Raw genomic sequence first — 144,179 nt, 5'->3', positions numbered from 1 at the left:
ATTAACTAGTAGTACATACACATAGTGGAATATAATATAGACTTAGATGTCTTAGCTAAGAGTTACAAGGGTTAACCGAACTGAAATATAAGTTGTACTGATCAGTAGGTATAGCACGTAGAAGCCCCAATCTATATCATGGGTATTTAAAACATCCACTCTATAAATGTCTGGCAGTGGATAAATACTGATGTCTATCAATCGTATAAAACCCTTAGTCTGTGCCTTCGAGGGCACCTAATATAGTGCTGGGCTAAAGATTTCCTAAGTACTAATAATTTCTACGGATGCACTGCACTAGCTGAACTCTTTGCCTGTTAGCCCCTAAAGACTTTCCTACCGAATTAAGCGTGTGCTCACAAAATTAATCAAATTATAGTAGATCATAGACCAGATTTGTTGTAAATATCTGTGTAGGTAAGGGGTTGATTTAGCACAGGGTAAGGAGTGCGACTAAGCCCCGATGCGCGTTTCGCCGGTAAGGCGGCTCTTCAAGGGTGCCCTCGAAGGCACAGACTTAGGGTTTTATACGATCAATAGAAATTGGTATTCTAATAAGGTTCTGGGGTGGTCCTTGTTTGGCAACCGAGCAAGGTGGGTACGAATAAAATAAACCAATATTGTGGCGAAAGGGGCCTGGCCACTGGTTTTTGGAGGGGACTGATTGCCAGCCCTGTGCCTTGGGACTATAACCCCTGGGAGATTGGGCACTTTAAAAACAAGTCTTGGGGCTTATGGACTTCGATTGGACTGTGTATGGCCCTTGCTAAACTTTAACCCCATGGAGATTTTATTCTGTTCCTGGGATCTGAGCGCTGTTCGGATAGCTCAGATCCAAGCTATCTGGGGATATGTTGAATGTGGGGGTTCTGTTCAGTATGATAGGAATTATGTATTTTTATATGTTTTTACTGTTGTTGTAAATGGAGATATTTTCTGTATGCTGGAGATAATTGGCTTACCACACCCAAGCCATGCTTGGAGAAAAACAAAAAGAGAAAAGGCATTGTTTACATTATTGTCTAGTGGTGATCACTTCAACGGCCCTGAGCCCTAGAGGTGCTTCTAGGGTCAGTGCTGTACAATGTGCAGCACTGACATTCTGCGTGTCGTGCACTACTCCCCATAGAGATGCTGATTGGAGCAGCACATGTTTTGCAGCACATGTGCAATAACCTCCCACTGCTTTCCTATGGGAAACATTGGAAAGCAAGTTTGATGACCTCATCCAAGAAGGCAAAGTGGGGCAGAGTCAGCAACTGCAAGACTGGCATGGTGCTGAAAAAAAAAGTAAGTAAAACACCTTTTTAAATTGAGGCAAGGGGGTCCAGACACTTAAATAGCACTATTAACCCCTTAACCCCTTAACGACGAGTGACGGACGAGGTCCGTCACTCAGGGGAATGCGTTAATGACGAGTGACGGACCTCGTCCGTCACCCGTTAAAATTAACCCCAGATCGCCGCAATCGCGGCGATCGCGGGGTTAATGGTGCTCCGGTCTGCCTCTGCATTAGAGGCAGACCGGGAGCACCGGATCGGGCTGCCCCAGTACATGTGCCCGCTCTGACAGCATGTCTGAGCGGGCACATGTGCTGTGAAAACTCACCTCCGCCTCCCTGCACTTCCTGGTTCTGTGTGAAGTGCAGGGAGACGGATCTTCAGTGATCCTGCCCCCTGGTGGAAAGAAAACATAGTAAAATTAAAATCCCACCCCCCTTTACCCCCCCCTTTACCCATTTTAATAAAAAATTAACCCCTTCCCTGCCAATTGATCACTGACTACAGTGATCAATTGGCAGGGATTACATTTTACTAAGATCTGATTTTTTTTTTTAACCCCTGAGGGTTAATTCTTTTTTTTTTTAACCCTCAGGGGTTCAATTTATTTTATTAAATAAATAAATTTAGCTAGCTGGGGAGGGTGGAAGTTAGTGGGGAATTGGGGGATTTAGTATTACGCTAACTAGGGGTTAACGTTAAAAAAAGTTTAAAAATAAGCTTTAAAAAGTTAAAAAATTAAGTTAAAAAAAAAGTTTTAATAACATTTAAGTAAAAAATTTAAAAAAATAAACCCTTTACCCAGTCCAAATAAAAATTAACCCCTTCCCTGCCAGTCGATCACTGCCTACAGTGATCAAAATACAGATCACAGTATTATACTGTTCTAATTTTTTTTTTTTAACCCCTGACGATTAACTTTTATTTATTTTTTAACCCTCAGGGGTTAAATTTATTTAATTAACTAATTTAAATATTGTATAATTAAATATTTTGCTAGCTGGGGTGGGTGGGAGTTATGGGAAAATGGGGAATTTACTGTTAGTGCTGCTTACTGCTAGTTAGGGGTTAACGTAAAAAAAAAAGCTTAGAAAAATGTTAAATCTGTAAAAAAAAGTTTTACAAAAGTTTAGGAAACTTTAAAAAAATGAATAATCAAAACAAAAGTTTAAAAAATAGTTTTAAAAAGTAAAAAAAGTTTTAAAAAGTAAAAAAATAAATTTAATAACGCTCATTACCACTACACCTGGTACAAGCTAGCGGAAAAATGATCCCACGCTAAGGTTCAAAATATGCCTTTTGAAATACCCTGGGATGTCTTCTTTAAGAAATGGTATGGCTTTATGGGGTATTTGGTTTATATAGCCTGGTAAAATACTCTAAAATGGGACATGGGCACAGCGTAAAAATTTAACGTTTGAAAAAAAATGGAATGGCTGTGTCCCAAATGTGCCCCTCCGATGTCCACATATACCTGGCAAAGGTACATACGGGGGTATTTTTGTACTCAGCAGACATAGCTGAGCAACATATGAAGTATTATACAGTGGTAGTACACATAAGGTTTGCAAAATATACTGTGCAAACTCACTTTGTGTGTCAAAAAGGCAGAAAAAACGCTTATTACCACTACACCTGGTACAAGCTAGCGGAAAAATGATCCCACGCTAAGGTTCAAAATATGCCTTTTGAAATACCCTGGGATGTCTTCTTTAAGAAATGGTATGGCTTTATGGGGTATTTGGATTATATAGCCTGGTAAAATACTCTAAAATGGGACATGGGCACAGCGTAAAAATTCAAAATTTGAAAAAAATGCAATGGCTGTGTCCCAAATGTGCCCCTCCGATGTCCACATATACCTGGCAAAGGTACATACGGGGGTATTTTTGTACTCAGCAGACATAGCTGAGCAACATATGAAGTATTATACAGTGGTAGTACACATAAGGTTTGCAAAATATACTGTGCAAACTCACTTTGTGTGTCAAAAAGGCAGAAAAAAACGCTTATAACCACTACACCTGGTACACGCTAGCGGAAAAATGATCCCACGCTAAGGTTCAAAATATGCCTTTTACAATACCCTGGGGTGTCTACTTTAAGAAATGGTAGGCCTTTGTGGGGTAGTTTGAATTTAAAACCTGCAAAGATGCTTGGAAATTGCACATAGGCCCGGCGTCAAAATTCAAAGTTCGGTCAAAACTGATATGGCTTGGTCTCCTATATGGCACTGTAGCTTCACAAAATAGTGCCATAGACATACAATGGGGGTGTCCTTTTACTCAGAAGACTTAGCTGAGCATAATTTGGGGGGTTTGAACTTAGTGGCACACATGAAATATACAAAATGCCCAGCAAAAATGCAATCCGTATGTAAAAAATGCACAAAATTATTTTTTACCACATACTTTGGCATGTAATGGTAAAAAAATGGGGGCATGTTAAGGCACAATATGCACCTTATGAGATACCCTGGAGTGTCTTCTTTTACAAATGGTAGGCCTTTGTGGGGTGTTTTGAACAGTCAAACTGTTATAATACCCCAAATGGAAGCATAGGCTCATTAAATCCGTCTCTCCAAATTCTACTGTGAATACTGAAAAGGACAGGTCTCCTATATGGCACTGTAGCTTCACAAAATAGTGCCAAAGACATACAATGGGGGTACCGTTGTACTCAGCAGAAGTAACTGAACACATAATAAAACTTTGTACAGGAATAGCACACACCAACTTTACAAAATACACATGAGAAGTTCTTTGTTATAAGTTTGTGTGCGAAAACCCCCAAAAAACACAATTTTACTCCAATATTTAGCAGAGGTTGGCGGTAAAATGGCTACGTAGAAAGTGTCAAAACAACCTTAGGTAAATAGCCTGTGGTGTCTACTTTATATAAATATATACTTTTGTGTGGCAATTTTGTTTTCTTTTATGGCTATTAGGCTTACAAAACAAACATACCAAATTCTAAAATCGCTCCACATAAAAAGTTTATTTTACTCCTTGTGCTTTGTGACCTGTAACTACCAAAAAAAAACTGAAAATCCCAGACACATTATATATTCTGTAATTCAGAACAACTAAATGAATTTATTTTTAATTACTTTCCTTAACCTGCACTAATTATGTACACATTATTATTGCAAAAACTGTAAAAAAAACACACAAAAATTCATTTTTTTGCATATTTCTGTATTTTTTTTATAATAAATAAGCATTTATATATATATATATGTGTTACATCAAATTAAAGCCCTTTCTGTCCTTTAAAAAACGGTATATAATATGTGTCGGTGCAATAAATTAGTAAAATGCAAATTGCAGTTGAACGCAAATAGCAAAAAATGCAAAAAATGCCGTTGTCATTAAGTGAAAGACAAGCTTCTGAAGCTCTGTCCTTAAGGGGTTAACACCGCAGCCAAATGTACAAGTTGTGAACAAAACAAAATGTAAACAAAACCTGGCATTTGCGCTATATGTCTGTCAAACCGTAATTCACCTCTTTCATATTAAATGCACCCCCCCTTATTATATATCATTTTATTCAGGGGAAACAGGGCTTTCATTTAATATCAAATATTTAGCTATGAAACATAATTTAATATGAAAAACATGGGAGAAAATAAGATTTTTTTTATTTTTTTAGTTCTACATGACATTTTAACTGTCAATGTCATAATACTGTTTGCTTTAACTGCAATAAAATACACATATTTGTATTCAGCAAAGTCTCACGTGTAAAACAGTACCCCCTATGTACAGGTTTTATGGTGTTTTGGGAAGTTACAGGGTCAAATATAGCATGTTACATTTGAAATTGAAATTTGTCAGATTGGTTACGTTGCCTTTGAGACTGTATAGTAGCCCAGGAATTAAATTTACACCCATAATGGCATACCATTTGCAATAGTAGACGACCCAAGGTATTGCAAATGGGGTATGTACAGTCTTTTTTAGTACAATAAATCCACTATATACACAACCAATATGTGATAGTGAGAGTGTGTAGCGCTTAGTAATTAATCACTTACTCCCCGGCAATTTCTCAAGGGTATGTAAGGTATCTGGGTAATATCCGATCCGTTTGTTGTATGTTCCTCAAGAAAGAAAAAAAAAAAAAAAAAGAGAAAACAGGGAAAATTCGCCCTGGTGTTGAAATCCTTATAACTTTAGTTATCAGAAATAAAGGTGGAGGTATTCTTCTCACCTGAACAAGAGCCTGTAACCTGGCTCTAAGTATAATGGCCCGTGAGTCCTTTTTAGGGATGACTCTTTCCCCCTTTTCAGCAGGATAGAAGATATACCAGATGCATGTAACTTGATAAAGGTTTATTCATACGAACATTTAAAACCATTTAAAATACATACAATATCCTGGTAGTTGTCCAAAACGCCAAAAAGCCAGATAGGCTACAGATTTTTATAAATATTTTTTATCTATTTACTATTTTTTAATCTATATAATAACTTTGTGTATTTTATTGTTAAAAATTGAGGTGGAGAAATCATCATGGTAACCATTATGGAAAGACCCCCCTCCCTTTTTTTGCACAGTGTTTTGGGTTACTTTTTGGTGGAGATGATAAAATTACTTTTAATGTTTTTGGGATTGACTAATACTCTGTATCTCTTTATCTATGTGTTTACAATGCTCCAATATGGGCATACCACCCAAATAAAGGGAAGAATATGGACTTTTATGTGGACATTATTAAGGACATTTCCTTTGCCAACACTTTGCCCTCGAATAAAATGGCGGAATCACCCTCTACAAGTGTGGAAACCTGAATACGAATCCACATCACAGAAGAGGAAGCTGGATCCCACGTGACCGGGAAGGAGGCATTATCAAGTAGTGGGATGGATAGAGACTATTCAGATTCCCGGAAGTGACATCACGCGCTCGTTTTTACGTGCGTGCGCGATGGCGTCACCAATAAGGGATAGAGTACCTTCAGCTGAATTTCCTCATACTCCCCCATAAGAACGCCCGTGATTGGTTGGAATGCGGTCCGTTTCCTCCAATCAGGACGGAAGGAGGGATATTTAAGTATAACAAACCAGGATGGAAGTCACCAATTGAGAAAGCCGGGTGAGATCGGCGAAACGCGTTTTGGACAACTACCAGGATATTGTATGTATTTTAAATGGTTTTAAATGTTCGTATGAATAAACCTTTATCAAGTTACATGCATCTGGTATATCTTCTATCCTGCTGAAAAGGGGGAAAGAGTCATCCCTAAAAAGGACTCACGGGCCATTATAATTAGAGCCAGGTTACAGGCTCTTGTTCAGGTGAGAAGAATACCTCCACCTTTATTTCTGATACCTAAAGTTATAAGGATTTCAACACCAGGGCGAATTTTCCCTGTTTTCTCTTTTTTTTTTCTTTCTTGAGGAACATACAACAAACGGATCGGATATTACCCAGATACCTTACATACCCTTGAGAAATTGCCGGGGAGTAAGTGATTAATTACTAAGCGCTACACACTCTCACTATCACATATTGGTTGTGTATATAGTGGATTTATTGTACTGGATTATAATAGGATTGGAGAGTTCCTTTTTTTTGTGTGTGAGCTGCTGCACTAAGAGCACCTTATTTTTGGAAATCATTTTAAGCGCCTGTTAACACAGATTACTTTGTATACAGTCTTTTTTAGTAGCCATTTGGTCACAAACACTGGCCAAAGTTAGCGTTAGTATTTGTTTGTGTGTGAAAAATGCAAAAAACGCAAATTTTGGCCAGTGTTTGTGACTAAGTGGCTACTAAAAAAGACTGGACATACCCCATTTGCAATACCTTGGGTTGTCTACTATTGCAAATAGTATGTCATCATAGGGGTAATCTTCATTCTTGGACTACCATAGGGTCATAAAGGCAACGTAAGCAATCTGGCGAATTTGTGAAAAAAATGAAACACAAGCCTTATATTTGACGCTGTAATTTTTGAAAACACCATAAAACCTGTACATGAGGGGTACTGTTGTACTCGGGAGACTTCGCTGAACACAAATATTTGTGTTTCAAAACAGTAAAAAGTATTGCAGCAGTAATATCGTCCGTGTAAGTGCTGTTTGTGCGTGAAAAATGCAAAAAACTTCACTTTTACTGGCGATATCATCGTTGTAATACATTTTACTGTTTTGAAACACTAATATTTGTGTTCAGCGAAGTCTCCCGAGTAAAACAGTACCCCCCATGTACAGGTTTTATGGTGTCTTGGAAAGTTATAGGGTTAAATATAGTGCTAGCAAATTAAATTCCTTATACTTTCGGCATGGGTTGTCAGGCAGGTCCCGCTAATTGTAATTAATTAGGATACCTAATTATGTAAAATTATTACATAAATATATGTGTAGAATTAATATATGTATATATATACATATGTGTATATATACGTATATATATATATATATATTTTTAAATATTTTTATTTATATATAGGTATATATATAGTGATATATACGTATATATTTATGTATATAGATATATTATTATTTCGTTCTACGTGTATTTTGATATAAATATATATATATTAATATCACAATACAGTTAGAACGAAATAAAACACATCTATATATTTTTTAATATTTTATTTTTAATTATTATTTATTTAATTTTTTTACGTATTTACATATTTTTTTTATATTATTTATAAATATATATATAACAATAATTATATAAATATTTAATCAGTATCAGTCTACGTGTAATTTGATATTAATATATATATAATTATATATATATTAATATTAAAATACACCTAGACGGTGTATGTGTATGTGTGTATATGTGTATATATATACTTAGATCATATATATATAATATATATATATATGATCTAAGTATATATATATATATTTTTTTTTTTACACTTTTAACTTTATTTTATTTTATTTTCAGCCAGCAGGGGGACCAACTGTCATTACAGTTGGTCCCCCTGCTGGCAATGCCTGAGCCAGCTATACCGGCCATGTGATTGTGAGGTCCTCGCAAGGACCTCACTCTCACATGACCGGGAGGGACCGGAGGAGGCAGATCTGCCGCGGGGGGGCTCCCTGGGAGTCCCCCCAACCGCGATCGCCGGCGTGGGACCACCAGCGACCGGGTAAGTTAAAAAAAAACGGCGGGCGTATATTTACGTCCTGCGGCGTTTAGAGCCGCTTTTCAAAGGACGTAAATATACGTCCGCCGGACTTAAGGGGTTAAAACTGCAGTGTCAGGAAGACATGTTTGCATTCCTGACAGTATAGTGTTCCTTTAATGTAAACAAAGCTCTGGGGTCTGACAGTATTCACCCACGAGCACTTAAGGTGCTAAGTGTGGAAATAAGTGAACCTCTGTTTTTAATATTTCAATACTTTTTTCTTTTAGGAATTGTACTGGAAAGGCAGATGTGGTTTCTATATTCAAAAAATAAAAAAGAGAAGAGACAGAGGATACAATGAATATATAAGCAATGGAATACTAGGACCATATATATATATATATATATATATATATATATTTGTGGTCGGGGCAATCTAGCCGTAATGATAGTGTAACCTAGTATATTTAACCAATAGACATATTCAAATTACACCAGTCGGTTGTGGTGTGCCGGAACCGACAGAGCAGTAGGCCTGTAATAAAAGTGGGCCCACCTTAGAGGGTGATAGAATAGAGGGAGCGGTGGGAGGGGTGACTCGCCAGACTGTCCACGGTAAGGTGGGAGGGGATTGGCAGCCCTTTTTAAGGGAATTCAAGCCCCTCCCACAACTACAGGCAAAGCCTTTACATTTGTGGTCGGGGCAATCTAGCCGTAATGATAGTGTAACCTAGTATATTTAACCAATAGACATATTCAAATTACACAAGTCGGTTGTGGTGTGCCGGAACCGACAGAGCAGTAGGCCTGTAATAAAAGTGGGCAAAAAGAAAATACCATACCAATTTATCATATAACAACAATCGTTTATTCGGATAAGTCACAAAAGCTTGTATTACCTCTTCCACTGGTTCGGGCTGTAAAGAGTATAGGTGGAGCACGTCCAGCATCCCATAGTCCCGATGACATGAGCTAGAATATGGTTGAAGGAAGCTGAGAATGCTGCCCCAATGGGGTAGGAGTGTCCTGATGAAAGGTTTGTATTATGCCGAGCCTAGTTAACAGTAAGTGAACACGAAGCATACCTTAAGATGCTGTATGAATGGGAGCCATGAAGTTCTGAAAATGGCTGGAGTGGTTGTATCTGTAAAGTGGTGCAATAAGTATCCAGAACTTTACCGGGCCCCATAGTTTAGAGTAGGTAATAGGGGTATGTTAACCGTATGTGCTATAGGGCTAGGTATAGACTGATGTAAAGATAGGTCCTAATGGTCTATGGTGTCTGTGGTTCTTAGTGGTAAAGTCATGGGATGTAAGAACCCATAGTATGCTAGAGGTTTGGCTGTTTTATTGTTGTATGGTCATGTGTTCCGCAGGAGCTGAATCTATAGTTGGATAGTGAATGAATATGTCGTGTGGATGAGTAGCCTTTGATATGGCACAGGTGTTTGGATATGAATTCCTTTCAGTAGGTCTTTATCAGATAAAATAAAAGGAATCCTGTATTGTTGGGGTGTTGTAGGAGCATGTGGTGTTGGATATCCATAAGATCCCGTTTGATTGTGTTAAATGATTATATGAGTTTAAGGTAGCAAAAGAAGTGAACCCCAAAACAGATTCCATAGCAAACATGTCAATAGCTTGAACCCTCCTACAGCCTTAGTGAAATATGTGAACACCCTTTACATTTGTCGACTGAAAGTGTAAGGTGAGAAATGTGATGTGCAAGGTTAAACCATACCTTATTCCATGAGCATGTCTCGGAATGGCGGGCCGGTAAGCTATCCCGGAAGAGGTGAGTAGTGTCTGGCTTAGGCCCCGAAACGAAACCGATGAATGTGGTCCGCTGAGACGTTTGTGAAACCCGGCATGTGAATACAAGAGAAAAATTAGCAAGCAGCTATTCATGTGTTTTCCCTTAATAGTCTCCTTAAGACCAGAGATGAAGATCGGCCCCTATGTACAATGGTTAGGTGTATGTGAATAATGTCTGACAGGCTATGGCAGCTTTCATGAACGGATATCATATGAAACAAGTTTGGAGTATAGGAGAAGCTGGATCGGGACTTAATGCCTATGGGTCATGACGCGCAACGCCATACATTCCCTCCGAAGGCCGTCAAACCAGAGCATGCCACGGCATCTGAACCAGCAACCACCAGCCCCTCCGGAACTGTGACATCTAACAGAAACAATTTATTTTATTATTTTTATATTGCTACTAATGCCAAGCGGCGAAGAATTACTAAGCAACGTGGCTTTGAGAGGCTCTATCTATGATTTGGCTCGTGTGGGGTACGTGGCCATTGGCATTATGGCGGGGTGTTGGCCTCTCTGTGACTTGTAAAAGCATAAGACAGAAAGGGAGTGACAAGTGAGGCCCTCCCTATGCAACCAAGCGAGGCGGCTAGCTATGCATTGGCCCGAGGGGATGCCGTACCTCCGAATTGAGGATGGGTGTTGGCCTCGCGGGACCACTAACGTAAGGCGTAGAAGGCCAGAAAAACATACCTTGTGGGATTACCAGCAGGAAAATAGGAGCGAGGGAGGTATTAGATACGTGCTGTAACCTAGTAAAACGATAAGGGGATTGAGTACCCGTGCATATGTAACCTGAGTATTATAAGTGAGAAAAAGGACCTGGTACTGGCAGGCTAGCTAAAAGCCAAGTGGCGAAGAATTAAGCTACCTCAACGTGACAGATGAGTCCCTACTAAATGCCAAGCGGCGTGAGAGGCACTAACTATGCGTTGGACCGAGGGGATATTTTGAGGCCACCGAACGTTGTGGCAGGGTGTCGGCCTCTCGGTGGCAACTAAAGCATAAGATAGAATGGGAGTGACATGGGAGGCCCTCCCTATGCAACCATGCGAGGCGGCTACCTATGATTTGGGCCGAGGGACGTATACCTCCGAGTATGAGGATGGGTGTTGGCCTCGCGGGACCACTAATGTATGGATTAAGACCGGAAAACAGAACCTAGTTGGGCAACCTAATTCTCCAAAAGCCAGTACCACTCTAAATAGAAAGTACGGGGTTGTGAAATGTGCCTGATAAAGTTTGAGTCAGGACAAAATCACATGCAGGAAAGTAGGAGCGAGAGGGTGGCAGTAGATGTGTGCTGCAACTCAGAAAAATTGATAAGTATCTGTGCGTACCAGTTATGTGAGGGACCCAGGTTGTGGACCAAACCATGAACGGAAAACCTACCAGAAACCTAAAGATAAACCATGAACATAAGACAGAGGTAGGTGAATGGAATTGCAGTGCTTGTAAAGCAACCTTGCAGCATGACCGAGGTACCTAAAAAAACAAGATGTTAATGCAATAAAATAACTTGCAATGCGTACAACCTACAATCATGTTATCAACCTAATAAGGCCAGTATTGGAGCGATGTCACAAAACGTAAGCTTAACATCCTGAAATGACCCTGTAGGAACAACATAATTGTCAGCTAACAGATACATTAACCAGCTGAATACCGTATATTTAGAATATCCACACATAAATACATTTACTTGGAATCTGTAAAACCTTCAAAACAACAGGGGCATATGACTTAAAACCAGGGACATGACATTACAAAATCAGGCCACCAGGTGGCGACAAGACTGAAACAACCCAAATCGTGTAAACGAAAGGCTGGAATGTAGCCGAACCTAATATCAGTCAGCAATACCGGTTCACCCAACCACATCAAATGATATTACATAATAAGGAATGCCCAAAATTCCCCCTCATGTATACAAACATAAATTGTGTGGGAACGTAGTTTCCCTGACAGTGTCATTATTACTCACTTACTGGCTGAGCGTGATGGGATTTGAGCTGACTTAGTGCTTCCCCGCCTATACTGCCGTTGAAGAGCCGTGGTAAAATCTCACTTTACTGCCGTAAATAGACCGACGCCGGTCTTGGAGGGAAGCCGGTACGTCACTCCCCTTGGTGCCCCTGTTACAGGGAGATGCGAGGCCGGTAAGTGAATCCCCTCCCCGCCCCTGTCAACATGTGACAAACCTCCGTTGTGCCCATGCTGATGGGGGGGGGGGGGGGGGATTAAGGACCTGGCATGTGGGTACCCTCCTGCCCTGGAGGTGACACCGTGGGGGAGGAGGTTACCGAGCCGCACTAGAGACTAGTAGCCAGCAGAAATACCAATCAACTCAGTCCAGTATTAGTCATTTCAATAGAGATAGCCAGGTCTCGAAACAGAACAGGACATGTGAAAAATATGACAGATCATAATGTTACCACAATAAAATAACCAAGATCTATATTTGGAAGAAGCAGTATCTATCTAATGTACGCAGTATCCATAGAATTATGGCTATATTATATGAGATGCAAGGGCAATGCTTACAAGTATAAAACCAAATCCTGGTTGCCATGGCAACTAACCACAAGCGTTATAAGCCGTGCATTTAAACCCTGGAACCTGTTTCACCTGGACACTTACTGTGTTAAATTACAACAGGAAAAAAAAAAAAAACGCCACTGCTTGACTTGCTGCGTCCTATATCACACCGATTTGGCAAGGCTTCCTGCACTGACCCCTTGCGTAACAGCCATCCCCATGGCAACCCACCGGAACACAGTGCCTGAAGTCTGCTGCCTAATAACGTACCGGCCATGTTACCGGGTCCCCCGAGTTCGTGGCGTGTGGAGGTAAGTGTTTGAGGAGCCGGATTCACCGATGAAGAGCCGGTTCCTAACGAGATGGTAGGGGGGACTGGTTGATCCCGGGCAAGGCTCCCCGGTGGGGAATCCCCATCCCCTCAATCCCCCGCGCTGAAGCCCCTGTCCCACAGCCGAGGACCCCGGCGGGTCAGGCTGTGTGTGGTCTGCAGGTCGGTACAATGATACCGGCCTGCATACTTACCCTCCGTCGTCAACCGCCGTGAAGGAGGAACATCAGGCATTAGGAGTAGCTGCTGTGCTGCTGCTACTCTGGAACCCGGAAGTCCAACCGCTCTGGGAACCGGAAGTGACTCGCCAGACTGTCCACGGTAAGGTGGGAGGGGATTGGCAGCCCTTTTAAGGGAATTCAAGCCCCTCCCACAACTACAGGCAAAGCCTTTACATATATATATATATATATATATATATATATATATATAAATAGAGATTAAAACATTACTTTTTTTTTTTCAATTTGACAATTTTTATTTTGTCATAGAACGTGTTTGGGGTACAGAAAGGAAAAAAGGGGAGGGTAAGCATCGATCTTAGACATATCATATACATATCTTATACATTTAGGAGCAAAGCTCGTTGTTCATACTTGTGGGAGTTCCTTCCCTAACCTTTAGACCTTGGTCGTGCTCCTTGTCAGGTTTGTCTTTCCCTCACAACCTTGGGTTTAGTACGGGGTGGGGGAGGGGGAAAACATGGGATCGGGCAACTAGGGAAGAAAGGGGGAAATAGACCACGGAAGCCCCATGTCTCTCTGTTTCTCCATTTTGGCCGTCTAATGTTGCTTGGCTTTCGCATCTAGTCCCCTAGGTAACTATTTACAATGTGGGTGGTTGTTCCGCCAATGCCCTGTAGTTCATTTAACCTCAGCTGGTTTTACCCCTATGTCTGCTTTCGTACCTTGGTAGTGGGAGTTGTGGTCACTCTGCGCCCGTGCAGTGAGATATTAAGCGTGGTACTATTCATTCTCGTGTTCATGTATATGCCTTTTTTTTTTTTTTCTCCTTTCCTCTTCCGTTATTTTTCTGACTCTTCCCCCTCAAGAATGCCTCCCATATGTTTCTGGCTTCCCTTATGTGGTGTGTTGGGTGCATCAGTTGGCAAGTCTTCGTTTCGTATACTAGGTTTAGGGAGATCTGCTGGAGAAGGCTAGATCTCACCGGTGGCTGTGGTTGTTTCCATCCCCTGGCTTTCAATAGGTTGGCAGCTATCAATATGTGATATGTTAGGCCGGCATATGCTTTTGGGAATGGGTCAATAGATATAAAGAGCAGGGCAGTTTCTGGTCTCAGATTGGTTTCTGTGCCTAGTGCTCCTCTTATCACCCCTTCAACTTCCTTCCAGTATCCCCTGATAAACTTGCAGGTCCACCATATGTGGAACAGTGTGCCCTCCTCTTTTAAACATCTCCAGCATAGCCGCGAGGTGTTAGGATATATGGTTGCCAGTCTGGTTGGCACCAAGTACCACCTATATTGAATCTTGCGCATTAGCTCTAGGTGGTATGCGCATCTGGATCTACCTTTATGGGCTATAAAGGCCTGGTTCCATTGCTCTTCTGAGAATATCGTGCTCAAATCCCTATGCCACGCCTCTCTGAATTTGTCTAGCTGCGGTGATATCTGTTTAGTTGGGTTATTGAGTACCGTATATACTCGAGTATAAGCCGACCCGAATATAAGCCGAGGCCCCTAATTTTATCCCAAAAAACTGGGAAAACTTATTGACTCGAGTATAAGACTAGGGTGGGAAATGCAGCAGCTACTGGTAAATTTCTAAATAAAATTAGATCCTAAAAAAAATATATTAATTGAATATTTATTTACAGTGTGTGTATAATGAATGCAGTGTGTGCGTATGTGTGTGTGTATGAGTGCAGCGTGTGTGTATGAGTGCAGCGTGTGTGTATGAGTGCAGTGTGTGCATGAATGCAGTGTGTGTGTGCATGAATGCAGTGTGTGTGTGCATGAATGCAGTGTGTGTGTGCATGAATGCAGTGTGTGTGTGTATGAATGCAGTGTGTGAATGCAGTGTGTGCAGGGCCGGTGCAAGGATATTTGCCCCTCCACCCCCCATATGTCCTGACTTCCCCTCCTCCTCCCTTAGTGGTCATTACCTCCCCACCCCTGTGTTCCTTCACCCCCTCCCCCAGTGGTCCTGACTCACCCCTCCCCTAGTGGTCCTTACCCTCCCCTCCCCTCCCATGGTGGTCCTTATCCCACCCCCTCCCTCTCATAGTGGTCCTTATCCCCCTTCTCCCTCCCATAGTGTTCCTTATCCCCCCCATCCCTCCCATAGTGGTCCATATACCCCCCCTCCCTCCCATAGTGGTCCTTATACCCCCCCTCCCTCCCATAGTGGTCCTTATCCCACCCCCTCCCTCACATAGTGGTCCTTATACCCCCCTCCCTCCCATAGTGGTCCTTATCCCCCCCTCCCTCCAATAGTGGTCCTTATCCCCCCCCTCCCTCCCATAGTGGTCCTTATCCCCCCCCTCCCTCCCATAGTGTTCCTTATCCCCCCCTCCCTCCCATAGTGGTCCTTATACCCCCCTCCCATAGTGGTCCTTATCCCCCCCCTCCCTCCCATAGTGGTCCTTATACCCCCCCTCCCATAGCGGTCCTTATACCCCCCCTCCCTCCCATAGCGGTCCTTATACCCCCCTCCCTCCCATAGTGGTCCTTAACCCACCCCCTCCCTCCCATAGTGGTCCTTATACCCCTTTTTTATTATTATTTTTTTTTATTATTATTTCTTTTTATTTATATATTTTTTTTTCGTCCCCCCTCCCTGCTTGATATATGGCAGGGAGGGGGGCTCTCCTTCCCTGGTGGTCCAGTGGCAGTTCAGTGGGGGGGAGAGGGGGGCTGGCAGAGCTGTAACTTACCTGTTCTGCAGCTCCTGTCAGCTCTCTCCTCCTCTGCGCCGTCCGTTCTGCTCTTCTGTCAGCTTACACTGTAAGTCTCGCGAGAGCCGCGGCTCTCGCGAGACTTACACTGGGAGCTGACCGAGGTGCTGACCGGACGGCGCAGAGGAGGAGAGAGCTGACAGGAGCTGCAGAACAGGTAAGTTACAGCTCTGCCAGCCCCCCTCTCCCCCCAGTCTGTATTATGGCAATGCAAATTGCCATAAAACAGACCTTGACTCGAGTATAAGCCGAGTTGGGGTTTTTCAGCCCAAAAAATGGGCTGAAAAACTCGGCTTATACTCGAGTATATACGGTACTTTGTACATGAGTGAGAGCGGTTTCTTGGGCATTGTCTTGGATTCACATGCCTTCTCTATGTATTGAGTATGGGTCGGGGTTGTCAGGACAGTGGAGTCTGTCAGTATTCCTTTTAGTTGTAGGTAGGAAAATATAGCTCTGTTCGGTAAATCGTAACTTAGTTGCAAGTCTGGGAATTGTCTCAGTTTCCCTTGATTATAGAGGTGTCTAACTAACGTGCATCCACGCTCGGTCCATATGCGATGGTCAAATGTGGGATTTGCTATGTATACGCAGCAGCGCCCATTTATTTGTGTATCCTAACTGTGGTTTAATCATATCCCAATTTTTTAGTAGGAGTGTTGTGGTAGCGGGTGTGTCTGGGGATTTAGGGCGATGTCCGTGGGGGACCCAGAACAAGTATCTAAGGCCCTTGGGGCATGCCCACACTGATTCCATCTCCCCCCATTGTGGTGCGTTATGGGCTATATGCGCCTGCAAGGCGGTGGTCACCAGTGCTGCCCTATAATATGTTTTCACCTCAGGTAAGCCCAGCCCTCCCTGCGCTAGGGGTTTGGTGAGTATATTCGTAGCTACTCTGACTTTCTTATATGCCCACACGAAGCTGGTGAGAGTTCTTTGTAGACGTCTCAGGTACTCGTTGGGTAGCGGGATCTGTAGCGTTCTAGTTAGGTATTGGAATTTCGGCAGCAGCATCATCTTTACTGCTGCCAGTCTTCCCACCCAGGACATAAACTTGTTATCCCAGTTCTTCAAGGTGTCGATGAATTCATCTAGTAACCTCCCATAGTTTAGCTGTAAGAGTTTTTTAGGGTCTTTTGGGATCTTCAGCCCCAAGAAGGTGAGGTGGTCATCCCTCCAGTCTAGCGGGAATGAAGTTTTTAAATTTTCTACGGTATCGTGCGCTATCCCAATCCCCATTGCTTGCGTTTTTGTCACGTTGAGTTTGTAGTACGATTGCTCCCCATTGAGTTCTATGGGTGACAGGTTTGGTTGAGTTAGAGTTAGCAGGATGTCATCCGCAAATAGGTTAGCTTTATATTCCTTTCCCCCTATCTCTAGGCCGTGTATCGCGGGATTTTCCCTAATTTTAATTGCTAACGGCTCCAGTGCCAGCACATAGAGCAGCGGGGACAGGGGGCATCCCTGTCGCGTACCGTTTGTAAGGCGGAACGGCTCCGACAGGAACCCCGCATTCAGTACTCGTGCCGCGGGCTCGCTGTATAGGGCTCGAACAGCTGCCACAAAGCCGTAGGGGATATAAAACCTACCCAATACCTCTTGTAGGAACCCCCAATGTAGGCGATCAAAAGCTTTTTCGGCGTTGGGGGAGACCAGCAGTCCCCCCCGCCGCCGAATCTGCAGGTAGTGGAGGATATTAATTACTTTCCTGGTGTTATCCGCCCCCTGTCTCCCCTTTATGAAGCCCACCTGGTCATCATGTATTATGTGTGGGAGGATTGCGCTTAGTCTGTTTGCATACAATTTGGCGTACAGTTTTGCGTCAGTGTTGAGAAGGGAGATTGGTCGGAAGTTCTGCGGGATCGTCGGGGTTTTGTTTTGGGAGTGTGACGATGTGAGCGGCTAGTGTTTCCTTGGGGAGTTCCCCCTTCTGAGTGGCCTCTGTAAATAATCTGGCTAAGTATGGTGCAAGTGTGGTGTTGAATTTTTTGTAGTACTGGTTTTCAAATCCATTCGGTCCTGGGGATTTCCCCGCTGGGAGGCCTTTAATTAACTCCTCAACTTCTAAAGTTGTTATTGGTTTTGTAAGGTCTAGCTGCTGTTGTGTCGTGATCTTAGGTAATTTCACACCATCCAGGTAACCCCTAATGCTAGTGTTCGTCGGGTGACTGACCTTCGTGTCTTTTTGAATGTTATATAGCTTTGAGTAGTATGTTGCGAACACATCGCTTATGCCCTTTGGGGTACGTTTTTGTGTTCCCGCATGGTCTGTGACATAGGATATTTTTTGGTGTGCCTGTCTGGCTTTTATCCTTTGTGCTAACAATTTGCTTGCCTTATTCCCTTGTACATAGTGGGTTAGCTTAAGCTTCTGCATGTGGGTGTTGAGTGTTTCAAGTGCGTGTTGGTGCATAATTCTCGTAATCTGAATTATCCTGTTTCTTGTCTCTGGGGAGGGGGTGTGTTGATTGAGTCTGTTAAGGTTATATAGTTCTACCTGCCAGGTTCTGAGTTGTGCCTGGCGCGTCTTTTTCACATAGGCTGCCCTTCTGATCAGTAGGCCTCTTGCTACTGTTTTGTGCGCTAGCCAGAGAGTGGAGTCTGAGACATCCCCCGTGTCATTGTGTTTGAAGTATGTATGAAGGTCTTCCGATAGAGTCTTTGTATATCCCTCGTCCCGCAGCAGTGAACTGTTTATTTTCCACGGGCTGCGGTTTTTAAAGTCATATATATTTTTTAACTCTATAGTTACCGGTGCGTGGTCTGACCACGTGATCTGCTGTATGTCACTGTCGATGATTTGTTCTAGTGCCGAACCAGCTAGGAGTAATCCATCTATTTTAGAGTAAGAATTGTGTACCGCTGAATAGTGGGTGTAAGCCCTTTCTGAGGGGTGCGTGACTCTCCAGGCGTCATAGAGATGCTGGTCATGGAGTAGTTTTGCTATGGCTCTACATTGTCTCTTCAGGGGGCGGTGACGTTTGCTACGTGGATGCAATGTGGTATCTGTCTGCGGGTCGAAGATGTGGTTGAAGTCCCCTCCTATGATCGTGATTCCCTTTTGCGCTGTGGCCGTCCTAGTTAAAATTTTGTGCAAAAAATTCCTATGATTGGTATTTGGGGAGTACATATTCACAATGGTATATAGCATATCGTTAAACAGTCCTACTAGTATGATATATCTACCAGTCTGATCTACGTCCACAGTCTGCAGCGTGAATGAGACCGTTTGCTAATGAGGATGGATACTCCTCTAGCTTTAGTGGGTGCCGTGGCGTGGAACTGGTGCGGGAAGTCTTTGGTTAATATTGCTGGGTGGTCATTGTGTCGAAAATGAGTTTCCTGGAGGCATAGTATGTCTGCTCCCAGAGTTCTTACCTCTCTGGTGAGGAGATGGCGTTTTACCGGGGTATTGAGGACCCTAACATTAAAGATGCAAAGCTTCACGGTGGCTTGTGAGGTTTGCGTCTCTCATACCTGTGAAACTGGTCAATGTATGTGAGGATCGCTGCCCTTCCCAGCTCTATCAAGCGGGGCAGTGAAACCCTCCGTGTTTTCTCCATTGTGCTAGTGGGGCCTGCGGAACAGTCTGATGTTCTGTTGTCTTTAGGCGGGTGAAATAGCTCCAAGATGGCCGGGTTCGGGTCACCCACTAACCCATTCCCCCCCTCTGGAGCACAGTATTGAACATGTAGTGTACATACAATATACAAATCAACATATAACATAACAGTAACATTAACAAAAGTATTTACAATGGTATACCTAAGAAGTATTCGCGCCATTAATGCGGCGTGGCACTGCGTTGTCGTGCCTTGGGGTAGAGGCGGAAGGCCTCAAGTCCTTTGGGAGCTATCTCCCTCTACAGCTATAACTAGTGATGGACCGAACTGTCCGCCGGCGAACAGTTCCTGGCGAAATTAGCGTGTTCGCGTTCGCCACGGCGGGCGGACACATGCGCAGTTCGATCCGCCCCCTATTCATCATCATTGGGCAAACTTTGACCCCGTGCCTCTCGGTCAGCAGACACATTCCAGCCAATCAGCAGCACTCCCTCCCTTCCACACCCTCCAACCTCCCTCCCAGCATCCATTTTCGATTCATTCGGAAGATGCATGCTTAGTGAGAGGAGGGAAAGTTTAGCTGCTGCTGATTAGATAGGGAAATTGATAGCTAGGCTAGGGTATTCAGTGTCCACTACAATCCTGAAGGACTCATCTGATCTCTGCTGTAAGGACAGCACCCCAAAAAGCCCTTTTTAGGGCTAGAACATCAGGCTGCTTTTTTTTTTTTTTTTCCTGTGTAATGTAATTGCAGGTGCCTGCCTGCCAGCTTCTGTGTGAGGTTCACATTGGATACTGTGCCTATTTGCCCAGTGCCACCACTCATATCTGTTTTAACAATAGGTTAAGCTTTACATTTAAAATAAATATTTTTTTTTCACTGTAATAGTAGAGCAGTTGCCTGCCTGCCAGCTTCTGTGTGAGGTTCACATTGGATACTGTGCCCACTAGCCCAGTGCCACCACTCATATCTGTTTTAACAATTGGTTAAGCTTTAGATTTTAAAGAAATCATTTTTTTTCACTGTAATAGAAGAGCAGTTGCCTGCCTGCCAGCTTCTGTGTCAGGTTGGATGCCTTGCCCATTTGCACAGTCAGTGCCACCACTCATATCTGTTTTAACAATTGGATAAGCTTTAGATTTTAAATAAATATTTTTTTTCACTGTAATAGAAGAGCAGTTGCCTGCCTGCCAGCTTCTGTGTGAGGTTCACATTGGATACTGTGCCCACTAGCCCAGTGCCACCACTCATATCTGTTTTAACAATTGGTTAAGCTTTAGATTTAAAATAAATAAAAAAAATTCACTGTAATAGAAGAGCAGTTGCCTGCCTGCCAGCTTCTGTGTCAGGTTGGATGCCTTGCCCATTTGCACAGTCAGTGCCACCACTCATATCTGTTTTAACAATAGCTTAAGCTTTAGATTTTAAAGATATCATTTTTTTTCACTGTAATAGAAGAGCAGTTGCCTGCCTGCCAGCTTCTGTGTGAGGTTCACATTGGATACTGTGCCCACTAGCCCAGTGCCACCACTCATATCTGTTTTAACAATTGGTTAAGCTTTAGATTTTAAAGAAATCATTTTTTTTCACTGTAATAGAAGAGCAGTTGCCTGCCTGCCAGCTTCTGTGTCAGGTTGGATGCCTTGCCCATTTGCACAGTCAGTGCCACCACTCATATCTGTTTTAACAATAGCTTAAGCTTTAGATTTTAAAGAAATCATTTTTTTTCACTGTAATAGAAGATCAGTTAGTTGTCTGCAAGCGTCTGGGTGTCAGGCCTACTTCAGCGTGTGCTCTGTAGACCTGTTCCAGCGTGCTTTGACAGTTGCCAATCATATTTGGTGTCTCTATAGCGTGCTTTTAAAACCAAAATTTGTTTTTCACTGTTATAGATTGAATAGCAGTTACTTGTCTTCAAGCGGGTGTCTCAGGCCTACAGTGTGTGCTCTGCAGAACTGTTCCAGTGCACATTGCCAATCATATCTGGTGTCTCTATAGCGTGCTTTTAAAACCAAAATTTGTTTTTCACTGTTATAGATTGAATAGCAGTTACTTGTCTTCAAGCGGCTCTGTCAGTCCTTCCTTCAGCGTGTGCTCTGCAGAACTGTTCCAAAGCACATTGCCAATCATATCTGGTCTCACAGTAGCTTGCACGCATAGTACCACTAATCCCCCAAAAAATGACAGGCAGAGGCAGGCCACCCCGCAGGGGCCGTCGTGGTCGTGGTGCTGTGATTCCCTTTTGCCCTAGAATAATGCCCAGTTTTCAGAAGCCACGTACCCTGAACTTGAAAAGTTCTGAGGACTTAGTTGACTGGCTAACACAGGACACCCAATCTTGTACAGCCTCCGCTCGGAACCATGACGCACCATCCTCCTCCAGCTTAGCTTCAGGCACCTCTCAAGATAGCACTCACCCGCCTGCCGCCACCACCAAAACTAGCACCACAGCCGCTTTACTTGGTATGTCAGAGGAGTTATTCACACACCCGTTTGAAGAAATGAGTGATGCGCAACCATTATTGCTAGAGGATGTAGATAACAGGGATATGTCTCAGGCAGGCAGCATTAAACACATGGAGGTACGGTGTGATGATGATGATGTTGTACCCGCTGCTGCTTCCTTTTCTGAGTTGTCAGATACAAGCGAAGCGGTTGATGATGACGATGCGTCCATGGATGTCACGTGGGTGCCTGCTCGGCAAGAAGAAGAACAGGGCGAAAGTTCAGATGGGGAGACAGAGAGGAGGAGGAGGAGACGAGTTGGAAGCAGGGGGGGGTCATCGCAAGGAGCTAGTGGCACAGTCAGACAGCATGCATCGGCACCCGGGGTCAGCCCGACAGCACGCCAATCAACGCATGCTGTGTCCACCACCAGAATGCCGTCATTGCAGAGCTCAGCAGTGTGGCATTTTTTTGTGTGTCTGCCTCTGACAACAGCGATGCCATTTGCAACCTGTGCCAAAGGAAACTGAGTCGTGGGAGGTCCAACACCCACCTAGGTACAACTGCTTTGCGTAGGCACATGATCTCACATCACAAACGCCTATGGGATCAACACATGAGTACAAGCAGCACGCCTACTCTAAGCCGCCATCCTACTCTTGGTCCAGCATCTTCAGCCACGTCAACCACTGCTGTCCTTCTTGCCCCCTCTCAACCATCCGCCACTCCGTCTCCCGCCTTGAGCAGTTCCCGCTCATCTGCCCACAGTCATGTGTCTGTCAAGGACATGTTTGAGCGTAAGAAGCCAATGTCACCAAGTCACCCCCTTGCCCAGCGTCTGACAGCTGGCTTGTCCAAACTATTAGCCCGCCAGCTTTTACCATACAATCTGGTTGAGTCTGAGGCGTTCAAAAAATTTGTAGCTATTGGGACACCGCAGTGGAAGGTACCCGGCCGGAATTTCTTTTCACAAAAGGCAATCCCCAACTTGTACTCGATTGTGCAAAAGGAATGTCTGGCACACAGTGTTGGGGCAAGGGTCCATCTGACCACTGATACCTGGTCTGCAAAGCATGGTCAGGGCAGGTATATCACCTACACTGCTCATTGGGTAAACCTGCTGACGGCTGACAAGCAAGGAATGCGTGGCATTGCAGAGGAGTTGGTGACACCGCCACAAATTGCAGGCAGTCCTGCTGCCACCTCCTCTACTCCTCCCACCCTATCCTCTTCCATAACCTCCTCGGCTGAGTCCTCTTGTGCCGCTGCTTCTTGCTCCACATCAACGGCACCCCCCCAGCTCCCCAGGTACTATTCCACATCCCGGATACGGCAGTGTCACGCCGTCTTGGGTTTGACTTGCTTGAAAGCAGAGAGTCACACTGGACAAGCACTCCTGTCCGCCCTGAACGCACAGGTGGAAAAGTGGCTGACTCCGCAGCAACTGGATATCGGCAAAGTGGTGTGTGACAACGGAAAAAATTTGATAGCGGCATTGAAGTTGGGCATGTTGACACATGTGCCGTGCATGGCACATGTGTGTAATCTGATCGTACAACGCTTTGTGCATAAGTACACAGGCTTACAGGACGTCCTGAAGCAGGCCAGGAAGGTGTGTGGCCATTTCAATTTTTCCTACACGGCCATGGCTCACTTTGCCGATATCCAGCGGCGAAACAACATGCCAGTGAGGCGCTTCATTTGCGACAGCCCTACACGTTGGAATTAAACACTCCTAATGTTCGACCGCCTGCTCCAACAAGAAAAAGCTGTTAATGAATATTTGTATGACCGGGGTGCTAGGACAGCCTCTGGGGAGCTGGGAATTTTTTTGCCACGTTACTGGACGCTCATGCGCAATGCCTGTAGGCTCATGCGTCCTTTTGAGGAGGTGACAAACCTAGTCAGTCGCAACGAAGGCACCATCAGCGACATCATACCATTTGTTTTCTTCATGGAGCGTGTCCTGCGAAGAGTGCTGGATCAGGCTGTAGATGAGCGTGAAGAGGAAGAGGAAGAGTTGTGGTCACCATCACCACCAGAAACACCATCGCTTGCTGGACCTGCGGCAACGCTGGAAGAGGATTGTGAGGAAGAGGAGTCAGAGGAGGATTGTAGCTTTGAGGAGAAGGAGGAGGAGCAAGACCAAACACAACAGGCATCCCAGGGTGCTCGTTGTCACCTATCTGGTACCCGTGGTGTTGTACGTGGCTGGGGGGAAGAACATACCTTCAATGACATCAGTGAGGAGGAGGAACGGGAAATGAGTAGCTCGGCATCCAACCTTGTGCAAATGGGGTCTTTCATGCTGTCCTGCCTGTTGAGGGACCCTCGTATCAAAAGGCTGAAGGAGAACGACCTGTACTGGGTGTCCATGCTACTAGACCCCCGGTATAAGCAGAAAGTGGCGGAAATGTTACCCAATTACAACAAGTCGGAAAGGATGCAGCATTTGCAAAATAAATTAAAAAGTATGCTTTACACAGCGTATAAGGGTGATGTCACAGCACAACGGGAATCTAACAGGGGGAGAGGTGGAAGTCATCCTCCTCCTCCTCCTCCCACGACCACGCCGGCAAGGACGCTTTAAAGACGTGTTGTTGATGGAGGACATGCGGACCTTTTTAAGTCCTATGCATCGCCACAGCCCTTCGGGATCCACCCTCAGAGAGCGACTCGACCGACAGGTAGCAGACTAGCGATGAGAGCGATGAGGAGCGATGAACCCCTTGACTACTGGGTGTGCAGGCTTGACCTGTGGCCTGAGCTATCCCAATTTGCGATAGAACTTCTGGCCTGCCCTGCTTCAAGTGTCCTGTCAGAAAGGACCTTCAGTGCAGCAGGAGGTATTGTCACTGAGAAGAGAAGTCGCCTAGGTCAAAAAAGTCTAGATTACCTCACCTTTATTAAGATGAATGAGGGATGGATCCCGAAGGGACTGATACTGGGCGATACATTCGCTTAAAAAAGGCCTGATGAGATGAGCTGCCTTGGGCTAAAAATGGTCCACACGCTGCTGTATTTTAGCTCTGAATGATGTTTGACTTGCTTGACTTATCCGCCACCAACTAGGGTTCAAGCCGCCATGTTTTAGGGCACTTTCTGCCTGTGAAACAAACATCAATTTTTCTGGCCGCTGCTACAGCAGCGGCTGCAACAATACCAAATTTTTCAGGCATGTGTACATGCCTAATTTTTAGGCCCACTGGTGCAGCACTGTGGCTTCAAAAACCAAACCAAAAATTAAAATCCTCCAAGATGGCACCAATATACCAGTGGTCTAAGCATCTTCCCACCTTGGCCTAAAAAGGGGAAGTGATTCAACAATTAAAAATCTCTGCCATTTACACGTCCACTGATAGGAGACGCGGAAGGTATTAAACTGATATGAACAATACTCCACTCCTATCAGTAGGTCCGTCCCATTGTGATTTATGCCCCCCACCCACCGCGCAGGGATGGGGGCCAGGGGGGAGGAAAGTAGGCCCCCCCATTGTGATTTATGCGCAGGGGTGGGGGCCGAGGGGGGGAGGACAGTAGGTCACCCCATTGTGATTTATGGCCCCCACCCACCGCGCAGGGGTTGGGAAGGACAGTAGCTCCCCCCAGTGTGTATCAGGGGCTTTGAGGACAGGTGTCAATCCATACCTGCCAAGTGACCCTATGTAGGGGGAACAGTCTCTATTCTGCTCTGTGTCAGTGTGTATCATGGTCTCTGTGGACGGTGAACAGTCTCTATTCTGCTCTGTGTCAGTGTGTATCATGGTCTCTGTGGACAGGGAACAGTCTCTATTCTGCTCTGTGTCAGTGCGTATCAGGGGTTTTGAGGACAGGTGTCAATCCATATCTGCCAAGAGACCCGATGTAGGGGGAACAGTCTCTATTCTGCTCTGTGTCAGTGTGTATCAGGGATCATTAGGATAGGTGTCAATCCATATCTGCCAAGTGACCCTATGTAGGGGGAACAGTCTCTATTCTGCTCTGTGTCAGTGTGTATCAGGGATCATTAGGATAGGTGTCAATCCATATCTGCCAAGTGACCCTATGTAGGGGGAACAGTCCCTATTCTGCTCTGTGTCAGTGTGTATCAGGGGTTTTGAGGACAGGTGTCAATCCATATCTGCCAAGTGACCCTATGTAGGGGGAACAGTCTCTATTCTGCTCTGTGTCAGTGTGTATCAGGGGTTTTGAGGACAGGTGTCAATCCATATCTGCCAAGTGACCCTATGTAGGGGGAACAGTCCTTATTCTGCTCTGTGTCAGTGTGTATCAGGGGTTTTGAGGACAGGTGTCAATCCATATCTGCCAAGTGACCCTATGTAGGGGGAACAGTCTCTATTCTGCTCTGTGTCAGTGTGTATCAGGGGTTTTGAGGACAGGTGTCAATCCATATCTGCCAAGTGACCCTATGTAGGGGGCAGGCCCGTCGCTAGCCGACAGGCAAAACAAGCAACTGCTTGGGGCCCCGAGCTGGCCCGGGGCCCCAAGCAGAGCCGGCAGGGGCATGCGGTCCTAGGGGGCCTGGACTCCTCAGGTCGTCCGGGCCCCACATTCAGTGGGAACATACCGTGTCGCAGGGGGCCCTGCGACCCCGGTATGTTCCCACTGGGCCAGCCTCTTCTCCTGGGGGGCCCAGCAGCCGGTCACCTCAGGGCCCCCCAGAGGCTGGCCCTGCTGATACCCGGCGGGCGCGCGAGGGAGCACTCTCCTCTGAGTGCTTCCTCTTCAGCTCCCTCGCGCACCGTACTGATGCCGTAGCCGGAAGATGACGTCATCTTCCCGCTCCGGCATCAGTATTTGGCGCGCGAGGGAGCTGAAGAGGAAGCACTCAGCCAGGGAGAGTGCTCCCTCACGCGCCCGCCGGGTAAAAAATTTGGGTGGGGGGGGGGAGGAGGGAGAAAATTTGAGTGGGGGGGGAGGAGGGAGAAAATTTGAGTGGGGGGGAGGATGGAGAAAATTTGAGGGGGGGGAGGAGGGAGAAAATTTGAGTGGGTGGGGGGGAGAGGGAGGAAATTTGAGTGGGTGGGGGGGGAGAGGGAGGGAGGAAATTTGAGTGGGTGGGGGGGCGAAGGGAGGACATTTGAGTGGGTGGGGGGGCGAGGGAGGACATTTGAGTGGGTGGGGGGACGAGGGAGGACATTTGAGTGGGTGGGGGGGGAGAGGGAGGAAATTTGAGTGGGTGGGGGGGAGGAAATTTGAGTGGGTGGAGGGGGAGAGGGAGGGAGGAAATTTGAGGGAGTGGGGGGACAGGGAGGGAGGAAATTTGAGGGAGTGGGGGGAAAAGGGAGGTAGGAAATTTGAGGGAGTGGGGGGGAGAGGGAGGGAGGAAATTTGAGGGAGTGGGGGGGAGAGGGAGGGAGGAAATTTGAGGGAGTGGGGGGGAGAGGGAGGGAGGACATTTTTTGGGGGGAGAGGAAGGAAATTTGAGGGAGGGGAGGGAGAGGTAGGAATTTGAGGGAGGGGAGGGAGAGGTAGGAATTTGAGGGGGAGAGGAAGGGAGAACATTTGAGGGAGGGGGAGAGGACATTTGAGGGAGAGGAAGGAAATTTGAGGGAGGGGGAGAGGAAGGAAATTTGAGGGGGGAAGGGAGGAAGGAAACTTGAGGGGGGGAGGGAGGAAGAAAATTGGAGGGGGGAGAGGAAGAGAATTGGAGGGGGGAGAGGAAGAAAATTGGAGGGGGGAGAAGGAAGGAAATGAGAGGGAGGGGGAGAAGGAAGGAAATGAGAGGGAGGGGGAGAAGGAAGGAAATTGGAGGGGGGAGAAGGCAATGAGAGGGAGGGGGAGAAGAAGGAAGGGGGGAGAGGAAGAAAATTGGAGGGGGGAGAGGAAGAAAATTGGAGGGGGAGAAGGAAGGAAATGAGAGGGAGGGGGAGAAGGAAGGAAATGAGAGGGAGGGGGAGAAGGAAGGAAATGAGAGGGAGGGGGAGAAGGAAGGAAATTGGAGGGGGGAGAAGGCAATGAGAGGGAGGGGGAGAAGAAGGAAATTGGAGGGGGTAGGGGGAGAGATTGACATCGATCAAACACACACACAATGCACCCCTTGCACACAGAAAAACACACAATGCATTACACACAGACACACATACACAAGCAATGCATCCCTTACACACAGCAACACACAATGCACCCCTTCCACACACTCAGTGCATCCCTTACAGCAGTGTTTCCCAACCCAGTCCTCAAGGCACACCTACCAGTCCAGGATTTAGGGGTGACCCAGTTGTGTCTAAGGTGTTTTTTCTTTTTTTTCTAAAAACCCCTTAGACAAAACTGGGTAATCCTTAAATCCTGGACTGGTAGGTGTGCCTTGAGGACTGGGTTGGGAAACACTGCCTTACAGACACACACACTGCATCCCATACATACACAAACTCACCTTGCAGCCCTTACACATACAAACACAGATTCACACAATGCATTCCTTACACACATCAGGACATCCCCCCCCCCCCCCCACACACACACACCCCTGTGAACAAACTCATTGGTGGAACATGAAGGTGGACCCTGGGACCCAGACCTTGAGCTGTGTAAATGGCCCTCAAAAAATGGAGCTGCTTCCCGTTCTCCCAGAACATTGATTTTTGTGACCACAGTTACAAACCGCCTCCAGAGAGCCTGTTCTACACCAGACCAGTGGAGCCAGACGGCAGCTGAAGCCCATCATCATCCTCATCTGGTTGTAAGTAGGCAATCTAGTATATTATTCGTGGCACTAATCTCTAATTTACCTCACATTAAAGGGACACTATAGTCCCCAAAACCACTGCAGCTTAATGTAGTGGTTCTGGTGTCTATAGCCTGTCCCTTCAGGCCTTTTATTGTAAACACGGCGGCACTGCAGCACTGTGTTAGTTAACATGGCAGATCATATGGGTGGGGCACTGTGATGTCACATGGGGGCGGCAAACTTTACTTTTGCCTAGGGCGGCAAAAATCCTTGCACCGGCCCTGCAGACACTGCATCCCTGTGGGCGGACTGGGTGGGGGGGGGGGGGCAGGGGGTTCAGGCGCCAGGGGCCCAGACCTTGAGCGTGCATGTGGGGGCCTCCATGTCCGTTTTGCTTGGGGCCCCCAAATTCCTTCAAACGGCCCTGGTAGGGGGAACAGTATCTATTCTGCTCTGTGTCAGTGTGTATCAGGGGTTTTGAGGACAGGTGTCAATCCATATCTGCCAAGTGACCCTATGTAGGGGGAACAGTCTCTATTCTGCTCTGTGTCAGTGTGTATCAGGGGTTTTGAGGACAGGTGTCAATCCATATCTGCCAAGTGACCCTATGTAGGGGGAACAGTCTCTATTCTGCTCTGTGTCAGTGTGTATCAGGGGTTTTGAGGACAGGTGTCAATCCATATCTGCCAAGTGACCCTATGTAGGGGGAACAGTCCCTATTCTGCTCTGTGTCATTGTGTATCAGGGATTTTGAGGACAGGTGTCAATCCATATCTGCCAAGTGACCCTATGTAGGGGGAACAGTCTCTATTCTGCTCTGTGTCAGTGTGTATCATGGTCTCTGTGGACGGTGAACAGTCTCTATTCTGCTCTGTGTCAGTGTGTATCATGGTCTCTGTGGACAGGGAACAGTCTCTATTCTGCTCTGTGTCAGTGTGTATCAGGGGTTTTGAGGACAGGTGTCAATCCATATCTGCCAAGTGACCCTATGTAGGGGGAACAGTCCCTATTCTGCTCTGTGTCAGTGTGTATCAGGTGTTTTGAGGACAGGTGTCAATCCATATCTGCCAAGTGACCCTATGTAGGGGGAACAGTCTCTATTCTGCTCTGTGTCAGTGTGTATCAGGGCTGGGCTTTGAGGACAGGTGTCAATGTTAGGTGATTTCTGCCCTTTATGGATTAAAAGCAGACTCTGCATCAACTGTGCAATTTTCCATGGGAGTTTTGCCATGGATCCCCCTCTGGCATGCCACAGTCCAGGTGTTAGTCCCCTTGAAACAACTTTTCCATCACTATTGTGGCCAGAAAGAGTCCCTGTTGTTTTTAAAATTCGCCTGCCCATTGAAGTCAATGGCGGTTCGCGCGGTTCGCCGGTTTGCGAACATTTGCGGAAGTTCGCGTTCGCGTTTTCGGGTTCGCGACAACACTAGCTAATACTAGTGATTGTTGGGATGTCCCAACTAGTGGTCATAGCCCTGCAAGTCTGCTACTGTGATCTCTACATTGATACAATTTTAATTTATCCGTATGTTTTCGGTTGTTTTTCTTTTTTTTTTTATTGCATCCCTCATTCTGGGTGTAGGTGTAAGGTTAACGCGTATCCCCCCCCCCCTCTGGCAAGCTGTCTATCTGTGAGCGGGTGTGTCTGGCTGATACTATTCACCCCTATGTAGTAGGTGGCTGTTTTGTGGGCAGTGGTTGTGTCGTTCCCAAGCATATATACTAAAGCTGGATCCCCTGCCCACCCCTGTGCCCCATCGTGAGCACTACAGTAACCCGGTGCGGTTTGAGTAGTGGTTTACGTTACCCTGCCCCTGGGTTGATAGTCCTTCACCCTGTGATGCCTTAAGGCCTTAACTCAGTCTCTCGGGAGTTATCTCCGCTTCGTCTTTTTCCAGTCCGGTGAGGCTCTGACGCTACTGCTCTCTTGCTCAGTCGTCGGTGCGGGTGCAATGTTCCAGTCACTTAGAATGCGGCGGCCTTCCTCTGGGGATCCAATGGTTGTGGTCCTCCCCTCTCGTAACACTAGGAACTTAGTGGGATATCCCCATCGGTATGGGAGGTGGTTGTCTCGGAGCTGAATGGTGATATCTCTGAAGTCGCGCCGTCTCTTTAAGGTGTAAGAGGAGATGTCTGAGTAGATGGTTATCCCTTTGTAAGCTGCAGGCATTTATTTCCGTTTTCTATTTGCATTCAGGATAACTTCCTTAGCATGAAAGTAATGCATTCTTAGCAGAGTGTCTCTCGGGGTGTCTGGTGGTAAGGATTTTGGTCTGGCGGTCCTATGGATCCTATCCAGCAGGACCAGGTCCAGCGGTAAGTCCGGAGCAAGTACTTTTAGTATGCCCGTGACATGGGCGTTAAGGTCCTCATTTTTAACAGTCTCCGGTATTCCCCTTATGCGGAGGTTGTTGCTGCGTGCCCAAAACATGACTTTTAATAAAAATATAAATCACTAAAAGTCTCTTATAACAAAAGACCCACTACAATACAGAGCATATAGTACTAAGTGCAAATAAGAAAAGGAGCTGGTCCAAACTGCCTTGAAATTGTATCCTTCCCTAAAGAGGGATTAAATATAGAACTATAGATCCTATATAAATAAAACTGTGTAATAGCAGGATATCCACTGGCAGCAAATAAATAGTGAATACTGACTAAGTGGTTTCAATAAAGTACTATCTTGATTAGCAACAATGTATAACAGTAGCTCTGAGAATTTTACCCCTAAAGTGACCCTAATTAGGAATCAAGCCCACCCGCTCCTAAAATAAGTATAATGGCAATAAAAAGAAAGAGAAATGTCAGAAAATCCGAAATGAAATGAAAACCACAAGCAGTATTATGGACACAGCAATGCCCCGAACGCCCCTGATGCATGTTTCGCTAAGTCAGCTCATCCCCTCTGTTATCTGTTTCATAAATTGCATGGTTTAGCTGCTGGCGTTAAAGGAAGAACTACATCCAGGGTACTTTTGCAAGATACTTGTACTAGTTTACACCAAGTTCTTGGCTAAAGCAGAAGACACACTAAGGTCGTTGGCGCTTTAGTTTAAACAGAGCTTTTTCTTGGTCACTTCCTTTATTTAAATTGCCTCATGCTGGGATGCCACAGGAGGCTATTGTTAGCCCTGTTTATATTTTTCTTTTTTGACAGATTTTCATTTGAGTTGTTACCACCTTGGTCTCAGCTGGGCCTTGGCTGGGAACGGACTTCCAGAGTCCAGATGCTGAGCTCTAGTGATTAACTCGCTGGAAGATGGTAGAAGGCATTGCCACACCACAGACATCTCAGAGGAGAGAAACAAAAACATATGGTGGAATGGAAATTAAGAGGTTTAAATTGAAAATTATGAAAGAGGAAGTGGGAGGGCAGTTGATGGCCCACTCATCTGTTTCTGACCCAAGGCACTCCTTAATTGACAGTCAACATCCAGAGTTCAAATTTAAAATGCAGTGTCTAAGTGATTAACTGGCATGAATCCACTGGTTGAAAGATTCAAACTAAGTAAATAACCAGCCAACATATTCTAAAGCAGTATCAATGATTTTACTATGACAGATGGTGGGACTGGGTCAGATGAAAGTTAGAAATTATGTTTAATCTGTGCCAAAGCTGAGAATGGGGAATATCCAACTTTGGCAGATTACATTTCAGGAATGCCATTTGTTCCATGAGCTGAGGTGCCAGTTGCTAACAGGCACAGTAAATCGCCAATAACAAATAAAACTTGCTCACTCTGGACAGTGGATGGGGGACAAGAGACGGGAGAAGAGGAGAGAGACCAAGCCCCAATATCTTCTTGTTATCCCAAGAAGATCTGTAATAGGGGGCAAATGAGGTTTTCCAAGGCATCGCTGCTGTGCTACTTTCTTTCCTTGAGGAATGCGTAGTGGGTCCCACCAAACAAATTGCAACTAATTGCAATAATCAATAGTGTAAAGCTGATCTATATTGAATAGTATTACTCCCCCCCCCCCGCCCCCGCCCCCTTTTGAAAAAGCAATGAAAGGGAAAAGCAATGAAAGGAAAAAATAAAAATAAAAAAAAACACAATCGCTTTACAATGTATTAATTTGTAGTGTAATCATAGAAAATGCTGATATGCCCAGATTGATTTTAAAGATGATGTTATGATATCACTACTGTGTCTGAATTTAGTAAGTGATATTTAAGTAATTGTATCTGTACATAATGGAGGAATAGTTACACTTGGAATTATATTAGTATATAGAAACTATAAGCGATAATGGATCAATATTTTACTGAATTTAGTTTTGTAACATCATTCCTATATTTCTCAATAAACTAATTTGGAGATATAGGATATAAGAGGTAAATCATATGGCAGTAGCAGCATCTCTTGTATCCTTATGAAACCATACTTGGATATTTAAAGCAGGATTTATAATTATGCAATTTCTTTTAAAAATGTTGGTAATGGAAAAACAAAATTTCTTTTAACAATGTTGGCAAATGAATAACATTATTGCTTATATTTTGTTTGTTGATACACACCTACAAATAATTTATATACTAAGTCAGGGGTTCCCAACCTAGTCCTCAGTCCAGAATTTAGGGATTACTCTGTTGTGTCTAACATGTTTTTTTTTTCTAAAAACACCTTAGACACAATTGGATAATCCTTGAATCCTGGACTGTTAGGGGGTACTTGAGGACTGGGTTGGAAACCACTGTACTAAGTAATATTCAAGTATGCAACTGACAATAAATGAGCATAAAGGACAGGGAGAAGCAGGGCCTTAAAATCAAAATGCAATGCCTTAACTGGGCTCTCCCCAAGTTAAAAATGCAAACCAGATGTGGTCCCCATGCTCACTGTGCCTAGAGGAGTTTCAGATGTACTTTGCTGTTGTCGTGATTACCGATAGGTGATCTCACTTGCAGTCACTTCCAGGTTCTCGCCGATCCGGCCTACCCCATGCGTCTGACATCACATGCTCCTGTATTAAAAGAAAGCCACGGGTACTACGAAATTGCTCAGTCAATTTGTTTTCAAGTGCCGTCTGAGCTCCCAGTGTCATCAAGCTGTGTACTGAACAACCGACCTTGCTGAAGGCAGACCATCACGAGAGCCTTGCCCACATTTGCTGCTTTGTCACCACAAAACCCATTTGTGCCTGTGTGCTTGCCTGCTGTCCAAGCAACACTTCCACCATCTTCTTCAGTACCTGCAATATATTGTCTATGTGTTATCCATTCATCACCTCAGCATGGAGGAGAAAGGAGCAGTGCCCCTGCATGCCTGCCAAACTACTGACCAACAAAGATCTTCCTCACCGGTCAACCCATTCTCATGAAGTGGGGGCAAATCTCTGTAATGTGTGCAAGACCAAGCCTGCATGAGAAGGAGACTACACACCCGCTTCTTCTCCTTTGCAGTAGGCTGCTGAGCTGCTGCAACAATTGGAGTAGAGTAAGTGGTGCTATGACATAACTGTCATAGCCCCTGCACGTCCTCCTGTCCTATTGTGTTTTACACCCCATGTCCTATAGACTTTAAGCTCGTTTGAGTAGGGTCCTATTCAACCTATCGTTCCTGTAAGTTTTCTTGTAATTGTGCTATTTTTTTTTAAAGATTCTTAATTTTTCATTTTCCATAAACAAAAGTCGTATGAACGTTTTTACAGAAAAAATAGGTCATGGTCATGTGTTGTTGAGGAGGTCTTGGTTTGGTTATGATGTTTCTGATTAGGTAGCGGTCCCGGTCGAAGGAGTGCCAGCTAAGAGAGATGGTATAGTTTGTGAGTTTGTTAAGCCAGGTGTTTTGGTGGTGGTCGTTCTATTGTTGGGGGGGGAACAGCTGTCCTAGAGGTTGCGGCCTTAGGTCGTTGTAACGGCTACCCAGGTAGAGAGAGGGTATCTGCCGTTGGAGACGTCCTTTTCCCTGCAAGCTGCTGTGGAGAAATAAAGCGGGTGTAATCCCATCCACGATATCCAGAGTGAGAGTCAGGTTCAGCTGAAATAGAGCAGAGTAATATTCCCAAATAATCCCCTTCCAAGAACGAGACAAGGCTACGTTTTGAAGGGTCAAGAAGAACTGAGGACTGGGACACCCAGACTGCTTTTTATTAGGATAAGGTACACACAGGACACTCCCAGGGGGAGGATGAAAATAACCAATCATACGTATGTGTAATGGTCACTTATTGACAATATGGATCACAACTGTAGATAACTGAAGTTGTTTATTAATTGTTATAATTGAAAATAAAGTAAAATTCAAGTTGAGCTGTCTCTTTAATTCCTTGTCAGAAAATTAAGCAGCAGCAGGATTTGCAGAGAAGATTAGGTTGAGGCAATTATTAGTCTGAACAGAGATGAGATTCCAATGTAGAATTGTTAAATGGCAGCAGAACAATTAGTTAGGTTGAAGCAAAAGAAGGTAAGCAGAGATGCAGGAAATCAATACTCCTGTTTAGGCAGAAGAGTTCTACTTAGCTTTGTAGGGTTGGTAATCCGGTTTGATGAGAGATGTTTCTCAGAGAGGATTAAGGTTGCTGCAGACAAAAGAGTATCCAATGGCAAGTCCGTGGTCGAGGAGAGGAGAAGGCAGGTAAACGATAACAGTCCGGGTCCGATACACAGTAGAGGTAAACACAGATACACTTAGTTTGAAGTTTTCGCGGGAGGCTTTCAAATTGATCCAGCACTGAGGTGTTGCCGCGGTCTCCCTTTGTATCCTGGGAGTAACCGCGTCAGAGGAGGGGGAGTGGCCGCGCTCCGTCTACCCGGAAGTCCCCGGAGTACGGATGCCGGAAGGTCTGACAGTATGGTAACACCCCCACATCTCCTCCCCTCAGATAAACACATAACATAATTATAACGTACAATATTTTACCCCAGTTCTGGATGTACCCCAAAAACAAGGGGTACAACTTTAAATCCGGTATGATAGCTCTCATTCAGGGGAACAATATACCCAAAAATCAGCCCATTCTTGATGGGTGACGCATATTGAGATGGATTTAATAGATGCCCAGATGTCAGCCCAATCTGTGGGGTCCTCGGGGGGTCCCAGGTCTTTCTCCCATGCTGTGATGTATGGGAGGGTTATCTGAGTATGATGTGTGGTTAGTGTCATGTATATGGTTGATATTTGGCTCTTTCTGGATGGTGAGTGGAGGGTGTCTCTTTTAAACCCGGTCAGGGACGAGGTGGCTGCCATGCGAACTGCGTCCGTTGCTGCGAAGCTTCGGAGTTGGAGGTAGCGAAAGTAGTCATATGTGGTTAGGGTTTCAGGGTTGGGGATGTCAGTGTATTGCAGGAGCTTGCCATTGGGGTAAAGGTGTCCTAGCCTGACTATGTCGCGATCTTCGAAGTGGGCATAGTGTTGTGGTGTGAGGCCTGGTGGGAACATCTTGTTGCGGAGGATTGGGGTGAGGGGCGATAAGCCCGTGGACAGCTCAAATTTGTCGCTGAGGTTGTCCCAGAGGTCCAGGGAGTGGGTGATCATTGGGGAGGTGGGGGGTGGCAGTGATCTGTATTGTTTCTGGAGCCACATGTATTGGGAGGGGTGATAATTGTCCTTAAATCCCCCCCTCTTAGAATATTGTAAAGTGCTACGGAATATGTTGCCGCTATATAAATGGCAATAATAATAATGTAAAGGAAGAAAAGGGGTCCAAAAAGGACAGCCAGCATGGACTGGAGCCAGGCAATGCAGTCAGTAGCATTGCTCTCCCTTCCAATACTCTACATTGCCCTGGCCCTTTTCATGCTCCATTACAGCTAGGAGCCAGTGGCAGCCATCAGCATATCCAGCAAAGGGAGCTGCCTATGTGAGGAGAGGAAGGCACAAGATTTCCTAATTCTTGCTATAGATGTTTTGGAAACAAGCTGATAATTTGTGTGAGTTGCGCTCCATACACCTTGCTGACACAGGAGACAGAGATAAACACTTGAGTACGGTGTCAGAGTTATTTCGGTGAAAGGACTATGAGGAAAGAACAATATCTAAAGAAATAAAATATGCCTAAAAACACCACAAGTTAGGCTCCTCCAATACAAAACAAAAAAAACGAACAAGAAATCAAGAATCCTGTTGGTAGTTACCTACAGCCCAACTCTAGAAGTCATATTTAAGCCATGAAGCTCAGAGGACCCCACACTCAAATAAAAATATCATCAGCTCCAATACTAGCATTCAAACAAACACTTAACCTGAGATAAAGATTTGTCCACAGCAAACTGGCCCCCAGAACAGGAGCTCGTACAGAATGACACTGTAGTATACAACAAATCCATCTGCAAATAGTGATGTACCGAACGGTCCGCTGGCGAATAGTTCCTGGCGAACATAGTATGTTCGCGTTCACCACGGCGGGCGAACAGATGCGCGGTTCGATCCGCCCCCTATTCGTCATCATTGAGTAAGCTTTGACCCTGTTCCTCACAGTCAGCAGACACATTCCAGCCAATCAGCAGCAGACCCTCCCTTCCAGACCCTCCCACCTCCTGGACAGCATCCATTTTAGATTCATTCTGAAGCTGCATTCTTAGTGAGAGGAGGGACAGTGTGTCCTTCAAGTGGGTGTCAGGCCTTCTGCCAGGGCACATTGCCACTCATATCTGGTGTCACAATAGCGTGCATTTAAAAACAAAATATTTTTTTCACTGTTATAGATTGAATAGCAGTTAGTTGTCTTTAAGCGGGTGTGTCAGGCCTACAGCGTCTACTCTGCCAACCTCTGCCAGTGCACATTGCTACTCATATCTGGTGTCACAATAGCTTGCATTTAAATACAAAAACGTTTTTGACTGTAATCTAATAGCAGTCAGTGTCCTTCAAGTGGGTGTCAGGCCTCCAGCGTGTACTCTGCCAACCTCTGCCAGTGCACAATGCTTCTCATATCTGGTGTCACAATAGCGTGCATTTAAAAACAAAAAAAGTTTTTGACTGTAATCTAATAGCAGTCAGTGTCCTTCAAGCTGGTGTTAGGCCTCCAGCGTGTACCCTGCCAACCTCTGCCAGTGCACATTGCCACTTATATCTGGTGTCACAATAGCGTGCATTTAAAAACAAAATATTTTTTTCACTGTTATAGATTGAATAGCAGTTAGTTGTCTTCAAGCGGGTGTGTCAGGCCTACAGGGTCTACTCTGCCAACCTCTGCCAGTGCACATTGCCACTCATATCTGGTGTCACAATAGCGTGCATTTAAAAACAAAAAAAAGTTTTTGACTGTAATCTAATAGCAGTCAGTGTCCTTCAAGCTGGTGTCAGGCTTTCAGCGTGTACTCTGCCAACCTCTGCCAGTGCACATTGCCACTCATATCTGGTGTCACAATAGCGTGCATTTAAAAACAAAATATTTTTTTCACTGTTATAGATTGAATAGCAGTCAGTGTCCTTCAAGCTGGTGTCAGGCCTACAGCGTGTACTCTGCCAACCTCTGCCAGTGCACATTGCCACTCATATCTGGTGTCACAATAGCGTGCATTTAAAAACAAAAAAAAGTTTTTGACTGTAATCTAATAGCAGTCAGTGTCCTTCAAGCTGGTGTCAGGCTTTCAGCGTGTACTCTGCCAACCTCTGCCAGTGCACACTGCCACTCATATCTGGTGTCACAATAGCGTGCATTTAAAAACAAAAAAAGTTTTTGACTGTTATAGATTGAATAGCAGTTAGTTGTATTCAAGCGGGTGTGTCAGGCCTACAGCGTGTACTCTGCCAACCTCTGCCAGTGCACATTGCCACTTATATCTGGTGTCACAATAGCGTGCATTTAAAAAAAAAGTTTTTGACTGTAATCTAATAGCAGTCAGTGTCCTTCAAGCGGGTGTCAGGCCTTCAGCGTGTACTCTGCCAACCTCTGCCAGTGCACATTGCCACTAATATCTGGTGTCACAATAGCGTGCATTTAAAAACAACAGATTTTTTTTCACTGTTATAGATTGAATAGCAGTTAGTTGTCTTCAAGCGGGTGTGTCAGGCCTACAGCATGTACTCTGCCAACCTTTGCCTGTACACATTGCCACTCATATCTGGTGTCACAATAGCGTGCATTTAAAAACAAAAACGTTTTTGACTGTAATCTAATAGCAGTCAGTGTCCTTCAAGCGGTTGTTAGGCCTACAGCGTGTACTCTGCCAACCTCTGCCACTGCACTTTGCCACTCATATCTGGTGTCACAGTAGCGTGCATTTAAAAACAAAAAAGTTTTTTCACTGTTATAGATTGAATAGCAGTTAGTTGTCTTCAAGCGTGTGTGTCAGGCCTACATCGTCTACTCTGCCAACCTCTGCCAGTGCACATTGCCACTCATATCTGGTGTCACAATAGCTTGCATTTAAAAAGAAAAAAAGTTTTTGACTGTAATCTAATAGCAGGAATCCAACGGTGGAAGAGGTGAATGTAATCCTCTTCCTCCCAAGACCACGCCGGCAAGGACAGGACGCATTACAGACGTGTTGTTGATCGAGGACATGCAAAGCTTTTTAAGTCCTACGCATCGCCACAGCCCTTCGGGGTCCACCCTCAGAGAACGACTCGACCGACAGGTAGCAGACTAACTCGCCTTAACTGCAGATATCGACACTCTGAGGAGCGATGAACCCCTTCACTACTGGGTGTGCAGGCTTGACCTGTGGCCTGAGCTATCCCAATTTGCGATAGAACTTCTGGCCTGCCCCGCCTCAAGTGTCCTGTCAGAAAGGACCTTCAGTGCAGCAGGAGGTATTGTCACTGAGAAGAGAAGTCGCCTAGGTCAAAAAAGTCTAGATTACCTCACCTTTATTAAGATGAATGAGGGATGGATCCCGAAGGGACTGACACTGGGCGATACATTCGACTAAAAAAGGCCTGATGAGATGAGCTGCCTTGGGCTAAAAATGGTCCACACGCTGCTGTATTTTAGCTCTGAATGCCGGTTGACTTGCATGACTTATCCGCCACCAACTAGGGTTCAAGCCACAATGTTTTAGGGCACTTTCTGCCTGGGAAACAAACATCAATTTTTCTGCCCGCTGCTACAGCAGCGGCTGCAACAATACCTAATTTTTCAGGCATGTGTACATGCATTTTTCACTTCACTAGGGACACTTTACTGCACTATGGGCACTTAGACCCACTCTTTGTCTTGCACAGTGTTATTCCTAGCCAGCATATTTGATGAGAAATCAGGCAGTCATCTAAACGTTTAGATTGAGCTTTAGCTTAGAACACACTTGAAGGTGTTTAAGGAGATTCGGGCTAGTTTAGAGGATTCTTCTTAGACCTCTCTGAGTCTTTATAGCCCTTCTACCTATCCAGAATTTCTGGAAACTAGCTAAGAGAAACGGTGTCTGTGTGTCTGTGATACATTTAACTTTATATCACATTATTGACACTTTTTATGACAGCATCACTCGGGTCTCCATACTCTCTAATTAACAGTGTTATTCCTAGCCAGCATCTGTGATGGGAAATCAGGCAGTCATCTAAATGTTTAGATTGAGCTTTAGCTTAGAACACACTTGAAGGTGTTTAAGGAGATTCGGGCTAGTTTAGAGGATTCTTCTTAGACCTCTCTGAGTCTTTATAGCCCTTCTACCTATCCAGCATTTCTGGAAACTAGCTAAGAGAAAGGGTGTCTGTGTGTCTGTGATACATTTAACTTTATATCACCTAATTGACACTTTTTATTACAGCATCACTCCGGTCTCCATACTCTCTGCCTATACCCATCTATTTAGAGGGAATTTCCTTGCCCCTGGCAATATTATATAATAGGTAATAGTATTACCATTATTACACAATTAGCCACTAAATGGGGAATGAGTATAGTATCCCTTTGTTATTTCTAAATGATACAATAAAGACTTTTGTCCATTACTCAATTTACTTTAACAAAGGGTACTAACCACGGTGTTATGGGCAAATGCAAATATTACAAGTTTTAGAATGAAATGTTGTATTTCTTAAACTGTGTACTTTGTCTTTAAGAGATATTGCAAACTGACAAGGTGTTAGAAATGGAACATATTGTTTTTCATAGATGTTTCTTTAAGCAATAACCTCAGTGCATAATATGTTTGCGCCATTTTGTCCCAGACGAATTACAATAACAATAATGCATAAACAAGCTTCAAGGCTATACTACGACTCTTTCAGTACACAATATACTGTGGTAACCCCAAGTTAATGGAACTTCCCCAAATCTGGGAATCTCCCACGACTGTGCACTTACATCTTAGTATAAACAACAGATAAGCTATTCAGACTTTAAGATGCCATCTTGAACTAAGTCAGGAAAATTTCCATGACGTGTGCACCCTTTAGTTATGGCCTTGTATCTTTGCCAAATTAAGGGAGGTCCTAAATTGATTTAAAGTAGACAAGTTACTTTTTCATATATGAACTATGGTGACTCTAAAATGATGACACTTAAGGTATAAATAAGTGTACTTTTAAATGTTAACACACAGAGGAGAGACTTGGAGACAGACGCTGCTCCATCTTAAAATGACTGAGAGGCTGACATGATGCCATGTTCAGAAGGGTATGTTAACCTATTAATGATATTTGCAAGCATTTAATTTCATCTTATAAACTCTGCTATAATGGATTTTATGTCTATATTTATATTTTTATATAATAAATATCTAAAAGACAAAACTATTGCTTCCAAGACAATCCTTATTTTATATTGTATTCTCAATTATTTACATATGTTAAATAGAGGATCTCTTACTAACTATATAACATTATGGCTAAGATATCTGTATGGTTAGCCCTGCTAAGTTCTATGCTTTAAGACATTATAGAGGTAAATAAGGGAACCGCCCACGGTTACAATTGGCGACCACGAAGGGACTTGTACTTGGAAGCTTTAACTATAAAATAATAAATACCTAGGTAACCTCTTATACGTAAGAGAAGACACAATACTTTGTCATGGCACAAGTCTTGAAATATCAAGAATCTAATGAGCTATTTGTAGCCCAGACTCAGAGAGAGATCTTCATCATGGAGAGAGGATTTTAATGTGAACTTGTAAAAGGCACTTTAAGTTCAGGTGTCAGGTACATACAATGCTGACATTTTGTGGATCTTAATTAATATCATAAGAGAGCAAATATACATATTTGGTAAACTCCCTGATATGCCTAATACACCAGCACAGCATGGCCCATTAGTTCCAGGACTGTGGATTGCAGACAGAGAGATTTGTTCTCTTTGTAGCTGCATAGTATGCATGCGCAGGAAAAAGATTAATGCAAAATGTTGTAAACAGAAAAGTGATAAGACAGAGCGATGAAATTTGAAGTCTAATTCCAAGAATGCAAAGAAAATTGCATTATGGCTTAATGAAAACATTCATGCAACAGACAGACAGGATTTTTTAATTATTGCATTACTGCATTCTGGATTCTAATGTCCACTATATATGAAAAGTTTTATAAAACAGCGATAATTTCCATATTGTCAGTTACGCTAGCTGTTAATTAAAAATCAGGAATTATAACAGCATAACTGTTTTTGGAGTCTGGAATTTCCAGCCAAGGTTGCGGAGATAGGAGACATGTAAACATTCCAAGGAATTGAGAAGTCGTTGTTTTATATTCCAAATTATGAACAACATTATTACATACAGCCATAAAGAGAAAGACATGGCTTTTAAATACAATGATTAAAAATAATATATATGTAAAATAAATCAGGGCAAAATAAAATTGTAACTATACAGGATCTCTGATAACTTTTAAACTGAAATTATTAAAGGCTTATTTAAATAAAATGTTAAATACATTTACAGCTTTAAATGTGACCAAAATATACTAAATGATGTGTTAAGCAGCCAGCCCAATTCACTAGAATAGCATAAGTATTCTACTATTTAAAGTGCACAATTCCTGCACATAATGACTTTGCTTACTCAGGTACAGTCTTTAGTCTATTGCAATGGCGGACGGATTAAAGTCCACCAATTTTAAAAGGGAAAGCTTACTTAAATAAGTGGTACTATCCCACTGTACCTGTAGTGCTAGCAGTAAGGAAATTAGAACAATGATATTGTACTAATGACTGTAATCAGATCAGACACATGTATCTCAGTAAATTTCATAAACTAGGTTTTCATAAAATAAAATAAAATAAATACACCAATGTTGTTTATAAATAAATGTACATAGACCAGGCAATAAGAGCATTCAGCAGCCTGCTCTCCCAGAGCCAGAAACGGATTTATAAATTTATTAAAAAATAAATAGGTAGGTTTTTAAAAAGTCCACAGTCAACCACACATGATGGCTAAAATAATTGCTTCTTTAAAAGCTATATGCTGCCGCAATTATGTATATAAATACAGATTAAGGCACAGCGTAGAAAAAATACAGTTTCAAATCTCATATATGGGGATTCAGTTCCACGACATATTGGTGTATCTTACACTAATTCCAGTGGTAGATAGTGCTAATGCTGAAAGAGGCCAATTTTAATAATAATATGTTGTAAGAGCATTGTGAATATATATAATGCAAAATTAATTTGATATTGCAAAGCCTGCAATATTCTAAACAGACATTAAAATGTAAGAAAAAAGAAAAATAATGCATAAAAAAAATGCAGTGTCAATTAAAGTGATAATACTCTGATATATTAAATCACATTGCATATCATATATCTGCTATATGAAAAGTATAATTAAGGTAACTTTACTGTCCAAAGCCCCCTCACATCTATTTTATAGAATCTATACTTTTCTGTGGTCACCTCCAAAGGGGCCTCTGAATCTGGGGGGCTGAGAAGGGTGCTCATCCCTAAAGGAATCAGATTTCACACTTAAAAAAATAAAAATAAAATAAAAAAATATAATAATAGAAGAGGTATTGTGGGAACATCCAGAACATTTTTGTATATAATCTTAAGGACATTGATATCCACCACATTTCAGCTTCACCGTATACTACTTAATGGCTGAACTTCAGACCCAGGCAAATTGTTTCAAACAAAAAACTTGTCAGTGCAAGGGTTAAGTAACATGGGGGATCGTTGTCTCCCACCGGCCATACACCGCAGTAAAAGGTTAAGGAAGGGAAGCATATTAGGAATATGACCTCATTCTATTGCAGGATAAATTCCATTCTTAAAGAGTTACTCCAAGCACTATGATCAGCTTGGTGGTTTGAAGTGGTCATGGTGCCTGAAGTCTAAATGTGCAGTATTTAGCTATGAAATGTAGAAACAGAGTTTAACTCCTTTTCTGCCAGAGTTGTAACTCCACCTCTGGCAGCTTCATTGTGGTAACTAGCATGGTAAAGGAATTCCAGGCTGGCTAATGTTAATTCTGAGCATATTTCTATACACATAGTTGCATTCATTGGGTGAGAGGTCTCAGTTTCTGCAGGATCCCCCATTCAAAAACCCAGGTAAGAAGGCAAAGCATTGCAAAAGAATTGGAAAAAGGACCAGGGTACTCTTGGAATCATAGCCATTTAAATGGACTGTAGTAATTATGATGCTTAGAGTAACCCTTTAAGCCATACCAAATATGTTGCAGTTATGGCATGTGCACATACCAATAAATTGTATTTAGAAAACTGGGCAGACTAGATGGGCCGAATGGTTCTTATCTGCCGTCACATTCTATGTTTCTATGTTTCTATGTTAATCTTAATTTGCCGATATTTTATGCCTTAAAGACATATAAAGGATATTTAATGAAATATGCAGGTATCTTTTTTAAAAATTAAGCAATGTTAAAAAATAAAATAAATAATAATAAAAAATATATATATTTTTACCACTATATAAACAGCTTTGTTAAACAGATTTAAGTACAAGTACTTATGTCAAGAAATATACCGAATCCGTTTACAACAGGCAGGTTTAGCATAAATGAGAAGTGGGGGATTTATTATTGCCCGAGAAATCTCTGCACATATTCAGAATTTTTGAGAGCAACAAGTATAGATAGCAGATTGCAATGGACACCATTACAATATTGCTTTACCGATTGAGGTCAGAGCTTTAAAGAATAAATAAATAAATGTTCTATATCTCGCTAGATCACTGGCTTTTAACGAACAGTTTGCACAACACTTATAAAATAGTTTGTTATAATGCACAGTATAGCTGTGACAAAATAATATACAGAGTAAAAATGCTATTTCACTGTTTAATAGACTTACCAAGTATTTAAGGACGACATGTTTCTTGCAAAGTAATCGGGACTTTGAGGGAAGTTCTAACTACGTTTAATTAATTCATTAATTTACTAAAGAAAAAAAGTTGTTTTTCTTTTCCCCTGCTAGTGAATTTTCAGCGCAAGGTCATTTTGTGTTCACAGACTATTCGGATTTAAAAAAAAAAAGCTGTTCTTTATATCACACTACGAACGGCCTTGTAATTCCTATGCACACTAAAAGTTGGCTTTTAAATGTTATTGTTTTAACTTTAATATATCATAGTTAATACAGAGGATAAAGTAATTTAAAGAAAGTATATTAATTGATAGGATTTCATTTATCTATTTTGGTCCACTGTAAACTGATCTCTAGTCTCAGTCTTACGATACGTCGTGTGTTTATATCCACATCTGCATTTTGCTTTGTGGTAACAAATTGAAAGCCTGGCATTGTAATACGTGTACGGACATGCTTATAACAAAGCATGGTCCCTCTCCTCATGTGGTTGGTCATTAACAGGCACTTTGATGCAATGTGTCTACCAACGCTTTTCTGTGGTCACTGGATCACATCGCATACCCTATCTCTCAGTCATGATGCAGAGTTTATGCTTGCAAGGATATCCAGACCTTATCCACCTGGTATCCACATAAATACTCCTATCGTTTAGAGGGGTTAATTACATAATAACCATTGAAGGTAATATGTTGGTTGTTCTTCCTATAGAGGAAAGATAGACTTGCCCAAAAGCTTTTTCATGGCTAGGACAAGCTCTTATAGAGAGAGGTAATGTACTTCTGACTCCTGAAAAGGAATATTGGTGGCCCAATATGGGAAATACTGTAATTCATGTGTTTAGTAATCATAAGCATCTGCTTATTGCCACATTACTGATGTACTGTTTATTGAAATATTAATATCTAACGTACTTTTTGAATTACTATACATTGGAAGTTTGCCAACATCTCATGGTTATAAATGTGTTTTTGTATGTGTTGATGCATGTACCAGGTTTACTTGGATATATCCTGTGCGAAGTGCAACCTCTGATACCACGTTTTCTAGTCTCACTTCCTTAGTATGCATTTGATAATCCCAGGACCATCCATTTGGATGGTGGTCCTGCAGATACTGCAAAGGAAACCTAAAACTGGGCAACCACATTTGGGTTACTTTGGGATTTCAGTGCCCCAACCACCCCCAAAGTAGTGGGGTTGTGGTCTGGGAAAATACTGAGGTAAATGATTATTAACCAAGTTACTAGTTGCTTGCCCCACACAGTGGTATCTATTTATTCCTATGGTACATGTGAGCATTCACAACATACCTGATGATACAAATGGTGAGACACCATATGAAATGTTACATGTTTTTCACTGACAATTATATTTCTGCACCAGGGAGACCTTAGAACCATTGGTTCTATTGGAGAAATTTAGGGAATTTTTTTTTTGCACCACCAACTTTTTCTTACTGTTGGCCAGCTTGTCCTGGAGAGGGTGACTCCGAGAACTTTTACTACAGAGAACAATCAGAGCCAACCGAGAACAGTAAGTTTTATATTTTACAACTTGCTAAATACTTCCAGGACGTTAACAGAACCACTGACTGACACAACGGATGCTGTTAAAGATGACAAGATAAAACCAACAGAGGACGACAGAAATGCCACCAGAACACAGCCACCAGAATCATAGCCACATAACAGACTGAATCATGATCTGACATCTGAACCTGCAAATGTGAAGGAGAAAGGATGAACAGACAGGCGTGATACATTCACAGTTAACATGGAATGAATGAAAAATGAATCATCAACATCATTATAAGAAAGACTCTGGAGAAAACAGAGACTGAACCTGAATTATCTTATACAGTAAGAAAGAAATGCAAAGATGCAAGCAAAAGGATGCTAGAAAATTGGTTATGGTGTCTCCTTCTTACAATCTGCAGCATCATCATAACATCAACCCTAGCTGTCGTTTTAAAACTGCATTGGGATTATGTTAACAAGCAGGAAACACCTGAACTGAATTGGACTGCACACTATACAAGTTCTGTGATCGTGAGGACTACCTCCAAGAACCATCTCAAAAGGACAGACACAGCTCACAGTGAAATGATTGCTAATGTGACCTACACTGGTATTTCACAAGGAACCTATTGAGATTATTCCAAAAAACGATTATACATGAGAAAGATGTGATTGAACTATTACAAATCCTAATAATGGACTCAACGATGATGGCAAAGCATGCTGAAAACAGAAAAAGACGGGACGGATGCTTGTGAAAGACTTTGGATGCACCTATGAAGGTGATGTAAGAAAAGACTATGCAATATAGTTTATCATTGAATGACTACCGCAAACAGCCTTCTTATGCTGAAAAGAAGTGCTATGTTAATTCTGGACATTGCTATTATCCAGACAGAAGATGACCGGAAAAAGAAATGAAGGCTGATAATTGTCAACACCCAGCTGTTTCTCAAGATGGAACATGGTACTGAGAAAACCTGATTGACTATCAAAGCGCCTCACAGTACAAGACGCAGATTGTTGCCTACAACTCAGAAAACGTGGTTAATAGGAAAGAGCAGAAGAAGAGGAATATAGATTTCCTACTGGAGTGAAAAAACATCCTGGAACAATATTCTGTAACGATGTTATTATGACATTTGGTGGCATATGAATTTGAATTCGGCAGAAACATATCAATTAACGAAAGAAACCTTGATTCAATTAATAAATAATAACATCACACACCCACTAAGAGCAGATGCCCTGCCAAGAGAATGGAATATAAAAGACGAGAATCTGTCAGAAACCTGACATCACGGGACACTTGTACTAAAGCACGATTTGCAGCTTTTCTTAAACTCTACATATTATGTACATACCTGCAAAGCAAGGAACTCCTGTAAACAAAAACACGGATACATTGATACAACAAGGAATCTGTAATGGTTCTGTTGCAGATGGATGTGATCTACCGATGTACTCCTTGCTCTTTTGGTATAACTATACCAATCAAAACGTTAAATGGCTCCATAGAATCAAACGACAAAGGATTTTTGCTATATTCTGGACTTCCAGGAATGTGGTGCATGGACAGAAAAATGATAATTACTAAAGCAATCATGCTTTTTTTTCCCTGTATCAGAAATGTGTCAGTGACAACGTGTAATACAATACAGATACTATAATTAATGGTATCAAATAAACACATAATGTGTTAATTACAAAGGTGGATAGACTTTGTGAATATCTGAAACGCAAGAAGATTTTTGCTAAAATGCCATATGCAGCTGCAGTCTGGCCTACAAACAAATATATTAGACATATATGTAAGAGCTAATTACCCAGATGAATAATTGAATCATGATAGTTAAAGATCATACGATTGCAATAACAACTGCAATAATGAATCATGTTTTAACCTTAAAAGAAAGTGTAAACTGTTTTTATTAAATGAGAAACTACTCGATATTCGTTTAAGTTTGCAGAGTGGTATAATTAATATAAGTGAAGTACTTCAACAGTTAAAATTTAACTGAAAGACAGGCAGAAACTTTACTTCACCTATCATAAAGTTTATTTATAATGATAAACATATTCAGTCTGCCATAGCTAAGGCCAGTCAATGGAAAGTCAAAGAGTATTATGGATTAACCCGTCTACGTGAGATACATGATGATTTTGGAAATTGATCATTTAGGTCACCTATTGCAAACTGGTGAAAAGATGTCAAAAATATAAATTCAACATCCATACCACTCTATGTATATATATTAAAATACACATAATCAAATATTTTATCGGTTTTTCAAATACCAAGGAAATGTTATTTGGTTTGTGATGGTTAAAGGTACATAAAAGCACCTATACAAAGGTAGTGTTAAAATATAAATACCTTCAATATTGTATGTGAGTGCTTTCTTAACTCACTTTTAGAAATAATAAATATCCAAATCATCTTAAGTTACACCCAACAGTCGCTGGTAAATATATTTAAACAATTAAGATTCTCATTGTTAAGCATCCAATCTTACGAACGTGACTTTCCACAATGGCTGTCAGATCTTGGTAAAAATAAAATTCAATATTTGGGTGTTTCTGGTATTTTAAGCCACTAATAACTGTAGTTATTATATTATCTAACCATAACTTAGGGAATAAGTTGTCTTCTCCCAAAGAAAGATGAATAATGTCATATTTCCAATTATCAACTATTCTAAATATATTGAGACATTTTGAATAAAAGAGTATTTTTTATCATTTAAAGATAATGTAATTTTACATACCATTGTGAACAAAGGCGGTAAATACTGTTTCATATTATCCTTATATCTCTAAATCATATACAATGGTTTTATCTCTAAAACAAAACACTAGAAAGATTAACTATGTTACTATTTCATCTATCATTATTATACAAAGTATAACAACAAATGTAAAGATTTTTCCACAGATTTTACCTATTAACATTTTTAGCACAACAGCACCTGATGTCAGTGAGATGTCTATCACTGAGATGTTACAAAGATTCCAATCCAGCAAAAAGAGGCGTTCTTGAGATACCACTTCGATTGCTGTATCAACATAACATTTACTATAATGGGAACCATGTCACTTAAGACAATGTCTTGGAAACGCTGTCAATTAATTTATTCCGTAAAAGAATATCGGAGAGTATCCAATCTATACACATCATAAACGGTGTAAAAATATTTCATGAAAAAACAAAACAAAAAAAGCAAGGACAAAGACAAATACCAACACCATCACCACGGTGATAACAGATGATGCTGATTCAATATCTGCAACCAATTCTAGCCAAATATTTGGAAAGCTGGACTCTACAACCTATACTCTACAACAAATACCCGGGTATTCTACAAACACAACCTCCAGCAATGTATCTAAGGAATGTAAACTTCTACAGGCCTTTACAGACTTTGGATTACAAATACAATTACTACTTTTAACTTTGGATTACAATTCGTATCCGGATCTATCCAAAAATATCTTACTCTGGAACCTGGTGTTCTTTTCAATTCTTTCCCAGACAAAAGCTTTGCTCATTGTAATCAACCACCTTTACAGGAAAAGATCACACTACGGATATTTTACTGTTACAACAATGATCAAAGATGCTGGGAGCACAAAAAACCTAGACTGTTGGAGAACTTTGGTTCACTAATTTAAGGAAGAAATGGTCTACAATGTCCACAGTTTAATGGAGAGGGTGTTATGGGCAAATGCAAATATTACAAGTTTTAGAATGAAATGTTGTATTTCTTAAACTGTGTACTTTGTCTTTAAGAGATATTGCAAACTGACAAGGTGTTAGAAATGGAACATATTGTTTTTCATAGATGTTTCTTTAAGCAATAACCTCAGTGCATAATATGTTTGCGCCATTTTGTCCCAGACGAATTACAATAACAATAATGCATAAACAAGCTTCAAGGCTATACTACGACTCTTTCAGTACACAATATACTGTGGTAACCCCAAGTTAATGGAACTTCCCCAAATCTGGGAATCTCCCACGACTGTGCACTTACATCTTAGTATAAACAACAGATAAGCTATTCAGACTTTAAGATGCCATCTTGAACTAAGTCAGGAAAATTTCCATGACGTGTGCACCCTTTAGTTATGGCCTTGTATCTTTGCCAAATTAAGGGAGGTCCTAAATTGATTTAAAGTAGACAAGTTACTTTTTCATATATGAACTATGGTGACTCTAAAATGACGACACTTAAGGTATAAATAAGTGTACTTTTAAATGTTAACACACAGAGGAGAGACTTGGAGACAGACGCTGCTCCATCTTAAAATGACTGAGAGGCTGACATGATGCCATGTTCAGAAGGGTATGTTAACCTATTAATGATATTTGCAAGCATTTAATTTCATCTTATAAACTCTGCTATAATGGATTTTATGTCTATATTTATATTTTTATATAATAAATATCTAAAAGACAAAACTATTGCTTCCAAGACAATCCTTATTTTATATTGTATTCTCAATTATTTACATATGTTAAATAGAGGATCTCTTACTAACTATATAACATTATGGCTAAGATATCTGTATGGTTAGCCCTGCTAAGTTCTATGCTTTAAGACATTATAGAGGTAAATAAGGGAACCGCCCACGGTTACAACGGTATTAGGAAGCATTACTCTGCTTTCCCTTTCTCCCTCTATTATACACCTATGCTCACTAGGATTTGTCGGTATAATTTTATTATAGTTGTCTAACCTTTTCCTATGCCAGTGTAGCAGCAGCCATCTTTAAAACTGTATTTTCGTTAATATGTATGTACCACTTTAAGAACCAAGGGTATGCGTGTGTAATGTATTGCAGGTCTATGGCGTCTTGCTATTACTGCATTGCAGAACATTTAAAAGTTGACAGTTGACAGTTGGCAGTTAACTCCTGGAGCCGTGAATAAAAATTGTCAGTTTACCCCCAAGCTTTGTGTCGTCTAGTACTTGGAGAGAAGGGATTGTAACTACGCTACCTGTCTTGTACCTGTCTTGGATTACCTTTCCTGTCTACCATAGAAGATACCTTGGATAATACCTCTACTCCGCTAAAATTGGTGGCAGTAGTGGGATCTTAACTACACAGCAAGAAGCGTTCAGCAGGAATTTAAACAAACTGAAAGGAAGAAGCAATAATCCGTGAGTTAAACCATTCGGATGAAACCGGAGTTCGGGAATACAGAGAAACACACGAACAGCCGGTGAATGGAAACGCATTATACCCTTTTGAAACGGAACACATTAAAGGAATTACTGGAAGCGAGAGGGAGAATAGAAAGCAACAAAGCAAAAGGCTGTTCTAATAGCAGAGCGCATGGAAGGAGACAGAGCCGCAGCTGCTGCAGCACCTCCAAGGGAGGAGGAGCAAACCAAATTTGCTAAGGAATATAGGAGCAGGATGGCTTTATTCCCACCAGCCCTAGCTGAACAGATGGCTGATAGGGTTTATACAGATGTGCAGGACTATATCATGCTTCGAAGGTCGCAGATGAACCAGCAAGTGGGGGAGGGAGTCACAACGCCTGTCCCTACCCTGCCAGGGAAAGCAAAGATTCCATACCAAGCGTTTAAAGCCTTTACGGATAAAGAGGGTGACATTGATGGCTATTTGCAGGACTTTGAACGGTTAGGCAAGCTGCATGCGATCAGCCCTCAAGATCAAGTACCCTTGCTAGCTGGTAACCTATCAGGCCGCGCAGCAGAAGCGTACCGAGCCGTGCCTGAAGAGGACAGCAGGGACTATCAGAAGGTTAAACTAGCCCTCCTAGCACAATATGCCATTACACCTGAGGCATACCGACTGCAGTTCCGGGAACTGAAAAAACAGGAGAAGGACTTACACGCTGAGTTAGCACACCGTCTACAGCGAGCAGCCACCGGGTGGGTTGAGGCAGCAAAAGCCACCACTCAGCAGGATATCATGCAGTTATTGCTACTGGAACAGTTCTACACGAGCTTATTACCAGAACTACAGAACTGGGTAAGGGATCGTAAACCCTGTACCTTACAAGAAGCCGCTAAACTAGCTGATGAGCACCAGGACACCAGGCGGGAACAGCGCTCATCACATAAAGTATCTTCTCAGCCAATCCTTCCCCGACCTACCCTGGTCGATCCTCCCCGGCCAGGAGGGACCTACCATCAGCAGCCTCCCAGATACAACAACCGGGCACATATCCGATGCCATACCTGCAACCAGCTGGGACATGTACAAAGGGATTGTCCCCGAAACAGGGCCCGACCATCCTGGCCCCATAAAAGACAACCACCTGTCCCTCGAGCAGCAGTACACTGCTATCAGACAGGAGCATGTGTCCAGCCTTCCACCCCCACCCAGATGGAAGAACCACTAGGCACCCTCCACGAAGTGAACCCGGTGCAAGCGGCCTCTGACAACCGCCAAGGTCATCGACAAGTGGTCCATATCGAAGGAAAGCGGATGGAAGGGTTGAGAGATTCCGGGGCCACCATCACTGGCAAAGGAACATCTCACGGGAGACTGTATAGCAGTATGGGTGGCAGGGGGAGCCATTTACAAGGTCCCCACTGCCAAACTACATTTGAATTGGGGAGCAGGGGCAGGGCAAGTGGAAGTGGGGATGATGCAGGACTTGCCTGCGGATGTTATTTTGGGGAATGACTTGGGGGAGCTAACCTCCGCTTTTGTTACACGACCAACCCCACAGGAGGCTTACCCAGTCGTCACCCGTCAACAGGCTCGCACCACGGCACCACCCACCGACTCTGAGGCTCAGGCTCATCCAAAAGGTGAAGGACTAACCAAGGAAAGAAGCGATGCTTCGGGGAATACAAGTGCCCAAAGTGCAAAAGAAAATAATAATAAAGTGTCACATCAACGTATACCCTCACAAACAGAGACCTTTAGAAAAACCAGATGGCCTTGATGTGTCTGATCAGAGTAAAGAGCATCCACAGCATCTTTGTGAGAAGTGTAAGTTCTTGGGATACTACTGCCGTCGCGTCCAGTAAACCAGCCAAGCATCACCAGCAATCAAACAGGCGCAAAAGAGAACGGAAACATAAAAAGAAACATGTTGACTTGCGTATAAAATAATATGCCTTTTTGAATATTAGAATGTAACATTCTTCCTGTGTAAGTGTATAAAATGTATTTATGGAAAGTATTAGAGATTGTCTTTAAACAGAGTTAGCATGGTTGCTATCTAACTCCAGATTTTTCATGTTTGGGATTGTAAAAGTAGGGCCCTTGCAGGAAAATCACTTCTGATGCAGAAAAAGCATAGAAACAGCTTTTGGTGAATCATTTCTAATGAGCAATGATTTACATAATGTCATCTAAATATCTTTTAAAAAGTTACCAATCAAACGGAACTGGACAAGTGATCTGTGGGTACTCCTCCGGACATCCCCAAGCCGATCCGTTGGGATCAGACTGTGTATGCCGGCTTGGTTCTGGGGGAGCATTGTAGTAGCAGCCATCTTTAAAACTGTATATTCGTTAATATGTATGTACCACTTTAAGAACCAAGGGTATGCGTGTGTAATGTATTGCCGGTCTATGGTGTCTTGCTATTACTGCATTGCAGAACATTTAAAAGTTGACAGTTGACAGTTGGCAGTTAACTCCTGGAGCCGTGAATAAAAATTGTCAGTTTACCCCCAAGCTTTGTGTCGTCTAGTTCTTGGAGGGAAGGGATTGTAACTACGCTACCTGTCTTGTACCTGTCTTGGATTACCTTTCCTGTCTACCAGCGGAGATACCTTGGATAATACCTCTACTCCGCTACAGCCAGTTTTAGATCTCCTTCTTGGGAGATTTTTTCTTTTTTCAGTTTATTAGCATACCTGGGTACAAGCCCTCGGTGGGGCTGGCACCACCACCTGACCACATTTCCTTGTTTCTTCCACTTATTCCGCTTTTTCCATCTTTGAAGGGGTTTGGCGAAACAAGGAAATAGTCCTCTACTCGTAACAGGGATTAAACTGATAAGAATAGTACTACTTAACACACCTTATAATAACGCAGAGAGAGGCAACGCAGAGAGAGGAGTCTGAAAAAGAGAAGTCAGAGGAGGAAGGTGGCTTTGAGGAGGTGGAAGAGCAAACACAGCAGGCGTCCCAGGGGGCTTGTTGTCACCTTTCGGGGACCCTTGGTGTTGTACGTGGCTGGCTGGAGGAAGAGACCTTCAATGACATCAGTGAGGACAAGGAACGGGACATGGCTAGCTTGGTATCCAACCTTGTGCAAATGACGAGTTTGCGGTTGTGGAAATGGACTGTTTGCATTGTTGTTTGTGGTGCTTTAACCGGGTATTTTGGTCTGTCACTGTGAAGCGGGCGTAACCCTTACACTACCTGATCGATACAACATCATACAGTAGGTCCTCCCTCATTATTTTTATGGCCCCTTGGGGGAGGACAGTAGCTCCCCCCCCCCCCCCCCCTTATCCTTATTTACTGAATATTCCCCTGTATAACAATGTTTGGCATTTAGTGAATGTAACGGATCGCCTGGCACCCCGACTGGGTACCTCCGTTAAAGGATGCTCCTAGCGTTTCCTGAGGACTCCAAGCACTCTGGCAGATACCACAATCACCGTATCGGAGAAGCCTCTGAATCCTCTCAAGCCTCTGAATGCTGTAGACAGTTGAATAGGAACCATACGAATAGGTTTGCACTCCTAGCAGTCAAACTGGAACAGCATGCAATAAATCCTCCCCCAATAATGAGACGACACTTCACTTTGAGGGTTAAAACAGGAACTCTGGACTGGCACATCCAGCCTGGCTTTTATTTCTATCTCACACATATAAGACCGCCCACAGGGGAGGTGTAAAATATCCAATAGCATCACGGGTGCAACCCACACATCCCCTCCCCTTAGTGTGACACATAATCCCATTATTCATACAGTTTAAAATATACTTTTTACACAATATCTATAACATCTACAATATTCGTGTCACAAACATAAAACATACATTTTCTTACTCAGCATACTTAAATTAGGAACACTCTCAAAAATCGTTCAAATCCCTCCAGTAGAACAAAAGTTACACGGAAGTTCTTTTATGACCGACCGCAAGCACATTTTCTTGCCCAAAACAGTTCCATGGATTTGGGCTGTGCGGTCGGTCAGTTTCCTGCATAAAAACAGCTAAGTCCCGTTCGAAGTGTTGCCTGTACTTCGACTTTAGTCGAAGTGTCGAAGTGGAGTCGATGGTAAGGGTCGGCGGTGTTCGAAGTTAAAATGGCCACCGCCACGTGGTCCTTGTTCGATGCCGGCCACTTCGATGACTTCGACAACTTCGGTAACTTCGACAGCTTCCACAGCTTCCACAGCTTTGACTGCTTCGACTGCTTCGACTGCTTCGACTGTGTCTGAAGTGCTATATTAAAAAAGTACCAATCTTTCCCCAAAGTATTTAAAGGGCTAAGAACAGTATTTGTCTTTAGGGACAAGGTAGGATAGGTGAGGGCAATACAACAAGACAGGGAGGGGACAGCCAACAACAAGGTTTCCACTACACAGTCTTAAAGGTACATTATCCCAAAAAGTCCCAATAGGTCCACGGATGGCCCTTAAAGGTCCAGTAGCAGTAATATAAAATAGCACATGCCCAAATATAGTTCTTTAAACGTACCAATTTTCCAGGGGCCATAGTCAGCAGATAGGAGGCAGGCAGCCCAGCCCCTCCAATGCCCAGTGTCAAGGCGGGTTCCGCCACAGTGAATATTCCCTATTCTGCTCTGTGTCAGTGTGTATCAAGGTCTCTGAGGACAGGAGTCAATCCAAATATGCCAAGTGACCCTATGTAGGGGGAACAGTCCCTATTCTGCTCTGTGTCAGTGTGTATCAGGGTCTCTGAGGACAGGTGTCAATCCATATCTGCCAAGTGACCCTATGTAGGGGGAACAGTCCCTATTCTGCTCTGTGTCAGTGTGTATCAGGGTCTCTGAGGACAGGTGTCAATCCATATCTGCCAAGTGACCCTATGTAGGGGGAACAGTCCCTATTCTGCTCTGTGTCAGTGTATATCAGGAATCATTAGGATAGGTGTCCATCCATATCTGCCAAGTGACCCTATGTAGGGGGAACAGTCCCTGTTCTGCTCTGTGTCAGTGTGTATCAGGGTCTCTGAGGACAGGTGTCAATCCATATCTGCCAAGTGACCCTATGTAGAGGGGAACAGTCACTATTCTGCTCTGTGTCAGTGTGTATCAGGGTCTCTAAGGACAGGTGTCAATCCAAATCTGCCAAGTGACCCTATGTAGGGGTAACAGTCCCTATTCTGCTCTGTGTCAGTGTGTATCAGGGTCCCTGAGGACAGGTGTCAATCCATATCTGCCAAGTGACCCTATGTAGAGGGAACATTCTCTATTCTGCTCTGTGTCAGTGTGTATCAGGGTATCTGAGGACAGGTGTCAATTCATATCTGCCAAGTGACACTATGTAGGGGGAACAGTCCCTATTCTGCTCTGTGTCAGTGTGTATCAGGGTTTCTGAGGACAGGTGTCAATCCATATCTGCCAAGTGACCCTATGTAGGGGAAAAGTTCCTATTCTGCTCTGTGTCAGTGTGTATCAGGGACTCTGAGGACAGGTGTCAATCCAAATCTGCCTAGTGACCCTATGTAGGGGGAACAGTCCCTATTCTGCTCTGTGTCAGTGTGTATCAGGGTCTCTGAGGACAGGTGTCAATCCATATCTGCCAAGTGCTCCAATGTAGGGGGAACAGTCCCTATTCTGCTCTGTGTCAGCCTGTATCATGGTCTCTGAGGACAGTTGTCAATCCATACCTGCCAAGTGACTCTATGTAGAATTAACAGTCCCTATTCTGCTCTGTGTCAGTGTGTATCAGGGTCTCTGAGGGCAGGTGTCAAGCCATACCTGCCAAGTGACTCTATGTAGTAGGAACAGTCCATATTCTGCTCTGTGTCAGTGTGTATCAGGGTCTCTGAGGACAGGTGTCAATCCATACATGCCAAGTGACTCTATGTAGAAGGAACAGTCCTTATTCTGCTCTGTGTCAGTGTGTATCAGGGTCCCTGACTACAGGTGTCAATCAATATCTGCCAAGTGAGCCTATGTAGGGGGAACAGTCCCTATTCTGCTCTGTGTCAGTGTATATCAGGGTCTCTGAGGCAAGTGTCAATCCATATCTGCCAAGTGACCCTATGTAGGGGGAACAGTCCCTATTCTGCTCTGTGTCAGTGTGTATCAGGAATCATTAGGATAGGTGTCAATCCATATCTGCCAAGTGACCCTATGTAGGGGGAACAGTCCCTATTCTGCTCTGTGTCAGTGTGTATCAGGGTCTCTGAGGACAGGTGTCAATATCTGCCAAGTGACCCTATGTAGGGGGCAACAGTCCCTATTCTGCTCTGTGTCAGTGTGTATCAGGGTCTCTGAGGACAGGTGTCAATCCAAATCTGCCAAGTGACCCTATGTAGGGGGATCAGTCCCTATTCTGCTCTGTGTCAGTGTGTATCAGGGTCTCTGAGGACAGGTGTCAATCCATATCTGCCTAGTGACCCTATGTAGGGGGAACAGTCCCTATTCTGCTCTGTGTCAGTGTGTATCAGGGTCTCTGAGGACAGGTGTCAATCCAAATCTGCCAAGTGACCCTATGTAGGGGGAACAGTCCCTATTCTGCTCTGTGTCAGTGTGTATCAGGGTCTCTGAGGACAGGTGTCAATCCATATGTCAAGGTGTCAATCCATATCCATTGTGATTTAGGAATGTTAGGTGATTTATGCCCTTTATGGATTAAAACCAGACTCTGCATCAACTGTGTAATTTTCCAGGGGAGTTTTGCCATGGATCCCCTTCCGGCATGCCACAGTCCAGGTGCTAGTCCCCTTGAAACAACTTTTCCATCACTATTGTGGCCAGAAAGAGTCCCTGTGGGTTTTAAAATTCGCCTGCCCATCGAAGTCTATGGCGGTTTGCCCGGTTCACCGGTTCGCGAACATTTTGGGAAGTTCGCGTTCGCTCTTCGCAAAGCAAAAATTTTATGTTGCGCGACATCACTATCTTCAAACTGCGCACATATATGTGTCAATAAATCAGCCAGACACAACACCAAAACATACAACATTAAGAGATCATATTAATCCACAGCTGGAAATGTGGTGTACATGTTGCACAGTGTACTGCATGGAATGAAGGTTGTTACATTGGAGAAACTGTCCTTAAGCTGCATCTCAAAATGAATCTACACAGACACTCAATTAAGAAACACGAGGAAAACAAATATTTTACCCCTGTTGGTCATCACTTCATAAAAGGTAAAACAATGCATTTTAAAGCACATTTAAAGAGTGAATCATTTATAAATAAGAAAGATATGAAAGCACATTTGGTTTTATATATGAAGAGCAAATTACAGGGGGAAAGTTGCAATCATGGAACAATCATCAAGACCATTTGTTGCTATGGAGATTAGACTACATTTAGAAATGTGCCCCACAATAGCTCTTTATGTAGAAACCCCTTTGTTCCAAATATCACAGTAGACCATTGTCCTGTGCAATTCTGTCTGTCCAATCAAAATTGTCCAAATAAAGAATAATCAAACTTTATTAACTTAACATATATAAATTACTCAGAAACACACAAAACAGTAGTAGATAAATAGTGCAAATAAACTTTTAGAGGTAACAAAAAGTGCAAACTGTTTTACTAGACATTAATTAAATATTGTAACAGTTGTAATAAACTTTTTAAATAAAAAAAGTGCAAATATGTTGCTGTTAATTATGTAACAGTAAAAAATTTACAAAAACATTTGGAATTAAATAAAGTTTAAACACCTTGAAAACATATTGCCAACTAGCTTTCTATTCCAATTTTATAAAAGCAAAACCAATTAAGACGTACCAGTATCATGGCAAGCAACTCGACAGTTTTCAAAAAGTAATGTACAGACATTATTCAAAAAAGTGCTTTAAAACAACTAAATTAATTTAACAGTAGATAAAAACAGGGCTCTTTAACCTTTAGGGCAGACCTGTCTAACCTGTGGCCCCCCAGACATTGCTGAACTACAACTCCCATGATTCAATCATTGAAACAGATAGTCAAGGCATCGTGGGAGTTGTAGTTCAGTAACATCTGGGGAGGGCCATGTTGGACAGCCCTGCATTAGGAAGTTAAAATGTGTAAACTGTTTTCTAAAGATTTGGATGAGAAAATATGCCAACAATTATAAAAGTAGTTTTTTAAAAAAAGGACTTAAAAAAAAAAATAAAATAAAAAAAATAATCCAGTCAAAATTTAGAAAAATAAATATTAACCAACATTGTAATTTACGGACATGATTGTATTGTTATGTATGCAACATCCCTTGTAGCAAGTGGCTTTTTGAAGCCAAAACATCAATGATGGTTTCATTACATAAAAACGACCTCTCACATGCTACTTGAGAAGAGGAAAGTTTCAGTGTCAATTTGTATGCATGAAAAAGTGAACAATACGCCAGACTGTATACGTTGTAACTAACACATTGTAGCAGCAGGCAATACAGCTTTTACAAGACTTGAACTTTCCACTTTTATCACCAACATTTGAGTATGACTGTTCCTCAGTTTCAGAGATAAGATGAGAAAGGATGGTGGCTTCCTGATTACATATACTCTAGGTGGGGAATGTTCCACTAATCTTCAATACTAGAGCAGGTCCATAGCTGGAATATGGCTATTTAATATAACTTGTGCAGTGGAACAATAATTGGACCCCTGGCTAGAGGACAATTGGCAGAGAGAAATTGCTCTTTTGATCAAAAGGGGCTTCTGCAGGGTGTGATACGGATTGCCCTTTTTGATCTATCAAAGCAAGGTGAGACATTTTACACCTAAGCCGCCGGTAGGTCTAGTTTCAATGTAAACTAACTGACTTTGACCATATGGCTTGAAACTATCAATGGATAGTTCAATCCTTTCATATGGTAATGATATTAGTTTCATGAAGACAAGTAGGAGCCAGTATCATATATAAGAGAAACAGTAATACTTACCACAGCTTACTAAATAAGCCTATTTTTTATTATATTTGGGATGGGACAAGCCCAATCTCTTAATTAAGCCTAAACATGAGTTGCACAACTTAAACCGTGTGGCAGAAATTGTGATTTCCGTCCTATTGAATCATGGGCGGGGCGTGCGACATGTCTATGGAATGGGAAAATAATAACACATTTGTAGATACAATTATTATTTCTGTGGCAGGTACATAAAAGAAGATAGAGCCAAATGTTTCCATTTGGATTGACTGTGGTCTGGAACAAAGGAGGTGGTCACTTATTATTTCTGTAAGGACACCTTAACTCCATCCCTGGGCAAGACTTGATAATCCACAGGGTATATATCCAATGCTTGGGAGGGGTGTGGGTGTACTTGCTTGGGGGCCAGAATCTAATTCTAAGTTAGTCACCATCTTTCCTTGCCAAAGACCCCCTGGACAGAAGTTGTACTTTGAAAACCCAAGTGAGTAATTAGGACTTCTGCATTTTATCCTTTTTGTTTTTATCTGTTGTTGGTGTAAATAATTTGTTTATCATATATTGTTATATGCACTGTGACTATTTTTTTGCTCATAATAAACATTCATTTATTAAGTTCTGCCTTTGTCTGGTTAAGAATCACGTTACCTGGGGGGCGGGGCCGGACCGCCATGCTGAGCGGACGCACGGAGGAGCAGCTCCGGCTAAACTACTTAACTTGAGCCCCTAAAACCCGGCAAAAATTGTACAAGACAGCCCGCAGCGGTGCCCTGGTGCAAGAAGCAACCCTGGTCCCGATGTGAGGCTTGCCGCAAGGTTTTAGTCCCTCGGTGGAGCGATTCCAGCCACGCAAGATGGAGATCGCTCGGGCGGTGAGCGGGGTGGACGGCCGCTGCCCAGCTATCCTGCCCAGCAGCGGTATTGCAGAACCGAGCGGCTAGGCGGGTCCGGCCCTGTCTCCCCCCCCCTCTGGGCCAGTGGGGGTGATCCCGGTCCCCACCCTGTGACCCAATGAAGTGCCATAACACCAATGAGGGTCCGAGCCCAAGATGGCGGAGACCGCATGTCATCTCCAACGAGAGAGCCGTCGGATACACCCCCCTCTCCTGCTCCCACACGGAAGGATCGCAGAACACATCTGAGAGGGAACCGGCAAGTATGAGCCGAACCAGGGAGGAGCGGCCATGGAGCCCGACACAACGGCAGGTACAGACCCTGAAGAGGGGAAGCGATATAACGCACAGGACTAACCTGCCACATCGCCCAACTTCCCACAGAGGGCCTGAATCAGAAGGTCTGCCCACTCACAGCCGATATGCAGGAGCCCTCTCCAAGCCTAAGACAAGCACCCAGCTGAATTGAAAGGAACCCAAGAGGGGAATCCAGACCCCCCTTACACCACCACCATCTGGGACTATAAACATGGCGGCAGCCGTTAAGCATTCGGCCTCACCACAGGGACCTATGCTGCAAGCCGAAGGTTCACCATAAACGCCAACAAAGACTCTGGCCGACTCAGGGTTAACATGGGGTGGTAACTTTAAGCACTGTCTTCGCCTACCACATGTATAATGTCTGTCTCCCCAACCCATAATGCATGGGCCACGGGGCTCATATAGCTACTTATTCTTGATCAGAATGTTTTAAGAGCACTAGAATGTTATTATACTAAATTTTGTATTGGGCTGCTGTGTAGCTTCACGCTTATTTTGCTCATAATCCAGCTGACAATGCGGTGACACGTTGTAATGTTAGGCTGTCCGGGCTCTAATGGCTACCATACTCTCTAAATGTTTATTAGACAAACAACTAGCAACCTCATTAACGCAAAGGTTAGCTCTAGCTCACTTTAGCTTATGCCATCGCAGTCTTAAGCCAAACATAATTTGCTATCACAGTGCTTAACCCTGTCAGCATCTAATATTGTCTGACCTATTTCTAAGCTTGCTTTCACTCGTTTAACTCCTGGTGTCCTTAGATAGACATGTTGATAGCGTGCTAGAAGAGCTCATGGCGACCTAGGGCCAGGGACTTAATCTTTTTTAAACTCAACATGTTCAATAGAGCGCTTACCATTATTCTATGCAGACCACGTCTATTGCCTCTTATCCTTGTGCAACGTTACATGCTAAAAAATGATCGTGACCTGCAGCAAACGTGTTATAACAGCTTGTTTATCTATATATTTTAAAAACTGTGCAAAGACCAAACTGTCATACAAATGTACATCTATGTTCCAACTGTGCTTACATGTGCTGTCATGGCAGTGTAAGATGTATTGTTATTATCTGCACAACAAAAATAAAGAATTAAAAAAAAAAAAAAAGAATCACGTTACCTGAAGAGACTAGTTAGTATTTTTGAAATTCCTTAAATATTGTGCTAAGTAATATTTGGTGGATTTTATTATTGATTTACCTGGGGGACCAAGGCACCCCATTTATAAATTGTCTTGGTGGTGGCAGCGTTAAAATAGTAATAATTACATTGCTATGTTTAAGTGTGGGTGGTGTTAAAAGGGGGATTTTGTCATTATTTCTGGTCTAGTGCAGACAAATGGTGAACTGTAACCCTTTCACCACCACAACTACATCACACACACTCTTGGAGTAGGGTGCGTTCGTGAGACATGCTCTATTCTACGTGATAACAATATACCTACATTTATATACTTGATTTATACTATTTATACTACTTGATTTTTCAATTTTTATCTTCACATATCTTGATATCTTAGAAAATCTACCAACAATACTGCTGAATATATATGTCGATACGGGGATTATACCATCTATGCCTAATACAGCAGAGCTCTTTGTAACTCAGAAAACTGTGAGTGTGCAATAGTCACAATATTGCACTTAATGTTTTTTAAAAACATACTGCACCATTATTGTTCTCTTTTTGAGATACTTGGCACTACAGATGTCCTGAACAGTTCGCCGGGAACTATTCACCGGCGAACATAGCTTGTTCGCGTTCGCAGGCGAACACATGCATTGTGTTGGTCCGCCCCCTATTCGTCATCATTGAGTAAACTTTGACCCGGTACCTCACAGTCAGCAGACACATTCCAGCCAATCAGCAGCAGACCCTCCCTCCCAGAATGTGTCTGCTGACTGGGAGGTACCGGGTCAAAGTTTACTCAATGATGACGAATAGGGGGCGGACCAACACATCGCATGTGTTCGCCCGCGAACGCGAACAAGCTGTGTTCGCTGGCGAATAGTTCCTGGCGAACTGTTCGGGACATCTCTACTTGGCACTTTGCTACGAACAAAAAAAAGACCCTGACAATATTTTACATAGTTACATAGCTGAAAAGAGACTTGCGTCCATCAAGTTCAGCCTTCCTCACATATGCTTTTGCTGTTGATCCAAAAGATGTGTATGTCTATATATTTTATGTGTGATTTTTCACTTAAAGGGTTATGAAACTATTTAAGTGTGGTCATCCACCTTGATTTTGTTCTAATTGTTGTTCTTTTTCACAAGGTTTTGGGATTCTTATAGGATTGACTTCTGGTTTTTGTCTCATATTATATAGTGAGCATCTAAACTTGCATTTTTATTTCTTGTATTTTGCCTTGTACAGTGCCCTATTGTGGTTCAATTAATTGTTCCCTATAATGCTACCTTTTGCCTTTATTGATTCTGTATTGATTCTCTTTTTTTTTTGACTCAGCTTGTGCTTTGACTTTCCTGCTCTCTGGTATCCTGACTATTCCTTTATCGCTCTCCCGATTTCTGGTGTCCTTACATTTTCGGCTATCCTCTGACTACTCTATTTCTGTACAACTTTAAGCCTGACCATTCTAAAGTTCGATAAAATGTCCTCTTTTAGGTGTGAGGTTACACACTGCATGTTGGGGTTTATTTTACTGCGGCACAGTGGCAGAGTCCAGAAGGTTTTCATGCCATCTGTGTTTCAATCCGGGCCTACCTGCCTATGATGACTACTCGCTGATGGCAGTAATGTGGCCAACGCTCAGGCTGATTAGACTTTTCTCACCTGCTGGTTTCCAGATTTTCTATTGCACTCTTTTATCTCATTTTCTCTTTAGTCCTTTATGTTTTTATCTACTTTACTCTATTATGGTCTTTTTTCCCAGAATTTCTCTAACATGCATTTCTCATATTTACTTTCATTAGTTATCCTCACAAGTGGGATAACACTCTACTATTATGATGCTTTTTTCTTACATATGTTGTTTATCAATACATATTTTTAGCATATATATTTATTTAGTTTAATGTTTCATGTTTTATAAGCCTGGGTATTCGTCCTTCAAACACCCATGTAATAGGCTGAATTTATAGTTCGATTGTAGCCAACGATTTTGCATTTTTTAACTAAATGCTTTTATCTCCCAGGGTGACACGTTCTTGCTTTTTTGTGGGGTCTGTGCTTTGGTACATGGGATTCTTGGTAATAATTGGGATTTATGCCTAATTTTATTTGCTTTTATTAGATTTCACTGGCTGTCTACTAAGTACCTCTTTGCTTTTTATCACCTAGCGTTGCCTGTTTTACTGGGCTTAGCAGCTTTCAGTTTATCAGTTTTCACATTTGTTTTATTATAATGCCTTATAAATAAAATACATATTTCTACACTTATATAGGCTCTCTACTTGTAAAAAGTTGTTTGGGGTAATTTAAGCAGTTGTACTGTTTCAGACTAATAACCTGAGGCTGCTGATTTTGCCAGTGAAATGTTGTTCTTTTTCCTCTGTATCGATTATCATACTGATAAGTAAAACACTATTGCATACAAATAATTTAAACTTTAGCAAGACTGGATAATTATGTTCGTGCAACTTTTCAAACATTTTAAAACATTTCAAAATATTTCAACATCATGGACATTTTGCAGTTTTGTTATCTGATAAATATGTTGAAAGTACACTCAGGCAGTGTAATTTAATCATTATTTACCAGCGATATAAATAGTGCTGTTTTCTATAGTTTCTCTCAAAAGTGCCTCAAGTGTGTTCATATACTCTACCTTGGCTGAGAAGGTATGCAATTTTAAAAAAAATTATATTCTGCATTTCTATTTTTAACATTATTTGTTTGTAAATTCAACAAATCCTAATGTAACATCTAATTCTTAATTGATTTGTATCCCGTAGTAAATGGGGGATAACCCATCTAAATGTTCATAATAAAATAGTAAAATTCTTATAGGCAATTAACAATCGCACACATAATTTAACAGTGTTAGTGCTTTAGTTTCTAATAAGTTTTTTTTCTCTCATTGCAGGTGGATACAGAGAAACATGTTTCCTTTTTTTAGATTTTTCACATATTGGATTGTTCTACAGTTATCATATCCTGTAGTTTCTGAAAATCCAAGCATTTGCCAAGTGGTGCAAGGTGTTCCAGGTCTTAATGGCAGAGATGGAAGGGATGGGGAGAAAGGGTTGAAAGGTGACCCAGGTAAGGGGATTTAGTAAAAGATGCTAAGGAAAATATTACTTTTTGCATTTCAACTTTCACACAGTAATTAAATGAGATAATATTTCTGTCTGAAATGATCATGGGTTTGTTGTAATATTTGGCTGAATTTATAATTAGGTATAGCCAACTATTTTATTTATCATGTGTAATTTTGGGAGAGATGAAAAGTGACTGTGTGTATCTCATAATAATATAGAATTATCAATATTGTTATTATTTATATTTTGCAAACATTCTATTTGTTGCTCTGTAATATGAATACAAAACACATTTTGACAATACATTTCTCATATTTACTTTCATTAGTTATCCTCACAAGTGGGGATAACACTCTACTATTCTGATGCTTTTTTCTTACACATGTTGTTTATCCATACATATGTTTTAGAATATATATTTATTTAGCTTAATGTTTCATGTTTTATAAGCCTGGGTATTCGTCCTTCAAACACCCATGTAATTTATAGTCAGATTGTAGCCAACGATTTAGCATTTTTTAACTTTATGCTTTTATCTCCCAGGGTGACACTTTCTTACGTTTTTGTGGGGTCTGTGCTTTGGTAGATGGGATTCTTGGTAATAATTGGGATTTATGCCTAATTCTATTTGCTTTTATTAGATTTCACTGGCAGTCTACTACTGCCAGTGAACAGAAACATCCTTCCAGTCTAGAAGGAATACACATGTCAAGACAGATAGAGCAATATATAATGATGTGTGAGATAATTGCATAGTTTTGGTAGCACGAGTGAACAGAGGATGAACATTTTCCCATGACTGGTACCCATTTATTATCTCACTTTTATGTACTGGCCAAATAGTGCAAACCACCATGTTATTTTTATATTCTAACATTTGAGCATCTTGTTAATTTTGAATAGCTTTTTTAAATCTTAGAATGGTAACTCTAAAGTAGCTGTTCGGTTTCTGAAATCTTGAATTTTTTTCCCAACAATCCAAACCGAAGCTCAAGGGATTACTAACACAGAGTAATCCAAAAACAGATTTGTGCATTTAAACATGTATATGGCTGCATTAACAGAATTTTTTTTTTTTAAATATCTGTTAATTGGATGCTGCTGAATAGTCAAAATTGAGATCAAAGCCGTTATTATCAAGGATAAACGCTAGATCTTGGTCATTTGGCCATCAATATGTTTAAGTTATTAACTATATCAGTGTACCCCAGTTCTTGGTTTGTTTGTTGCTTCAACCTAGACCTAGAGTCATTCTTGTATTATTATTATTAGTAGTATTAGTATTATTATTAGTATTATCTACTGCTGATTATCTGCTGAATTATAATTTCAAGGAATTCTGGGGATCTGGCAACCATGGGGAAATGGAGATTGTCTCTCTACCATTAAAGAGAACATGTATTTTAAGAGGGGCTTATGGTGGACAAGTGAAAATAGTGTACACAGGATATTTATTACTCATGTAATAACTTTTATCCATAAGAAAAGGATCCACATATGTATATTTTGAATAGAATGGAGGAAGCTATGTTTGAGTATGTGGTAGTCATATAGCTTCATGGAATCCTACTAATGAATGCAGAAGTAATTAATATGGGGAAGGGACACAGAGACCAAAAACTATGTAAAGAGAAAAAGTGGTAATGGCGCATGAATTCTCCAGAATCGATACGCATGCCATATTTTGGCTAAACTCAATTTTTTTACTGGACGAAAGAAATAATTTAATTAGTTAATTTAACTGGATAATCTTATTTAGGTCTACCGGGACAAACGGGAGCTCAAGGATTAAAAGGGCCAATTGGCCCTCCAGGCAAAGTCGGACCTCAAGGTCAGAAAGGAAATCAAGGTGACAAAGGAATTAATGGCATACAAGGTAAGAAATGTTTATACTATATTGAATAGTTAAAAATATGTAAACTGTGTTTATTCAGTTTCTTGTAAAATACCAAATTGAAGTAGTGCATATGTAATAGATGTTGAGACATATACAAGGCACATTTTCTTCTAAAATATTGAGGACTTGTTCAGTAAATGTCTACTTGTATTAAGTTATTGAGTTTTCAATTTGCACAATATCTAATGAAATTAAATGTAACTAATCAACATACATCAATGCACTCATGTCACAGACATTTGTAAAAGGGATAGTTCCATTAAGTCCTCTTTTGATCTAAAAAAAATTAAATACAAGTTTGAATGTAAAAAAAAAATATACATGTCACAAACACACGCACATGCACTTTAGGTTTAATGGAGAGAGAACTGGGCACACACTTGATATGAGACCTAGTGGTCAAGTGATAAGCTAGTAAATATTATATAGTTTTGGAAACATGGACATTCAAAACCTTTGGTTAAAAACCTCAATCTCGGTGGTGTAGCTGGGATCATAGGTTCTCACATTTGTTATAATAGCTTATTCCCTCCCAGTGCCATGGAGAACTATATTTTTGGTTGCAAAATTACACCACTGATTCCAACCACATTTACTTTACCATGGACCTTTGTCTTTTCTTCATTTAGGAAACTGCCAATTAAATTATATATTTTTTTATATTATTGATTTTTGCGGGTGAGTAACACAGTATGAGAAGACACTAGCTATAGAAAGCAAGCACAAATGAATGCTAAGAATAATAAATTTCTACAGCATTATTTCTAGACAGCAGCTTTTGAAGATTAACTGGACAGCTCAGTGAAAAAGAAAAGATACAAAAAAATCAATAGAAAATTACCCATGTCCTCATCCTGAGGCAGTTGAGCTAGTTGGAACAAAGACAAAAATGTTGTCAATATCCCAAATATGACATAGGAACAGAGAAGCCTAAGGCTTGCAAAAATTGATCTGCTTCTGACACTGATGTTAATTTGTGACTGCTGTAGCCACTATCAACTAACAGTGCCTATGGCTTTCCCCACATGTAGAGAATCTTACAACGGTTTAGTCACCATCTTTAGTGATGCACAAAATTGCAGCATAGAGGGACAGAGGTTGTAAAAAAGTTTCAGTGTTGCTCAAAAACAGAAGGTGTGGCCTTTAGCAGCATTTAGAAAGGTTTCCTTCATTGCTAAGTGTTGTAAAACACATTAGACCATCTTGGGGCACTAATGTTTGGCAGTTAGAAAGTATGAAAAGATAATACAGTCCAAAAACTGTGAGTGTTTGAAACAAGTAATGACAAAAGCAGGGTATTATTGTGCAGCAGCAGGAGAGAGAAACCTGATACACCGGCATGCTCTACATGATCACATGGATCAACCGTCCTCTCTTCTGTCCTGTCAGGATGTTGCAAGGTGAAGAGATCTTTCAGCTGCACATGTGTAAATCTATAGAGTGAGGGAATGTCCCATTGAAAACTAAAGTTTTTCAATGAAACAGTTGATTCATAGTAATGCAAGTCCCTTTTCCTGTAGTTGAGCTGTAGTAAGTTTGCTCATGTCCTCTTTAGGAACAGCCATTTCCACAACAAAGAAGGTCTTAATATAGACAATTAAAACATCAATTGTGGAGACCTAATTAGATTTGGTTTCCTTTCTGGCAGAGATTTGGCTGCTCTTGGGTTTCGATAGCACCTCCTATATCCTGTTCTTCATCATCAAAGGCCAACATAAAGTGTATACAGTCATCAGGTCCACCATTTTATGTCAAGTCTGCTGAGAAAGTAGGGGGATGATATATTGAGTATTCAGCTAGCAGGAAGTGAGGACTTTCTGGAATGTTTCCTCAAACGGCTTCCTAACATGAAAAAACTTCACCAAAACACTAACAAATCTGAGTAAACACCGACAATGCATTCCCTCAAAGTGCAGGTGAACTTCGCCCCTGGGTTTTTGTTTTGTTTGGCTTTAATTAAAATCATGGAACTTCCTCTTTTAATAAATTAATAATTTATTTATTTATTTGACAATCTTATATTGTCAAAATCTATATATTGTGTTTTCCTTTTGGAATATACAGACACAAGAGAATTAACTTTTAGCGTTCACATTGACAAAACGTCAGCATATTCCACATTAGTTTAACAGAGAACAGCCTTAAGCAAGGAGAATATATTTGGATCACACAGGAATCGATTTTACACCCAATGTGTAACCACAAAGGGGGGTGCAAGCGAAATACAAAAGTCAGATATAGCAAGTGGGGATTAATGCAATGTCCTCACCATCTGAAAGCCTAAGGAAATCCTGTGTCAAATGTCTAGCCTAGGACATTTCAGAATTTATTTGCATGGGCAGTATGTTTTGTGTGTGAAAGGTTACGGTAAGTTGCGAGAGATCAAAAGCCAGGAGTAATTTGTGGTAAAGAAGAAGGGGGGGGGAGGGGAAGGGGAGAAGGTGTTCCCAACCCCCCTCTCACCAGCGCCAAGCCCCAAGAGCATTCAGCATTTCAAAATAAGGAACACCTGCTAGGTTCCAGATCAACTCCAGGCCATATAGTCCCTCCAATGTGCCAAAGTCTGGGCACATTTCTCTGCACTTTGCGACATTCAAAAGATGCCTAGTTACTGATTTTATACATGCAAAAGGTCGCTTTGTATGATGGAGCAGCATAAATAAAGGCAGGAAGAGCAGGTCTGAGTCTAGGATTGTGTGTATTTCTGTGTGTATGTTGTGCCAAAATCCGTTGAGATTTGTTTTGAATATGTTTATTGTTATCACATCATAACTTCCATTTCAAACTTGGTTTTGTTTTTAAGCGGGTATTCGCCTACGCAGAGGCGCTGTTATCAGTTACATAAGTCGGAATGCCATCTTTTTGCCTGCGCAGAGGCAAGTTAATCATGGCGTTTATAATACATGTCTGAACAAAGTAATGCATAGTACATTTTACACATTACACTTAACTAACGACTACCTTATTTTGAAAGTGCAATGAGGGTGGCATATTTTAGCAATGCACTGTTTTCGTCCTTTAATGCCTGTGTCTGCATATTAATTTATTTTGCCATAGACTGCAGTGGAAACATATTATGCAATAAAGGGCTAGTGTTTTGTTTGCATATAGCCCAGAGATGTCTTTTGAATACATTGTTTTTGCTTACTACCAGAAATTTAAGCATAGTTATTGAGTGCATTGTTTATGTGTCTAACATGTTCGTACTATCCATGATATGTTATAAATGTATTTTGCATCCGGACTATGAATGCTAATACTAAGCGCTATCTATGTGATGCATGGCAAAATCCGTTGAGATTTGCACAAGCCCACCACATATATCAGAATATCAGTCCCTGCCAATGTTCTTCACCTCCAGAATAACCCTGAGAAACTCTCAAACACCAGCTGGATCCTTTCAGGTGTCATGTACCATCATGTGAGCTGATTATACTCAGGGCCGGATTAAGAGCCCAGTGGGCCTGGTGCTGATAATTATGATGGGCCTAATTACAAAATCTTATTGACCAAAAACACTAAAACAGTCCTACCTCCTAAGCGTCATGTATCTGATGGAGATGATGCTGTAGGGAAACTCATAGGATGCAACTATGAGAAAACACATACCCTTTGCTAATCTCATGCTTTCATCTTTCAAGTAAACCCATACCCCCTAACAGCAGTGTCCAGTAAAGCAGGAAGTCTATGGATGCGGTAAAAGGGTGGGCTACTGACACAAATCACATAACCAGAACGTCCGAAAGGGCGAACATACACAAAAAGGGGGAATGTCTGTGTCCCTATGTCTCCCAGTCCCTTAGTGTTTGTGTCCTCATGTCTCCCAGTGTCCCCATGTCACTAGGGGACATTGAGAGACATTGGGACACTGGGAGACATGGGGACACAGATACTAGGGAACACTGGGAGACCTGGGAAATCTGAGACTCTTGGGGACACTGGGTGACAGACACGAGGGGACACAGGGAGACATGGGGCACTGAAATGCTGTGATATATAGGGGACACTGGAGACTTGATAAAAACCTGGGTACAGGTCAAAATGTTGTGGTGTCCAATAAACCTGCTTAAAGCTATCACAGTGAGTGCCTGAGATTTTTTTCTTTTATACTAGGGGACACTGAGACACTACGGGCACAGAGACACTACGGGCACAGAGACACTACGGGCACAGAGACACTATGGGCACTGAGAGACATGGGGCACTGAGACACTGATACATAGGGGACACTGATACATAGGGGACATTGGAGACTTGATAAAGACCTGGGTACAGGTCGAAACGTTGCGGTGTCCAATAAACCTACCTAAATCTATCACATTGAGTGTCTGAGATTTTTTTCTTTTATACTAGGGGACACTGAGACACTAGGAGACATGGGGACATAGAGACATTGGGAGACTAGGGGACTTTGGGAGTCTAGGGAACACTGAGACACTAGGGACACTGGCACACTACAGACACTGAGAGACACCAGGGACACATGGCGATACTGAGATACTAGGGACACTGGCTGGGAGACATGGGAACACTGCCATGTCTCCTATGTCTCAGTCGCCCAGTGTCCCCATGTCTCCCTGTGTCTCCATGCCTCTCAGTGTCCCCATGTCGCCCAGTGTCCCCTAGTGTTTGTATCCCCATGTCTCCCAGTGTCCCTTAGAGTCTGTGTCCTCATGTCTCCATGTGTCCTGATGTCACTAGGACACTAGGGGACACTTAGAGACATGGGGACACTGGGAGACATGGGGACACTGAGACACTAGGGACAGTGGCTGGGAGACATGGGGACACAGACTAGGGGCCACTGGGAGACATGGGGCCACTGTGTCCCTAGTGTCTCAGGGTCATGGGCATCCGAATGGGGGGGTAAAGGGGGTACTTGCCCCCCCCCGGATTTTTCAGCTTGTGCTGCTATTTTTCGTTTTAGTGTGAGAATACAGTGCAATACCAGCACTGGCCAGTAGGTGGCGCTGTGAATGGAGAAAGGCAGGAAGCTACAGCTTATCCCTGCCTCTCTCTCATGACTGAAACTGCAGGGGAGCAGCACAGAGGCAGCCTACAGAGCAGGTAAGTGAGGGATGGGGGGTGGGGGAGACCGCATAGAGGAAGGTAAAGTAGAAGGAGCAGAAAGGTTCTGCAAGGGGCAGGAGGGGCCAGCAAGGAATAGAAAGGGGCAGCAAGAAGCAGGAAGGGGTCGAAAGGTTTTCAAGGAACAGGAGGATAAAGTAGAAGGAGCAGCAAGGAGCAGGAGGGGTCAGCAAGGAGCAGAAAGGGTCTGCAAGAGGCAGGAGGGGTCAGCAAGGAATAGGAAGGGGCAGCAGGAAGGGGTAGGGACGGTCTGCAAGGAGTAGGAAGGGTCTGCAAGGAGCAAGAGGGGTCAGCAAGGAGTAGGAAGAGGCAGCAAGGAGTAGGAAGAGGCAGCAAGGAGCAGGAAGGGGCAGCAAGGAGCAGGAAGGGGCAGCAAGGAGCAGGAAGGGACAGCAAGGAGCAGGAAGGGACAGCAAGGAGCAGGAAGGGGCAGCAAGGAGCAGGAAGGGGCAGCAAGGAGCAGGAAGGGGCAGCAAGGAGCAGGAAGGGGCAGCAAGGAGTAGGAAGAGGCAGCAAGGAGTAGGAAGAGGGAGCAGGGAGGGTCTGCAAGGAGCAGGAAGGGGCAGCAAGGAGCAGGAAGGGGCAGGAAGAATCAGAAGGAACAGAAAGGATCAGCAAGGGGCTGCAAGAAGCTGGAAGGGGCAGAAAGAAGCAGGAAGGGCAGTAAGAAGCAGGAAGGGTATGCAAGAAGCAGGAAGGGCCATCAAGAAGCAGGAAGGGCCATCAAGGAGCAGAAAGGGATCAGAAAGAGAGCAGAAGGGCGCAAAATAAGCAGAAAGTAGCAGAAAGGTAAAGGAGCAGAAGGAGCCTCAGAAGGCAAAGAAGACTGTCAAATGAAGGAGAAGAAAATGAGATTGGAGCACTTCATTCTGGACACCACATCATTAGGCGTTGGTACCTGGGCCTGGCAGGGAAACTTTGGACCTTCTCATCTCCCCAGGTAAAAACAAACAATATCAGTGTTAATGTGTTCACTTTTATTTACTGAGTGTCAGGAAACACAGAGGGCCGCTGGGTAGGGGTGCCGCTGATTGGCTAGATGGGTCAGCTAGCACTCTACGCCAATCAGTAGCTCCCCATTCATAAAAACGTAAAACATTTTTATGAATCGGGAACTAGCGATTGGCTTAGAGGGTCAGCTGATCACTCTAGCCAATCTGCAGCACCCATGCCTGACGTCAATCTGCACTTCCTGACACTCTGTTTCAGAAGTTGAATACCACTGAGCGACCTGGAGATCTGGAGCTGAAGGAAGCCTTTGGGGGTAAACCATTTGAGAGCGGTTTAACCCCTTCAAAGAAAGAGCACCCAGGGGCCTCCTTGCATCACATAATTTTCATTGAGATAAAGTTGTTATGGTGACCAGAATGTTCCTGTAATTTGATGAAAGGAACACTATAGTGTAAGGAATACAAACATATATTCCTGACACCATAGTTGTGAAAACGCTATTCACCCTGGCTTTATGTGAAAATGACTATGCTCCTTCCCTTTCATGACACTGTCAAAAAGGGGCCAAGCATGGATGTCATTACAATTATGTCCCCCCTCCCCCCCGGAAAAATTCCTGCGGACGTCCATGCTCAGGGTCCCCATGTTACCCAGTGTCCCAATGTCTCAGCGTCCCCATGTCTCGAAGCTGCTGTCTGGACTCTCTGTGCAGAACTGGTCCCCGCGGATCAGTGAGTAGAGAGATGCAGGGAGGGAGATGCCGTAACTTCTTATCACTGCCTCTCTCCACACAAACAGCGACCCCTACTGGCCGGCGCTGGTATTGCAGAATAAACTATGTTTATACTGAGACAGACATTTGTACTGCAATACCGGCACCGGCTAGGCAGCCTCAAATACCTGAGAAATACTTCTGAGAAATACCTGGCAATCCTAAGAAATACATGAGAAATACCTGGCAACCCTAAGAGTAGTGTGTAAAAAAAAAAAAAAAATGTAACAAAAAATTTTTTTTTATTTTTTTTTTAAAACCAATGGGCCTATTCCATGGGCCTGGGCCTGGAGCTGCAGCTCCATCAGCCCCTATGTTAATCCGGCCCTGATTATACTTGATCTCCTATTGTTTGGAGCACAGAGCAGACTGGTATGTCAGGACATTCATTTTTCCCCATTGTTGATCAGTGAGATTCACAATAGTGCTGTGTTTTCACCTGGCCATGTGTTTGAGCGGAACTCTAGGAGCCATGTTCAGCATAAGCAAGTAGAGGATAGACATTCCCTTAAGTTAATGAGCTTGGGAAAAGCACAGCGTCTCTAATGCTGTCATGTCTATATGTCTCAAATGTTTGCCTCTCAGCAAGGTATAACATGCTTGCATTTGGAAGAATCGCAGTCTATCAATTCAGTTTAAGGCTTTCTCACCTAATATGTCAGATAAAGATTTAAAGGAGGCTGGAGAGCACCAGTGTTGCGGTGTTGAGGCTGGAGAGCAACGTTGCATATATCATTCGGGGCGAACCCTCCTGCTATTGCAAGATTGTATATTACGGGGGTCAATGGACCTGGATTTGTGGTCAGTTGGAGCTTTAATCTGATAGCGCTCTGGACTCAGTGAAGGGATGATGAGTGAAACATTGTGTACATACTACACTTTAACATAGTTACATAATTTTGTTTTTTAGCTGGTTGTCTCAAAAAAAACAAGCAGCCTTTTTCTCTCATCATCTGAGGGACATAATGTCATCAATAAGAGAAAAAACTTTAGCTATCATTCCATTAACACGCAGTAATATTTATAGCTTGCTTAAGAGGTCACCAATTTGCATTGTATAAAGTACATGCAAATATATAGTAAAATAAATAGTTCAATGCCTTACACTTACAATGTGTGGCAATTATGCAATAAAATAATACAGAAAAATCCACCTTCACTCAATACAACATATGCATGCTTCTTTTTAGAAATGTGCTACTAGGTACTTCACACTGGTGTTTATGGTAAAAAGCAATGATAGCATACATTATCTAGGCTCTCTCTGGATCTGTGAAGGACTTTATAGATATATATATATATATATATATATATATATATATATATATATATATATGTAATATAATTATTGTTGTTATTTTTGCAAGATCATTTTAAATATATGCCTCTGAGTGTGCAAATGCAAATGATGTCCGATAAATGCTCTTTTCAGGGTAATTGTTTTGTAGTGAAGTTTAATTGAAATTCAAGGTTATTCTCTATGTTCATCAGTTCATTGTATTTAATGAGTGTCCGAATTGTATTGTTTAGTTAATATCTTGTAGTATGAAACCATGCTGAAACTTATAACAACAGTCAAGTTCATACAATGGACATGCACACTGTAGTTATTGTATATGCACTTCAGACAATAAACTTTTAAACAGTCAGCCAGCATCCACCTAAATAATAACTTATGATAGATATCATTGTTGGATCTCACGGCTTTCCCTACCTGTATGAAGTGAGATATTCTGTTTCAGTGACACTATGCAAATGCTGTTGTAATGACCACTTTATGCTTTAATCAGTCTGGCAGTGACTTATCTTTAGATTTAAACTCATACTTCCCAACTTTTTAAATAGACAATGAAGGAGACACTTTAATTGTGGGGGTATGTATGTTGGTATCGCTATAGGCGGGCTGTTCTGAGAAATGTGGTAAATATGTAAACCTGCTTTTTTCTTTGTCTTACGTCAGTTAAGATAAAAGATGTTCTATGTGTTGCCAATGTTGCCATTTGTTTTCTCAATAATAAACCTAATGTAAATGCTACAGGTATAATCTCAAAATAATATAGTAACATTATTAAATAGTATTTTACTCATTTTCTTTTATTTTACTAATCATGATTTTCTATTACTTTTAAATCATACAAGGCATAAAGGGAGAAAAGGGATCACCTGGAGCTGCAGGAATACAAGGTGCTAAAGGTGCTTCAGGGGTTCCTGGAATCCAGGGGAGTGCTGGGGCCAAGGGCGAGAAAGGTGACATAGGTAAATAACACAATTTTAAGCTGCAATATTATGAGTAAGTAAAGATTACTAAATACATACATTCATTATCACGGTGCCAGTTATCTGAAGTTAAAGATTGATGTGATATGCTAAAACTGTAAATATGTAAAATGTATCAAATGATAAAATATAGCATAGGTGGCTAAAATTAGAACAATACAGCAGATAATGTTTCATGGACAGACAGATCCTGGGCACAGGATGCACCGCTCCCAGGTGCCAGGGAAATGAGGCAGAAGAGGAGTGCCAGTGCCTGTAATAATAAACCCAGCATGCCACTGTCTGTGCTCTTTTCCCTCCTCCTTACTGTAGCTTTGCCTACTTACAGCAGCACCTTGTCCTAAGCCCAGGGTCATGCCCAGTTTTCATGTTGGAGACTGTGTGGAGTGAACGCATAACACATGTCATATCCCTACTCCCTGCTTTACACACAGCTGGGCTATTAATAGTGTTGTGGCTAAGCTGAGCCTCTACCAGGCAAGCTCCGGGACTATCAGGGATCAGGATTCTAACCACCTTGGCCAAAAGTAAACCTCAGGAAAGGGGAAAGAAGCTGCATTTCATTTTTTGGTTTCATTACTAAAGCCCACTAGACCACCTGACCCCCCAACCCCCACTACAGCCTTAAATTACCACTACACTCTCTAACCCTCCCTATTGCCTCAAGCCCTACACTGCACATATCCTAACACCCCACTACTGCCTGTAAACCACCCCTACATCTTCTATCCCTACTTTAGCTCCTATCCCCATTACAGCCCATAACTTCCAACTACTAGTACCCCTAACCCACATTACATATGCTAACCCACCACTTCAGCCCCCAAACTCACAGTGCAGCTTTATACTACAGCTCCTATTCCTCACTACATCTCATAACCCACACTACTGCCCTTATACCCCACTACATTCACTCTCTTCCATTATAGTCCCAATCCCCCATTACAGCACCTAACTACTACTACTACTAATGTATATATTCTACTTATTAAAAGACTGTGCACAGCAGGTGCAGAAAAAGAAACTAAGGTTTATGTAGGAAATAAAGTTTTCTATATGAAGGCTAAATAAGCAAAGTACAACTTTATAAATCTAGCGTCATAACACAGAATACTGCGATTTATTAGGAAAATTCTATTTTTTCCTGTTTTTAATATTTTTTGTTGTTGTTTTTTTATATTATAAGGACTCAAGGGGGAAAAGGGGGCAACTGGAGCTGTTGGACTGCAAGGTGCTAAAGGTGCACAAGGAGCAAGTGGGCCTCCGGGTACTTACGGTGCCCAAGGAACCCCTGGTGCCAAGGGGGAAAAAGGTTCTCCAGGTATATAACTATATTGACTTTAATATACTCTAAACATAATCTACTTTTCTTTTGTTTACATTTACGTTTATTTAGTAGTATTCATGGTATTAATTACATAAAAATTGTTCATATTGTTAATATTTTCTATGAAAATTATGATGATAAAAAAAAGAACCATGCTAGCACTAATCCTATACAAGAATTAAGATACATAGGTTTTCCAGAAGTGTTGGAACCCAAACTGTAAATTGAAATACGACAAACTATTTTCTGCTATTCTTTGTATATCAATTTGAAAACATTTTAGAAAAAAAAATAAAGGGAAGTAACCAGTCATGTAACTTATTTGCCCTTTATATTCCACTCACTTTCTCCAGTCATTGTTCAGTTGTTCTGTAGCCTAGTCTCAGTTTACTAGTGTGTCCTTGTGCCTATAGATCATTCAGTGGTGCTATTGGCTACCAGTATTTTGTCTTTTTCTCTGACTACATCTTCTCCCACCTGCCCTGACCTTTGGACTGGTTTTGAATCTGCTTCTCCGTATTGCCCTTTTTTGTATTTTATGCTTGGTTATACCACTCCTATGAAGCACCCATGCAATCTATATTCTGTTCCCTCCTTAAGGGTATCTTGTGGGTTGTCAACCTGAGTTCAAGATTCTGTAAAAAAATAAAAAATAAACCCTGGGGGCTGTCACACAATGGGCCAGGATGCTCTTTCACAAGTATGTGATTTTCATCAGGGATATATATTCCTTCATTCCCCCTTATCCCAAAACTATGTAACTATGAATTGGAGGTGATAACTGTGCTTCCCTATTGGCCCATACAGCCATGTTTTCCTCTGTTGCTCAATATGTACCAGGAAGACACATGTTTGCTGCCAATCAGTAGAAACTTACTATTGCAAGAGGTGGTCCTTCACGAGAACCCTAAATGTTAGTGAATTAGAAATAATAACGCAGGGAAGGGGGATGGAGCTTCACCATCAAGCAGACCAGACATATGGTGCATGAGCTCTAGCTTATTTGGCTAATTTGAGGATGCTAATATTGGCCATTGAGCTACTTTACCTGCTAAACTGAACTACCTACGTACAGGAATCACGATTGTATATTTTGAAACCGCTACTAAGAATCCACCGGGAGCACGAAAACCTACTCTGAGGCCTCCTGCTGAGAGGCGTCCAATCTCCTTGCTATATTGTTCATATAATTGCAGAAACATAATATTTGGGCATATAATATTAATATGTGGGGTAACAGCATATTAAGCCAAGGGGTGATCTGACTGCAATTCTGGGGTGTAGAAGCATTTTTCATAGTTTGTTGAAAAACTGGAAAGCACTTCAAACTCAGTTTTTGCCTACCTTTGGATCAATATCAAATACTGATGTGAGAAAGGCTGAACTTGATGGAAGCAAATATTTTTCAGCCATGTATAACTATGTAACCAACTATGTAATCAATTTTAATGCAACTTGATAACAGGATATTGACAATTGGATTCTAAAGGCCAGAGGACAATCTGATGAAGTAACGGATACAATGCTGAAGTCAGGGAAACAATCTACTTCTTTGGTTTATTATAACATTTAGAAAGTATATTGGGAATTGGCAACACCTCTGGGAATGAATACTGAAACATCCAACATTCCAGACCTATTGGAATTTCTCACAACGGTTTAGAGAAAGGCTTAAGCCTCAAGTACCTGAAGGTTCAGTTGTCAGCATTTTTTTTTTTTAATTTCTTTATTAAGCAAGCGTTCAAGATTACAGCTATACAACATTACCATGTGTTATCATCGAACAAAATAACATGCGTGGTGCTAACAATAAGCATTATTTGTCAAGATTGGGTTCAATATTTGCGATGGTTATCTGGGTGATGCATCGAGACTGGTAGGTCTCCACGATTATAATACGTAGACAGTTCAACGATACGCTATGTGTACAGATTGGCGGGATATCAAAGTTGTCAGCATTTTTGATCACTACAAATATTCAGCGGGATTTGGATCTCGCAATAAAAAAAAAATAAAAAATTGAAGTACTGATATGGATCACACCTCCAATCACAATTTTTTTTTTCCTGCTTAGGATAGCACTACAGTTCGCTGGACTCTAAGGACTCTACATCCTTATGAAATCTGATGTTAAAATCATTATGAAATCTGATGTTAAAACCTGTATTTCCTATTGCAATCACTTTGACCCATGGGGTATCAGAATGACAGGAGGACCATTTATACAGTTTACAGTAGAAACAGCAGTATTTTGCCCAGAGCCAGATTTCCTTCCAAAAGTATCCTCCAGATTTCATATCAACTACTTCTGCAATTTAAAAAGTCTGTAGTGTGGCAGGGAAATCAGTACCAGCATAATCCATAAGAGCTGTCTCTGAATCCTGGACATCAGTGATGGAGGATTCTATGGATAACATCTACAAAGGAGCAGCATGGTTCGTCCAGCACCTTTGTAAGACATTAGCAACTTGATTTCTTTTACTTCTTCTTCGTCTTTTGACACAATGTTAGGCATTAGTTCTGTCTAGTTAAATTAATTTTTTGCAGTGTTTGCTGTATTTTGGGGTTCTTTTCTTCCCCCAAAATACTTTTTTTTTGCTAGCTGATTTGACATGGATTAGCCAGCAAAAGAGAAAAAATTGTAAATGTTTGCCGTAATTCATGGCTTTTATCAATGTCAGCATCAAGGATTCCTACCCTTGAGTGCTTGGTTATGAGAATGCTGTATTAGGGGAGGAACATTCATGTATTCCTTTTTTTTTACATTTTAATTAAAATATCCCTGTACTAATCATCATCACCCATGCATAGATAATAGCCAGGAAAAGAACGTTTCGGTAAATATTGAAAGCATTTTCTCTCTTTGCATGCATATTTTGTTTCAGAGACTTTTTTAATTTATTTTTTTTCACAAGTGTTCTGGGAACTGAGAGCAATAGCAGGAATGTGGAGGAGTGACCTCAGTCATGTATTATTCTGAGCAGTTGCTTATTTTAAATTAAGAATCCCTGGGATTTGTTTCCATTGCAACACTTTACAAGTGTACTTGTAATTATATTTTTCCTTTTTTGTGATTAACATTGTTAGATGGGAATTAAATTAGCAATTCTTTAATTTAACATTAATTGTGATACTGCCCTCTGTATTACATATATAAAAAGTAATAGACTGTATTGTGGGAATCTGTTATGTAGTTACTTAGACCTCAGGTAACTCTCTTCCTTTACCTGAGTTGTGTTCATACCGGTTACTTTTAATACATATATGTGTATGTATATGTATATGTAACAAGTAATATTTAAGGCATGTAAAATCCAGACATGACATGGTTACATTGTGAAATAGAATAATTCTTATATGCATGCAATGTTTCAAATGAGTTATTGGTCAAGCCAGTACATTAATGAGCATGTTTATGTTTCAGATGCTTCTATGGCAATAAACTTAACAAATCTGGAGAAAAAAATTGCTGCTCTAGAGAACAAGCTGGCATCACTCCAGAAAGGTAAATTTGAGATGTATATTTGTCTTTGTCCATTATGAAACCTATCACATTCAACTGGAATGCTTCACAGAGCATAACGGACAACCACAAGATCTAAGTGAAGTTTAACCACGAGACCTAAAAAGAACACTCCAAGTTTAAAAATCACTACAGTGTGTTTTAGTGGTTATGATGCCATGAGTACCCTGGTTCTCCCCCATTGTAAGTAGTCAATGCTTTAGGCCATTGGGTCTGTGGTGACAATCATGGTGGGATGAATTACATAATCTTATTGACAAAAAACAATAACACAATCATACCTCTTAAGTGTCTTGTATCTGGTGGAGGTGGTGCTGGAGGGAATCTCACAGGATGCATTTATAAGAATACATATACATTGTGCTAATCTCTCGCTTTCATCTCTCAACCAAATACATACTACCCCCTCCCCCATCCCAAATCAGTGTTCTGTGAAGCAGGATACCAGTTTTCAGGGTAAAAATTGTTTTGACTCTGCCCAAAGAATTGGAAGATCAGCACTAGCTTTGTGTGGTGCTGAGGTATTAGGGACAGATGCTAGTTTACTGGCTGTGGTGTATGTTGGTTATGGTGATTATGTTGGGAATGGAATAGTGGTTGTTACAATAGCCTGGAGATATCTCCCTTCTGCTTTGATCCTGATTAATCTTCAATTAGTAGACAGGGGTTAGTTTAGGTTTTTTTTCTCCTCCTCTCTGTGTGGGAACTTAGACCACTTTCCCCATTCCTTATCACCACTTATTGATTCAACTTAATAGCAAGATATCCCTCTATAGTGGAATGCCTGTCTGCACCCTATGGTGTTTTCCTATACAAACATATATACTCCGTTCCTATGTGGGGCCCTTTCACTGTGACTAATAAAGGGTTTTACTCTATTTCTTGGCATGTAAGCTACTTATTTAACCTAAGTTGTACCTGTTCCTAGACATTCACTTCAATTTGGAGTGAACGTCTTGGATATTGTCTTTATTCCTTTTCTAATTTTAGTAATTAGGGTTATCCCCTGTTTATCTAGTACAACTAGGTGACCTCTTTTTTGACTAGGAGATATAGTCATAGGCCTTCCCCAACTTATGGTTTTAGTTGGTAGGAGACTCCCTGACCTGTCCCTTGGTCAATATCCTTACTACATCCTTATCTGGTTCATCTTGGTATTATAGTCTTCACTCACAAAGGACACAAACTGAAAAAATAATCCAAAATGATTCTTTAATTTATTATTTCAAAGGAACATTCCAAGCACAAAAACCACTACATCTTGCTCCAAGCATCATAATGCCTCCACTACTAATGATGGAGAGCCAAAAGCTCTCTATATGAATTAAGTTGTGCAGTGTAGCTCATTGGCTGAGAGCATTAAGCTGAAGGTCTCAGACAGAGCCAGTGAGCTATCTCTATTCTTGCCAAGAAGACCATTAAATGGTCTTTCTAAAGATACCATTATTTTCATCATATCATATAATTTACTATTAAAAAAATTATAAAATATGATGACATTTTTTTCAAAAACACACTTTCCCACTTTGACCCTCCAAAATCTGTTACGCATCTACAACATTCAAAAAACACCAGTACTAAATAGTTTCTAAATTTTGTAGTGAGTTTAGAAATACCAAAGTTTAACATGTTCCTAGCTTTTTTGGAAATTTATAGGGCTATACATACAAGTAGGACATTGCTGTTTCAAAATATATAGTTTTAAAATATATCAATGCTGACATTGTAACACTGTTATCTGTCATAAATCTTTGAATCACACCTCACATGTGCATATTTTTTTTAAAGTAGACAACCCAGGGTATTCGATATGGGGTATGTCCAGTCTTTTTTAGTAGCCACTTAGTCACAAACACTGGCCAAAGTTAGCATTTATATTTGTTTGTGTGTTAAAAATGCAAAAAACTAGTATGAATGTTAACTTTGGCCAGTGTTTGTGACTAAGTGGCTACTAAAAAAGACTGAACATACCCCATTTGCAATACCTTGGGATGTCTTTTTTTGCAAATGGTATGCTATACGTATTACCATACGCTCTCAAAGGCAACATAACCAAACTGGCAAATTGCAATGTGAAAAAACTGAAAATCAAGCATTATATTTGACCCTGTTATACTCGGAAGACTTCGCTGAACACAAATAATAGTGTTTCAAAACAGTAAAACGTATCACAACAATTATATCATCAGTGAAAGTGCCGTTTGTGTGTGAAAAATGCAAAAAACGTCACTTTCACTGACAATATAATCGCTGTGATATGTTTTACTCTTTTGAGGGGGAGCGATCACACAGCAGCCCAGCAGTGAGGGGGGTATTGCAGGATGCCCCAACATCGAGACATTGCTGCAATACCCTTAGAGCGTCTGGAAGCGATCACGATTGCTTCCAGCGCTCAAATGTGCCACGGATGTACAGGGTACCTCAACGGTCGCTAACGACCGCTTTTTGTCTGACGTACCCTGTACGTCTATGGTCACAACGGGGTTAAAAATGTATCCAAAAGTATTAAATCATTTGGAAAGTTTATCTGACAATATTAAATTGAGGCCTTTGTTGCATTTGCTGACTCACATTTAAAGGGCCACTATAGTCACCAGAACAACTACAGCTTATTGCATTTGTTCTGGTGAGTAGAATTATTTCCTTCAGGCTTCTTGCTGTAAACACTGTCTTTTCAGGGAAAATGCAGTATTTACATTACAGCCCAGTGCTAACTTCACTGACCACTCCTTAGATGGCTGCTAGAGGTGCTTCCTTAAGCAGTCTTGCCTAGTATGCATTATAACATATCGGTGTATCCACCCTCAGCATGCAGACACTGCATTTTCCTCTTAGAGATTCATTGATTCGATTCCTCTCTATGAGGAGATGCTGATTGGCCAGGGCTGTGTTTGACTTGTGTTGGCTCTGCCCCTGATCTGCCTCCTTCGCAGTCTCAGCCAATCCAATGGGAAAGCATTGTGATTGGCTCAGAACAATACTTCAAATGATGTCAGCAGACAGCTTGCAGGTCTGAGGCAGACAGGGGCAGAGCCAGCAGGTTTAGGCTTGAATACAAGTAAGATTTACTATATTTAGGGAGTCAAGAGAGGGCCAGGGGGGCTAGATGGTGGTTTTAACACTATAGGGTCAGAAATATATGTTTGTGTTCCTGACCCTATAGTGCTCCTTTAAGTCATATTTGTCATTTTGGCTATTTTAAAGATCCTTTAATCAAAGTTCCTAAATGAGACACTTCATCTACTTTACTTTTCCAAGAAATGTTTCACCAACATTTCTTAAATGTATGTCCCTCTTCAAATCTACACTCACTATTTCTTTATGTCTATCTTAACTTTTTTTTTTTTTTTTTATTCTTTATTTTTGTTGTGCAAAAGCTTGACAGGCAGGTTTAATATGCCACGATAATAATTACAGGCATTTCGAAAGACATATGTCTGTGGCAATTAAGAACAAAGCACATTTTTTTTTTCAAGAGTAATAAACGGGCAGAAACACGGTATATCAGATAATGAGATGGCAGTAGGCACACGTTAAACATATCGAGAAGACTAGCGATAACAGTGTTTAAAATAAGTGAATCTATGAACATGTTAAATTATATCTAGAGCTAATCTTATGTGCCAGGTAAACTTTACAGCATATGAGGCACTAATATAGGATTACAAACTGTCATTTTTGTGAGATGATAATTCCTAGGCTCAGCTAAAATAGAAGATGTAGAAGTTTAGGTGAGACATGTTTGATAACAGATTTGTGACTCCGCATGTACATAAGTTGCTGATTTACACGCTTACCATGTCTGTCCTATGTGTTGTAATTACAGAATGAGTGAGCGTGGAGCGTTAATAGGGCATGCATGGCAACCTACGATTAAACTAAAAATAAAAAAAGGAAAAGAAAAACAAACAAGAAAAAAAACAAAAAAAACTTTGCTGATAAGACTTGGTTGAACTCGGGATCAGGACAGCCTGTAAGCTGTCAGACATATAGGCTATTTGGCATGAAGTTGGCCAGTAGCAGTCTATCTAAAAACTCTTAAGGCATTAATATTGTCATGCAGTTATCAGTGATATATGCAGTGGGTATAAACGTTTTGGTGGGGATAATGTCCTGTCTGCTTTCTGATTGTCAGGGTAGCGGCCAGTTCCTGGCATAGGTTGATTTGTTCAGCCGATGCCGGCTCTGGATGTTGGGCTGGCGGGCTGTGTTTGCGGGTAGGCTTGATGCCCCAGTGAGCTTCCTTCTCCAGTCGATCATGGAGGGGCCCTGCTCTTGTATCTCTCACCAGTAGAGATCCGTGCCGCTTCTTGGGGAGCGTCGCTGCCGACTGTGTGTGCCTGTAGATGTGGGGTTGTTCTCCGCTGGTCCCGGGTTACTGGGACCGCCGAGTGGTGGGCGGGTCGGGCTTGCATGGGGATCTCGCCCTGGTGAGTGTTGGTGCATGTGTTGGCACCTGGGGGACATTGCTTTGGTTCCCGCCATGCTGATGTCCGGCGTTGCCTCTGGGGCCTCTCTCTGGAGGTTCGTGGGGAGTTTCTGCCCATCTGTCGCCTGATTGTCGGTCTGATCCATGCCACCGCTTTTCTCCTCCTTAGCCGGAAGGACTGCTCTTGGCTGTGAAACCTCGTCCAGAGGTAAGTACAGAGTTTGTTAAAGAACTCGATTGTGTGCTTGGGAGGCTTATACAGTGTGTGCTTTGTCGCTGGGCGCTTTGGTGCCGCCATCTTATTTGAGCCTCGTGAGTCCTGCTTTGCTGTAGACTTTGATGTTTTATCGGGCAGCGTTGCTGGGATGGTTGTTCCCAGCGTGGACCGGGATATCCCCCGCCGGTCCAGAGGGGGGGGGGGGGGGTAGCAGGGTCTTGAATTTCTCATGCTGGTGACCAGGTACTGAGCCGGGAGGTCGGCCGCCCCTCCCTGGCTTCAGCTCCTGCTCCCTTTTAGGCAGCGTGGCCGGTACAGGCGTACCCGTGTCGTTTCGGCTCGGAATTAGGATCATCCTGCACTGTATACGGTGCCTTTCCGTTTTCCGGACCTCGTGTGCTAAAGGCTTTGTTGAGTTGTTTAGAATAAGCGTTTCTGCATTATTTAATGTCGGAGCTCTCAGAGCACACGTCCGGCCATCTTGGCTGCCAGGCCCCGCCCCCCGTCTATCTTAACTTTTAACCACATGTTTAAAATCCTCTCTAAACATCTGACCACTTTGCTTCTTGCGTATGTAATTCTGTCTCACAATAGACATGTTTTAATATCTAAACATATTTCCTTTATATCCTAGTCTGCTATTTTGAAGCTGGAGTTGTTAAATCTGGAAACAAAATATATGTAAGTAACAGGAAAGAGGGCGATTTTGCCACAGCTAAAGCTTCTTGTGAACAATTACAAGGAACACTGCCGTCTCCACAAAACAGCAATGAAAATTCTGCCATCTTCCAGATTGCAAAGTCTTTCAACAAAAGAGTGTTTCTTGGCATTACTGACATTAAAGTTGAGAATAATTTTGTTTATCTAAATGGGAACAAAATTGGGTACAAAAATTGGTTCTCAAGGCAACCTGATGGTGGAAAAAACGAAAACTGTGCAGAAATGATAGCAGAGAGTGGACTGTGGAATGACCGTGCTTGTAATGCCAAGAACATAATTGTATGTGAATTTAATTCCTGATTTCAAGATATCATGAGTAAATCTCTATTTTCTTTACTAATTCCAATGTTTCTGTTAAATATTTCAGTTCTGATAAAAAACATTTTTATTATGTAATCACTAATGTGAAGCTAAAGATTATTACGTTTTCTGCGTAAAATAATGAGCTAAGTACATATTCAAGCAATGCACAAGAAAAATAATATGAATATATATTTTTTTAATCAGGACCGTTAAGAAAGGTTTTGGACTTTTTAATAAACAATGGGCAGTGGAATATCTGCTCTATGATAGCGAGACAGACGTTCAAGCTTAGAAGTTTCCATTAGCTCTCCTCAGTTGATTATAAATTTGAGCATATATTTATTTTGTATTAAAAGTATGGTATATTTTACAGTGTATTGTTTTATTGTTATTTGAATATTACGCCAACTAGCCAAATGTCAACTTGTTATGCATAAAATTATGTTTGCATAAAACTGCTCTAAGCCATGTGAGTGGATTGTACTACGCAAATTTAACACTTAGAATTAGGGATGTGCATGATACAAAAATTTGGTTCGGCACTTCGGAAATTCGGGACTTTGGCAATTCGGGACTTCAGCACTTTGGTTCGGTTCGGCACTTCCAAAATGCAGGACTTTGGCTATTCGGGACTTTGGCAATTTGGGACTTCGGAATTCTGAACATCTGTAGGGCTCCCTAACCCAAACTCCAACCCTACCATAACCCTAACCCTAACCGTATAATAACCCTAACCGAAGTAAAATAAGGCCACATTCGGTTCGGATCAGAACTTTGAAAATTTGGAAGCAACCGAATGTCCGAATTTCCCGAAATTCAGCTGAATTCACATTCGGACCAAAACGAAATACACATGTCTACTTAGAATGATCATTTTGATTGAAAGCACTAGTTTGTATATATTTTGCTTATTGTTTTATGAACACATGGCGTTTAGGGGCAAAAAAGGGAAGATTATCCAAAATACTGTGTGGAGTGTAGATAATAGAGGGTTGGTTTGTGCACCATTTTTTTTAATACATAATTAGGGTTCACATTTAGACTATATTAAATAGTCTAATATTTTTTTTTGACCTCCTTATTGTTTTAAAAATCATCAGTTAGAAAATACAATAAAATTAGTGCAACAGAATATTGCTGGAATATGTCACTTTTTTTTTTTAAATTTAAGCACCTTGTATATTGTTTGGTTTATACATTTCCAGAATGTTTGAAGAAGGTTGGTTTTAATACATACAGTTTTCACTACATGTTTATCACACCTAGGAAGGAAAATAATATACTATTGGTACCATAGAGACTGTTCCAATCAAATTCCCCAATTTGGGAAAAGTTCTATGGAACACATCTGGTAGGATTACAAGTAGAAGCAATTTATTGGATACAGGTCCAATCAGTGATAGAATTGGTGACAATAATACATTTCCTTCAGAACCTGCAGTTTACCTCTTTATGTTTTTTTTTCCCCCAAGGAATTTAGGACATAAACCACTAAATATAATGCATTTTGTAATAGGTGCTTTCTTCTGTTTGAGATGTTTGTTATATCCCCATATATATGAAAATATATACTAGGCATGAGACATGTAAAAAAATATAAAACATAATAGCATAGACACTACTAGTAGGTATTGGAATAGAATAGGGAATGCTCATCAATCTGCTCATCAATAGCAGAAGATGTGCCTGAAAATGAAAGGTGCACGTTCTTGTTTTCTTTTTAACTAGCTTATTGACTCTTCTCTGTATATTTACCTTTTCTGGCTATTCTCAGCCAACCTGCAACTTTCACTTTCAGGTACATCTTCTGCTATTTATGACACCACATTCAGCCCCCCCCCCCCCCCCCCCCTCCATCCCTCCCCTTCTCTAACATCAGTTGTATTAAGTGTTAAACTCTTTCAGATTGATCAGTATTGCTTCAGACCTAGGGAAGAGAGGAAACTCTTGAAAGCTTGACTTTGAAATATTATGTTAGTCCAATAAAAAAGGTATCATTGCATACTGCGATACTCTGGTATTTTGGCATCTTACATATATAATATACATACACATTATCACAAGTAATTGTCCAATCATGACTAAAGACTTCATTTAGGCAATTTGTTTCTCCTGTGTAAGTGCAGGTAGGTGCCTCATCCATGATCACCAGCACTTGCCTGACTCCCATCGTTAAGTCCTTCCAGCTTGTCAAGAAAAATCCACGGGACGATAAATCCAGAGCGCAAACACATTCCATCATATTGCAAATGTCAGTGTCTCCTCTGCAATGTATATCTGTTCCAGCAGCCCATGAAAAGAATCCTTATACGAAATATAACATGAAACTACATATAAAAACATGATTATAAATCATCAATAAAAGTGGTATTCATAAATAATACTGGATATTACAATGGTATTATACATTTATGACAGGGCCAGGATTTGAATACCAAACAATAGGTGATAAGGCTAATCTATATATCTCTACACCATATACACACAGGGACGCATTTGCCTTGGGCGGCACTTTCCAGGGGGCGGCAAAAAAAGCCGCCACCAAATGCCCAGGCAAATGTCTTGTTAGCCTGGCGGCTAACTAAAAATCCGGGCGGGCGGCGCTGGCGAGGGAACACTGATTAGTGTGTTTTGTCACGCCTAGGGCAGCACAAAACCAGGATACACCACTGCATACACACACATACTGACACTGATACACATACACCCAGATACACACACAGATACACACTTACTGACACAGATACACATACACACTGACACACACAGAAATACATACACACAAATCATTATTTCCATATTTATAGCCACCCTCCTTTTTCAGTACATTTTGGGTGACGGATGATAACTTTCCTGGGGTCCAAGGGAAAGGCTGACTGAGGATGATGGGAGTCTGGGGGTGCTGGGAGACTGCTCTTTCCTCTTTGTGCCTCTCTCTGTCCCACTTTTCTCTGCATCCTCGCCATTCGAACCTCTGTTAACTGGGAGGAAGTGATCTGAACTCACTTCCTTCCAGTACCATCTGACATGAGTCTGGTCATGATGTTAATGGGCAGTGACCAGAGATACCCATTGACCAGAGATACCCATTGAGTGTCACTAAGTGTGATGGATACCTGATGGACCTCAACAGTATGTGGGTCCTGGTGCAGCCGCACCGGCTGCACCGGCAATAGTTTCACTGCTGCCTCACCTGATGGTTGTGGGGGTCCCAAACAGAATCCCAGTAAAACAGATGACAACAGCAGGTAATGCATAACAAAAACTTGTATTTTCCAAAATCAATATCAGTGCCCATTAAATATACTAAATTCAGTCTGTGGCCCTACGTTTTGAGTTTTTCTTTAATTCTTTATTAATAGCTCAATCCACATGCAAGTGAGCCATCAGATAGAAAACAAAGTCAATAATAGTTTATTAGATTAGATACAATTAAAACCAGTATGCAATAGGCATGGATGGTACATGCGGAAAAATGTTTGTGTTTTTAATGAGCACTGATATTGTTTCTGCTTCTTTTGCCCTAGATCCTGCAAGTGCAATTTGATATACAGCGGTGGTTAACCACAATTAAGTCTTATATGATTGTTGATTTGTATTCCTTAAAGAACATAGCTATATCCCCTGTTATTTGGTGTATATACTTTTGTTTTAGTAAACCATATGAAAAGGTCTCTGGGGAGGCAGCCACACATTCCCTTCCATTTTGAAAAGTTACGCATCATTAAGTAGGGGATTGTATTTTGTTTTGGAACAATCAGAATAGTTCCACAATATGGGTCTATTAATTGTCTGGATATTTAGATTAAAATAATTCAGAAATAAAAAATATATATACAATAATTATATTATTAGTATTGTTATTATTATTTTTGTATTTTTTTTTTGCTGTGCAAGGAAAGATACAGACTAGCTTGCAATGCCACACCAGTAAGAGCAAGCAAGACGTGTTACATGACAAAACAGTGAAATTACATTTGACAATTCTACACAATTTTTTATATGGAAAAATCAAGTGTCTAAAACTTTGAATGTATGCTGCAAGATAATCATGAAACGGTTGGAACTAAGTAATAAATGTTGTTCAACATGCTAGGCAAACAAGATAGAATAAAGACCATTGGAGTTGAGCAAGCCGCTGTAATACTACATCAATCTGTGTGAGAATAAGTGGAAGAAGAGTAATAGAGATAGTTATGGAATACATGATGGTTCCAGTGTATATCAAAGAAGTTTGGATAAGCTAGAAGCTGCCATCTCTCGTAGAGACCTTGTTATAGTGGGCTGTAATTTTAATTTTTTTTTGTAAATATAGTTTTTATTGGTTTATCGTATAATCCTGTATTATGGCAAGAAATTAAGACATGCAGGTCTCGCACATACCCTAAGTGGTAAGATACTAACTTTCAATGCAAGAGGTAGTGGGCTATAATTGTCTCTGTAATACATACATTGCCTGGATGGTGTTACTTAAAACTTATAATCAGTTAAAGAGTAGGACAACAGGTCGAAATAAAACAAAATAATAAAGATCAATAGGCTCTTTCAGGTGTCACAGGGACTCAGCTGGGTGGCAGTAGAACTTCCCTTTCAAGGCTTGATTATGAGCCGACTTCGATGCTTGGCAGGCTTGTTAGCTATTTGGAAAGTTCACAGGGTAGATCTGTGTAACGGATCGCCTGGCACCCCGACTGGGTACCTCCGTTAATGGATGCTCCTAGCGTTTCCTGAGGACTCCAAGCACTGCAGCAGACACCACAACCACCGAATCAGAGAAGCATATGAATGCTCTCAAGCCTCTGAATGCTGTAGACAGTTGAATAGGAACCATACGAATAGGCTTGCACTCCTAGCAGTCAAACTGGAACAGCATACAATAAATCCTCCCCCAATAATGAGACGACACTTCACTTTGAGGGTTAAACAGGAACTCTGGACTGGCTCATCCAGCCTGGCTTTTATTTCCATCTCACACATACAGGCCCCACCCAGGGGGAGGCATAAAATATCCAATAGCATAGATGTTACCTCCCACACATCTCCTCCCCTTAGATTAACACTTAACCCAATTACACATACAGTTAAAACATACTTTCTACCCAACTTTCATAACTCTAAAACCATACATCACATTCACATAAAAATACATATCCACAATCAATCCATTCAGGGGAACAACATGTTAAAAATGGCATGAATCAGACCAGGGGTTCAAAAGTTAATAATAGTATATTTTAAAACCCCTGTCAGCATGACTTTCCAGCTCAGACCGGTTACCTCCCACAATGCCTCACAATCCCTCCCCTCTGGCCTGGAGATAATTGAGGAAGGAATCTAATTATCTCCAAGGACTGAGGCAAAACTCCATTACCCACATGGCAGACAAAAAGACAGTAAAAGACATAAAATACTTTAAAATACAGAAAGTTACTTTTTATCCATAACACACAGACATTTCACATATCCCCAGATAGCTGGGATCTGAGCGCACAAAACTACTGAATAGCGTGCAGATCCTATTCACACAGTACAATTGCCATGGAGCTAAAGTCTTTCCCATAGTCTTTCATTATATGAATAGACTCCATGGTATAGCTATCTGGGGTATCACCTTCACATAAGGTCTGGTCCATAGTCCAAAGGCAAGAGGCGGGCAAGCAGCCCCCTCCAAGGACACGTGGCGAGGTCGGTTTCGCCACAATCTGCATTGAGGCATAGAGTCATAGCTCCCCAGGCCCCACCAGTAGTGGTCTGTTGCAGACAGAGGATCCAGTGGCTCCCACAGTTCAAATCTCTCCCCAGCGGGAGTAAACGGTGGACTCGTCGCTGGACTCGCTTTGTGGTGTTCTGTTTAGGTAGGTGGTGTGACTTCTCCTCCCAATGCCTCTGTAAAGCATGAGCAGTTGGTGGAGAGCCTTGAGCCGCAACCATCTTGTGTGGTAGGCCTTAGGTTTTCTGTGTCATATAGTCTCCCCACATCTCTAGCTCTCCCCTTTGGGGACTGGGATGACCCCCCCGGCCAGTGGGGGGAAACGGCCAGGGGGGGGGGAAATGGCCAAGGGGGGGGGAACGGCCAAGGGGGGGAAACGGGAGCAAGTGCGTCAGTAAGCTGGCGTGTGGTAGCTGGGAATGAAGGCAGTGTGGCGGCCATCCACCAGGGCAATCTTTCTGCATGGGCACGCTGGGCCTGCCGAGAGCTGGCCCTGCTTGCTCAGTTTGTGCCCTCTCGGGCCAGTGGGGAGATCAAAGACCCTTTGTTAGAGGGAGGGAGGACCTAGGAGGCAGTTCCTCCCGCACGCATGCTGTGTGGAGCATTGCCGATCGTTACCATGAAAACACTCCTACACAGCATTCTGCTTGCGGGAGGAATGAAGATAACTTGCAGCCAGATGAGCTTCAGGCTATAGATCATTACTCACCACCGGACCACCAAGGTTGGCAGTGTCCCCTCCTTCCACCAAAGGTAAGAAGAAGGGTGGGGGACCTGAGGGGAGACATGAAGCTTTTTTTTATATAATTAATTTTAAATAAAAATAAACTAAAATCCCTTTTCCCTATGCATCCCCTCCCATACACACAGCACCCCTCTCATACACACAGCACCCCTCACACACACTGCACCCCTCACTGCTCTCTGTCTGTGTGTATTAAGCAGTTTGTGTGTGTGTTCAGCAGTCTTTATGTGTGTTTTCAGCAGTCTGTGTATGTATTCAGCAGTTTGTGTGTATGTATTCAGCATTCTGCATGTATTCAGTAGTCAGTGTATGTGTGTGTGTACTAAGCAGTCTGTTTATGCATTTAGCAGTCTGTGCGTGTGTACTCAGCAGTCTGTGGGTGTATTCAGTAGTCTGTGTGTATGTATTCAGCAGCCTGTGTGTGTGTATACATCAGCATGTGTGTATTCTGCAATCTGTGTGTGTGTGTTCAGCAGTCTGTTTGTGTGAATTCAGCAGTTCGTGTGTGTGTTTTTAGCAGTCCGTGTGTGTGTATACAGCAGCCTGTGTGTAATCTTAATTCTGTGTGTGTGTGTGTGTGTGTATTCAGCAGTCCTTGTGTGTGTATTCAGCAGTTTGTGTGTGTATTCAGCAGTCTATGTGTGTGTATTCAGCAGTCTGTGTGTTTGTAATGTATGAATGTATTGCATTTGTTACAGGTTGATGAGGACCCTGCTCAAACTACGTTATTAAATATAATTAATTGAAATTCGGATTGAACTCTTTAGGGATCAAAGTGACCAATTCATCAATCTCATTTCTTCCCTATTAATTTTATTCACAAAATCTTCTCCTCTCCAATTTAAAAAAAAAAATATTATTAAATGTTTTTATTGACCACAAAATACTTCCTTGTACTGCACAACTATGTTGTTTCTTGTAATGTGCAGACACTGTATGCTTTTCAAATCACTTTTTAATGTTGTTTAAAGTGTTCTTGAATTCTAGTGAGTACTGGTTTCGATGTACAGGACAAATTGTTCAACCTACAAGGGTCTGTTATTATGTGAATTGCATTTTTTTCTACAGCAAGTAAGTACTCCTTTCATTAACCCCTTAACACCGCAGCCAAATGTACAAGTTGTGAACGAAACAAAATGTAAACAAAACCTGGCATTTGCGCTATATGTCTGTCAAACCGTAATTCACCTCTTTCATATTAAATGCACCCCCCCTTATTATATATCATTTTATTCAGGGGAAACAGGGCTTTCATTTAATATCAAATATTTAGCTATGAAACATAATTTAATATGAAAAACATGGGAGAAAATAAGATTTTTTTTTGATTTTTTTAGTTCTACGTGACATTTTAACTGTCAATGTCATAATACGGTTTGCTTTTACTGCAATAAAATACACATATTTGTATTCAGCAAAGTCTCACGTGTAAAACAGTACCCCCTATGTACAGGTTTTATGGTGTTTTGGGAAGTTACAGGGTCAAATATAGCGTGTTACATTAGAAATTGAAATTTGTCAGATTGGTTACGTTGCCTTTGAGACTGTATAGTAGCCCAGGAAATAAATTTACACCCTTAATGACATACCATTTGCAATAGTAGACGACCCAAGGTATTGCAAATGGGGTATGTCCAGTCTTTTTTAGTAGCCATTTGGTCACAAACACTGGCCAAAGTTAGCGTTAGTATTTGTTTGTGTGTGAAAAATGCAAAAAACGCCAATTTTGGCCAGTGTTTGTGACTAAGTGGCTACTAAAAAAGACTGGACATACCCCATTTGCAATACCTTGGGTTGTCTACTATTGCAAATAGTATGTCATCATAGGGGTAATCTTCATTATTGGGCTACCATAGGGTCATAAAGGCAACGTAAGCAATCTGGCGAATTTTAATGTGAAAAAAATGAAACACAAGCCTTATATTTGACGCTGTAATTTTTGAAAACACCATAAAACCTGTACATGAGGGGTACTGTTGTACTCGGGAGACTTCGCTGAACACAAATATTTGTGTTTCAAAACAGTAAAAAGTATTGCAGCAGTAATATCGTCCGTGTAAGTGCTGTTTGTGCGTGAAAAATGCAAAAAAAAACGTCACTTTTACTGGCGATATCATCGTTGTAATACATTTTACTGTTTTGAAACACTAATATTTGTGTTCAGCAAAGTCACCCGAGTAAAACAGAACCCCCCATGTACAGGTTTTATGGTGTCTTGGAAAGTTATAGGGTTAAATATAGTGCTAGCAAATTAAATTCCTTATACTTTCGGCATGGGTTGTCAGGCAGGTCCCGCTAATTGTAATTAATTAGGATACCTAATTATGTAAAATTATTACATAAATATATGTGTAGAATTAATATATGTATACGTATATATATATATATTTTTTTTAAATATTTTTATTTATATATAGGTATATATATAGTGATATACACGTATATATTTATGTATATAGATATATATATTATTTCGTTCTACGTGTATTTTGATATAAATATATATATATTAATATCACAATACAGTTAGAACGAAATAAAACACATCTATATATTTTTTAATATTTTATTTTTAATTATTTTTTTTATTTAATTTTTTTACGTATTTACATATTTATTTTTTATATTATTTATAAATATATATATATAACAATAATTATATATATATTTAATCAGTATCAGTCTACGTGTAATTTGATATTAATATATATATATATAATTATATATATATTAATATTAAAATACACCTAGACAGTGTATGTGTATGTGTGTATATGTGTATATATATATATACTTAGATCATATATATATAATATATATATATGATCTAAGTATATATATATATTTTTTTTTTACACTTTTAACTTAATTTTATTTTATTTTCAGCCAGCAGGGGGACCAACTGTCATTACAGTTGGTCCCCCTGCTGGCAATGCCTGAGCCAGCTATACCGGCCATGTGATTGTGAGGTCCTCGCAAGGACCTCACTCTCACATGACCGGGAGGGACCGGAGGAGGCAGATCTGCCTCGGGGGGGCTCCCTGGGAGTCCCCCCAACCACGATCGCCGGCTTGGGACCACCGGCGACCGGGTAAGTTAAAAAAAAACGGCAGGCGTATATTTACGTCCTGCGGCGTTTAGAGACGCTTTTAAAAGGACGTAAATATACGTCCGCCGGACTTAAGGGGTTAAATATGACATACCCTTATTTTTATTTGCAAGGTTATCTATCTAATATTTCTTTATATGTCACTGTTTGCATGCCATACAACAGCCACAAAAATAAAAAAATATATATATTTTATTTGGAAATCATTAACTCCACTGTTGCGAACATTGTGTACCAGAATGTCTTTAAATATTTAACTCCTCTACTTATTAGTTTAGGTTTCTTATCTAATAGTTGAGCTAACTAAGGATCTCTTCGTAGGACGGTCCAATGTTTCCTAATTATGTGATATATTTGTTTAGTGTAGATATTACACCCTGTTCCAAATTATTATGCAAATTATATTTTTCTCATTTACCTAAATAACTGATGTAAATAACAGTCAGCATAATTATCATGTTATCAACTATTAAGAGTAAAATTCTAATTTTATTGAACAAACCTCCTAATGATAACAGTATTTCTTTTAAACATAAAAAACTTACAATGCACTGTTCCAAATTATTACGCACCATATGTTTCAAAACACTTTATAGGTTGTAAAGAACTGAAAATTGTCATTTGTTGTGTTTGCAGCATATTTACTGAAATCAAAAGCTATTTCAATCAAAATTATAACAACATTTTAACTTTTTAAACATTTTAACAGGTCACGTTACATTTTAACATAGGACCCCTTATTTGATAGCAGCTTCACAAGTCTTGCATCCATTGAACTTGTAAGTTTTTGGACAGTTTCTGCTTGAATTTGTTTGCAAGATCTCAGAATAACCTCCCAGAGCTGCTGTTTGGATGTAAACTGCCTCCCACCCTCATAGATCTTTTGCTTGAGGATGCTCCAAAGGTTCTCAATAGGATTGAGGTCAGGGGAGGATGGAGGCCACACCATGACTTTCTCTCCTTTTATCCCCATAGCAGCCATTGATGCAGAGGTATTCTTTGCAGCATGAGATGGTGCATTGTCATGCATGAAGATGATTTTATTACGGAAAGCATAGTTCTTCCTTCTGTACCAGGGAAGAAAGTGGACAGTCAGAAACTCCACATACTTTGCAGAGGTCATCTTTACACCTTCGGGGACCCTAAAGGGGCAGACCAGCTCTCTTCCCATGTTTCCGGCCCAAAACACGACTCCACCACTGTCTTACTGACGTCGCAGCCTTGTTGGAACAGGGTGGCCGTCCACCAACCATCCACTACTCCATCCATCTGGACCATCCAGGGTTGCACGGCACTCATCAGTGAACAGGACTGTTTGAAAATTAGTCTTTTTGTATTTTTCTGCCCAATACAGCCGTTTCTGCTTGTGAGCATTGGTTAGTGGTGGCCGAATAGAAGGTTTATGCACAGTTGCAAGACTCTGGAGGACTCTACACCTTGATGTCCGTGGGACTCCAGAGGCACCAGCAGCTTCAAATATCTGTTTGCTGCTATGTAATGGTATTTTAGCAGCTGCTCTCTTGACCCAATGCATGGATCTGGCAGAAATCTTCCTCAATGTGCCTTTATCTGCACAAACCCGTCTGTGCTCTGAATCAGCCACAAATCTCTTAATAGTTCGATGATCACGCTTAAGTTTTCGTGAAATATCTAATGTTTTCATATCACGTCCAAGGCATTGATCTATTTCACTCTTTTCGGCAGCAGAGAGATCCTTTTTCTTCCCCATATTGCATGAAAATGGTGCTCTGATAAATAATGTGGAACACCCTCCTTTAGTAGTTTTTCCTTAAATTGGGCTCACCTGGCAATCTAATTATCACAGGTCTCCGAGATTGTTTTCAGTGATCAAAAGAGCCCTTAAACTAAATATTTAATCTGTGACAAATAGAATTTGCATAATAATTTGGAACTGGGTGTATAATCACTCATGAAGAGGAACACATTCATAGTTATTAAATAATTTTAATATAATACATCCAATTCCGTGGGAATTGAAATAATGGAAAAAAAATATTATCAATGCTGGGAGGTGTGGATGGAGAGCAAGGAGCGTTTTAAGGGGAAAAGCTCTTTGCAACCTTTTCCAGTACATTGTGCGCGTTGACTACAGATTTTTTTGCACAGAATTGACAGTCTAAGTCACGTGTGCCGGGGGTACAACTAGCCCCAGGTACAAAAGTGCAAATATACCCTGTACATACAGACTCCTACCACGATACCCACTTCTAGAATTGGTCATGGTGATTGAATTTAACAAAGCAATATTTTCCAGAAATTCTGCTCATGCTGGTCTCCTAGTTCTCTCATCATTATTGCAAAAGGTACTAAACACTCTGATAGATCTGGAACATCTAATCAATGGCAAGGCACTATCACGTCTTAGGTCCAGTGTTCACATGCAGAAAAGATTCTAATTCAGAGATCTCAGAGAAACTGAGAGACATACTTGATGCACTTCAATCACAATTTTTCCACCTAATTCTTATGTTTTTTGATTGTTATATACTACAAAGGACAGTTAAAACCCAAGGGCAGAGTATAGAATATTTGATAGAGTCCTAACCTCAACATCTGAGGAAAGGGATTTAGGGGTTATTATTTTAGATGACTTAAAGGTAGGCAGACAATGTAAGAGAGCAGCAGGACATGCTAGCAGAATGCTTGGTTGTATAGGGAGAGGTATTAGCAGTAGAAAGAGGGAAGTGCTCATGCCATTGTACAGAACACTAGTGAGACCTCACTTGTGCTATTGTACGCAGTACTGGAGACCGTATCTCCAGAAAGATATTGATACTTTAGAGAGAGTTTAGAGAAGGGCTACTAAACTGGTTCATGGATTGCAGGATAAAACATACAAGGAAAGGTTAAAGGATCTTAACATGTATAGCTTAGAGGAAAGACGAGATGGGGGATATAATAGAAACATTTAAATACATAAAGGGAATCAACACAGTAAAGGAGGAGACTATATTTAAAAGAAGAAAAACTACCACCAGAGGACATAGTCTTAAATCAGAAGGGCAAATGTTTAAAAATAACATCAGGAAGTATTACTTTACTGAGAAGGTAGTGGCTGCATGGAATAGCCTTCCAGCTGAAGTGGTAGAGGTTAACACAGTGAAGGAGTTTAAGCATGCGTGGGATAGGCATAAGGCTATCCTAACTATGCGATAAGGCCTGGGACTAATTAAAGTATTTAGAAAATTAAGCAGACTAGATGGGCCCAATGGTTCTTATCTGCCGTCACATTCTGTGTTTCTATGTTTCTATATTTTTTCCTTTGGATAAGTCTGCATACAGAGTTTCAAAGTTGAAAACTATACTTGTATTAAATTAGATTAAATTGTATTAGTGCATATGTTCCATACACTACCTGCATAAATTACAAATAGGAGTATGTGTTTTTTAGATCCATATCAACTTTAATATGTAGGTATTTAGCAATAAACGTGTCTTCTAGATGGTCTATTAATGAGCAGAATATCTTGTTTGATGGTCTAAGGTTGCAGCTGGCACTAAGGCTTACCTTATCATTTCTTATTTTTGATTTATTTGACCATTTTACTGTTTTTTTATTTGTAGTTTGTGATATATTTTTAGAATTTATTCCATTAGCACAATTTGCCTGTATGTTTATGCTGAATGTTTCTTCCAGTATTACCTGACTGGTAGCAGTAAATATCACTGTACTAATGACAAGCAATTGTAACTCTTCTCACACATTAACAAACACCAGCTACTTGATGAATTGGAGAAGAATAAAATCTAAATCAATGTAAGTGTAAATCAGTACTCAGCTAAGGCAGGTGGAACTCCATTAGTGTCAGTGTTAGTTTTACTCTCACCTCACTACTCTTTCAAATCTCTACCCACCCACCCTCTCGTTCCCCTCTCCTCTTCCTTGACTACTTTGCTGCCTGGCTACCCTACTTTCTCTCCTCTAATATTCCTTCCCTTATTCTCGGGGACTTCAATATTCCCATTAACCCACCCACTACTTTTAATTGCTTCCTCCCTTGGGTTATCACAGTGGGCTAATTCTCCCACCCATGTTGCTGACAATACCATCAACCTTATTTTCTCCTATGCATTTACAGTGTCTAATATCTGCAACACTCCATTTCCTCTCTCTGATCACCACCTCTTATAATTTGCTCTCAAGAACCCCCTTTCCCAACAACCTCAGCCTAACCCCCCTCAACTCAGGAGGAACCTTATTTATTTTAACCTACAGCAGCTGTCAGCTGATATTGATTCACAACTCCTATCCATACCTTCTCTCTCCTGTCCCTTATTGGCCATCTCCAAATATAACACTACCCTCAAGATAAAAAAGGTGAGGTTAGCGCTAATAATATAGTGAACAGGCAGCAACCTTATAGAGGGTAACCCTCTAACCCTCTATATGTGAAATATGTAGTAAAAATAAAGAAAGGTTGCACCAAAGAAGAAAATAAGTTAAAAAAAATATATATAAAAATAGTAAAAAATCTTAAAAAATTATTATGAATAAAAAATGGGTAAGTTCCAATAATAAAATGAATATAGTCACTAATTCCACTGTGTGGGTATCTTCTCTTGTTGTAGTGGTTCACACCGTGTCGTGATATGGAAAACACAAAAAGAGAGGACCAATCGTGCGGAGTGTATAAAATTAATATAACGGTGGTAATAATATATATGTCACACTCACATTTGGATGAGCTATAGCCAGCTCAGGATTTGTAAGCATATAGCGGATTAATCCCTGCTTACAGGATGTATTGGTGCTTGTCCTCCAGGGGGATTGTCCAACTCTCAGGAGAAGAAGGAGATAAAAACAGAAGATAGTGCTCTCTGATGATATTTTAAGGTGGTAAATAAAATGAGATAAAATATACTCACAACTAAAGTGCAGGTCACACTGCACTTTGGAAATAGCGTTGGTGGTATAATCCCCACCTCAGGATATGTAGTATAAAATGTGCAGACTGAAACCATTCCCCATCAAGCAACTTCTGAAAGAATCCGCCCTGTCTTGATGATGAATAAAATGGACCGTGCACTTTTGGAACTGCAACTAGAGCCAAAAGAGCTATATCAGACTTTCCAGTGTATTGTGGAGAACGTAAACATTATCATATCCACCTACGGTGAGGGAGAGATCATACCCATGGGAAACATCATGATTGATCCAGTTCTTGGTAATGTTGGCTTTGGTTCTGGACTCCATGGCTGGGCATTTATACTCAAACAATTTGCAAAGATGTATGTGCAAAAGTTTGCTGCAAAGGGTGAGGGCAAACTGACACCAGCTGAACATGCAAAAAAAGAAATGGAAGACATGATGAAGATGCTTTAGGGAGACAGGTATTTTGATCCTGCCAATGGAAAGCTTAGCAAGGCTGCAAAAAATGCTTATGGAAAGAAGGTGCCTAGAACATTTTGCCAGCTCATCCTGGACCCAATCTTCAAGGTTTTTGATGCAATCATGTACTTTAAGAAAGATGAAACTGCTAAACATTTCGAGAAACTGGATGTCAAGTTGGACAGTGAAGACAAAGATAAAGAGGAAAACAACTGTTAAAGGCTGGTATGAAACACTGGCTTCCTGCTGGAGAAACTCTTATACAAATGATTACCATCCACCTGCCATCACCAGTAACTGCTTAGAGGTACCACTGTGAGCTGCTGTATGAATGACCACCTGATGATGAAGCTGCTATGGGCATAAAGAACTGTCACCCCAAAGGTCAATTAATGATGTACATCTCAAAAATGGTGCCCACCACTGATAAGGGAAGGTTATATTTTTTTTGAAGAGTCTTCTCTTGTGTTGTCTCCACTCGCCTCAAATTCAGAATTATGGGACCAGATTTTACTCCAGGAAAGAAAGAGGACCTTTACCTAAATCATATCCAGAGGACCATCCTGATGATAGGGCGTTATGTGGAGCCAATTAAAGATGTTCCCTGTGGGTTTGGTGGGTTCCTGGTGAAAACTGGGACAATCACCACTTTTGAACATTCACATAACATGCGTGTTATGAAGTTCAGTGTCAGCCCTGTAGTGCGTGTGGTTGTAGAAGCAAATAACCCTGCTGATCTTCCAAAACTTGTGGATGGTCTTGGGCGTCTACAAAAAACACACAAGTAGTGTTATGACGCTGGTTCAATTAATGATAAATATATAATAAGCAGCACTATATACAGTGAACAAGCTCTATCACATGTGACCATATTAAAAATAAATACATAAAGTGCGCTGTGTCTTTAAGATCACTAAATATTGAAATAAAGTGAAAATATGTTCAATATTATATAACACGAAAAGTGATCAAGTGCATACGTGCAAAATCATACTTATAATTATGTGCAAATATTCTGCAAAAATATTGAAGTTTTTTTTTTTTTTTTTTTTTAAACACACAAAAATACTTTGGAATATACCTTTAGTCTTGTATATCAGTATTCCAATTTAAATCTCAAAAAAAGGGAAATACAGGGGGCGTGGTCTGGATGCCAGCGAAGATGGCCGCATAGAGCGAGAGCTCCGCACCCCGGCGCCCTAATAAAGCACTGTAACCGGCTTAGCCCTGGACTCCCCTGTTACTGCGGCCAATGTCTAACCGCAAATCGCTCAAGAAACGAGGCACCAGCGACGCTCCGTCCGTGGTGGACATGTTTGGGGCCCAGAGGCCTGCTACACGCGGCCCGACCGCGGCCACGAGCCCGAGCGCGTCTCACCGCGGGGACCCAACCCAGGCACCAGATAGCCCACCGGAGGACTATTCCAACACCATCCTTCAGTCCATTGCGGACGTTAAATGCTATCTGGCCGAAGAAAATAAAAAATCTGCCACAGAAGTCAAGGCGCAAATTGCCGCCATCGGAGTACGTACAACCCAGATCGAGCAGCAAATGAGCACCGTGGTGCAAGCGCACAACCAGTCGGTCACCCTAACGAATTCCCTCCTCACCAGAGTCACAGACCTCGAATTGGAGCTGGAGGACGTCTCCAACCGCTCCAGAAGAAACAATCTGCGCATTCGTGGCCTACCTGAGGCGGTGGGGGACACAGAACTCGAAGAGGTCCTCCTCGCCTGCTTCCAAAAGAGCCTCCCCGATATCCCTGTTCACCTTTGGCTAGTGGACAGGGTTCACAGGGCCCTACGGGCCAGTGGGCCGAAGACCAGCCCGCCCCGCGATGTCATCATGCGGTGGCATTACTACACGACCAAAGAGGCCATAATGCGCCAAAGCAGAAAGGAGACCTACGAGCATCAAGGAACCAGCTTCCAAATCTTTCAAGATGTGGTGCCTGCCACCCTCCTTCGCCGCAAAGAGTGGAAGCCGGTCACTGGCTTGCGCTTTGCCTGGGGATACCCTTTTAAGATCCTGGTCTTCAAGGGCCCCAGGCCATCAGTGCTGCTCCCGACGACGGATATACCCACCTTTCTTGCCCACTTGGGATTGGACCTGCCAGCAGATTTCCAGACCCCGCACTCTCACACAGGCCTTTTGACCAGGCTCGATGTGACCCCCAGCGTACACGATTCTCAGAGGGACTAACGCTAGCACTGGGCGGACACTGGGTCCCGAGTGTGGACTGTGAGCAGGCCTATACCGGCGCCTTGGACACTCTCTAGGACCACATGAGTATAAGTATATTGTGTATAATGCCCTGAATCCATTCGAACCTGCCCTAAGAAGTTACTGGTAGCACTGGGCTATAATGGGTTGTCATGGTCTGGGGACGGGTGGTAGGTAATTATGCTAGAGGTCCCAGATAACCAGGTGACTCGAGTCCTTAGCATAACTCCAGAGAGCTGTAGGAGAGCCCGCAGCATCACTTTCCCCTCAGTCACTGTATATTATGATCGGGCACCCTCCTGAGAGATGCAGGGACACCCTTTGTGTGCCAGGAGAGCCGGAGAGAGGGAGACCGGAGGAGATGTGAATGACACTAGGTGGGCTTGTTTGGGGTGGTTTGGGGGCAATGTTTTTTGTTTCTTGCATGCACCCACAGAAGTTAAGGTTAGACTGTTGCACTATGGATGGGCAGGGGGGGGTGTTTTTTTTTCACTGAGATGGGGGGGGGGGCACTGGCGCATCAACAACATTCACTATCAGGCCCAATATGGCGGACGGGAGATCCCAAATGAGCGGGAAGCCCAGCGCCGCCCTGTGATGACGCGGTGGGATGGGTTTGCCCGGCGGTGGGGAGGTTGTGCGGAGATCTCCCTTGGGAGGGGCCTCCTCTTCCGGCTGCCTCCCCTTCGCCAGTCCGCCCGTAATGTGCCCGGGGGTCCTCCCCTTCTTCCCCGACGGCTGAGCCGTGGGGGGGAGGCGCCCGATACGGCTCCCCCCCTGCTCCCCCCCCCCATGGGATCCTGGGTATCGCTGCACCCGGGCTTGAGGGTTTGGGGTCCTGGACTTACTACGCTCTAATTGGGCTCCGCCGGGGTGCTCTTCGGCTGTGTCTCCCCCCCGTCTTGAGGTGATTCCCTCGGCGTGGAGGTGATCCACCCCCAGAGCTCCTGGCACGGCCTAAGACCAGGACTACTATTGTTTATAGTAATATTGTTTTCTTGTACAGTATTTTGTTTTGATCTGTTTTGTTTTGTTTTGGTGTTGAAGCTGCAGACACTAACGTGACCCCACTACCTCAACTACCTATTTTCACCAGACGCGACTGCGTACCCTATGCGGCCGCATACCTCCCCCCGATCCCTCACCCTTTCCCCCCTTACCTTCCCCTGCCCCCCCTACACCCCGACTGGACCTGCGGCGGGAGACGGCACCGACACATAAATCACACTATCAGTGCAGGCACGCGGGTGCCCCTGGTATTGTCAGATACTCTGCTTTGCAGCCCCTCTTCACACAATGACACTCAAACTAACGTCCCTGAACGTTAACGGGCTTAACAGCCCAAATAAACGTAGACTCCTCCTCCGTGAACTCAGACGCCAAAAATCGGACATCGCATATATTCAAGAAACCCATCTGTCACTCACCTCAGGGCTACAACTCACTAACCATGTGTACAACAGGGCATACGCTTCCAGGGCACTCTGTAAACGAAATGGGGTGGAGATACTAATCCATAAAAATTGCCCGTTCACGGTAACCCACACCTATGAGGACGGGGAGGGCCGGTACGTGGTCCATTCGGGCACGCTTCACTCCAATACTTACCACCTAGTAAACTTATATGCCCCCAATGCTTCCAATAGGGAATTCTGGACTGAATTAGAAACCCTGATTATGGGCCTTCCTAGGGGACTGCTAATACTGGGGGGTGACTTGAATGCCACGCCATGCCCGGCGCTAGACAGAGGGTGAGGTCTTTGTTTGCCTAGGTCCCAGAATAGGGGGGGTCAGGACAAATTCTTGCACACATTTATCCAACGCACGGGCCTACTCGACCCGTGGAGGTTCCAACACCCAAGCGTGCAGGATTATACCTTCTATTCGGCAGTACATACAACGTACTCCCGTATTGACATGTTCCTGGTCAACCCTTTAGCCATGTCGTGGATCGCAACTTCTAACATAAACCTCATATCATGGTCTGACCATGCTGACATTGCTATAACCGTCAGACTACCAGGCCCACACGCCCCATGGAAATGGAGGTTAAACGCCACGTTACTCAGACACCCCCAAACCAAAGAGAGAATACTTGCAGAGATCACACGTTATTTCCAGGAAAACGATACCCCAGACATCTCCCCCACTACACTGTGGGCGCCCATAAACCAGTACTCAGGGGTCTGCTAATTAAGATGGCCACACACTTAAAAAAACAGAAACTAGAGAAGTTAGCGGACTTACAAAGCCTCCTACGCAGGGCCGAAATGAAAAACAAACAGGGAGCCACCCCACACACGATTAGAGAACTAACAGACGTCAGGCGCCAACTCAGAGAGCTTATGCTGGATGATGTCAGTAGAGACATGGTCCGCACTAAGCGTTTTTTCTACGAAAACGCAAATAAAATGGACACATTATTAGCGCGAGCCCTTAGACCTAAGTGTACGACGTCTAACATTGCAGTCATTAAAGACACACAGGGACGTATCCTCAACAGCCCTAAGGACATTAGCGACGAATTCACCAAATTCTACGCCCAACTGTACAATCACTCCCCAGCCCTTACCTTTGAGAACAGGACACACATGGCTCAAATTACAGAATTTCTGCAGAAAGCCAACCTTCCACTCCTACCGACGCATAGCACCGCGCCCTTAGGAGCGCCGATAGAAAATGAGCAATCACAGCCCTTAAAGGAGGGACAGCCCCGGGCCCAGATGGGTTTGACGGCTCCTACTATAAAACTTTCAGGGAACAATTGGTCCCCCGCCTAGCCGCGAAGTACAAGACCTGGACGGAAGACAACCAGCCCAATGCCGACCTAGCCACAGCAGATATGGTCCTGATCCCCAAGCCCGATAGAGATGCCACGAATGTGGCAAACTACCGCCCCATCTCCCTCATCAATTTTGACCTTAAAGTCTACGCGAAGATCTTGGCGACCAGACTTAACCTCATCCTCCCCAAACTGGTCCACGCGGACCAAGTGGGTTTCGTCCCCAACCGGCAACTCTATGGTAACACTAGACGGGCGGTGGACATAGTGTGGTGGGCGGGCAAGACGCGAGCGCCTTCTCTGGTCCTTTCCCTGGACGCAGAGAAGGCGTTCGACAGGATACAGTGGCCCTACATGTTTGCTCTACTAGAGGCAATGCACCTCCCCGCCGCGTTCATAACGGCGACAAAGGCACTTTACACCTCCCCGAGAGCGCAAATAGCAATCCCAGGGGTCCACTCGCACCCCTTCGAATTGAGGAATGGCACCCGCCAAGGCTGCCCCCTCTCCCCCCTCCTCTTTATCTTGGCCCTGGAGCCCCTACTACACCTCATACGCACGAACCCGGCGATCCAGGGGGTGCGGGTGGCCACCGCAGAATTTAAAATATCGGCTTATGCCGACGACATCTTGCTTACTGTCACAAGCCCTCGAACCACCACCCCACATGTACTAGGGATCCTCGACAGTTATCACCAGGTATCTGGGTACAAAATCAATATTGACAAATCTGTCGGCATGCCAATAGGGCTGACAGAAGCGGACATTCAATGGCTGCAGCAGACGATAGCCCTGAAGATTAGCACACAACCCATTACATAATATGGGGTTAGGCTAACGCCAACCTACGAGGACCTGTATAAGGAAAACCACCAGAGAATGATCGCGGCGCTACGGCGGGACTTGGATAGATGGCATGATAGGCCCATCTCATGGCTGGGTAGGCTGCATGCCATTAAAATGAACCTCCTCCCACGCCTCCTTTTCATTTTCCAGGCATTGCCGGTCGCCGTGACTAAATCTGACCTTACACCCCTACAAACCGCAATAGACAACTTCATCTGGGCTGGAAAGAGACACAGAGTAGCAAGACACACCCTATACACCCCGAAGGGGAGGGGGGGGCTGGGACTCCCACACCTCCACCTATACTACTTGGCAGCCCACTTAGCGCAAATTATAGAATGGCATTCACCACCTGACACACATAGATGGTTTGACCTAGAAACGCACCTCATGAGCACTGATCTCCCCCAGTTTTGGATGTGGGTCCCGAAGCCCGACCGCCTGGAGCTTCGCACCTCCTGCCCCGCCATCCTTAACTCGATTCGGATCTGGAATGCTACTGCACACAAATTTGCCCTCACGCACCCAGTCTCGCCATTGACACCCTATCTCCGCAACAAAGCGTTTCCACCAGGCATGACCCCTAGAGACTTTCGAGCCCTTGAGAATACGGGTGTACAGCGCTACTGTCACCTGTTCCAGGACGGTTCCTTTCACACTTTTGACAATCTCAAAACGAAGGCCCCACTAACCAATAAAGACTATTTCTGCTACCTCCAACTCAGGGACTTTGCCAAGAAACCCGAAATAGCGGTAGCGGCCAGGGCAAAGCCCACATTCTATGAGGCGTTATGTATGTCTGACGGACCGCGTGCCGGCCTCATCACCCGCCTCTACAAGCAACTAAGTGCACCCACAAAAGACTCCCACACATCCTCCTATATACTACAATGGGAGGCTGAACTCCAACAAACCCTTGACAGTGGGGACTGGCAAGATATATGGGAGGCGGCGGCCAAATCCTCAGTCTGTGTCATTCACCAAGAGCAGTGCTACAAAACACTGATGAGGTGGTACACCACCCCAGTGAAGCTGCACAGAATGTGGAAAACGCCCTCGGATGCCTGCTGGAGAGGCTGTGGAGCCAAGGGTACTTACCTCCACATGTGGTGGACGTGCCCTAAGGCCTCCCTATATTGGGAACAAGTAACTAAACTCCTGACAGACGTACTCCACCAACCGATTAGACCAGACCCCTGGACGTGTCTCCTAGCCAAACTCCCACCCAGGGAACAGAAGTTAGTGAACAAGATTAACTTGGCGGCCAGACGCGCTTTGGCGCAAACGTGGCTCCAGGTAGACACGCCACCATTGGACAGAGTTATAGGTAACATCAAGGAAGCTTTCCTCATGGACAAGCTCACTGCACAGGTGAGAGACACATACACACACTTTCTCAGGGTCTGGGAACCATGGGAGGCATACATTGACCCGTGAGCCTGCACTCCACACCCCGCCCGGGGATGGAGAATGTCCCCTTTTTTCTTTTCCTGCTGTTCCCTGCCGTCTCCCGACGGAGGACCCCACCCCCCTTCCCTTCTTCCCCTCCCCCGCTTCCCCCCTCCCCCCCCCCACCCGGGGCCACTGCCTCCTACCCTATTGGCATGTCTCGGCCTGTAGGCCAAACTGGCTGCTACTCCCGACAGATGTACCCCACCGAGAAAGATGCTGACCGAACTGACATGCACGGGGTCACTGAGTGCATAAACGGGTTGGGCCAGAGAATCAAGGGCAAAGGTTGGATCCCTGGTAAGACCCTCACCACCAACCAGCGCGACCCCTTACTTTGCTTGGAGCCGACCAAGAGGAGACTGGCCCAGGCATCCACCTGGCCCCATCTTTCCCACACTCCCCGCCCTTCCCTTCCCTCCACACTTCAGGTTAGGTGCTTCAACTTTTCCACACAGTTTAGCAGTTTTTAAAGTATACAAATATAACAGTGACCGTACAGTATGTTGCAGTGAACACGGGAATCACCACAGAAACTCTATATATAATGAGGGTGTTGGCATACGTCATAACTGAATTCATATGCAGCAGGGTGGGGTGGGACTGGGGCAGCGGACTTCTGCACAGGCCCTCACAGGGCTGCCGACCGGGATACCTTCGGGTGCCGAGGCCGACACAGCCGTCCCCCCCCCGTTCGACACACAGAGTGAACCAAGTATGCACCTATTGTGGTGGAATCTCGGTAAAAATAAATTTAGTAGGCCGAGATTACCACGTGGCATGTGTACGTGCATATGCTGACGTATCGATCAGTTGGTTGCACGAGGCAAGATACGATCAGTAGTGTACGGAGCATGTGCAAGAACACAGGATATAGTATTCCCCCTCCTCCATTGTGCTGGACAAGCCATGCGGTCAAACAGGAAGTTAATTCTTATTTGTGTTGATTGGTTAAGAGAATGTGCGGGTGGAGCTTAATATGGGAGGAGTTATATGCCTATATAAGGAGCCTGCACTATTGTCCGGGGCTCAGAACTTGCTGTATTTTGGTGACGTTAGTCCCTCTGAGTCCCGATCGGTGATCCAATAAAGAATCTCTTCCTTCCTGAAGAAACCTGTGTCCATCTCTCTGTGCTTGGCTTCCGTCAGTTTCTCCGGTATCATTTGGTGCATTGGCCGGGAAGCTCATCGTTCAACGGTAGCTGAGAGGCAGAGGCGTGAGACGGTCTATCTTTGCCCACGTTCTCTACGGCTGCACCCCTGAACTTCTGCGTGGACCTCCCTTCGTCTCGGCGCCACTGGTCTGTTGTCCAGGAGATCATCGGCCTCTACGTGAGAAGTGCTGGGGTGTCCCCGTCGATGAGTGTGAACTCAGGTTCAGGAACGAGGAGGTAAGACAACTGCTGTTTTAGACGGCAGGACCCACTAGGGGTATACCGATTGTGCGGTAGGCCCAAAGGGGTTTTGAATCTGTGTATCTGCCCCCTCTGTCGGAGGGAAGGAGCGAAGGCGCACCGCTCGATCGAACGCTCTTTAGTCAGACCGTTTGATTTTGTTAGTCAGGCGGGGTCCTGGTGTAAATAGCCCTAGCCGGACACCGGTGTCTTGTCTAGACTAGCGTTCTAGGGTGTATATTACGTTCGCTAGGTCGGAGGGACCGGGAGACTAAGCGGCGCCTGTGTAAATTCGGTTCGCTAGCTCTCAACCTATCTGGGCTAAGTGGGAAGGCGTGTAAATTTGGAACCCACTAGACTTTTGATAGTGCGACTAAGAGGCGCCTGTGTAAATTCGGTTCTCTAGCTCGCTATATGTGGTGATTGGGCAGTGTGGCTAACCAAAACGGGTGTATATAGTTTTAGGTAGTCCATCAAGGTACTGGCCAATAGTTTAGTTGGGAATTGTAAATGTGTTAACGATTGTTTAGTAAAGTGTATATCTTGTTAGATAGCGCGAGCTCAGCCGTCTAGCGAGAGTGTTAATAGTGTGTTGCTGTATTATAGTGCACGGTACCATAACCCTGTATATTTACTGACACTGTATATAAGTACTAATCATTGTCGTCCATTGCATGTTTAACACCATAACCACTAATAATTGTATTGTGACCTTAACTTGTGCTTTGACCTATGCTAACCGTACTGTAACCGCTATTTGTAAAAGACGATGTTACTGGGGTGTGTTATAGACGGGTAATTCGTATATAGAGAATTATAGCGTGGGTGACTGTATAGTTACGCCAAAGGGCATAATATTGATTATATAGTGACTGGTGTAGCAGCTGTGTGTGTACGGGAATTCCCTGAGTGTTTATTGTTATTGTGTACGTTTCACTTGGTAACCGTACCACGTGGTGCTGTTGCCAGAGGAAACGGGTGTGACTGTTGAATAAGTACGCGTGTATAGTATTCGTTGTCGACGACGTTCCATTGTTAAGTATGGGTGCGTCGCAGTCAACGATCCCGGATCCCTTAGGTTGTATGGTGAAGAATTTTAAAAAGGGATTCAAAACTTGTGATTTTGGGGTTAAGATGTCTCCTGTACGTTTGGTCACTTTGTGTACTAGGGAGTGGCCTACTTTGGTTGCGGCATGGCCGCCACGTGGCAGTTTGGATCCAACTCTGGTACAGCGCTTACACGTGGCTGTATCAGGTAGGCCTGAACTTTACGGCCAGTTTCCTTATGTTGATTGTTGGAGACAGGCCGTAAATGACTCGCCAAAATGGCTCCGGACATGCCACGAGGAGCAATGTCGCCTCATGGTAGCTAGGACTTGTTCGTCCACTAGGACTGGTGTTAGGCCCATTTTGGACACGCCCCCTGAGTCCGAGATCCCTATGCCGCCCCCTTACTTTCCGTTAAGAGGAAGTGACGCAAATGCAGGAAGACCTGCAGCCCTCCCCTCATTACCCCCATCCACTTCCGCTTCCTCCTCCAGTACAGGATCCACCCCCCCTCGTACTAAATCTCCCCTTCCGGAATCAGAACCAACCCCCATTAAAAACGAATATCCTGATTTGGCGCCACTTCAGACTTCCGGTCAAGCTTCATCTAGCTCGACTCGAAGTGTTTTATTTACCACCTTTTCCCAAAACCAAGCTCCCACATCCCCATACCCTATTTCTCCCCGACTGGAACCCATGACTGACGCCCCTCCACGTAGCCCCATACAGACCCGACAGTTGACCGGTGCCCAACAATTAAAGCACTATCAGATGCCTCTTCGTCTGAATCCCGGGTCAGCCTATATCGATGCCGCAGGTCAAATGGCACACGCTGACCCTGTCTTCGTATATGTCCCATTTACTACAACCGATCTTTTAAACTGGAAGACCCACAATTCCTCGTATACTGAGAAACCACAAGCTATGACGGATCTGTTCACCTCAATAGTACAGACACATAACCCGACATGGGCTGATTGCCAGCAGTTATTAATGACTTTATTCAATAATGAGGAAAGGACAAGAATAAATCAAGCAGCCATTAAAGCACTAGAGGATAAAGCCCGTACTTTAAACCAAGCCAATCCATCAGCATGGGCCGCAACACATTATCCCAACACCGATCCCGATTGGAACGTAAATGGTGCTGATATGGCTCAACTCAGAGCCTATAGAGACGCTATAATTGCTGGCATGAAAGCCGGAGGAAAGAAAGCCATTAACATGTCGAAGACAGTTGAGGTGATTCAGAAAAGCGATGAAGCGCCCAGTGTCTTTTATGACCGATTATTGGAGGCATACCGCTTGTATACCCCCTTTAATCCGGAAGACGCAGATAATTCCCGAATGGTGAACTCCGCCTTTGTCAGCCAAGCTTACGGAGATATTAAGCGCAAGCTACAAAAGTTAGAAGGGTTTGCAGGTATGTCAATCACCCAACTAATGGAGGTAGTGAATAAGGTTTATATGAATAGGGAAACAGAAAGCAAGAAGGAGGAAGAGCGCAAGATGCGTAAAAAGGCTGATATGCTAGCGGTAGCGATCGCAGGCGTAGATAGACGGGGCCCAGATAGAGGCGATAGTAGATGGAGTAGGGAGCCTTTGAGTAGGAATCAGTGCGCGTATTGCAAGGAAGAAGGGCATTGGAGGAACGAATGTCCGCAAAGAGAGCAGTACGAGAGAGACCTACCCAGGGCAGGCTATGGAAACTTCAGAGGCAGAGCGAGAGGTAGAGGAGGCCCCGGAGGGAGTAATGGTTATAGAGGGAGTAATGGGAACAGAGGAAGTGTTAGGGAAGACAGGTATATTCCAGCAGCGCAAAGGTCCCGCGATAGAGAAGGTAGGGACTTCGTAGGATTGGCTGACACGGTCATGGAGGACTATTGATACCGACCGGGCTCCATCCCCCTTGGTCGAGCGGAGCCTATGGTCGATGTATCAATAGGGGGAAAAAGGAGTGCGTTCATGATCGACACTGGTGCTGAACATTCAGTGGTGACCAATCTAGTTGCTCCTCCATCTGGAAGGACTATTACTGTGATAGGAGCAACTGGAAGAAGTGCTGAAAAACCGGTTCTTAAAAGTCGACTCTGTACATTGGGAGGCCACGTAATAAAACATCAATTCCTTTATATGCCTGAATGTCCAGTCCAATTGCTGGGACGTGATATGCTGTCAAAATTACAAGCGCAGATTACGTTCCTACCAAATGGAACAACATCTTTAAAGTTTAATGGACCTTCAGGTATCATGACATTATCTGTACCAAAGGAAGAAGAGTGGCGACTTTATACAGCGTTGACTAGCCAAAACCCTAGGAGTGATGAGACATTATTTAACATACCAGGAGTTTGGGCAGAGAACAACCCACCAGGACTGGCCCGCAATATTCCACCTATAAAAATTGAACTGAAACTTGGGGTTTATCCAGTGAGCCTAAGACAATACCACATCCCGCAGAAGGCTAAGAAGAACATCCAATCCTATCTGGATAAGTTCATACGGTATGGTATCCTAAAATTCTGTACTTCCCCCTGGAACACCCCATTGCTGCCTGTTCAAAAGCCCGGTACAGATGAGTATCGACCTGTGCAGGACTTGAGAGCAGTCAATGATGCGGTTGTTAGTATACATCCAGTTGTACCCAATCCATATAACCTGCTTGCTTTAATCCCGGGCGGGGCTACCTACTTTACAGTCTTAGACCTCAAAGATGCCTTCTTTTGCCTCCGAATTGCCGCAGAAAGTCAATGTATTTTCGCTTTCCAATGGGAGAACGCTGTAACGGGCTCAAAACGCCAAATGACTTGGACAAGACTACCCCAAGGGTTTAAAAATTCACCTACCCTATTTGGTTCAGCCCTAAGTCAAGATCTACTGGATTTCGAGTCCATCCCAGGAGAGTGTGTCTTGTTACAATATGTAGATGACTTGTTGATAGCAGCAGTTACAAAAGAAATCTGTCAGCAAGCAACGCACGATCTACTGCACATTCTCTGGAAGGCAGGATACAAGGTGTCTAGAAAGAAGGCTCAGTTGTGTTTGCCAACTGTCAAGTATCTGGGATTCCATATCTCTGAAGGTCAAAGGATTATGGGGCCAGAGAGAAAAGAAGCTGTCTGCCAAATACCAATACCCAAGAATAGAAGACAAGTGCGAGAATTCTTGGGGGCAGCAGGCTTCTGTAGGATATGGATTCCCAGCTATGCGATACTAGCAAAACCTCTGTACGCAGCTATCAAAGGTACAGAGCACGACCCCTTCTTATGGACCCAAGAACAGCAAACGGCATTTGAAGATGTGAAGAAGGCTTTGATGAGTGCCCCAGCATTAGGTCTACCTGATCACACACGACCATTCTACTTATATGTACACGAGCAAAGAAGAATGGCTGTGGGAGTATTGACACAGTACTTGGGATCATGGCAAAGACCTGTTGCCTATATGTCTAAGCAATTGGATGCAGTGGCCAGCGGACTTCCACCTTGTCTAAGAGCAGTAGCTGCAGCCGCACTGTTAGTAGCTGAAGCCGATAAACTCACTCTGGGTCAAGAACTTTATGTACGAGTCCCACATGCAGTACAGACGTTGTTGGATTACAAAGGAAATCATTGGTTTAGTAACAGCCGTATGACCAAGTATCAAGCAATGTTGTGTGAAAACCCAAGAGTGCATTTAGAGACTGTAAACACCTTAAATCCAGCTACCCTTTTGCCACAACCTACTGAAAGTCAACATGATTGTTTGGAAGTAATGGATGAAGTATTCTCAAGTAGACCAGATCTTCGTGATTTTCCCATCCAGAACCCCGATGTTCAATATTATACTGACGGCAGTAGTTATGTGAAAGAAGGGATCCGCTATGCAGGATATGCAGTAACAACAATAGACAAGGTGATAGAAGCTCGGCCACTGGCGAAAGGAACATCAGCACAAAAGGCAGAATTAATAGCACTAACACGAGCGTTACAATTGGCTGAAGGTTTAAGAGTGAATATCTATACGGACTCTAAGTATGCGTTTTTAACCACTCATGCCCACGGAGCTTTGTATAAAGAAAGAGGACTACTGAATTCAGAAGGCAAAGAAATCAAGTACGCAGCTGAAATCCTACAACTATTGGAAGCAGTGTGGGAGCCGAAAGAAGTCGGTATCATACATTGTCGAGCGCATCTGAGAGGAGATGGTGATGTAACCAAGGGAAATCGGATGGCAGATAGTGCAGCTAAGCGTGCTGCTGAATCAGGAAGACAGGAGTATGTGGGGCATATAGCTGCTCTTATACCAACTCCACTGTCCCAATGGACTCCAGTTTATACAGCTCAAGAAGAGGAGTGGTTAAAGACTGAACCGGGAAAGTATTTGAAGAACAAGTGGTATCAGCTAGAAGATGGAAGAATAGTCATACCAGCATCACTAGCGGTAGAAATTGTCCAAAATTATCACAACGGGACACATTCTGGGAGAGACAGTACTGAAGAATCTCTCAGAAAACATTTCTACATACCTAGATTGTCCAACTTAACTCAGGCCATTGTACGAAGATGTGTAACGTGTGCTAAAAATAATGCAAGACAAGGACCAGTAAAGCCACCAGGAGTCCAGTTTATGGGGGGACTCCCCATTTGAGATCTACAAATAGACTTTACAGTGATGCCTAAATCGGGTGGACATCGTTACCTGCTGGTAATTGTGTGCACCTATTCAGGCTGGGTAGAAGCATGTCCTACTCGTACAGAGAAAGCAGGAGAAGTTGTAAGATTCCTGCTACGAGAAATAATACCCCGATATGGACTACCCTGTTCTATAGGATCGGACAATGGTCCTGCTTTTGTTCATCAGTGCCTACAACAACTGACTCATATGCTTGGTATAAAGTGGAGGCTTCATACTGCATATAGACCCCAGAGTTCTGGTAAGGTAGAGAGAATGAATAGAACTATAAAGAACCAGTTGGCTAAAATGTGTCAGGAAACCCAACTTAAGTGGAACGTTCTCTTACCCATAGCTCTATTGCGAATCCGCAGTACCCCTACCAGAAGGATGGGCCTCTCTCCTTTTGAAATTATGTATGGGCGACCACCTCCCGTACTTGGTAACTTAAGGGGGGATTTGAGTCAGTTGGGAGAAGGAATTACCCGGCAGCAGGTTGTAGAGTTGGGTAAGACTATGGAGGAGGTACAGAAATGGGTACAAGATAGATTACCTGTGAATATTTATCCCCCTGTTCATAGTTATCATCCAGGAGATCAAGTGTGGATTAAAGAGTGGAATAATGTACCGTTAGGGCCCAAGTGGAGAGGTCCTTATGTTGTTCTTTTGTTTACCCCTACAGCGATAAAAGTAGCCGAAGTGACTCCGTGGATACATCACTCCAGGGTTAAACCAGCAGCAGTCGATTCTTGGCAAGTTACAGCAGATCCAGAGAATCCCTGCAAGATCCGGTTAAAACGCACTACTCAGTCGGAGTAACGAGGAACTATTGTGGATTACAAATTTTATTGTTACAGGTGTGTGAGTGAGAAGGCCATAATAAAGCCTGTCCGCTTACCAACACATAGTGTATAAGCCAGGAAAGTCTCGAAGGGACACCTGTGAAGACGAGCAGAACTCCATTCCCTGCAGCCCTCACATCCTGGAAGCTGAGGCGCCATCGCACGGACGAAGACTGAGGATGACGGCGAAAGATGTGCTTTTGATAGTGTTTATTTATATGTGTTTTTATATTCAGGAAGGTAGAGGTACCGACACTCCTAGCTGTGAGGTATGCATTAAGACTACGAGAACAGGTAACCATATTTCCCAAACCCTAATTTGGCATTCACAATACGAGTGTAAAGGAGATGTATCGAGATGTAGATACTTAAATATAGACTATAGTGTGTGCCATTTAGGAGTAGGAGAACCTAAGTGCTTCAGTCCGGAGTATCAACCTCGTACAATTTGGTTGACTCTCAGGAATGGAGATCCTCAGGGGACCCTAATTAATAAGACAGTGTTAGAATCCGTACATTCTTCGGGTGTTCTGCTATTTGATGCGTGTAAAGCGATATCGAGTGGTAGAAAGCCGTGGAATGTATGTGGGGATCTTAGATGGGAGAGGACGTATGGGTCTAATGATAAATATATTTGTCCCAGTAGTAAAAATAAATATGTAAGTCCTAGATGCCCAAATAAAGACTATAACTTTTGCCCATATTGGTCTTGTGTGGGGTGGGCGACTTGGGGACAGACAGTAGATAAAGACATGATAGTGACTAAGTTGCCGACTAGCCCATATTGTAAGTCTATGGAATGTAATCCCATCCATATACTTATAAATAACCCCGATAAGTTCTTAGACAAATATGGCAATTTATTTGGGTTTCAGATATACGGGACGGGTTTAGATCCTGGGACATTATTGTTTATAGGGATAGAGACTGATACGGTATCCTCCCAGACTCATCAAGTATACCATTCCTTTTATGAAGAGATGAGTATAGATAATAAGATCCCCCATAATGCTAAAAACCTGTTCATCGATTTAGCCGAAAGTATTGCCGGTAGTCTTAATGTTACCAACTGCTATGTGTGTGGAGGTACTAACATGGGAGACCAATGGCCTTGGGAAGCAAAGGAGGTAATGTCCGGTTCTGAGGCAATTGACCAATTAATATCTACACAAGCCGATTATCATATGAGTGTTAGAGGTAAATCTGAGTGGAGATTAAAGACCTCCATCATAGGTTATGTTTGCATAGCAAGGAAAGGAATAATGTATAACACTTCTGTAGGAGAATTAACTTGTCTAGGGCAAAAAGCTTATGATGATGATACAAAGAATACAACTTGGTGGTCGGCTTCAAATGTCTCAGAACCATCAAACCCGTTTGCTAGATACGCCAATTTAAAGGATGTGTGGTTTGATTTATCCATCACATCTACCTGGAGAGCCCCATCAAATTTGTACTGGATCTGTGGTAAGAAAGCCTATTCGGAGTTGCCACAGGACTGGGAAGGGGCATGTGTGTTGGGTATGCTCAAACCATCCTTCTTCTTGTTACCTATTGAAACAGGTGAGACTTTAGGTGTTAAAGTGTATGATGTGAATCATAGGAAGAAAAGGGGACCCATAGAGATAGGCGCCTGGGAAGATAATGAATGGCCTCCCCAGCGTATCATAGATTATTATGGGCCAGCCACGTGGGCTGAGGATGGTACCTTTGGTTACAGAACCCCTATTTATATGCTCAACCGTATTATAAGATTACAGGCGGTGGTTGAGATTATCACTAATGAGACATCACAAGCGCTCAATCTTCTAGCGAAGCATAACACCAGGATGAGGACAGCAGTCTACCAAAATAGATTAGCCTTGGATTACCTTTTGGCAGTAGAGGGAGGTGTATGTGGGAAGTTTAACCTGAGCAATTGCTGTCTTCAAATAGATGACGAAGGGCAAGCAATAGCTGAGCTTACTAGCCATATGGTTAAACTAGCGCATGTACCTACTCAGGTATGGAAAGGGTATAATCCAAGTAGTTGGTTTGGTAGCTGGTATGAGTGGTTTGGAGGGCTTAAGGCAGTGGTAGGTGGAGTCCTACTGATTTTAATGTTGTGTCTACTCCTGCCGTGTCTTATACCCCTAGTAGTTAGGTCTGTGCAAAGCCTGATAGGAAGTATAGCAGAGAGGAAGGCTGCTGCACAGATAATGGCGATTTATAAGTATAAGGCTTTAGATCAGGGAGAACCAATGCAGGAAGATGAGTGTTAAAAGATTCACATCATAAGATAAGTCTGGTCTGGTTCAAGGTAACTTGCGGTGTATGCAAACCAAGGTTAAGTGATGCCTCAAGTAATTGTAAAATATCAAGAGGCATCAAAGGGGGGAATGTGGTGGAATCTCGGTAAAAATAAATTTAGTAGGCCGAGATTACCACGTGGCATGTGTACGTGCATATGCTGACGTATCGATCAGTTGGTTGCACGAGGCAAGATACGATCAGTAGTGTACGGAGCATGTGCAAGAATACAGGATATAGTATTCCCCCTCCTCCATTGTGCTGGACAAGCCATGCGGTCAAACAGGAAGTTAATTCTTATTTGTGTTGATTGGTTAAGAGAATGTGCGGGTGGAGCTTAATATGGGAGGAGTTATATGCCTATATAAGGAGCCTGCACTATTGTCCGGGGCTCAGAACTTGCTGTATTTTGGTGACGTTAGTCCCTCTGAGTCCCGATCGGTGATCCAATAAAGAATCTCTTCCTTCCTGAAGAAACCTGTGTCCATCTCTCTGTGCTTGGCTTCCGTCAGTTTCTCCGGTATCACTATAACTATGCCAGAATGAGCCTGTTTCGCTGTGTACCTGTTGTGGCTTCTGCGTAAGCCATCTTGCAAGTTAACTGACAACCTGTATTCTTTTTTTCCATTGCTACTAAGGGCTTCTGCGCATGCCGTGTCAATGTAACGTGTAATGATCATTTTCTTTGCAAGTCACAACCAAAAATAAAGAATAAAAAAAAAAAAAAAGGAAAATACATAATCATAGGACAGTATGTTTGATAAATAAATGTATAAAATATGGAAAAGAAACTCTCACAAAGGTAGAGCAATTTAGTCTGCTCTAAACTGACATGGCATCTTGTGCAACATATGCAAACTGGAAGCTGTGGTGACAGTAGAAATCTTTATTGATATTCACAGAATAAAAACCGCTTTCCAGGCTGTAAAGTCCCTTCTTGTAATGCTTCCTCCGTGTAATAATGAGTTATTGACTCCTCTGGTCCTGCGCCGGTGTTTTTTACAGGACCCGGAGTGCCGAACACAATCTCTTTCAGTAACACTTCCGGGAGGCGGGGCTTGCGGCCGTTGAGCGTAACGACGTGATTACGTCACAACAAGATGACGCGTTTTGCCGATATGGTCGGCTTCATCAGATCTGTCCACAGTTCACCACAGTCTTAATTTAAGTCTCATTGAAGGGCGTGATTTGCCCAAAAGAGTCTCTCCAATTGGCTATTACTTTGTATCTAATTTACATGCAAACATTTGCGGTCTAGATAATAGGGGATAATCACGTAAACTACTGAAAAAGCAAAAGTATTTTTTTTTTCTATTGCAATTCCATAATTAGTTACAAATCAAAAATAAAAACATAATAAAAACATATTCACATGAACCCAATTAGAAATACAGCTATGGTATAATATACAAGACATTTTCCACTTAATATAAAATATATATATAAAACCTTATTAAACTAATGTACCTATATTTCAAGAGGAGACAAAAAAAAGGAGTAAGAAAAGTTAGTCTGCATAATACTAAAACAAATTATGTAAAAAATTCTAATATCTAGAAATCATCCAATAAACTTGGAAAATTATATTTAAATAAAAAAAATAAAAAAAATTAAAAAGATCAAACTCTATATTCAGGCCACGTGGTTCCAAGGTTTTTAATCTATGTACCCATTTCATTTCCTCTTTACCTATTCTTGACACATGGTCTCCCCCTCTATGAGATTTATTTATTATTTGTATTCCTAAAAATGTCAACCCTCTGGGGTCCATATTATGCTTTGATTTAAAATGTGCTGAAACACTATGTTGGTTAACTCCTCTTAGAATGTTATTAAAATGCTCTCCTATTCTCTTGTGAAGTGGGCGTATAGTACGTCCCACATATTGTAGTCCACATGGACATATTAAAAGATAAATGACATTCTTTGTAAAACAAGTAATACAATCATCAATATTAAATTAATTTCCATTATATGTACTTTTAAATTTACCTATACCCTTCAAAGTTTTATTTTTACTATATTTACATCCAGTACATTTACCACATGAATAAAAACCTTTTCTATCATTCATTAAATGTTTATGTGTAACTTTCCTAGGTTGATTTTGAGTTAAAATAAGATTGAAATTAGGGGCACCTCTAAATGTTATAAATGTTTTTTGCGGTAGGATTTTGGCCAACTCTGTATCTTCCTTTAGTAGCTGCCAATGTCTGTTAATTATCTTTTTAACATCTTTATGTGCAATGTTAAAGTCAAACACTAATGGCACATTACTTAGTTTATTTTTTTTATTGTCATCTTTTGTCTGAGCTTCCTTTCTCTCAATTAAATCTTCTTGTTTTAAAATAACTGTTTCATCATATACCCTATTTACCAAATCTTCCGGATATCTTTTGTCTAAAAAGTGTCCCTTTAAAATTTGTGCTTGTTGTTTAAAAATTTCTGTATCAGTGCAATTTCATCTAATCCTTTTCAATTGACCTTTAGGGATATTGTTTAGCCATGGAGTATAATGTCCGCTATTGTATAACACATAGTTGTTTGCATCAACGTTTTTAAAGAAATTTTTCGTTTTTATTTCATTATTTTCTATATATATATATATATATATATATATATATATATATATTTCCAAGTCTAAATACTCTATTTTTGTAGTACTATATGTACTAGTTAATTGGATACCCCAGTTGTTTTGATTAAGACTATTTAAAAACATATCCAAATCATCTCTACTACCTTTCCATATTAATATAAGGTCATCTATATACCTACATTATAGGGCCAAGTTTGCCCCCCACCTAGTGTTGCCATACACAAATTTGTTCTCCCATCCTGCCAAATATAAATTGGCGTAACTGGGGGCAAACTTGGCCCCCATCGCAGTACCTTGACGATGTACATAATATTTATTATTAAAATAAAAATAATAATTTTCTAAAATCCAACTAATGCTCTCTACAATAAAATGTATACATTCTAAAGAAATTTTTTGAGAGTTTTCCAGTTGACTACGTATCACTTGACACCCCTTATCATGTGGTATAGAGGTGTACAAAGATGATACGTCACTGGTTACTAATATAAAATTTTGTTCCCACTTAATAGTTCTTAAAATCCTAATAATGTCCGTAGTGTCTTTTATATAGGAGGGCATGGTTTTTACTAAATCTTGTAGATAAATATCCACAAATTTAGATAGGTTCGCAGAGATGGAGCCTATACCGGAAACGATAGGTCTCCCTGGTGGATTTCTAATGTCTTTGTGAACTTTAGGTAATGTATAGAATGTGGGTATACGGGGAAACTCATTTTAAAAAAAAATTAGATTCATTATCATTTAAAATAGTAGAGTCCCTTCCTTTTTCCAAAAGTGCATATAGTGTTAATTGTATCTCTGGGGTGGGGTCCTTACTTAATTCAGTGTACACTTCTCTGTCATTAAGTTGTCTATAACATTCTTTTAAATATTGTTCTGTATCTTAGATTGCAATACAACCCCCCTTATCCGCAGGTTTAATGATATTTTTTTCATTACCCCTTAGTTCATCCAGTGCACATTTCTCATTGTAACTTAAATTAAAATATTTTTTAAAATTTTTCTTTTCAAGTCTCTCAAAATCACTAGTTACAGTTTTCTCAAACATGTCAATTTCACTGGTACGATAGTTTCTTGGGTAAAAGCTAGATTTTCCAGCCTGGAAAGCGGTTTTTATTCTGTGAATATCAATAAAGATTTCTACTGTCACCACAGCTTCCAGTTTGCATATGTTGCACAAGATGCCATCTCAGTTTAGAGCAGACTAAATTGCTCTACCTTTGTGAGTGTTTCTTTTCCATATTTTATACATTTATTTATCAAACATACTGCCCTATGATTATGTATTTCCCTTTTTTTGAGATTTAAATTGGAATACTGATATACAAGACTGCATTTTTTCAGAATATTTTTTGCAGAATATTTGCACATCATTTTAAGTGTGATTTTGCATGTATGCACTTGGTCTTGGGCATCTGGCTAAGTCTGACCCTATGGTGCAGTGCATCATTGAGGAATCTGGAGAACATATTATTGCTGGAGCTGGAGTGCTGCATTTGGAAATATGCTTAAAGGATCTAGAGGAGGACCATGCCTGCATTCCAATTAAGAAATCTGACCCAGTTGTTTCTTACTGTGAAACTGTAAGTGAAGAGTCAAACCAGCCATGACTGTCAAAGTCTCCTAACAAGCATAACCGTCTGTATGTGAAGGCCCGTCCATTCCCTGATAGCCTTGCTGAGGATTTTGACAAAAGAGACATGAGTGCTCGCCAAAAGTTGAGGATTTGTGCCCGTTACTTGGCAGATAACTATGAGTGGGAGGTTACAGAGGCTAGGAAGATCTGGTGTTTTGATCCCAGCAGTACTGGACCAAACATCATGACTGATGTGACAAAAGGAGTACAATATCTAAATGAAATAAAAGACAGTGTTGTGGCTGGCTTCCAGTGGGCAACAAAAGAGGGTGTTCTCTGTGAAGAAAACATGAGAGCTATCCGATTTGATGCTCATGATGTTACTCTTCATGCGGATGCCATTCATAGAGGTGGTGAACAAATCATTCCTACACCCGGGGCGGAGCCTGACCTCAGAGTGAGCCAGACGTGGTATGCCGGAGCTCCAGACGAATTGGCTGACAAAGTGACATAACCCGGCAGACACAGCTGCCCAACTAACCTAAAGATGTACCAAAGGTCAGGGGAGCCCAGGGGAGCAAACAGACACCTCAACCGAGCGTCTATCACAAGGAAAACCTGGGATCCTTGCTGCAGCCTGCCTGGCGTGGGGCTGAGGGGAAGCGGCCGGTCCCCTTGTGATTCGGGACGGGATCTGGTCTTGTGGCACTCCTACCCCCCACCCCTATAGACCGGTGGGGGTTATCCCGGTCCCTACAGGGCAACTCAGAGAAGTTACCCACACTCGCCTTACTATCCAGGATGCACCGCCTCGAACCCGTCACTCCAAAATGACGGACGCCAATTCCTTGCAACCACATGGCAAAGGCATCGTGCAGAGGAGCCCGTATATCTCCACTACAGACTCCCTGAAGAGGCTTGAGGAAATCTTCCAGCGCTTCTGGCTGAAGATCCAACAACGAACCTCAGCAATGAAAGCCAACACTCGGCCAGGAGTATAAAACAGCTGGTGCATGGGGCCCCTGAAAGCAACAACTGGTATGGGCAACTTGCTGGTAGCATGGCTCACCCAGCATCAAAACCACCGCCAGCCTCCAACCCAAGTGCATGCTGTCTACCCAAGCCGAAAAATGAAAGGGCCTCAAACTGATGGCAACACGCAAGCAGACGGCGGGACACCCAGCGACACCGAAGACCCAAGCGGCTGACGCACAGAGTCCAACGCTGCACCACACAAGGGCTGAGCCTGAATCCTGCCAGAACACAATCTTAAGTCAAGTCAAGTCTACCTATAAGTGGGAGATGCAGTGGAACACCATACTCTCGGTCTCTCAGCGGATCAGCCAACTCTCACCTAGGACCCGGGGTCTGAAGTGTTCCTGGATTCTGATATACCAGCAGCTGGCATAGGGTGAATGTGGACAGACCCCCCCCCCCCATGACTTAGTCTGCTCCCCTTACCATACTAATAGCTTAGTTCCCATTGTCTGTGTTTTTACTCACTAAGCCTATATTCACAATTTATCTAAGCAATCTGCTTACAGCCCCTTAGGGGACATAAGCCATTGAGTTGCCTGTGGAGATAAGCCTGTTGTCATTACCTCATGCTTCCAGCAAGCTACCAATCTTGCTTTGCTTCACTTTTAGTTACAGTCATGTCAACTCACACACACTGATCTTATACCTGCACAAGCACACCCAAAATGTCTGTGTTCTAGAGTCATCCCATGTTACTCTTGTTATAATATAAAAATGTGCACAATAAAGCTTTGGGGTGCCTCAGGCTATGTGGACCCAGGGCATACTTGAAAACGGGGGACATCTCAATGTATTTTTTCTGGTAAAATATTTTATAAATAAATAATATGCACTTCAAAAAAATAAAATGAAAAATGATTCCTACAGCCCATCATTGTCTATATGCATGTGTGTTGACAGCCCCATCTGATGGAAACAATCTATCTTGTGGAGATTCAGTGCCCTGAGCAGGTAGTTGGAGGCATTTGTGGTGTCTTGAACAGAAAGCATGGCCGCATTTTGAAGAATCTCAAGTGGCAGGCACACCAATGTTTATAGTGAAAGCCCACCTTCCAGTCAATTAATCATTTCAATTAAAAATTGGGTTCACTGAGAACGAACACTGGTGGCCAGGCCTTCCCACAGTGTGTATTTGATTATTGGCAGATTCTTCCTTTAGATCCTTTTGACAATACCACCAGGCCAAGTCAAGTTGTAGCCAAAACCAAGAGGAAAGGTCTGAAGGAGAGTGTTAAAGCCCTTGGATAACTTCTTGGACAAGCTGTAATTGTCCCATCTATTCTCTGCCCAACACCATGACTGGCTTTGGGAAATGGACTCTAAACTTCTTGGGCGATAGTTTTTTTTTTAAAGAAGCTTACTCTTTACCATCCTATTGTACTAAAGTGGGACATCCCCTTAACATTCATCTCGATGTTTCACTGTACTTTTGGGAAGACTATTTATTACATATTTTGTGAGCTCTCCTTATCATGTATCTGGGGTAACTCATGAAATCGCAGTCTTTTAATGGGCTGCTTGGTGCCAGACAATAAGTTGTAATACTGCGTAGTCACAGCATGAATATCAATAACGAATTAGAGTAAATTAATTAAAACTTATATTTGTGGGGGGGGAGTGTTTGATATGGTCTATTGAGTTACATGTCAGAAGTTTCGTGCAAATATGTCTTTCCCTCTAGCTTCATAGATGCAGTTAAGTTGTTATATGACTGCCCCAAAGCCTCTGTTATACAGTCTAAATTCCTTTCTACTCCCTTTACGATCTTAAATAGCTCTCATTAGGGTTGCTCACTTGTTCCCTTATTTGGTCTTGGAGCCCGTCGCGATGGTTATTGTACTAACCCAGCCATTCAGGTTACCTAGGCTGTGGCCTCAACCTCTCTAGTGTCCAAGAACATTTCACTGATAATATAATGGTGGCCCTATGAGACCCCCCCTAGGCTGTCTACCAGCTCTACAAGAGATCCTGTTGGAATTTGACAACATTTCCTCCCAAAACCTATCCAAATTGCAAGCACTCCCAAATGGAATGCCACACATGGAGGTATCTCACTTGCAATCCTTGTTTCATTATGAGTGGAGGGATAGCCATAGTGAGTATTTGGGGATTTAAGATACAAAAAAATATACAATGAATGGTTAGGCTAGACTTGGAAAAGAAATGGTCAGACATACAACATGCTTTTTTATGTTGTAAGCATTGTGAACTCTCTTGGTTAGGTAGAATTGTGGCCCTTAAGATGAATGAATGTTTATGTAAGTTGTTGTATCTCTTGCATACCATTCCAAAGAGTTTCCAGAGATACCAAGTACTATTCCTGAAAGTATGATAGATTGGGTATACCTTGTATACGTTCCCACCATAAAGACTCCACTTTTTCCCAAAGTATGTCCATTTTTTTGTAAGTCCCTCCCAATTTTCCCTGTATGTTTGGGATCTCTTTATTTGCATGTTTTCCTGTTTGTCCCACCTGACGACTGACACTCCCATTTCCTACCTGGATAGGATTTTCCAATTTCTTTTCTTGCCATCCTGGGAAGCCCTAGGACCCTCTTCTGTAGGGGGATTTGTATTCTTTTTTTTATTTTTATTCATTTTTAGTTGTTGTGCAGGTAGGTACATTGCTAGGTCAAGCGCCACAACAGCGCACACATTGTATACATGGTAAACAGTGGCAGGAGTATATGCACATTTTTTGTTTTTGATACTTAAACAATCCTATCTTTGTGTTATTGAGGCATGTGATAAAACAATACAGGTTGTTAAACAAGTGAGAGCAATTACACAGATATTAGACAAGGTATGCGAGGTATGTGCACTCTAGCGTATGTCAGCCTCTTTTTTGATTTTGTACATGAAATACCAATCCTGGTTGGACTACCAGTGGTGGTAACAATACATCTGTCTAGGTACAGGGGAGAACAGAAATTACAAGAATAGTGAAATAACACTAGTTACTGTACTCCATTTCAAGCATGTAGGTTGCTATGTCATTATATAGGTGGTAGTGGGGATTTGTATTCTAACCAGTATTTACAGCCCTGTCTGGAGTTGTGTCAACCCATCAGTTGTTTCACAGGACCATTATCAAATACATCTAGATTCTCCACTCCATACAGGAATATGTATGTCTAAGTCAATTACCCCCTCTCTGAGCTATCACTCATACACATGTCAGCCAAACAGAACATTTCTACATGTTATCTAGCACTAAGCCATTCCTTCTGTGGCTCTTGTCCATGCAAACAGTACTAGGAGAAGGAAATAAATAGTCCATTCACTGCTGATGAGTGGGAGTAATCTTCTTATAATTCATAGGGGGTGACCAACTGTATCACACATTTAGAACTCTTTAAGAAATAATCCTCAGATGGCATTTGGTACACTCCAAATTGGCCTATATTCATCCTTTCCACTCGGCTAAGCGCTATTCAAATGTGGTCTTACTGTGGTTTTACTGGTTCTTATAGCCATATTTGGTCGGTGTGCCCCAGGTTTATCTACTTTGGCATAAAGTGCTAACCTTACTCTGTGTTAATTGAAATACTCTTATCATTCCTAGCATGGGCATGGCAACACTGCAGATATCCCTCCCTTCTTTCTCGGCCACAAAGTCTGTATTGTGACATGTTTCCTTGGTGACTAAGCAGAACCTGGCAAGTAACTGGAATACCACATCTGTTCCCTCATTTGTACAAGTACTATTTACCTTAAAGGCTAACAATACATGAAAAAAGATGGTTCATTTGGCCAATAAGCCTATGATAGGAAATGGGGAACATGAGAGGAGATCTGCTTAATGCCTGCTAACATATATTTTACAACTGGCACTTACACCACAATGTGATTTAGTGTGTTGGATGTTATCTGGGGAAGATGACTTTTTTTCTTCTCACTCACCTTTTGTCTCTTCTTTCCTTGTCTGTTTTCTACTTTCTCATCTTACTTTCTTCTTTTCTTTGCTTTTTCTGGTCTATTGCTTACATTTTGTTTATTTTGTTGGATCTTATTTAGTGTTTGTTATTACTGGGTCCCTCACCTATCATGTCATTGAATACCTATATTCATGGGCGTCTGCAGGGGGGGATAAGGGGCGGCACTTGCCGCCGCCCCCCCTCCCCCCCCCCCATGATTTTTCAGCTTGTTCTGCTATTTTTGGTGTGATTTAAAATGAACTGCAATACCGGCGCCGGCCAGTAGGTGGCACAGTGTATGGAGAGAGACAAGAATAGGAAGCTGCATCTATCCCTGCTTCTCTCTGCTGATTGAAACTGCAGGGGAGCAACACATGCAGCCAGAGACAGACAACAGATCAGGTAAGTGAGGGGTGGGGTGGGGGGGGGGGAGGCATAGATAGCCTATAGATCAGGTAAGTGAGGGATAGGGTGGGGGGGTTTAATATAGCCTATAGATTAGGGGAGTGAGGGATGGGCAGCCTATATATTAGGTAAGTGAGGGATGGGGTGGGGGGGTTTAAAATAGCCTATATATTAGGGGAGTAAGGCATGGGGGGCAGCTTACATATTAGGGGAGTGAGGCATGGGGGGCAGCCTATATATTAGGGAAGTAAGGCATGGGGCAGCCTATATATTAGGGAAGTAAGGCATGGGGGCAGCCTATATATTAGGGGAGTAAGGCATGGGGGGGGCAGCCTATATATTAGGGGAGTAAGGCATGGGGGGCAGCCTATATATTAGGGGAGTAAGGCATGGGGGCAGCCTATATATTAGGGGAGTGAGGCATGGGGGGCAGCCTACATATTAGGGAAGTAAGGCATGGGGGGCAGCCTATATATTAGGGAAGTAAGGCATGGGGGCAGCCTATATATTAGGGAAGTAAGGCATGGGGGGCAGCCTATATATGAGGGGAGTGAGGCATGGGGGGCAGCCTATATATTAGGGGAGTAAGGCATGGGGGGCAGCCTATATATTAGGGGAGTGAGGCATGGGGGGGCAGCCTATATATTAGGGGAGTGAGGCATGGGGGGGGGCAGCCTATATATTAGGGGAGTAAGGCATGGGGGCAGCCTATATATTAGGGGAGTGAGGCATGGGGGGCAGCCTATATATTAGGGGAGTAAGCCATGGGGGGCAGCCTACATATTAGGGGAGTAAGGCATGGGGGGCAGCCTATATATTAGGGGAGTGAGGAATGGGGGGGCAGCCTAAATATTAGGGAAGTGAGGCATGGGGCAGCCTATATATTATGGGAGTAAGGCATGGGGGGGCAGCCTACATATTAGGGGAGTAAGGCATGGGGGGGCAGCCTATATATTAGGGAAGTAAGGCATGGGGGGCAGCCTATATATTAGGGGAGTGAGGCATGGAGGTGGCAGCCTATATATTAGGTAAGTGAGGGATGGGGTGGGGGGGTTTAAAATAGCCTATATATTAGGGGAGTAAGGCATGGGGGGCAGCTTACATATTAGGGGAGTGAGGCATGGGGGGCAGCCTATATATTAGGGAAGTAAGGCATGGGGGCAGCCTATATATTAGGGAAGTAAGGCATGGGGGGCAGCCTATATATTAGGGGAGTAAGGCATGGGGGGGCAGCCTATATATTAGGGGAGTAAGGCATGGGGGGCAGCCTATATATTAGGGGAGTAAGGCATGGGGGGCAGCCTATATATTAGGGGAGTGAGGCATGGGGAGCAGCCTACATATTAGGGAAGTAAGGCATGGGGGGCAGCCTATATATTAGGGAAGTAAGGCATGGGGGCAGCCTATATATTAGGGAAGTAAGGCATGGGGGGCAGCCTATATATGAGGGGAGTGAGGCATGGGGGGCAGCCTATATATTAGGGGAGTAAGGCATGGGGGGCAGCCTATATATTAGGGGAGTGAGGCATGGGGGGGGCAGCCTATATATTAGGGGAGTGAGGCATGGGGGGGCAGCCTATATATTAGGGGAGTAAGGCATGGGGGGCAGCCTATATATTAGGGGAGTAAGCCATGGGGGGCAGCCTACATATTAGGGGAGTAAGGCATGGGGGGCAGCCTATATATTAGGGGAGTGAGGCATGGGGGGCAGCCTATATATTAGGGGAGTGAGGCATGGGGGGCAGCCTATATATTAGGGAAGTGAGGCATGGGGGCAGCCTATATATTAGGGGAGTAAGGCATGGGGGGGCAGCCTACATATTAGGGGAGTAAGGCATGGGGGGGCAGCCCATATATTAGGGGAGTAAGCCATGGGGGGCAGCCTACATATTAGGGGAGTAAGGCATGGGGGGACAGCCTATATATTAGGGGAGTGAGGCATGGGGGGGCAGCCTATATATTAGGGAAGTGAGGCATGGGGGCAGCCTATATATTAGGGAAGTAAGGCATGGGGGGCAGCCTATATATGAGGGGAGTGAGGCATGGGGGGATGCCTATATATTAGGGGAGTAAGGCATGGGGGGAAGCCTATATATTAGGGGAGTGAGGCATGGGGGGCAGCCTATATATTAGGGGAGTGAGGCATGGGGGGGCAGCCTATATATTAGGGGAGTAGGGCATGGGGGGCAGCCAATATATTAGGGGAGTAAGCCATGGGGGGCAGCCTACATATTAGGGGAGTAAGGCATGGGGGGCAGCCTATATATTAGGGAAGTGAGGCATGGGGGCAGCCTATATATTAGGGGAGTAAGGCATGGGGGGGGCAGCCTACATATTAGGGAAGTAAGGCATGGGGGGCAGCCTATATATTAGGGGAGTGAGGCATGGAGGTGGCAGCCTATATATTAGGGGAGTAAGGCAAGGGGGGCAGCCTACATATTAGGGGAGTAAGGCAAGGGGGCAGCCTATACATAAGGGGAGTGAGGCATGGGGGGCAGCCTATATATTAGGGAAGTGAGGCATGGGGGGCAGCCTATATATTAGGGGAGTAAGGCATGGGGGGGCAGCCTACATATTATGGGAGTAAGGCATGGGGGGCAGCCTATATATTAGGGGAGTAAGGCATGGGGGGCAGCCTACATATTAGGGAAGTAAGGCATGGGGGGCAGCCTATATATTAGGGGAGTGAGGCATGGAGGTGGCAGCCTATATATTAGGGGAGTAAGGCAAGGGGGGGCAGCCTACATATTAGGGGAGTAAGGCAAGGGGGGCAGCCTATACATAAGGGGAGTGAGGCATGGGGGGCAGCCTATATATTAGGGAAGTGAGGCATGGGGGGCAGCCTATATATTAGGGGAGTAAGGCATGGGGGGGCAGCCTACATATTATGGGAGTAAGGCATGGGGGGCAGCCTATATATTAGGGAAGTACGTCATGGGGGGCAGCCTATACATTAGGGGAGTGAGGCAAGGGGCGGGGAGCAGCCTATATATTAGGGGAGTAAGGCATGGGGGCAGCCTATATATTAGGAGAGTATGGCATGGGGGGGCAGCCTATATATTAGGGGAGTAAGACATGGGGGGGAGGCTATATATTAGGGGAGTAAGGCATGTGGTGGCAGCCTATATATTAGGGAAGTGAGGCATGGGGGGGAAGCCTATATATTACTGGAGTAAGGCATGGGGGGCAGCCTACATATTAGGGGAGTAAGGCATGGGGGGCAGCCTATATATTAGGGAAGTAAGTCATAGTGGAAGCCTATAGATTAGGGGAGTGAGGCATGGGGGGGCAGCCTATATATTAGGGAAGTAAGGCATTGGGGGCAGCCTATATATTAGGGGAGTGAGGCATGGGGGGCAGCCTATATATTAGGGGAGTGAGGCATGGGGGGACAGCCTATTTATTAGGGAAGTGAGGCATAGGGGGCAGCCTATATATTAGGGGAGTATGGCATGGGGGGCAGCCTATATATTAGGGGAGTATGGCATGGGGGGCAGCCTATTTATTAGGGGAGTATGGCATGGGGGGCAGCCTATATATTAGGGGAGTAAGGCATGGGGGGACAGGCTATATATTAGGGGAGTAAGGCATGGGGGGCAGGCTATATATTAGGGAAGTATGGCATGGGGTGCAGCCTATATATTAGGGAAGTATGGCATGGGGGCATCCTATATATTAGGGGAGTAAGGCACGGGGGGCAGCCTATTAGGGGAGTATGGCATGGGGGGGCAGCCCTGAATATTAGGGGAGTAAGGCATGGGGGGCAGGCTATATATTAGGGGAGAAAGGCATGGGGGCAGCCTATATATTAGGGGAGTAAGGCATGGGGGGCAGCCTATATATTAGGGGAGTAAGGCATGGGGGGCAGCCTATATATTAGGGAAGTATGGCATGGGGGGCAGCCTATATATTAGGGGAGTAAGGCATGGGGGGCAGACTATATATTAGAAGAGTAAGGCATGGGGGTAGCCTATATATTAGGGGAGTAAGGCATCGGGGGCAGCCTATATATTAGGGGAGTAAGGCATGGGGGTCAGCCTATATATTAGGGGAGTGAGGCATGGGGGGGCAGCCTACATATTAGGGGAGTAAGGCATTTGGGGCAGTCTATATATTAGGGGGTTGAGGCATGGGGGGGCAGCCTATATATTAGGGAAGTGAGGCATGGGGGGGCAGCCTATATATTAGGGAAGTATGGTATGGGGGGCTGCCTATATATTAGGTGAGTAAGGCATGGGGGGCAGCCTATATATTAGGGAAGCAAGGCATGGGGGGCAGCCTATAGATTAGGGGAGTGAGGCATGGGGGGGCAGCCTATATATTAGGGAAGTAAGGCATTGGGGGCAGCCTATATATTAGGGGAGTGAGGCATGGGGGGCAGCCTATATATTAGGGGAGTGAGGCATGGGGGGCAGCCTATATATTAGGGGAGTAAGGCATGGGGGGCAGCCTACATATTAGGGAAGTAAGGCATGGGGGAAGCCTATATATTAGGGAAGTAAGGCATGGGGGGCAGCCTATATATTAGGGGAGTGAGGCATGGGGGGCAGCCTATATATTAGGGGAGTAAGGCATGGGGGGCAGCCTATATATTAGGGGAGTAAGGCACGGGGGCAGCCTATATATTAGGGGAGTAAGGCATGGGGGCAGCCTATATATTAGGGGAGTAAGGCATGGGGGGCAGCCTATATATTAGGGGAGTGAGGCATGGGGGGGGCAGCCTGTATATTAGGGGAGTAAGGCATGGGGGGCAGCCTATATAATAGGGGAGTAAGGCATGGGGGGCAGCCTATATATTAGGGGAGTAAGGCATGGAGGGGCAGCCTATATATTAGGGGAGTAAGGCATGGGGGGCAGCCTATATATTTGGGGAGTAAGGCATGGGGGGCAGCCTACATATTAGGGGAGTAAGGCATGGGGGGACAGCCTATATATTAGGGGAGTGAGGCATGGGGGGTCAGCCTATATATTAGGGAAGTGAGGCATGGGGGGGCAGCCTATATATTAGGGAAGTGAGGCATGGGGGGACAGCCTATATATTAGGGAAGTGAGGCATAGGGGGCAGCCTATATATTAGGGGAGTATGGCATGGGGGGCAGCCTATATATTAGGGGAGTAAGACATGGGGGGGCAGCCTATATATTAGGGAAGTAAGGCATGGGGGCAGCCTATAGACTAGGGGAGTGAGGCATGGGGGGCAGCCTATATATTAGGGAAGTAACGCATGGGGGGCAGCAAATATATTAGGGAAGTGAGGCATGGGGGCAGCCTATATATTAGGGGAGTAAGGCATGGGTGGCAGCCTACATATTAGGGGAGTAAGGCATGGGGGGGCAGCCTACATATTAGGGAAGTAAGGCATGGGGGGCAGCCTATATATTAGGGGAGTGAGGCATGGGGGGCAGCCTATATATTAGGGGAGTAAGGCATGGGGGGCAGCCTATATATTAGGGGAGTGAGGCATGGGGGGCAGCCTATATATTAGGGGAGTAAGGCATGGGGGCAGCCTATATATTAGGGGAGTATGGCATGGGGGGGCAGCCTATATATTAGGGGAGTAAGGCATGGGAGGCAGGCTATATATTAGGGGAGTAAGGCATGGGGGCAGCCTATATATTAGGGGAGTAAGGCATGGGGGGCCGCCTATATATTAGGGGAGTAAGGCATGGGGGGGGCAGCCTATATATTAGGGGAGTAAGGCATGGGGGGCAGCCTATATATTAGGGGAGTAAGGCATGGGGGGCCGCCTATATATTAGGGGAGTGAGGCATGGGGGGCAGCCTATATATTAGGGAAGTGAGGCATGGGGGCAGCCTATATATTAGGGAAGTGAGGCATGGGGTGCAGCCTACATATTAGGGGAGTATGGCATGGGGGGCAGCCTATATATTAGGGGAGTAAGGCATGGGGGGCAGCCTATATATTAGGGACGTAAGGCATGGGGAGCCTATAGATTAGGGGAGTAAGGCATGGGGGGCAGCCTATATATTAGGGGAGTAAGGCATGGGGGGCAGCCTATATATTAGGGGAGTGAGGCATGGGGGGGCAGCCTATATATTAGGGAAGTGAGGCATGGGGGGGCAGCCTATATATTAGGGAAGTGAGGCATAGGGGGCAGCCTATATATTAGGGGAGTATGGCATGGGGGGCAGCCTATATATTAGGGAAGTAAGGCATGGGGGCAGCCTATAGACTAGGGGAGTGAGGCATTCGGGGCAGCCTATATATTAGGGAAGTAAGGCATGGGGGGCAGCCTATATATTAGGGAAGTAAGGCATGGGGGGCAGCATGGGGGGGCAGCCTATATATTAGGGGAGTAAGGCATGGGGGGCAGCCTACATATTAGGGGAGTGAGGCATGGGGGGGCAGCCTATATATTAGGGAAGTGAGGCATGGGGGGCAGCCTATATATTAGGGAAGTGAGGCATAGGGGGCAGCCTATATATTAGGGGAGTATGGCATGGGGGGCAGCCTATATATTAGGGAAGTAAGGCATGGGGGCAGCCTATAGACTAGGGGAGTGAGGCATTCGGGGCAGCCTATATATTAGGGAAGTAAGGCATGGGGGGCAGCCTATATATTAGGGAAGTAAGGCATGGGGGGCAGCATGGGGGGGCAGCCTATATATTAGGGGAGTAAGGCATGGGGGGGCAGCCTACATATTAGGGGAGTAAGGCATGGGGGGGCAGCCTACATATTAGGGAAGTAAGGTATGGGGGGGCAGCCTATATATTAGGGGAGTGAGGCATGGGGGGAAGCCTATATATTAGGGGAGTAAGGCATGGGGGGCAGCCTATATATTAGGGGAGTGAGGCATGGGGGGCAGCCTATATATTAGGGGAGTAAGGCATTGGGGGCAGCCTATATATTAGGGGAGTAAGGCATGGGGGCAGCCTTAGAGGTTTCTTAAATTTAAACTAGCAGTCCGAATTTGACTGCTATTAATACTGCATACTTTCCTCAATCTCCCTTTACCTCTGTACTAGCTCCATTTGGAGCCTCTGTTTACTCTGTATCTATTACTATTTCTATAGGAGGCATTTATGGTTGGGACTTGGGGACTTATACTCATCTCCTTATAGTGCACTATATTAAAGCTGATAATTAGGGGTGAGTTGTTGTTGCCATATGGCATAATGTATCCCTACCTATACATACCCTTCTATTGACAGGCATAGAACTCTAGTATCACCTGTATATACTTTATTTTTGTATCTAGCAGCATTTTTATGTATATACTTCATTTTGGTATTTAGCAGCATTTTTTCTGTTCATGGGTCTATAGTGATACCTTTAGTGGTTCACAGTAACACCTATAACCTACAGCCAGCATTGCAATTTTAGACACTACCGCTATAGAAATTTCCAGAGATGCGGTTAGTTTCAATTGATTTCTTGAATCTGACCACATTTGTTCTTTTTGTTGTTTGATTTTGTATATATGGGGTTATGCCCCTTCTTGAGACATCTGGAGTCTCAAATTGGTACACCAGTCTCTGAGTAGGCACTTGGCATTACTTCCTCGGGTCACCCGGGGTTGTCTGCACAGGTGTACACCCAGAGACATCGAACTTTTTGTTCTCTGTTTTTTTATTTACAATTGGGTTTTAATACCAAGTACCAATCTTGTGTATCATGGCTAGCTTTTTATTTGATAAATCTAAGAGAGACGTTTGGTGTAGGGACACGGATCAGGTTTTTTCTGAACAGGACCTAACTAACCTCTCAGTAAATGACAACATTATCTCATCCTTTAATCGTTTGACCAATCTTTTCCAACAACAAATCAAAACAGGATGGGAAATTGCGTCACTTGACAACTATTTAAAGAAAGATCTCATTCCAAGGGGCTTAAGGTTACAAAACATACCAGCATCACACATAGAGGAGGAGGAATTTACCAAAGAGTGGGAGGAAGCTGCAGGTATATGCTCCAAAAGATTTATGGAGATACTCTGCAAATTCGAAACAAAAAGATTAGAAAGAGTTAACAAAGAGGTGGATGAACAGATTGATAGGATCGCAGCCTTTAAAGATGAACCAAATTTTGAATCTTTAGAAACAAAACTCAAGAATAACTTGGATAAATTCCAACAGAACATTAAAATTCGTAAGCATTCCAAGTTCATTAGGGATAATAATGATTTCAAGAGTGGGAATGTATATAAGAAAAGCAGAAACTTTAGGAGGAGTTTCTCTGAACCAATTTCAACATCAGAATATGAGACGAGTGGTTCAGATTCTGAAAATTCCTCTAAAGGGGGAATGTCGGTTCCGGTTGAACGTAATACCAGAAGTATATTGAAAAAAGGTGGGGTATCTTTTTTAGGGCAACCCAGTATGGAGGAAAGCCTAGCCCCTCGGACAAGGAACAGAGGCAGACCCCCTCAACAGTTCAGAAGGAGAAGGTATTAATAAAAACCTCAGATAACAACCAAATAATCAACCTATCCTCTTACACTCCCACCAAAAATGAAATACAAGTCTTGAGGCGGGGTATGTCCTTTGTTCCAGTGTCTAACTTTGATAAGTTTAACTGGACAAAGGACATACACCTATTTGCAAGGAAACTGGCCCTTCACAAAATTCACTGCATTAAAGATGAAAAAAGGGCAAAAGACTTAGGGCTACAAGTCTCTGATATAGATGCACTGGATACTCTAGTGGATCTCCTTGTATGCAATGATGAGTCTATACAAAAACAACCCCCTTTTACACATCTGAAAAAGAAGAGCCGGTTTACTCCACATATTGCTGATTTCAAATACATAGACTTATTCGTGGAGCTAACATGCAAAGAAATCGATAAGATCAATCCGAAAGACCTCCCAAGTCAACCTAATAGCAATATTTCCCCACAAGAAAACATCGCATTAAGTAAACTCAAGGGAATGGATGAGGTGATCTTTAAACCTTCCGATAAGGGAGGCAACACGGTCATCCTAAATAAATCTGATTATATATCCATGGTATATAGATTAATCGATGACAGTGAGACATATGAGGTATTGACAGGTGACCCTACACAGAAATATCTAGCTGAATTAAAAACAATCCTGGATTCGGCACTGTCACTATCACTCATATCTAAGGACGAATATAATTTTATGTTTGTTAAAAGGCCGGTTACTGCCACTTTTTACGCACTCCCGAAGGTACATAAGCAGCAACCAACATTAAAGGGACGACCCATTGTCTCTGGTAGAGGTAACCTGACCCAGAATATAAGCTTATATGTGGATCAGATACTAAGAAAAGTAGTGTTTGAACTCCCCTCACATCTAAGAGACACTAAGCATACTTTAAATACCATCGAAGGAATTAAGATCAATGGCCACGCTATTTTATGTAGCCTCGACGTGGAGAGCCTTTACAGCTCGATACCACACGAGGTGGGTCTAAGACATCTTAGAGCAATACTTGATAGCAAACCTCCGGTCTCACTACGACATAATGAGTTGGTCCAAGACTTGATGTTGTTCATTCTGACACATAACCATTTTATCTTCCAGGGAAAACACTACCACCAGGTGAGAGGCACAGCTATGGGGACGGCTTGTGCCCCCTCATATGCCAACCTCCACCTGGGGTGGTGGGAGAGCACAATGGTATTTAATGAACACATGACAAAATACACTAAGTGTATAAAAATATGGAAACGCTACATCGACGATGTACTGATCATATGAACAGACACCCCTGACCTCTTTCTAGAGTTTGTTAACATCCTAAACTCCAACTCCATTAATCTGAGACTGACAAGTGAGATAGGTGGTAACCGAATTAATTTTCTTGACCTAACTATCTGTCTGTCAGATAAGGGGGTACTTACATCCACCCTCTTTCGGAAACCCACGTCAACCAACAGCCTATTGGAGTGGACAAGTCACCATCCACCCTCCCTTAAAAAAGGTATCCCAATAGGACAGTATTTGCGTTTAAGACGCAACTGCTCCACTATAGAAGATTTTAAACTGAAGGCAAAAACCTTACAACTTCAGTTTAAACAAAAAGGATACCCAAACAGATGCCTAAAATCTGCATATAAACGCGCACTGTTGGCAGACCGTAAAGACCTCTTAGTTGAAAAAAACGTACAGTCTAATCAAGAAACCATAAGATGCATAGGGAATTATGATGCAGGCTGGCATCAAATTATGAGTATCCTGGATAGATTCTGGCCCCTATTGCACCAAGACCCACACCTACAGAAGGTGATTACACCTAAGGCGTCTGTGACAGCACGCAGAGGACGAAACATTAGGGACATCCTAGTCCCAAGTCATCTGAAATCGAGCACTCAGAAAACCTCTTGGTTAAAGTCTCCAGTCCTAGGCACATATCAATGTGGAAAATGTAAGGCGTGCAAATTCATACGCCGCCCTTCGAAAACCTTTCCAGACTCCTTAGGGATACAAGAATTTAAAGTTCGTCACTTTTTCAATTGCCAATCTAAAGGTCTTGTATACCTACTCTCATGCTCATGCAATAAACTATACGTGGGAAAAACTTCCCGTATGTTTAAACTGAGAATAAGGGAGCATGTGACCTCAATTAACCCTAAAAGACTAATTGACACCCCAGTTTCAAAACATTTGAAACTTCATCATGGGGGGTCATCTGAAGGGATAAGATTTTGCGGCATTGAAAGTGTCACCCTGGGACCAAGAAGGGGAGATCTAGACAAAAAATTACTCCAAAGGGAGAGTTTTTGGATTTATAAACTTAAAACATTATCACCATCTGGACTCAACGAGGGTTTTTCATATACACCCTTCATTGAAGATTAAGAGAACCAGGCTGGACACTGCGTCCCCACACCTCTATGGATCTCTGACATACTCGTAATTTATATTTAATCAAGCTTATTTTGCCTGATACACTTGTACATTTTGTAATATAGCGTGTAGTGTTTAGTGTAGATATGTACATATTTCTTTAATTTCTTTATCCTTATTTATTACTCAGTCATTTTTCTTATTTTTACTATTATTTTCTTCATGAATACCTTATACAGGACCATAGGGACGTAGAATTGACTGTATCAGGTCCGGATACATCGGACCATCCATTTACTGCATTTCTATATTGATTTACATTCATGGCTTATATTTATATCTAATTCTATACCTGTCCCTATACAAACCTCAGTGCATTGATGTATCTGACATCGATACCTGAGTGGCTTTAGGGCTGCTGAGGAGACCTGAGAGTTGTCATACTAATGTATGGGGACTAATGGGTGGTATCCTGTGGTTACCCTATACTGTAATCTTGCCGGCCCACTACATCATATGACCCGCCCACCGGTTTCAGATGGACGGGGTCTATTGAAGAGGCAGGACTGCCCTCTTTACGTCATGGGCCCAACCTCTATGACGCAAGGCCGGATACATCACGTGACTCGTGATGCGCCGAGTCACGTGACCGGCATCAATTGCTCCCCACAGATCCGGATAGTTCAAGTGACTCAGGACACGCCGAGCCACGTGACCGGCATCAAGCGCCTCCTTCCACATGGCTGGTGGGCGGGTCCGCGCGGATGTGCGCCCGCCCACCTAGCCTTTTGATTTGGACAGGTCGCATTTACACAATGGGGGTGTAACAAGTTGCAGATAAGCCCTACCATTGGCTTAGCCCATACCACATGGGGCCGGTCACATCACATGTCCCACGATATGCCGGATCATGTGACCGGCATTAAGCCCCGCCTCCAGGAACATCTCACGTTTATCCTGGAGCTTGGATTGAACACATTTAGGGAAATGCAGTACAGCTGATACCACACTCCCCCAGCTCCTATTGGTCGAAGGTACTCATGCCTCTTGGCACATCACATTTAAAAGAGACTCATTAACAGTCTAATGTTAGCCCCTGACGAAGGTGCTCCTTTCTAGCACCGAAACGTACGTTGGGCAATTTTTTTCATCTCATATCATGTATATGAGCACTGGACACTGGTGGTTTTAGCACCATGTTAATCACCTAATTTATACTTTATTTACTCTTTCTTTTCTATGCCTGTCTAGCTAGATTAACAGGGAGAGAGGTTTCTTAAATTTAAAACTAGCAGTCCGAATTTGACTGCTATTAATACTGCATACCTTCCTCAATCTCCCTTTACCTCTGTACTAGCTCCATTTGGAGCCTCTGTTTACTCTGTATCTATTACTATTTTTGTAGGAGGTATTTATGGTTGGGACTTGGGGATTTATACTCATCTCCTTATAGGATTAACAGGGAGAGAGGTTTCTTAAATTTAAACTAGCAGTCCGAATTTGACTGCTATTAATACTGCATACTTTCCTCAATCTCCCTTTACCTCTGTACTAGCTCCATTTGGAGCCTCTGTTTACTCTGTATCTATTACTATTTCTATAGGAGGCATTTATGGTTGGGACTTGGGGACTTATACTCATCTCCTTATAGTGCACTATATTAAAGCTGATAATTAGGGGTGAGTTGTTGTTGCCATATGGCATAATGTATCCCTACCTATACATACCCTTCTATTGACAGGCATAGAACTCTAGTATCACCTGTATATACTTTATTTTTGTATCTAGCAGCATTTTTATGTATATACTTCATTTTGGTATTTAGCAGCATTTTTTCTGTTCATGGGTCTATAGTGATACCTTTAGTGGTTCACAGTAACACCTATAACCTACAGCCAGCATTGCAATTTTAGACACTACCGCTATAGAAATTTCCAGAGATGCGGTTAGTTTCAATTGATTTCTTGAATCTGACCACATTTGTCCTTTTTGTTGTTTAATTTTATATATTAGGGGAGTAAGGCATGGGGGGCAGCCTATATATTAGGGGAGTAAGGCATGGGGGGCAGTCTATATATTAGGGGAGTATGGCATGGGGGGCATCCTATATATAAGGGGAGTAAGGCATGGGGGGGCAGCCTATATATTAGGGGGGTAAGGCATGGGGGGGCAGCCTATATATTAGGGGAGTAAGGCATGGGGGTAGCCTATATATTAGGGGAGTAAGGCATGGGGACAGCCTATAGATTAGGGGAGTAAGGCATGGGAGGGCAGCCTATATATTAGGGAAGTAAGTCATAGTGGAAGCCTATAAATTAGGGGAGTGAGGCAAGGGGCGGGGGGCAGCCTATATATTAGGGGAGTAAGGCATGGGGCAGCCTATATATTAGGGGAGTATGGCATGGGGGGCAGCCTATTTATTAGGGGAGTATGGCATGGGGGGGCAGCCTATATATTAGGGGAGTAAGGCATGGGGGGACAGGCTATATATTAGGGGAGTAAGGCATGGGGGGCAGCCTATATATTAGGGAAGTATGGCATGGGGGCCAGCCTATATATTAGGGAAGTATGGCATGGGGGCAGCCTATATATTAGGGGAGTAAGGCACGGGGGGCAGCCTATTAGGGGAGTATGGCATGGGGTGGCAGCCCTGAATATTAGGGGAGTAAGGCATGGGGGGCAGGCTATATATTAGGGGAGTAAGGCATGGGGGCAGCCTATATATTAGGGGAGTAAGGCATGGGGGGCAGCCTATATATTAGGGGAGTAAGGCATGGGGGGCAGCCTATATATTAGGGAAGTATGGCATGGGGGGCAGCCTATATATTAGGGGAGTAAGGCATGGGGGGCAGACAATATATTAGGGGAGTAAGGCATGGGGGGAGCCTATATATTAGGGGAGTAAGGCATGGGGGGCAGCCTATATATTAGGGGAGTATGGCATGGGGGGGCAGCCTATATATTAGGGGAGTGAGGCATGGGGGGCAGCCTATATATTAGGGGAGTAAGGCATGGGGGGCAGCCTATATATTAGGGGAGTGAGGCATGGGGGGCAGCCTATATATTAGGGGAGTGAGGCATGGGGGGGCAGCCTACATATTAGGGGAGTAAGGCATTTGGGGCAGTCTATATATTAGGGGAGTGAGGCATGGGGGGGCAGCCTATATATTAGGGAAGTGAGGCATGGGGGGGCAGCCTATATATTAGGGAAGTATGGTATGGGGGGCTGCCTATATATTAGGTGAGTAAGGCATGGGGGGCAGCCTATATATTAGGGAAGCAAGGCATGGGGGGCAGCCTATATATTAGGGGAGTGAGGCATGGGGGGCAGCCTATATATTAGGGGAGTGAGGCATGGGGGGCAGCCTATATATTAGGGGAGTAAGGCATGGGGGGCAGCCTACATATTAGGAAAGTAAGGCATGGGGGAAGCCTATATATTAGGGAAGTAAGGCATGGGGGGCAGCCTATATATTAGGGGAGTGAGGCATGGGGGGCAGCCTATATATTAGGGTAGTAAGGCATGGGGGGCAGCCTATATATTAGGGGAGTAAGGCATGGGGGCAGCCTATATATTAGGGGAGTAAGGCATAAGGGGAAGCCTATATATTAGGGGAGTAAGGCATGGGGGGCAGCCTATATATTAGGGGAGTAAGGCATGGGGGGCAGCCTATATATTAGGGGAGTAAGGCATGGAGGGGCAGCCTATATATTAGGGGAGTAAGGCATGGGGGGCAGCCTATATATTTGGGGAGTAAGGCATGGGGGGCAGCCTATATTTTAGGGGAGTAAGGCATGGGGGGCAGCCTATATATTAGGAAAGTAAGGCATGGGGGGCAGCCTATAGATTAGGGGAGTGAGGCATGGGGGGCAGCCTATTTATTAGGAAAGTAAGGCATGGGGGCAGCCTATATAGTAGGGAAGTATGGCATGGGGGAGGCAGCCTATATATTAGGGGAGTGAGGCCTGGGGGGCAGCCTACATATTAGGGGAGTAAGGCATGGGGGGGCAGCCTATATATTAGGGAAGTAAGGCATGGGGCGGAAGACTATATATTAGGGGAGTAAGGCATGGGGGGCAGCCTATGTATTAGGGGAGTAAGGCATGGGGGGCAGCCTATATATTAGGGGAGTAAGGCATGGG

The 144,179-nt window shown here is 43.0% G+C and overlaps 1 protein-coding gene and 1 pseudogene across 1 annotated transcript; both read left to right on the top strand.

The window, feature by feature from the left end:
• The first annotated feature begins 65,327 nt into the window (after nt 1-65,327).
• On the top strand, nt 65,328-87,589 carry LOC134575139 (mannose-binding protein A-like). Its single transcript, XM_063434355.1, has 7 exons — nt 65,328-65,356; nt 65,602-65,777; nt 67,536-67,652; nt 76,624-76,731; nt 77,948-78,082; nt 81,513-81,593; nt 86,892-87,589. The coding sequence occupies exons 2-7, from the start codon at nt 65,618-65,620 to the stop codon at nt 87,275-87,277; spliced, it is 987 nt and encodes a 328-aa protein (XP_063290425.1). The 5' UTR covers nt 65,328-65,356; nt 65,602-65,617; the 3' UTR covers nt 87,278-87,589.
• A 14,234-nt stretch (nt 87,590-101,823) lies between these two features.
• LOC134575137 (elongation factor 2-like) lies at nt 101,824-126,283 on the top strand (annotated as a pseudogene).
• Nucleotides 126,284-144,179: the final 17,896 nt, after the last annotated feature.

The sequence above is a fragment of the Pelobates fuscus genome, chromosome 10 (assembly GCF_036172605.1).
Source record: "Pelobates fuscus isolate aPelFus1 chromosome 10, aPelFus1.pri, whole genome shotgun sequence".
Taxonomy (NCBI): domain Eukaryota; kingdom Metazoa; phylum Chordata; class Amphibia; order Anura; family Pelobatidae; genus Pelobates; species Pelobates fuscus.
Note: the sequence above shows the minus strand (reverse complement) of the source record. Positions and strands in the feature narration are given on the sequence as shown.

What these genes read in the sequence shown, in the direction of transcription:
- LOC134575139 (XM_063434355.1), top strand. Translation starts at nt 65,618, where the DNA reads ATGTTTCCTTTTTTTAGATTTTTCACATATTGGATTGTTCTACAGTTA. An exon ending in GGGGGAAAAAGGTTCTCCAG is followed by an intron (nt 78,083 to 81,512) that starts GTATATAACTAT and finishes TTTATGTTTCAG; the next exon opens with ATGCTTCTATGGCAATAAAC. An exon ending in GCTGGCATCACTCCAGAAAG is followed by an intron (nt 81,594 to 86,891) that starts GTAAATTTGAGA and finishes TTTATATCCTAG; the next exon opens with TCTGCTATTTTGAAGCTGGA.